Source organism: Rhipicephalus sanguineus, chromosome 1, assembly GCF_013339695.2.
Source record: "Rhipicephalus sanguineus isolate Rsan-2018 chromosome 1, BIME_Rsan_1.4, whole genome shotgun sequence".
Classification (NCBI taxonomy): Eukaryota; Metazoa; Arthropoda; class Arachnida; order Ixodida; family Ixodidae; genus Rhipicephalus; species Rhipicephalus sanguineus.
In genome coordinates this window covers 119,433,542-119,577,720 of record NC_051176.1, presented here as the reverse complement: position 1 = coordinate 119,577,720, position 144,179 = coordinate 119,433,542, and the positions used below count along the sequence as shown (strand labels likewise).

Sequence of the window (144,179 nt, the reverse complement as noted above, 5' to 3'; positions counted from 1 at the left end):
GGTCGCGGTACTTTTCCCGTTCCAGTGACTTTATATAGAGGCGCCACTGATAGCCACCTAGCGGGCGCCGCCGACAGTACGTGCGGGAAGCCGAACAGACGACAGCGCTTTGCACAGCTTTGGTGTGAGGAGATGGATGAAGTTCGCGGGTGCTATGTCCCCTTAGTGCAGGTGCCAGCCAACTAATTTTGCATTGGCAGCTACAGGAAAGGCGCGGGCCTCTACGAAAGTGGACTTGTGCACGACGTTTGTCACGAACGAGTGCTTAACTAAGCGCACGTCGCCGATTTCGAACGACGGCATGAAAGCCTGGCACCGACGGTTCGTGCGTGACAGAGCGCGCGCAATGAAAAAAACAAGTATAAAAAGGCGCCGAGAGCGCGCCCCTTACCCTCTCCGCAGAAGACGCCACCGACACAGCCAACGCACGCGAAAGATCGGGATATTGGAATAAGCAAAGCAGCGCCAGCGGCGCCGTCTGATTCCGCAGACGAATCGGTGAGAGAATCTCGCCCTTTCCCTAGCTTTCGCTGTCCTACGCACAGACGAATCATACGCACCTTCCTCCTTCCCGAACCCAGGCGCGAGCCGATACAGGCAATGCAAGCAATGCAAGCGCGCGGCGACGGAGAGTCAGTCAGTGAGAAGTTAGTCTTAGTCAGCGAAGAAGTTATGTCGTAGTGATAGCATCGTTCGCTCGACCGCAGAAGGCGTGTTGTATGATGATCTAGTGCTGCGAGTAAAGTATCAAGAGATGACGCCGCGGGAGCAGTGACAAGTTTTGAAGAGGGTCGCCGAGGAGACATGTGATGACCGACTGTGGAGGAGAACGAACGTCCGCGTGGAGTGAATCGTCATGCCGGTGAATATCAAAGGTGCGTCGATCGCGCAGACCAGCGTAACAAGACCCAGGTACAGCTCGTGGTGAACATCCGCTTTGTTTTGTTTACAAAGGTGACGTCTCAATCACTTCTTGTTCTTTCTGAAGTCAACCATTGCTGTATTTCTGTTTCTGTAAATAATAAATATAGAACATAGCATGTAATAGCGTGGTACAGGGGTGGTCAAAAGTTCCCAGGCCGCAACGCCCGGCCGAGGAGCAGCAGCTCGCTGCTATCGGGGCGCTGTCATCGCAATCACGCCTTGGCGCGCGCTGGCGTCGAGCGTGTGCGTGAAGGGGGGGGGGGGGGGGAGAGGCGCGGGAGTGCATCACTCTCCCTTTCTCGCTCTGTTTGATAAGAAAGCGACGTATAAACTTGGTACGTCATGTTCCCTCACTGCCCGCTCTTCGATGTTTTGCTACTGTGCAGCGTGTAGCGAGGCGGCAGTCTTCCGGAAAACTGACGCATCATCATTGCGGCCACATTTAGCTAGGCACCATATACATTACCGTGGTTTTCGGCTTCCTGAAAAACAATATCTTGCGTTTAACATTCCATTGGCACTGCGGTGGCTCTATCAGCCGTCTGCGCAGGCCAATTCGCTGCATACGAGCATGGTCGGAGCCCGAAATGCATTCAGAAGAGCTTGTGTTCGGGCTAGTTTGAACACCTTAGTGGAATAAGCAGCGCTGCACAGTAGTTGTTTATACCTAGCTTCTTATGACGGGGAGCAACAAAGAGAGAGGGATACACCCCCCCCGCCCCCCCGCCTCCACGCACACGCTGGACGCCAGCGTGCGCGAAGGCGTGATAGCGATGCAGCGCCCCGATAGCAGCGTGCCGCTTCTCCGCGGCCGGGCGTTGCGGCCTGGGAACTTTTGACCACCCCTGTACATGTACCGCGCTAGTACAAGCTAAGTTCATGGATGACCAACTCGCCCGAACTAAACACTTCTGAAATATAGAACGTTTGAGCGAAGTGCCCTTGGGGGGCACGGCGGTCGAACCGAACCAACACATGCTCAGGCTTATAACTAATGGTCGTCTACCAGTGTCAACATGATCGAGTGCATCCAGCGAGCACCGATATGGCAGAACGAAAGCATCAGAACAAGAAGCGACGTGTTAACTCGCACAATGACGAAGCGGCTCGCCTTGGCCAACGAACAGCGGCGATCCATTGCTTCCGTCGTTCTTGCTCAGGAGGCCTTGCGGTAAGTAAAACCGTGTTCCGGGCGCGTTTTTTTTTTTTAGGTGTTTGAGCACTCCACTCCACATCAATTGTTATTTGACAACCCTTGAAGTTTCGGCCACCACACATACGAAGAACGTTGCTTATTTCACTACGCAAACGTGAACAACGCGGAAACACACGTACAACGACGTAGGAAACCACGGCGGCCGCCTGCTTGCTTTTCCGAGAGTAATCACCGAGTTCGCCGCCTATGTCGCTTCCGTCGGCGCGCACCAGGCGTATACGCCTCTGCCGCCGAAACAATCTCGGCGATGCGTATCTCGCCATTGACGAGGAACTCATCTTAGAACGCCATTTGTGGCATTAGTCCCATTGCCTTGTTGGTCTTTTCGGAAATCAACCCGAGGCAACATTTTACTAACATTTTAGCCGCCTATCGCTCACCTTTTCTATCCAGTTCCACGCCTGCAGTAAGAGAGGCACCTGCAGCAAAAGGGGCGCATTGTCAAAGAGACCTTAGTGGTGTCTCTGACAGACGTAAGTCACTAGAAGCCCGTCATTCAGGGTGTCGAAAAGAAGTCCGACATCTCGGCCTTTACCCTCAAGCAAGTTGATCTGCATTTACGGCATTATACACTACATGCTTTTAAAAATGAAATATGTATATAGATATTGTGATGAACGAGAGACAGACACAAGACCCGTTCGTCTTGCAAGCTGTACTGTGCTGCCTCTTCCTCGCTATCCAGCCTGTGCCCCGCAGCTGCCGTGCCGCTCTTCATTACAACTTATATATATATATACATATATATATATATATATATATATATATATATATATATATATATATATATATATATATATATATATATATATATATATATATATATATATATATCGAATCTAACCAATCCCACTGATGCGTTCTATATTTCGTCGAGATCAACTTGAAGAAAGTTCAGCGTCAGCCATTTTACGACATCGACTTGGTGCTCTCTTGTTTCGCTCTGTATCGCAGCCCGTTATGCTTCTACATCTCTTGGCTGTTTTCTGTGATTAAAAGGCAGCTTTTCAAGCTCTCTTATTAGCTATACTCCGCGGCCCATATGAATAATTGTTGCCAGTGATAAGATTACACAATTGTGAACCGCTTGGCAGAGGCCGCGGCAGCATTTCACTTGCTACTGTGGCACTACAAAATCATTGGTAATGAAAGTGTCGACGAAGCTACCTGTGCAGCCTATGATACAAGTGAAGACATTTTGATGTCGATGTAAAGAACAATTTCAGTGCTGTACCACTCAAGTAGAGCTCATATCATCGCGCTAAAAAAGTTGGAGCTTTTACCCGGCTTTATTTGACAGGCATAAACTTACTTTGTCGTCTACGACTAGGACTTTCTTTTACAAATCGGAATGGCTGACGATGTCATGTGCAATATATGTGGCGCAGAAGAAAAACATAAAACACCTCCTTGTGACAACTTAGCATATGAATATGAGAAGCCTGCCCGTCGGACGGATTGAGCGCACTTTTGAGATGACAGATTTTTCACGGAAGAAACGCTACTGGTACCGTGGCTCTGTTAATATACTATGCGATGAGCCAGGAAAGCTTTTTCAGATGTTCAAGAGTGCATGACCGATTGCGATGCGTAAAACCTCGGACACGTTATTTTCTGCGTGTCCGTGCGAAGTGTGAGTTTCTGTCATCCTCATATTTCCACTCCCCTTGCCCCTTCCCATCACAGCGCAACATTACGCACAATTACGGGGTAGATAACCGGACTTATCTCTTTATGACGTATCTTACAATTTAGCTCTTTCTAATTCCTGTCATAATTGATGACGCACATTTGTTTATGCATATTCAATATCATCATAATCGTCTTTGCCACGCAACAGTAGCAATCTCTGTATGGTGACTGAGCGCAACACTGTGCCTTCGCTGCCGATATCGCTTGCCTTGTTCCTTCGCTTTTTTCAGCTTAAAGAAGCAGGAGGAACGATTATTGAAAGAATCCGGCAGATCCCACGCATCGTGGGAATAAATTTCATGCGAAGCAGTCAGGCAGCAGCATAGCAGCCTATGCCGGATTTTTCGCTTTGAGCCAAACGTTACGACGTGGTTCGACGCCTTCGTGTAAACTGAGTAGTTGTGCGCATATCGTGTGCTTACCAGACACGCCGAGTACAGTGGCGTGTGAAGGGTAGCCTGGTCCGACGTAACGTCGGCACTCACGTTAGAGCAGAAACGTCAGTTTCATTGCCACGAAGTCCACGCTACGGGGCGATGATGTGCATATCATACCCATAGCGGTCAAAGGCGTATTCGCGCTAGGCTTGACTATAGCTTGAGGAGTTATAGATATTTAATGTTTGTTACATTGATATAAAATCAGAGAGCCGACACTGTCACCCTGTTGTCCTGACATGGCGCTTGTATAGGGTCTTTTTTTCCGAAACAGTTAGAAGCACTAGCGTGGCTCTGTTTCAGAATACTTGACTGCCATGCACGATGCCTGGGTTCGATTCCGGCTCGAGCAGTGATTTTAACAGCGGAGCTCTTTAAGCTCGGAGTGAGGCCGGTGTCGTAGAGAGAAAACTCGGCGGGTGTGAGCCACAGAAAGCGTGTATGTGTCAAGCAGCTCCTAACACAGCATAGCCATGCGTAGTATAGTATAGCAAGGAGGGGGGAAAGGGAAGTGCGGGTAAGGAAAGAAGGAGGAGAGAGGGTAAAGAATGGCATAGCGCTGTATAGTATAGCTTAGCAAGGGGATGTGAAAAGGAAGCGATGGTGAAGAGGAGTGATGTGAGCGTTAGGAGGAGGGAAAGGAGGCTAGAGGGCTATATAGAAAGATATAAAGAAAGAAAGATGAAAGAAGGAAGAAAGAGGAAGATGGTGATGAAGAAAGATATAAATAAAGAACTCAGTCTGCGTTCGCCAGGTGATGGCGCTTGCTTGCCAGCTCCGCTGTTTACTCAAGTTTCACAGGCGTGGAACTGGTTTTACATTTTATTTTTTGCTTCCTTCGGGGTACTTAACCCATCCACAACGCCGCCGACCCCGGCACCGAATTTTCTGTGACACGGTCTCCTTCACAGTGTTGGGTTATGATTTGTAAAGATTGGGTTGACATGGAGGATCACCTGTGGAGCATACCCGCACACCATGGGCCGCGGTATGTAGGCATGTGCCGCACGTGACTGGTGGAAAGGATTTCATCACGTACGTGACAGGGATGCCACGTTATTCATATCGGGACCTTTGAATTGTGTTCGTCATACATTCGCGTCCATCCGCGACCAAGCTAAGGAGACGACCACGAGAGCACCAAGACGCAGGCGGCTGGATAGATAGATAGATAGATAGATAGATAGATAGATAGATAGATAGATAGATAGATAGATAGATAGATAGATAGATAGATAGATAGATAGATAGATAGATAGATAGATAGATAGATAGATAGATAGATAGATAGATAGATAGATAGATAGATAGATAGATAGATAGATAGATAGATAGATAGATAGATAGATAGATAGATAGATAGATAGATAGATAGATAGATAAGGGCCTTTGGTTCGATAAGAAATGCTTTGCATTTAAAATGCTAGTGAATGGATGAAATATTACGGCGAACGGTATGAGCGTCGTAAAGTGGCAGCGCCGTGGAGACATCTGTTATGTCGGCAGGTTTTTGACTCCGATTGTTCTACAAACTGTTCTTCGAAGTTACGCGATTGCGATATGAATGCTCGCGCGACAGCAGCTGACAAGTGCTGCCCCACCCTTAACACTTTACTCGTGCGCTTGAAAAGAAATTTTAAGTTGACTCATTCTTTCGAAGCGGTTCGCTTATTAATGCCAGTACATAAGCGCGTTGTTTTCTTTAATCTCCTGTGGAACTGTCCATTACGCTCGGGTCAGGAGGTCATGATTCGCCAATGGTGCTCAGATGCCTAGAATCTGGCATTGCCCAGACACCTTCACACTAAAAGCCTTCACGGAGAGTTCATTAGACTACAAGAATAACACGAGCATGTAGAATTAATGTGCCCATAGACCAAAATAAAAATGCACAATAGCTGTAATAGCGGGCAGCTCCAATTTCTATATATGCAGCGCACCATACACCTCCTGTAAGATTGCCCAACATATGAATATGGAAGGTTGCCCTCCGATCAGCTCGAGAACACGTTGATGGCAGGCGTCCACAGAACAGAGAATATTGACAGTGCGGCCTCGTGCGTCTGCGATGTGCAAAGCTACAGAAGCTCTGCTGAGCTTCTTGAGATAATCAAACCCGTGTGTCCGCTAGTAATGAATTGAATAATGAACGCCTCACTTTGTGCTGTGTCCGTGCGAAGTATGTGCATGATGTGTCCGTAAGTAATGGACATAAAATGAACATTTCGTTGAGAACAAGCTTATCAGTCTACTGTACACAAGAAAATCACGTGGACCCTTCACTTTCGATCTCTATTTGTTCGTGCACGGCGAGAGCTCATACATTTTCTGCACAATCAAGGGGCGCCTACCTTAATCGCCCTGACGTCTGCGAAAAGGCTCTCGTTGCTTGTCAAAATGCAACAGGAGGTTGCATTTTCCTCCATTGCGAGATAAGATTCAGTACGATACATATGCGCTAGACAAAGCAATAGTAACTACGCATACTGTAAGGTATATGGTTTCACTAGCACACATATACGCCTGCACTTCGTGACAGGATATCGAAGTCAATCAGTTACAAACACTTAATTCGCTAAGCTGTCACTGCCGACTAATGCAGTGCTCGTTTAGATTTGTGCACTGAAAGGCGCGCGAAGAGAATCACCGCGGCGAGTCCTGCTGGTTCGCTGCCTGCTGTTTCAAGGTGAACAGAAAATTAGAGTATTTATGTGTTCAAGTATGTCATCGTGCCGAGACGTGCGCGCGCCACTCCGGTCTTCCTGCTGTACATGAACATTAAGCGCAATGGGCGCTCACCTCGTCCTTACGAAAATCGCGCATTCTATTCAGTTGCATGTCAACAAAAGGTTTGTTGAAAATAAAAAAAGTCAACAATGAGCACCAGAATAAGTTAAGACTTTTGTAAGCGCAGTGAAAATATCACGTAAGCACGCCCACATGCTATGTTGCTCCGCATGTACGGCTGATGGTTGCAAACGCAGCTGATGATTTGGATGGTGTCATCTTTTTTAAGTGCGGAGCGCTTTAGGGGCTTTAGTGACTGGAAAAACTGTGTCATCTCGTGTCGTCGCTTGGCCTCACGCTCAAAGTATAAAAATAGGTCAAAAGAATGCGTTGCAAGTCAATGCCGAAATAGGTCAAAAGAGGGTGCTAAAGGTCAAGTCAATACCAAAATACGTCAATAAATCGCGCTACAGGTCAAATAAATACGAAAATAGGTCAAGATAGGGCTGCTTCACAAATGAAAGTTTCCTTTCCCGCCATGGACGTGGAGCGGGCTCCACGTTTGGAACGCCAGCGCTTGCTTGCCCGTGAACGCCAGCATGGCCGAAGGGTTAGTTCGTCTGTCCGAGCCAGCGAAGCGACAGCGAAACGTGCCGGGAGTTAGACGCAGATCTACGGAAGAGAGAAACGGAGACGAAACGCCAGCGAATGCGAGGTAACCCTCAGCTTCCGAAGACTCAGAGGCAAGCAGAGCGCCAACAAAAACGGGCGAAACCCACAGCTTCGACTCAGACAAGTACTAGCCAAGCATCAACAGCGGCAGTCGAATCATCTGCTCTGCTCTGCAGTTTGTGCTGTTTTCACGGTGTAGAACTGGTGCGATCTTTTTTTTTTCTTTTACGCGAAACGATTGCAAAGTCCTAGGCTGAAGGAAGACGAATGAAACAACGGGATTTATTATTAAAATCTAGAAAGCTTTCGATTGTGTTCAACCTAAGCATTAATGGAGTCTAGCTGGATCCGGTCGCCATTTGCGCGCTACTGTGGCGCCCCATGCAGCCAGACAGCGAAAATCTCGAATGCTGCCAGATATCAGCCGCTGTAGGTCACAATAGTAGCGCAGCGTACGCGTAATGCGGAAGAAGCAGCTTCTGCTTCCATGTACACGCGGAAAGTCGTACTGCTGTTCATATTCATTTCTCTGTCTTACATTATTTTTACATTTTATTAGGAAGTACAATTAATTTCCCCCACATTTCCCTGACTCGATTACCTGGCACCTTCGAGTCGTTCTCACTTACACTATAATAAGCTCAACAAAGACGAATGCTTGACGGCCCGCTAAGACCAGCTGTGGAGCTGATGCCATTCCAGTGGACTCACGTAGAAACCCCACCACTCTCACCAGCCCGCGCACGACTCACGCCAGGCCCTACAGAGCGGCGGCACCACCTGCTTCCTAACGCTTATTCGCGTTGCGTGAGGGCGTGCAGACAAATTCAATCCCCGTCGACGACGACGGCGACAACGACGGCGACGCAGGAAAGCAGCCCAAGGGACGGGAGCGAGAGCCATGGTCGAGTAACCGACGAGCTGTCGTTACTTACAAAGCACGAGCGAGCGGGAGGGGGCCCTGTGCCGCGTTTCTATGATTACAGAAGACCGCCCGGCGCACACGGGAGTCGGCAAGCAGCGCCGCTCTGTCGGCCGCGCGCTGCTTGATGTGCGGGAAGCAGAAACAAAAACGGGCAGAAATGACGCTTTCCGGGAACAAGGGAGCTCGGAAGAAAGAAGAAAAATAAAGCACACGAACAAAGAACAGGAAAAAAATGGGGACTATGGGTGGCGATGCTGGCTGTAAATAAAAGCAGCAAATTGAGCAAGAAGGGTGTTGGAAGAGGAAACAGGATGTAGGACGGGAAAGGTGAAGAGGGAATGATGAGAAGCCGAGACGATGAAAGGGGAAAAGATGCGGCAACTGTGCCTGCGGGGGGAAGCAGCAAAGACAGAGAGTAGAAGGCGGGAAACATTATCATGGCACGGAACGCGACGAGTAGGGAGAGGTGGTGGTAGCTACGCGGGAGGCAGCGCGCGGCCGAAACGAGGGAACCAAAGTAGCAAGCAGGAACGAGCGGGAGAGAAAGGGGAGCGGCGCGAGACGCAAATTGGGTTCCCCAATTGGGTCTCTCTCTGAGGCCCTGATCGAGTCAATGAAGGTAATTTTGGCTGCAAATTTGTTTTGAGAGGCTCCGCACAACGATGATTCGATTTGGGATTCAATTTGACGCCGTTCCCGGGGCCCGTGTACTCTCGGCGTCTGGCGGCGGCGGCTTCGACGTTCGACGGAGAAGGGACGTCGGGGGCCTTCGCTTTTCCCTTCTTCGCAGACTCCTATGCCGGCACGCGCGCCATGCTCTCTCTTTCTGCCTCTCTCTTAACCACGGGAGCAGATATCTTCCTCTTTCCGGTGAATGTGGGCGTGCAACCTTTGCTTTCCACACTGAGCTGAAAGAGAGAGAGAGAGAAAGAGGGCATAGCGTATCCTCGGTAGTCTAGTCGGGCTTTGGGCTCGAATTTCGCCGTCCTTCGTATTCTTAAAGCTATACGTTGCATCACATTGCGGCACACGCCCGCAACGGAACATAGAAAGAGCACGGTGCCACAGCAAGCTCTTTATCATATACGCTGAAGAACTTCACGGCTTTTCTTTAGCGGGATACGAACGGGACTGTTAGTCGAGTGGCAGCGTAGAACTTGTGTGGCTGGAAGTGGCTTTGTTCGTTGTGTAGTAAAGAGAAATAAACTTCACACATTAAAGCTGTTGCTGATGTTTCGTAAGGATAAATGAAATTGATGTTTCTGCTTATTCGCAATTACAGGCCATGTCTCAAAGCCATGTATGTCCAAAAATCAACGGTGCCAATAAAGCCTGTACGGCCAAGTCAGCGGCATAGTACACTGCAGAATAATTGAAAGCTGGGCCAGTTGGTGACAGCGCAGCGCTGTGGTGTGTCCCTCTTTTCTTTTGGTCCGCGTCGTGGTTGCGCTGTGTTTCAATATGTGCGTAGTATACAGCTGTCCTTATCTTGGAATATATCGTGAATCCAAAAGGTCGAGTTATAGTATATGAGAGAAGTAACCGCTCCTGTAAAAGAAGACGCTGGCACGTTTTGCCTCCAGAGGGTGAGCGAGAATAGATGATACGCGGCAACATAATGAGGTCTGAGCCAGGCAGGCTACTCTGCGCCTTAAGGAAAGGGAAAATACAGGTTTGGAGGAATAGTCAGAGTGAAAACGCCATCAACAAGAATTATTGTTCGCCCGAGTTTCCGGCGTAGGCATATGGAAATTCTCAGTGCCGCGCCGCAGGCATTTGTTTAGTTTGGTTGATCCCAGGAACCGCACCAGCACTCTTGTGGCTTATTGTGTAGTGTGAAACGATATTCCTAAGATCTTGTTCAGTGGGGGAAATCGTCCATCTGGCTAGTTTTTTACGGGAAAGGAAATAGCATAAAAAGACTTCTACGGTTCCTTCACAACCACCAGGTGTTGCAATTGGCGTTATTGCTAATTTATACCAAAAATAAATATTGTATCGGAAACAGAAAGCAGAAGGCAGGGAGGCTAACCAGAAAAGTCACGGGTTGGTTACCCTACGCTGGCGGAATGTGAAAGGGGAATGGAAAGATGAGAAAGAGAGGGGAGAAGAAAGAAGGAAATTAGCAATAAGTCCGCCAAAGCGTACGCGTAGGTTGCGCGACTAGTCGGAGGCGTTCGCACACGTCCATCGTCCTCGAGAAACAGAAAAGTGTATTGCATGGGTGAATGCAATGCCAAGGTGCAAGCATCGAGGTGTCAGTTCTTCACTTCAGGAGAACCGATTTGCAAAGACACTGAGAGCTACTTCACAAACGTAAATGTTTCATGCAATTTTTAATGCGTAAGCATTTCTGTGCCCACCCAACGAGTAACACTATTTGTCCATCTCTCACGTAATGCGAATCACGTAATACGAAAATATGCGTTCATCGACATCATGGATACGGAGTTTTTCAGGCATTTTATTTTGCATAAAGAAAGAGAAATGAGAGTGTTCAGAAATTTTCTTATACCAATGAAAACCTTGAAGTGACAGGAAATAGCGGCACACATAAGAAATTTTCGTGCCAGGCTTTGCTCTGATCCCCCCCCCCCGCCCCACAAACACACAGACGTACACAAGCGCGCGCACACACACGCGCACAGATACACGTTTGTTTCCTTTATTTTCATCGCAATATTATTAGTATGGAAAATGCCGACATATAAGATATTTACAATGAGAGTGCAATTCTGACGGTGCGGCTTTTCATTTCCTGTAAAGCGTGCAGCGCCACAAGCACACCAAGACTGAGGAGAAGCACATGCTTCAAAACTATGGAGGTTACAAGTTTGCTTGCTGATCGTCATTACATTTTGATGCCGAGACAAATATATTGACTGTAACGTATACTCGGAGGCTCCAATAGGCGCAATCAGTGCGATAAACTTGCCTGGGCACTACCGTTGGTCCTGCTTAAGGGTCCCCTGAAACACACTTTAACAATTAAAAAAAAAGAAAGAAAGAAACCCGTTTCCGATCTATAGATGAGGCTTATATGAACATGAGAGACGAACATTATTGCGCTATATAAACTTACAACTTGCGATAAAAATAGCCAGAAATCGCTTGCTCTCTTCTTTGTGATGTCATCAGTTGCACAGAAAGGAAGCACCATTAAGGGCGTGCTCATCACAATATTTCCCGTCTTGCGCCATTAAGAGCTTCCTCATCACTATAAATATTCTAGCACAGATGCATGCTCATCGAACAACTGATAGATCAAAGGTGGCGGATCTGTATAAGTGAAGTATCGCGCCCTCCGGAAATATAGTAGGAAGTACTTCCTCCGCTTTCGAGGAGTCGCTTCGACACCGTGGCTGGCTCTCTGTAGCGATGGCTCTTACTCAGGCTGCGCTGCAGCACCGCGGTGTTAGCTTTCACCCGCATCAGCCTTGCACATTCTACAGCCGGCATTGAACGTGCAACCAGTATTAAGCGAAGTGAGAAAAAAAACGAATTATTCGTTAAGAAATGCACATTGTAAAAATTTACCTCGTGTAAGTGGATATTAGAGCCTAGTAGAGTCGTTGGCTACTCCTTTGCTCCTATATAAGTTCTTTATTATTGCGCACGCGGACAAACAGTGGCGCCGCCTGCCGGCAACCTCGTTAAAGTGATATGAGGAATAACGCGGTCCGCGCTCCTAATTTTATTGCGATAGCAATTATATGGACAGTCCCTGCTGGTTTTTGCCGCCGCCGTCATGCACCGTATAAGTATATATAAAGTCCCAAAGAATATTTCAAAGAAATCCTTCCGAAGCGCGGAATCGAACCAGCGACTTCTCACCCCGCAGCGCGTGGCGCTAACCACTACGCCATAAAGCGCAGATCCTTGAGGTAGCTAACGGCGAGCGTTATATACACAGCCTTTACCGCTGGCAGGACTCAGAGACGGCAGGCGCTTATAAGCGTTTCTTAATTACCAGCGAGATGGCGCGAGGAGCGCAACGGGCGCATTTAAAAGTCTTCGGCCAGCTCACTCGCTCGCTTCTTCTACTATTTGAGCAGGAAGAACCTTGCCCTTCCGCTGTCTGCTCGCGCGGTAGTTGCTGCCGGGTGGTAGATGTTTCTGCAGCGTAGCAGCGCGTTCATCCCGGGCCGCTTTTCTCGCTATCGCATTCATTGCTTCGCCCTTGCGGCGAAACTGCGACTTTTTTTTTCGGGCTGCCGGCGCTCAGTTCAAGCTCAGCATGGGTGTGCTGTTTCAGGATATTTCTAAAGTGCCTTAGAGAGAAAAAGTTGTTCCACGCCAAGCTAAACGCTCCGGGGCCAACGAAAAGCACAAAATACTTTACAAGTGCTTTCATTTTGCAAAATACAATACACGGCCCGTGCTTGTACAGCCCTCCATTTTTTTTAATCTGAACGCGCGAGGCATCGACCGCCGAGGTGATAAGCGCCGCACAACGGAGAGCAGCGGTGAAATGAATGAGAATATGCGCATGCGCGCTATGAGCAGTCCTGCGCAACTGTCGTCTGCTAGGCTTTTCCGAGAACCGGCCACCAGCCCCGCTTCTTTTGAGCACCGCTATTGTCATCCTTTTTTCTTGTCTGAAAGCTGCCATCAAGTTATAAAAAAAGGTCAAGTGATCGCGGTTCAGATGAATGAGATGCGATTATACCCGCTAATTATACTACGTGCGTATCAGCACATTTAAAACGGAGCTGTTAAGCTTTTCGTTGTGCCGTGCGGAGTCGACAAGAAACTCATCATCAGAGGCCGGCGCGCGCTTTGGCTCTCTTCGTCCTCTTCTTCATGGTCTTAGTCAATCTTCATGCTTAGTCAAGCTAATTAGCCAAGCTATGCTAAGGTCAAGCTAATTAAGCCGTTTAACATCAAGCGAATTAAGACTATACTAACTAAGGTCATTGTAATTATGACTTTGCTAACTAATCGAACGCTAATTAAGGCCTTGCAAAACAATATCCTGATAATTAAAATCGCGTTAAGGACATACTTATAAAGGCTGTGTAAAGTTTAACACCTCATAAATTAATACTTTGCTAATTAGGCTCGTGCTATGTAAGACTATGATAATTAGACCTCGATTATTAGCAAGGCCTTCAATAACGTGACCCTAACTTGCAAGGTCTTCATTAGCACGATCTTTATTGTTCTGAATAACATGGTCATAATTAGCATTGTTATAATTAACAATGCCCTAGTTATGTAGGATTTAAGTAGTGGGGTCTTAATTACATGATCCTAATGAGCGAGGTATTAATCATCGGTGTTTTAACTAGAATGGTCTTAATTAGCATGATTATGACATGTCTTGATTAACTTGACCTCAGCATAGCATGGCTTGATTGGCTTGACTAAGCATGAAGATTGACTAAGAACATGAAGAAAACGAAGAAAGCCAGACAGCGCGCTGGCCGCTGATGATAGTATCTTGTCGGTTAAACAGTACCGCTGCAAAAATGCTGATACGCACGTAGTATAATCAGCGTCTGTAATCACATCCCATTCATCTCAAGCGCGATCATTTGACTTTTTATTTATAACTTGATGGCAGCGTTCAGAAAAGCAAAAAAAAAGGACGATAGAAAAGGAAAGGATGATATCAGTGCTCAAAAGAAGCGGGAGTGGTGTCCGGTTCCCGGGAAAGCCTAGCAGACGACAGCTGCCCAAGACTGCTCATAACGCGCATGCGCGTATTCTCGTCCATTTCGCCGCTGCGCTCAGCTGTCCAGCGCTTATCAACTTGGCGGTCGCCGCTCGCGCGTTCAGGTTAAAAAAAATTCACAGCATATCCACGGGTGAATGATGAAGAGCTTGGGCGAAGCTCCTGAAGCAGTCATGGTTACACCGTGAAATCTTCAGTGGTTTCGCCCAGCAGTAATCAAAGCGATAGCCCAGTACATCATCAAAGACGTGACAAACACTGTATATACTTATACAACAAATTTTATTAATCGTAAGTGGTAGCTAGACGTGGCTTCCGTTCCCCCTTCATAATAACGGCTTTATGGTCGGTGAAGTGATGGATCGGTGATGTGTCGTAGTGGGATGTTTGCAAAGACGAAGTAGTGGGCAGTTTGCAAAGGTGGCTTCTGTTCCCCCTTCATTATAACGGCTTTACGGTCGGTGAAGTAATGGATCGGTAATGAACCGTAGTGGGATGTTTGCAAAGACGAAGTAGTGGGCAGTTTGCAAAGGATCGGTGATGGGTCGTAGTGGGATGTTTGCAAAGACGAAGTAGTGGGCAGTTTGCAAAGGTGGTTACGCCGGACAACGGAGACGTGACAAGGTTAGACTAAGAGGAGCTTCGCCCCTAAAACTGGGCAGCTGTACAGGTCGCACCGTGAACGCCGAACCAACTTTCTGTGCGAAGAAAACAGTGTCCGAGAAAATATACGATTTGAAATATATTCGTTTTGCATGCTTTCTGCACAGACGAGGCCAATGAAGGCCCAATTCAATGGGCGCACGTATTGGCACCGAGCGACTGAGCGTGTACGCATGTTGCCAGTGTGCTATGTTAATTTTTCTGCGATCAGTTCAAGCCTTATCCTTCAGTCTTTGTTTCCTAGAAGATTTTTTTTGTTTCATCGCCTGCGAAAAGTCACGCTGTCCTTCCGGTTGGAATACGTACAAAGGCAAACATTACCTTCCCGACAAATTGCGATTTCCACGCAGCAAATAAGACAATTTACTCACAAACGCTGTAACTTATTAACTTTTTAAAACCCGGAATGGAAATCGAAACCTTTTGAGTTTACATATGCTTATCAGAAGCCTTGAGAGTATAAATATACTACGTAAGTTTAAGAATATCCGTCCCTAATATCTGCTAAAATATGTATTGGCGTTCCGGTCGCTATTATCTTGGACTATTACAAGGTGGCTCTTCCGTAACTGTTAACAGGAACAATATGTCGTAACATAATTTGCAGCTCGCACGACTGCACTGTTGCTCATTTCGTGATTTCAGCACGCAAGATCGAGTGAGCAAATTCAAAAGTTAATTAGATACGCACTGTTTAATCGACTACTTGACATTCGGGAGTCTCATTTCTCTCTGCCATGAAGAATAAAATAAAAAAAAACGCCAGGCCTGCGCGGAAAGCGCAGCACAGTCACAGCGAAAGCTTGAAGAGCGGCATTTCTACAGCCCGTTATAAACTCTCTTGTGGGTACTAATACAAGTACACGAGCAACGTACCCACTATGCCACAAATCATAATTTTTGTGAAGTTGGGAAGCACCCACCACGACATTGCTCGTCATTCTGTGGAGAAGCGAGGTACCATCTGTAAGGCATTATGTGCAGTTTCTTGATGCGACGGCTGATGACGATGAATAATTATGACTCAGCCTTTTGTAATGGGTTGGAAGCTTTAAAGGACCCACTAGTTTCGTAATTCGCATTGTGTGACGCCCGGTCGTTATTTAACTCTCCCACCACGCTGTATAACATACGCTAATGTGAGAATGAGATAGAGAGAGGGAATTAATTTTATCGAGACCCTGGGGTAATGGATCATGGGAGCCTTATGGGCTTCCTTGGTAACCAATAGAAGTGCACTTTCGTGGAACCCACTACGCTATAAATCATCATAATTTTTGTGAAGTAGGGAAGCAGCTACTACGCAATTTTTCGTGATTCTGCGGAGAACCGTGATACCCGCTACACACCTGTAAGGTATTATGTGCACTTTGTTGATGCTGTGGCTGATGACGATGAAGAATAATGGCAGAGCCCTTTGTAATGGGTTGGAAGCATTCAACAACCCACTCGTTGCACAATTCGCATTGTGTGTCGCCTGGTTACAGAATTCGCGTTGTGTGACGCTCGGTTATTTTACTCTTCTACCACGCTACATTACATATGTTAATGTGGTTCCTTCCCGACATGAAGCCTGCCCGACCTTTATCGTTCGGCGCTTTGGTATCGAAGTGTGCTTCCTAGCTTACCATGATCAGGTTTGCTCGGTTCCTGTGAAATAGATACTGAACCACTCTTTCCTTACGCGAGACAACATATCATTTAACGCTATCGTAGTCTGCAGTGTCCGGCATATTCTAGTTTCGTAAGAACAAAACAAGACATCTGACCGGCTCGAGCGTGGACATTCAACGTCCTGCCGGTATTAAAGTGGCAGGCTGGGCGAGTTGGTGGGGCAGTATTTTTGAATTAACAGCGCTAAGCAACCAGGAGACAGAAATTTAGACAAACGCGAGCGCTGGGCGCTCGTGTTTTCTCAACCGAACACGTGAATTTCGCTGCGCTGATATATTTCAGGCGATAAAGAGCTGCATTTCGCTACCCGAATTACTCGACGTTACCGAGGCAGTCGAATGAACAAAGACCCAATTTCAACAAGCAGACGATCCGTCTGGTAAACGTTGTCTCGTTGCACTGAGACCATTTAGCTCTGCATTAGCAGCAATGAGTTTTCGCAAGCCTCCCTGAGCAGCCACACTTCCGTACGTATCCTAGATAAGACGAGCGCTACTTCCTGCTTCCGCTTCACGTTTGCACAGAGCCCAGTAGGAGTCGCGCTACCGTGACGAACGGGTTAGATCTCGCGGCCGTATAGCACTGTGCGGCAGCGCCTCATTTAGGGAAAGCGAAAAGGGTTTCGTATATAAAGAATATAGGCCGGAAATGGGTCGGCGCTTCCGGCACTCTCGGGAACCCTTTTACGTCGTTCCGCCCGGTTTAGCCTCTGGGAGCTATCGCGGGTCGCATAAGGTGGCAGCAAGTGCTGTGTTCTCCAAATCCAGAACTTGTGCGCCATGAGTTTAAGTGGCGACGGTGGCGCTTTAGTCTAATCGCTGCCACTGATGACTCCTCTAATCCCGGATTCTGTCGTCGTTAAGAAATAGCCTAAAAGTCTGGTTGCCGGAACCGGACGTGCGTCGCCGATTGCGAAGATAAGTAGTCGAAGACTCGGCGCACTAATTTAAAACATAAGAGGTCCGGAAATGAGGGAAAGGAATGCATTGAGGAAAACCGATAGAATGAAATAACTATCAGGATGCGCAGAGAAAATAAAAAAGGAAGGAGAATGTCCTTCACCTTGAACACTCCGGCAAAAGATAAATGCTTTATCAGAGTGTGGGATTATATCGCGTCATATTATGTTTAGCAAGGGTTTCTTAAACGCGAAGCATTTCTTAGCGAACCTTCGGCACTTTGAGCGTTTCTATCTACGTATCTATCTATCTACCTATCTATCTAGCCGCCTACGTCTGGGTGCTCTCATGATCGCCTCCTTAACTTCGTGTAGACCAAAATCGGCATGGGAGGGTAAGAAGATTTGACGAATATCACTGTCGGGGCATGATATGAATAACGTGAAAATTCTGTCGCTTAATTATTACGTCGTCAAACCCTTTCCTGCAGACACGTGTGGCACATACCCGTTTACCACGATCCGCGGTGTACGGGTATGCGCCACAGGTGATTGACAGTTTATATCTGCCCAGAAACGATAGAACAGACATTCGTAATTTAAATGCGAGAGCGTTAAGAAAAACAAACATCGACAGAAAGAATAAATGGAAATGGGAATAAATGGAAAGGAAAGAATAAATATTTGGATCACACCAGGAATCGAACCCAAGCATTCTGCGTGGCAATCAGGTGTTCTACCAAAGAGCCACGCCAGGTCTATAGACTGGTTTGGAAAAAGAGCTTATGCAGGCCTAATGTCGGCGCAACGTCAATTGTCGTTGTGGTGCTGGCTAGCTAATTTTATCAGAAAGCAATAAACACTACATATGTACTCCAGCGATGCAGGCGTCTTGTCAGATTAACGTCTGTGATTCCAGTGTTGGATCCGCTTTTATAGCAGTGTTATAAACATTACATTTGTACTCCTCTGATTCAGCAAGCTATATTGAAGCATTTATCGACCCCTGAGGAATACATTAACGAAAGTTACATATGATATTCACATGACTGCACCTTAAAGTGCACTTAATTTCGATAATACTGACGTATGTACTCTAACGTGAAGGCTGACGTCACGTCGCACCATAAGTTACCCTTTAAACGCCAGTGTTGTCGACGTGCCTGGTAAGCCCACGAAGTGCATACAGCTACACTTACAAAATCACGTCGATCCACCTCGTGACGCTTGGCTCAAAGCCATAAAATGCAGCATAGAAGTACTCGCTGACTGCTTCGCATGAAACCGATTCCCACGACGCGTGGGATCTGCACTCTGCACTTTTGCACTTGGGAACTATTCTTAAGTGAGCAACTTGATCGAATTATTTTGCTTGGAGTCGAATTTTTGAATAAAGAATTAAAAAATACGCTCTCCAAAAGGTACGAAATTTGTCAAGCACTTTTAAGTGACAGTAAAATCCCTGGCGGAACCTGTATGCCTAATGCGTCTACTTAGTTATGAATGTTTGACTGTCTTGAACGGACCAACACTTAGTTACTATAGAGCACGCACGTTGTCCAAAGCATGGCATCGCTTATTCTAAACAGTGCGGACAAAATGGCGACGCAATCAAGTGTTGTCTTTACACTAAACTTTGCTTGAGACATTCAACGAATGTCTTTTTTTTTTTTTTCACTTTTAGATCATCTGAACGTCGACGGTTGAAAACCAACGTGCTTCGTTCAATTTAGACGCAAGATGAGAATATATTGCAACATCTCAACTTACGCGGTGTCACGCGAGAAACACCGCGCCACAATGTCGCCAGGGGACACGCTGCAAAAATTGCATACTGGGTGCGTGCGTGAGTTTGCGCACCGCGCCCTACTTTGCCGTACCCGCCCATCACTCTTTGCTGTCGGCAAAGTGACTCAGCACACATGTTTTGGAAAGTCCATACTCTTAAACAGTCAGTCCTCCTTGGGACGAGTATGCGCTCTCTCCACTTGTTAGGGCAGCGTTCGTGCAACGCGATCGAGGGGGTTGGGGTTTTAAGCGACATCGTGTTGGCTGTGGCCTAGTCTGATGGTACCGCAGTCATCTTATGCAGAGAGACGTTAGCTCGCCCCGGTTTCAAGGCAAGGCGCTGCCGGTCTGTCCAATATGCAATGCGCAATGTGCCTCCAATGTGACCGACACAAGATGGATCAGTCTTCGACGGCCCGCCGCGGTCCACTGATGCCGGTCGAGGCTCCCGTGCGGGAAAGAGACGTTCCCACGGCATCGATGTGACGAGGGTTCCTAGTTTGCCGTACGCGCAACACAGTGCGCCAGTGAGGGCCACTGCTGCGAGAGGTTTCAGAGGCAAAAGAAAGAAAGATAGAGGAAAGTGGTGAGGAAGGCGGTTTTGAGAGCTGGGCGTACTTAATTGCGACACTTTTGCCCCCAAACGTGTCTCTCTTCGTCCCGTCGTGGATCGCCCATGAAAGGCTGGGTGGTTGTGCATCCATTAGAGGAGACTCTCTGCTCTTGAGTTTGACTGCAGCGCTCATTCGTCTTCCGCGCCTGTCTGACTACTTTCGAGGTCGCTTCCTGATTGGCCGATCCCCGGATTTCCTATATTCTATCTTTTCCTATCTCGCTCTCTCTCTCTCTCTGTCTGTCTTTCCCCTGGGTGACGCCGGGTTTACTGAAAAGCTTCTCTTTTCTATATACTTCTTTAACTTTTCTCGTTTCTTTTCTGGCTTTTGCCAGCATGTTACTATTACGTACAGCATGGAAATGAGACAGTATTCCCGCTTTCGAGATCGTGATTATTTTGGCGAACATTAACATTACCCTGTTCTTCGGTGGTTCTGTTGGTACTCTGCCGTTTATAGTATGCCGAAATAGCTCTACGCGACAAAACTGCAGGCGTTCGGGGGGTGCCTGATGGTCTAAAGGGATCGCATTGTCAGCCCAATACCTTGACTCTGTCGGACCAGTCCTGTCATTGCTTAAAGTGCATGTTTATGACAATGCAGCTTTTTGACAATAATGGCGGCCGAGGACATCTGATGTTGTATTTCGAAAATGGGTTACTTCCCACCTTTACCCCCTAAAGCCGGGGACCAAAGGCAGGACGGTGTGAGCAGCACGTAGTTGCTTCCTTTTCATTTTATTGCGACAGCAATATATGGACACTTTCTGCGGGTTTTTGCCTTGTGCCGTCGGCGTCACCGTCATGTTATATATATATATATATATATATATATATATATATATATATATATATATATATATAATCCACAAAGAAAAATAATTCAGAAAAAGTATGTTCAGAAGAGCGCGACGGGGGATTCGAACCTGAGACCCCTCGCGCCGCAGTGCGCTGCGTTGGCAACATCGCCACGCAGCAGCGGCAGCAGTCGTCCTCCAGCATACCAACGGCGAGCTATTTATATGCACCATTTACCGCTGGCGGTACGCAGAGCTTGGAAATGTTTCAGCGTGTTCCCTATCACCCGCGAGATGGCGCGAAGGGCGCGCTTTAAAGGTCGTCACCCCGCTAGTAGTTGGGATGAGCGCCTCTGCCTTGTATTTTCACAAACAGGGCGTGGTCGCCTGTGCTCGCGCGCTTATCTATTGAGGTGGAGGTTTGTGCGTCGTGGTGATTTCACCGCAAGGTTTGCGTTGAGGCGCCAAAGTCACTTCGCTCGCTGAAGCGGCCGCGTTTGCGAAAGAAGTGAGCTGCTAGCTAGAAGAGACAAAGCAAAGGCTTGTTGAAGTAACAACTGTAACAGTTGTTATATCGTGCTCGTTCTGTGTATGCCTGCGCGCTCTTTTCCTGCATCCTTTTTTTTTGTGTATGTTTGAGCTGCGCGTTGCAGGTGTCGATCTATGACAGTTGTTAGTTCGCGCTCGTATTGTGTGTGCTTTTCGTGCGTCCTTTGTGCTTGAGCAGGGCGCTGCAAGTTTCAAGCTGCTTGCCGTTCTTCGTGTGACATTCCAATTTGTTGCTGTCGCATTCATTGTTTCGTCCTTGCGGCGAAACTGTGTTTTTTTTTTGCGTCCATTGTGAAGCTTATTTTCTGTCGAACTCGACTAACCGGAGGAAGGGGGGGCACTACGGTGAACCTTTGCTCCACCCCCTTAAAAGTGATTCCTGTGCACGCCTGATGACATTCCGTACTCTTTCGCCTCATTGACAGGAGATGTGTTATAACTTCTTCCATTTATTTTGGCATCGCCGAGCCGTTACTCGACTATTTAATATTCATATCTAATGTTAGGGTGAGATATTTACGCAGCGACGTTAGACTGATGTACCGATCCAATGGCACAGGCTCGCTTATGGACGGGGGTTGCGTTCGGACCACAGCCCCACGAGTTAACGACTGACAAGGCGTCAGCGGGTGGTGGGACGCCCTTGCAAAGCGTCCACAGCCATGGCCGAGGATAGTCGTTCACAGTGTTCATCGCTGAAATTGGCTACGCGAGATGTGAGTATATGCACCGTGCCATCTCCTACCACCCTGCGCTGTTTCTTCTTGCCTGCTCGGGTCGTGCTCTATGTTGAGGGACGCTTTGGCCCAGTTTCTCGGTAAGCACAGGTGCCCTGTCTTCGCGTAATAACTCGATGGAAGCCACAAGAAACTTGCATAATTATACCTTCAAGTACTATATAGTTCTCACGGAACGAAACGCGACACGACCATTTTAAGCGTAACGACTAATATGCGCAATTTCTCGAAATAACCACGTCGTTTCGCAACGAATTTGGCCACAAAAGGTGACGTTGGCTCTGTTGTAACTGTATCCGAGCCAGTATTAAGGCAATGAGACGCAAACTAAGGACGGTAGAAACGAAAGTGCGTGCCTTACTTAGCCCTAAATCGACGCGTTTCGTCCATTGAGCACTGTACATTGTCTTGTACAGCTACGCAGCTTGCGCGACGACTTAAACCATTGCATGTGGGACTGAACATGGCTTTGCTGAGTAGAAGTCTTCGACTTTCATCAAGACTTCGCCGAGTTGACGCTACCGTTCTGTGTAGATTATGGCTGGTCCTGTCATGCGCATGCGTTCCGCATAGGGTGGCCAAAACCGCCGCCTGTGAACACTGCGGTGACGAAGAAACAATTAGACATGTTCTGTGCGACTGTCCGGAGTATGGCACACAGAGACAATCTATTTGTCATGCTTTCAACAAGTTAGACGACGAAGCTCTATCAGAAGAAAGACTACTACGCCATTGTCAAGACTTGACGTCGCGGAGGAGGGCCTTACAAGCGCTACCAGGCTTTCTGCGATCTACTGGCCTGTCAGAACGCCTCTGAGTGGAACGCTCTTGTGTGTGTGTGGTTGTGATTTTTTTTCCTCATTATTTATTTTCTCTCTCTCTCTTTCAACCCCCTATTCCCCAACCCCTGTGCAGGGTAGCATACTGGATACTTCCTTCTGGTTATCCTCCCTGCCTTCCTCTTCTCTTTCTTTTTCTCAGCTACTCCCAAAACAGCTTTCTTGGTTAGTACCAATTAACGAGCATACATGTATACTTTCGAGCTGCGACGCAATTTTCAGGCTGTCTTACTTAATTCGTGTGAAGACATCAACAGTAATAGTGTTCAGTCCAGAGTTCATGCGAACTTTTATGTGCGTATATCATTTTCTTATTGCCACCTAGCTGTTTCGTCATGATCGCCCCAGAATCTAGACTCGAGTGGTGTCAGCTCTGCATATTGCAACAACGGATACCATCGATGGTCTTAACTGTCTGTCCAACAACATCTCTCACGTCGCGCCGAGTGCCTGTGAGAAACATGAGAGCACTGAGTTTATACAGACTTGAGCACTATTAAAACAAACGTTTTCTGTTCAATTGAGGTGTTGAACAACGAGACAAAACATGACTGAATGTTCGAAGCATAACGCCAGCACGGCGGGCCACGTAAAAGAAATATGAGGTGGTTAGTCTATCAGCGCGTATCTCACACATGATATAGGGATGTGATTGTTTGATGGGCCTTCTAATTGGAACTACGCGTGCTTTATTTTCATTCGATAACATTGTGCAATGGCCTTTATGCGCAAAAATATTTATTTTCTCAGGACTAATGTTCCGGAAAGCCAGGTTAGAGCGTCAGTAGCGCCGTAGAGCAGTACAGCGCTCAGCGCATATCAAAAGGCTATTTCATATCTATGCTTTCCAAGCTCTCTGCGTTACGAAGGTAGCATTTGACAAAAGAATAAATGAAGTGAATGAATAAATGAAATGAACAAAAGCGTAGTGAGAAACCGAATCATGCAAAGTATACTGAAAAATAAGAAACGGGGAATCATTCGTCAGTAACGCGGAAAGTGGCGACCTCATCACTTACACCCTGCGCTCCCGTATTGCTAACCATGCGCAGGCTTCTGCGTTAGGGGGGGGGGGGGGGCACAAGTTTTACTGCATCGCCCTCCCCCACCCAAATGCTCGAATCGGAAATACAACAAGCCTTGCATTGGATACAAAAATGAAAATTACGCGGTGATGTGCTTGCCAGAACGGCCTGCCTTTGGTTCCAGGCTTTCTGGGGGTAAGGGTGAGAAGTAAACAGCTCTTGGAATGCAACATCAAGGGTGCTCAGCCGCCATTATCGTCAAAAACCTGCATGGACATAACCTGCATATTAAACAATGACGTAACAGGTCCGACGGAGTATGTGGTGAATCCGCTTAGGGAAAGGAATTAGGAGAAAGGGCAGGTGGGCGTCCCCCCCCCCCCTGACCCCCATGTGCGCGCGCCTGTGTTGCTAACATCGTCTTTAGTGGTTTCTGTTGGCTATTCCGAGCACGCCCAAGCGTCGTTAGCTATCACTGCGTCAACGCTATTATTTCTAGAAGCTGGATGCTTTGGTACTGAAATGAACCATCGGATATAATTTCCCGGACGGTAGCAGATACCTGCATCGCCTGCGCTTTGACAGAACAAATCGAATTCTTCGACGAGCAACTTGGTATGCGAGAGAGCATGCCGACTCTATCCAATTCTGTCGCTCTGTTAGATACCAGTGATTAAAAGTGGCGGTTGTCACGGTCGTCCACTCATGGGTATCATAAAAGCGGTATCCATCACCGCACTATGTACGAGGCCCTCTCAAACTCCGCCGAAGCGCCTCTCACTCGCGTGAAATATAATTTTTCTGCATGAAGCGTGTAAAGAACGCCGCGCAACGAGGTTGTCTCACTGTGACGACGATAACGAATAGAAGAAGGCAAAACCGAAACAAGTCATTCAGGAACAAACAGGCGTGCCCCAAGTTGATTTTAGCCCTCTTTACACAATCGTCGAATCATCCTTCCTCTCTCTATCTCTCTCTGATTCTTTTTTTCGCGCCCGCATCCCGGTTCCTTTAGCAGGACGGATGCCCTCCCTGACGGCTTACTCCCGCGTGCGCACATCCTACTTTTCCGTTAGCGCTCTCTCCGGTCCATTGATTTGGCGTCACAGCTTGAGGGCGATAATTAGAGCGAATTTAAATTGGACCTTCACTCGAGCCCGGCGGCGCCCTGAGTGCCGCACACCCCTCGTCGCTCTAATTGTCTCGCAAATCAATTCCCCATCCGCGGCCCCCCAGTTCCCTCCTTCTGCTCTTTCCCTCGAGCTAGACACGCGCGTTTTCTGCAATACCAGCGCCCTTTTTCCCATATATTTTTTTTTCTCTCGACTTCTTTCTCACACCCTTCCTGCTTTGATCCTTACCCTGGCTTCCTTGCCCTGCCTAGCAATCTCACCTCCCCCAACCCAGGAGCGAGCGAGACGCTTTCGTGGCAGCCGCCAGCCTTTATCGTCTCCTTTCTCTCACCCCCCGTGGCCGCCGCCCCCCAGTGCAGCACATCCGAATCAAACACAGCGCGTTAGCTCGACTTAAACCAAATTTTCCATCCCAGCCACTTCCGACGCGGCACCGTCTCGCGCGGCGTTCGCAACGAAGGTACGCAGGCGCGTGCCCTCTCGTTCTCTTATACCCCCCCCCCTCTCTCTCTCTGCCCGCTGCGAATGACTTGATTTCATTCTGTGCCTCCTTCCTGTGTACACCATTTAAACCCCATCTCGCTTCTCTCTCCTGTTAGCAGACTTCTCTCGCTGTTGTGCTTATTTTGTGTGTGTGTGTGTGTTCCCGCCCGTACGTTTCTCCATAATGGGAATAAAGGAGTCGCCGTTTTTATTTCTTTTACGCTCCGCTTGCGCGCTACTTTATTTTATATTTTTAGGCACACCCTTTCTCCTCCTCTTGCATGCATGCAATTACCGATTCTTGGCCCGGAGCAAAAGAGCCGCCTGGGGCCAAGTCTGACCCCCTCCTCCCGCGTCGCATGCTGGATGCAGGTTTCTCATGGAGAGCGAAGAGACGGGTTCGTTCATGGATGCCTCTGTATATTGTTTCCATGCACTAATCGTGCTCTCGCACAGGTCCTTGCTGACTGACGGTGTGTATAAAAGTACGCTATCTGTATACATATACGTTCAAGCGCTCCAAAACAACTATATTCGTTATGTATGGTTGACAGCGGTACGACCGAAGTAGATCGCTTCCGAATGTGGCCACGAGGCACGGTGACAAGAATTTCTTACCTCTACGTTCTCACCGCGCCCACCCAGCGCTTATGAAGTTAGATAAAGGGAGAAAAGGTAATAAATGAATTATTAGACAAGTATTCCAATTAAAAAAAAGAAAGCTTTTAGAATGTCCAATCAAACGGATATTAGAAACGCATCAGGAACAGCTTCAGCTGGAAGAACGCGAGACCAGGTCTACAGAAACTACCGTTCACTGTATCGCACGTTTGTTTTGTTATACTCCTTTCAGAGGGTTTGGTTTTAATTGTTTTTTATGGTAAGCTTTCCATAAGGTGCGCTTGGACGCTGTCTACATGTCCGCTGAGCTGCTGCTTGAACTGTTACTACAGTTTGTTTGCTTGCGTGTGTTCTCCCTTTGCATTGGCGCACTAATTTCCGACGACATGAATTATTCACAGCTAATACTCCCACGTGCGAACGTCAATATGTACTCGTCCCCAGAGTTCTGAACCCACATATATGTGGGTCGCACCCTCTCATATATGAGAGGGTGCGACCGGAGTTTGCTGAAACTGCATTTATCAGTTGGCGCTGTAAAACGGTGTAACACGGTCCGCTTAAACGGATTTCGAACTGCGAAGTTTGCGATACATAGCGTGGAGCTTCAAACGGCAAGCATATGTGCCGACCGAAGTCATCCGATCTGTCCGACAAGATCGAGCTCTTTTCTGAACATATACCAACCAGAACGTCGACAATGTCTGACCCGACTTTCGTCGTGAAGATGGTCACACTCGGCGGCGCTCACGAGATGTGCCGGCGCCGTGTTCTAACATACGGTTAGGGCACGCGCGCTTGGGGCGACGTCGCAAGAGCCAGAGGCGGCGGCGCATCGACGCGCATGTGCCACCAGGCACGTGCCCAACGCTTCCCTTTTTAGGCTCGAGCAACCAGGCCAGGCAAGCCCGCAAAATTCACTAGATGGACCTCCCCGCGTCACCCTGGCTATCCCTGCAAAAACAGGCCTCGCCTTGTTCCCCGCTCTCGCCGCCCCTTGCAAGCCCAATCGCTGCCGGGAAGGGGGAAACGACCCCGCGCGCCTGATGATGTGTTAACAAGCACGAATTATTTTCGGCATGCCTCCCGCTATCACCTTGCGTGCGTGGCTGTATTTGTTTTCTTCCCGCCACTTCTCGCGTCCCCATCCACCCGACCTCAATTCTGAGCTGCCACGATGGGTTTCAACCCACATCTGCACCCCTCCCTCTTCCATACGCGAGAAGACGGAGAGAGAGCTATACGCAGTGTATACACGCCGTCCTGTGCAAATCTTCACCTTTATATACATTTCTCTTTCTCCACTACTACCCGATCGCAAAACCACTTACTGACCTGCTACGCCTCGTCGCGTGGCTCCGTATGTATCCCTCGTCGGGCTAGTCCCCGTGTTCCGCCATGGAAGCTTCGCGCGGGCTTCGTGCGCGCACCTCTCTCTCCCGCGCTCTCGAACAGAGCTGGGCAACGGGCCCGTTGCGAGGCGCGCAGGCCGGCCCTTTCATGGGCACCCCATCCCCACTCATAACTGTCAATTCTCGCGCGAAATGTCGACCACGAGATTATAACGATTATGGCATAACGAGGCCAGGGACCGAGATGGGTCGAGAGACGAGGGGGGGGGGGGGGAGGGGGGCGCCGGGCAGTGATGAATGCACTGCCCGAGGGTTAAGAAAAGACCGCCCCCTTTTCCAACAGGAAGAGCTGCGCGTCTTGGGGGTTTACTTCCCAGCAGCGTATTTATTCGTTCCAAGTGTGTCACTACAAAATTACCTCGCGAGGCTTCCTATATAGGCGCAGTTTTCCGCTGTTCGCATTACCTTTGAAGAGTGATTATTTGTCATTGGTATCTATTCGACATTCATGCATGTTGCCAGCTCGTCGGGCGTCTTTTGTCTTTTTATCACAGCCAGATGTTTTTAATCATTGAACTATTTCGGCCATTCAGTGCAAGGCGAATGCATTCTTGAAAATATACTCTGCGAGTTTCTTTTCTTCTCATTTTTCAGTTCCCTATCCCTTGTGCAGGATAGCAAAACGGGCCTTATTCTGGTCAACCTTCCCGTTTTTTCCTATATCACTCCGCTTCCTCCACTGGGCAGATAAGAAAAAATCGTGATAGCTATTTTCCTGCTTACCTTTGGTTTTCCGTTTGAATATTCCCTATTGAATTGGTAAGGCAGATATGATGTTTTATGAACACTGCTTGACTCTCCCTCACCTTTTTTGATAAACTTTGAAGATGGCCTTCAAGCGACGAGTGAGATAGCGAGCTGCGTCAGAACATGGGAACGTGGAGCTCCCAAGGGCAAGCTTCCACCCCTACTCGATTTATATGGAATCAGAGTTTGGCTATACTAAACACACGAATCACCGGTCGATGAGGAAGTTTCGCTAAGCTGCAAGAATAAGTCAGTCTAATGCAGAAAGCTGAGTTAGAACTCATATAACTGAGAGATTTTTATCGCTTCAAGAAAACAAACAGAGATAGAAGCATTAAAAAGAAAGAAAAAAAAACATGGCTGATTCCTCCGTCATATGAATCGGTATAACACGAAAGTGAAACGGGCCTTCACAGAAGTAATTGATTGTTTATTGTGCATTGATCTGTGAGAGCTTGAACAATGTCTATTGGTGTTTGGCAGGTATAGCACCGTTTAACGTGGGTGCACCTACGTTGACGCCTAGTGGCGCATCTCCATTGCGACGACTAACACCCACGATCATGATTTAACCGTTGTGGCAGCTGAAGTTGCTAACATATATCTGGACACAGCTTATCGTGTATCCCGCGCAAAGATAGCATCAACAAGCACAATAAAACACTGGTATTCGATATGCACTTCTTCAAAACGTCGTTAATTGAGGAGAGACACGGCATGGTGGGCGCTACTGAGGAATAGGGTAACCTACGCCTGTGCTCATGCATAGACTACCACACTGCGCTTCAGCAACACGGGAGACAGAGGTTACGTAGCTTGAGCCGCGAACGCGCGCAGGCGTTCCACGTCCCGCTGGCCTCTGTCTCGCTCCACAAAGGCGCGATATTCGCCCTTCGACATCATTGCCTTTCTGCGGCGCTTATTGCAGCAGTTTTATTAGTCGTTGATATATTAGACTCGAAGCAGTAGGCGGCGGAGAAACACCGTTGGTGCATACGGAAGCTGCATTACCCCGACAACGAGCCGTCACATGCTAACACGAAGCGAAAGGCAAAGAACGTAACTGCGTCTGGGGCACCGTGGTCTAGGGCGACTCCGCGATGCTAGCGTGGCCAGCGTTGCTGGCTGACATCTAGACGCGCCCTATCGGCACTGTATATGGAGCACTTTCAAAGAGCGTCTCCGCCAAGTGTTTGGTACTCCAGCGGTTCGATCCGCCCTGGCGAAGAGAACACTGGACACTCGCAAACAAGAACTGGGCGAGTCTTACACCTCGTATATAGAGGATGTCCTTTCTCTTTGTCGTCGCGTCAACGCTTCCATGGGAGAGTCAGACAAAGTGCGTCATCTCCTGAAAGGCATCGCGACTGTCGCCTTCAATGCGTTGGCAATAAAGGACCCGGCTACCGTCGCTGATATTGTGGCTACGTGCCAGCGCCTGGACGAGCTCGAATCCGCACGGTTGCAGCCGGACACCCCTCATACCAACCCTACTGCCGATCCCTCGTTGCGTGCGATGGTCCGCGCCATCATACGAGAAGAACTGCAGTCGCTCGGCTTTTCAATGGGTGCGGTCCCTTCTCCTACCTCCAGTACCAGTTTGCGTGACGTTGTTAAGGAGGAGTTGGCGGCTATGACTGGTGCTCCGTATACAGACCCTCTCGTCCCTAGGCCACAACCAACATACGCGCAAGTCGCCGCAGTTACCCCGGCCGTCGTTCCATCGATTCCACCGAAGCCGACGCCAGCCGACCTGGCTTTAATATCCCACAGCGCACATAACCAGCCCTACTATCCACCATGGCGCCCAACTCGACCTACCTGCTACTACTGCGGCTATCGTGGACACATCGCACGCTTCTGTCGCAAGCGTCAGCAAGACGAGCGTCGCGGGTTTGACACTTACGAACGGGACGACTTTGCCACTGGGTCCACTTTCCAGCGCCGTCCTTCTGCTACGCTTCCCGGCCGCTCTCCCTCTCCACCTGCAACGTTCGATACGGCTCCGAGCTATCGTCCTGCCAGGCGCCGCTCGCCATCACCCCTTCGTCGCTCGACGTCACCACTCCGACCAGCCTCTCAGTTCGCCGACCGTCGCCCGGAAAACTAAATTATGCAGCTTTTGGAGGAAAAGCTGCATCTAGCGAAATGAGAGAAATTCCTCCAGCACGTCCCCATAATATGATCTCTGTTTTGGTAGAAGGCGTAGAAGTGGAAGCTTTAATAGACACTGGTGCTAGTTTGTCAGTTATTCACGGTGGTTTGTGTTCGCGTCTCCGGAAAGTTACCACTCCCTACGATGGACCTACGCTGCTCGCTGCTCAAGGGAACGCCATTCGACCTTCCGCCATGTGTACTGTTCGTGTCTACATTGATGGAGTTCTGCATTATATACAATTCGCCGTGCTTAGTTCGTGTGCCCAGCAGCTCATATTAGGATGGGATTTTCTGTCAACGGCGTCCGCTACCATCTGCTGCCGGCAACGTGTTCTCCACATGACTGATACCGCCTATTCGCTTCATGCAGATGACACGCCATTTCGCTTCCTTGCTGCAGAAGACACCGAGCTACCTCCCCGTAGTCAGCGAATTGTTGCCATCACGTCTGATGCCATTGACCATGGTGACCTGCTTGTACAACCATCTGCACGCTGTCTCACCAGAGGGATAGCCTTTCCATCAGGGCTGGTGCGTTTCAACGATGGCTCCGCATTCGTTTGTGCAACAAACCCGACATCCGAAAAAATTCTGATTCCTAAGGGCATAACGTTGGCTTGCGTCGCTATATCAGAGCCTTTTTCTGTTGTTCCTCTTCAAGCGGCTTCCCCTGAAGATCACTCTGTTGGACGATCCATATCCATCTCCACCCTTGAAGCTACCATCAGCTCCGACCTGACCCCTTCGCAGTCACAAGAGTTGATCGCCTTGCTAACTAAGCATCAAGCTTTGTTTGACGCGCATTCCCCTGTATTAGGACAGACATGCGTCACCACGCATCGGATCGAGACTGATGGTAGGTCCATCGTTCGTCGCCGACCATACCGCGTATCTCTAGCCGAGCGGAAGGTCATCGAAGAAAACGTTGACGACATGCTGCGACGGAAGATAATACGCCCCTCGGCTAGTCCTTGGTCATCTCCCGTCGTCCTAGTTCGAAAAAAAGATGGTTCTGTACGATTCTGCGTGGATTACCGGGCGCTAAATAAGATCACGCGCAAGGACGTATACCCTATGCCACGTATAGACGACGCATTGGATTCGCTACAGGGGGCCGAGTACTTCTCGAGTCTCGATCTACGTTCGGGATACTGGCAGATACCGATGCATGAGGACGATAAAGAAAAAACGGCGTTTTCGACCCCAGATGGGCTTTACGAGTTCAATGTAATGCCCTTCGGCCTCTGCAATGCTCCCGCAACATTCGAGCGAATGATCGACACCGTTCTGCGTGGCTTCAAGTGGAAGACTTGCCTGTGCTATTTGGACGATATTGTTGTTTTCTCGTCAACGTTCTCTCAACACCTAGAACGTTTGGAGGAAGTGCTGACATGCCTTGCTAACGCTGGCCTTCAGCTGAACACGAAAAAGTGTCACTTTGCCAGCAAGACGATTAAGGTCTTAGGCCACATTGTGAGTAAGGACGGCATTCGTCCTGATCCCGATAAGGTTTCGGCGGTTCTTCACTTCCCTCGTCCCGAAAGGAGCAAAGATTTACGCAGTTTCCTTGGCCTCGCTTCCTACTTCCGCCGATTCATACGAGACTTTGCTTCAATAGCGGCACCTTTGCACAAATTACTCGGTTCTGGTGTTCCCTTTGACTGGTCTCCCGAATGTGAATCGGCGTTTAGCCATCTGAAAAACGCCCTCACGTCCGAACCAGTACTTCGCCATTTTGATGAAACCGCACCCACACTCCTGCATACTGACGCTAGTGGTCACGGCATCGGTGGTATTCTCCTGCAGCGAGATCAGTTATCACGTGAGAGGGTCGTCGCGTATGCAAGCCGCGTACTGACCAACGCTGAGAAGAATTACACCATCACTGAACAGGAGTGCCTAGCTGTCGTTTGGTCGGTGCAGAAGTTTCGACCTTATCTACATGGCCGTCATTTTACCATCGTTACAGACCACCATGCTCTATGTTGGCTTTCAACACTCAAGAACTTATCAGGACGCCTTGGTCGCTGGATTATACGTCTGCAAGAATACCATTTCACTATTATCTACAAGTGTGGTAAAAAGCACCAGGACGCAGATGCGCTTTCTCGCTGCCCACTTCCTACGGCACCGTGCACTGGGTCTGCTACTAACTTCAGCGATGAATGCTCGGACGGGCCTTCCACGTATGTCTCTTCCTTAGCCGCTCTTGACCAGATCTTTCCTGACAACCATGGCTCGATGATGTCTCATCAACTCGCTGACTCTTACTGTCGACGCATCATAGACCGCCTTCAGGGAAATTCGCGGCCGCCTAATGCCCGCCTTCGTCGACAGCTGACGCAGTTCAAGCTTCATAACCACGTCCTTTACCGTCATATCTATCACCCAGACGGTCAGCGCTGGGTGCCCGTTCTGCCTCGCTCTCTTAGAGCTGAGATTCTTAAGGCCTGTCACGACGACATGACTGCTGGTCACCTTGGTTTCCAGGAAACGTACGACCGCATTAAGGGTCGCTTCTATTGGCCTGGCCTATCCACCTGTGTAGCGAAGTACGTCACTTCCTGCAACCTTTGTCAGCGCCGAAAGCTCCCGACATCACCTCAAAGCGGCGAGCTGCAACCACTCCCGTGTCCGTCGGCACCATTTGAAGTACTCCCACTGGTCATCGCTGGATAGTGACAGCTGTCGACCACTTGACACGTTACGCCGAAACAACCTGCGTGACTTCGGCGTCGGCTTCTGAAGTGGCTACATTTATGCTTAAAGCCTTAATCCTGCGTCATGGTGCTCCTCGTGTCATTCTGAGCGACCGTGGCAAAGCTTTCCTTTCACAAATTGTTGAGGAATTGCTCACAGCCTCTGGTACCACGCACAAGACAACCTCCAGCTATCACCCCCAAACCAACGGGCTAACTGAGCGATTTCATCGCACACTCTCCGACATGATAGCCATGTACATTCAGCCATATCACACAAACTGGGACGCAATTTTGCCATTTGTAACTTTTGCGTATAATACCGCCGTACAACGCACAACTGGCTACTCGCCATTCTACCTTGTCTATGGCCGATCGCCAACTTCCCTTCTTGACGTCTCTTTCTTGTCCGCCCCTGTCACTCCATCTGCATCCTCCTGTGAACAATATGTGTCCCGCATCCTCCGCTGTCGCCAGCTCGCCCGAGTGAACACCGAGGCAAGACAACAGCACCGCAAGAGTCTCCATGACGCATCTCACAGTGCTGTGTTCTTCCACCCCGGCGACGAGGTGCTACTCCGGACACCAGTTCGCACTCCTGGCTTGTGCGACAAATTTCAATTTCGGTTTCTTGGCCCATACACAGTCTTGGAGCAGACCTCTCCCGTTAATTATCGCGTCGAACCTGTTATTGCTCCAACTGACCGGCGCCGTCGCGGTACCGAGATTGTGCATGTATCTCGTATGAAGCCTTTTGCAAGGCGTTCTCCGTACCTTTAAGCTGCGGCCAGGATGGCCGCTTGCACGTGGGGGAAATTAGTGTGGGCATTTATCGGGCACTTCTTCATCATCTGTACATTATCATCATCACATGGTGTTCTTCATCATCTTCGCTTGTGGGGACATATCTGGAGATTGTTCTGTGCCTCGGATGTGTTCAGTTCGCCAAGTCTCGAAGGCTTATTAAAGGCGTGTCAACTGCGACGTCACAAGATATATATATATATATATATATATATATATATATATATATATATATATATATATATATATATATATATATATATATATATATATATATATAACTCACGACAAAGTTCAAAAGAAAATTTTTCTGGAGCGCGCGCCTGAGGATCCGAACCTGCGACTCTGCTCCACGGCGCGACGGGTTTATATGCATGTATCCTCGCATACTGCGCATACATCTTCCAGCATACTAACGGCCAGCTATTTATATACACTGTTTACCGTTGCGTAAATATATATATATTGTGAGGACGAGCCACACCGGTGCTCTGCCGCGCGGGCAGTATGGGCGAAGTAGAGAAAGAATAGGGAGAATATAGAACAACTCGCCCATGCAGGAACGGGTACTGTCTCTGCTTCTCGCTCATTACAATGGCGCTCCTGTGCTCCTCTGTTCCTTGCTGTGTGTCCTGTCTAGTTGCGCTACTTATGATGGTTTCTATGACAAATCGTTGGGGAACCCTAACTTCGAGGTTGGAGCTGCACGACGTCGTTGGCCTCGGCTACTCGGGTCCCTCCGGCTAAGTAACGCCGTCCACGCTTCCTTAGCGATGGAGTCATCAACCCGACCGCCACTTCAGCTGCCCATCACACCACCAATAGACGGCGTCCATGCCTCCTCTGTGGTTCGAGGGCACGACCTGACGGACACCATGCTACCACCTCACGGCAAGAATACGCCCGGGCTCCTGTGCATTGAGAATGGCGTACAAGCTTCCCCGTGGCCTACATCCCGTTCTCAGTACTCTGCCAACATCCGAGCTGCCAAGGGACGCCGTCCAGGCTTCCTTGCTCGTGGATCTCGCCGTCATGTGTGCTGCGATCGTCACATACTCTGCGGACGTGATCTTTGACTCTTCGGCCTTCTCACCCGAGAGCGTCGAGGAGCTTACGCGGGCCATCTCGCAACTATCTGACCAACTCGACTGCTTGGAATCGTTGAGCTCCAGGTTCCGTCCTGCCGCCTTGCGATCGCCGGCTCTTAGGGAACTATCGGTGTTCAGCGGATTCAAAAACTATGCCGACGGCTGGATAGACACCGTCGATTCTCTCGGCTCTCGTCATTCCTGGTCTGACGATCATAAATGGCTCGTTGCCATATACCATCTCCGAGATGCAGCCAAGACATAGCACCACTACGACGGCATTAAGCAACAGTCATGGTCAGAATGGAGTGCTGCTCTGATTGCCGCTTTCGGCCGGATTCCATGTGCCTCCAGTGAGTCCTAGACCTCCATTGAGGACGGAGCTCATGAGGGGCTCCACCTCGAGGCTGCAGCTGTGCGCTGCAGTTCGCCACTTGAGCTTTCGGACTCTTTGTAGGTATCCGACTCAATTTCAGCGCAGCCAGAGACCACTACCTAAGGCGGGTCTCGTGAAGGGCGCCACTCTAACGACGCATCAACAGGGAACCATTTCGACTGTGAAGCTGTGCCTTGCACCACCTCTAAATACCTCTTGGCGGAACGCCACCCGGGAGACACGGAAGCAGGCGGCAAGGTGGGCTTCGCGGTTCAGATATGCATCGAGACCCATTTCACGAACTTCCTTGCCAGAGACCAATACCACCTCCAAGTCACAGCTGTCGGAGTCGCAGGCCCCAAGCGTACCTTCGCCTGCAAATATAAAGCTACCACCACCACCTGTACTGCTCCCATTCCAGAAACCTGACTTACTAATGAATTTCGATAAGCAGATAGGCGATTCACCACCACGAGCTAACCTGTCCGCAGATAGCAGAGAGATCTTATCTTAGCAGTCACTGACCCATCTGCAGACTTCGCGGCAGTCATGGCGGAGTGTTTGAGCGTTTCACTCGCAGAAGCCAATGCAAACGAAGTCATAATCGTCGAACATCTGGCCGTTTCGTCAAGATCTCCTGACGCCAACCTGGCCGGGCCTATCGATGCATACGGTGTCGGCATCGACAATTCGGGCTACATGGCGTGCGCGCCTGCTGATGACGCGACGCACTTCATTCTGACTACCGGTGTACCGCCTGAAAGCCGCTCAGATCACCACGAAGCTGTTCTTGTTCCTACAGATCTCACCACTGAATGTTCGGACAGTCACCGCAGAGCAAAGGAGTACGATGACAGCGAGGGAGAGGCTGCTTTGTCGAATCACGACGATCACGTCCCGCCGCCTGTCAGAGCTCGCACGCGTTCTGCGTTGCGCAAGTGTTCGCCGGCTCAGCACGCAAACGCGGATAAAGACCAGAGCGTCAAGCTGAGGCGGCACAACGATTGTCTGCTACGCGTGCGACGACCACTGCATCACAGCCAGGGTCGCCCACCAGACCCACTTACGGCAGATCGACGAGCCAAGCCGCGTCGTTGCAGGCAACTTCGACTACCGCGAAAGGGCCAAGTCCGTCCACCAGAGGAGCATGGAACCGCTTGCCCTGCAAAGTGGCCGAGGTCGTCGACTACCGCGATACAGCCAGTGTAGCCCACCAGAGAAACTTCTGGCATGCCTACCAACCAAAATGCAGCGTCGTCTTGACCGACCACCGCGATGCAGCCAACATAGCCCACCAGAGACATAGTCGGCTGTTCCGCGCCTTCGCAGTCATAGCCGAGTGTGAGGACGCAGAGCGACACCGGTGCTCTGGCGCTCGGGCAGCATGGCTGAAGTAGAGGCAGAATATAGAACAGCTGGCAATATATATATATATATATATATATATATATATATATATATATATATATATATATATATATATATATATATATATATATTGTAATGAAATAAAGCTTTCATGATATATAATGTTGGTAATAATTTGATTTCCACGGTAAGCAATTTCCACGCACTTCAAGTAATCGTGTTCAGTAAGTATATATTAGATGCCGCAGGCCATGTTTAAAATTCTCGGCGCAATAACATGAAGCATCCGGCATCTGGGGCACTACGACGAGTAGTCGACATGACACTGTGCACATGGTAAAAGTAAGTAAACGCGTGTAGCGGTTAGATAGATAGATAGATAGATAGATAGATAGATAGATAGATAGATAGATAGATAGATAGATAGATAGATAGATAGATAGATAGATAGATAGATAGATAGATAGATAGATAGATAGATAGATAGATAGATAGATAGATAGATAGATAGATAGATAGATAGATAGATAGATAGATAGATAGATAGATAGATAGATAGATAGATAGATAGATTAGTGCATTCAGTTTTTCTGAACCCTGGATCGCCCCTGCAAGACTGCGTTTTCGCTGGAAGTTATAGGGGAGCGGAGATACATTCATCCTGAGCGCAAGCGACGCGAAAGAAAAACGACGGAGTCATCTGTGTGCGTCGAATTCAACGCTCACACAAGCAGCACGGGGAAGGCAGAAAAGAAACAAAAGACCGGGGAGCTATAACGCGCGCAAATTGAAACAGCGGCCCATCCTCCATCCACTCACCTCGGCAGGTTATGCCGCCGTTGAACGACGTCCCTCCGGGGACGGTGGTGGTAATTGAGGAGAGGAGCGGGGCTTGGGGGGGGGGGGGGGGGTGGCAGGAAGGGGTGCGCCCTAGCGGGGTTGCCAGTTAGAATAACTCTGGTGGTATAAACAGCGAGGAGCTGAAATGCGTTACCCGGTGGCTTGCCGAATAATGCGAACGCCGGCGTGTCTGCTTGGCAGAGCTTTCGTGAGCGGTTTTGTCGCCATCGTCTGCGCAAAGTGTAAAAGCTGTCCCCTGCCAACGATGGCTGTGAAGGGGGGTGGGGGGCGGCTCCATGCAGAGTTTCCTTATGCAGCAGGTGGGGAACAGTTTACGGTGGCGTCGGTTTTGTCGATAGTGCGTTACCCACGAGCACTCGATTTCGACGGGAGGGAAACATTGGTCTTTATACTTGGTCTCCAGCACTGCAGCGCGATGGGTACGTATGCAGAGAAGGAAAAGGGGGGAGGGTGATTGTTCGTGTGTTTGTATCGAAGGGTAAAGATGCGTGGTACGAGAAAACTCGACATGGAGGGGGGGGGGGGACAGGGAGAGTTGCTGAGGATGTATCACGAAGGGAAGCATGAGAGATGGCAGTCGGAGGTCTCGGGCTGAATATGCAGTGCCCACACAGGCGGAAACAGAGTTTATGGAGAGCGGGCTTATTTGCGGCCTGATTCAGTTGTCTTCGCGGTTGAAAGCGCGGGGTCCATCCTGAATGTATGTACTCAGCTTAACGACCCGCGACCGCACATTCAAACAGAGAGATGGGGGAGTCGATTTGTTTGAGCGAACATGATATGGCAGTGACGTTTGCTTTATGATGTTGTCCCTGTCTCCAGTGCCTCGTTGCATGCTTCACGATGGCCAATAAAAAGGTGTGTGTGTGTGTGTGTGTGTGTGTGTGTGTGTGTGTGTGTGTGTGTGTGTGTGTGTGTGTGTGTGTGTGTGTGTGTGTGTGTGTGTGTGTGTGTGTGTGTGTGTGTGTGTGTGTGTGTGTGTGTGTGTGTGTGTGTGTGTGTGTGTGTTAGGGGGGAGCAATCGGGTGGCAGTGATACTTCAGGTTGGGCAATAGATACGGATTGAATTGAGCTACTTTGCTAAACCTTCCGCGTCATCAGCTGAGGTAAAGAGCCACACATTGTTGGAAATAATGAAGAGCTTTTAAGAATCCGCCTGTTTCATTGTCCGACGGAGCACGCGCGCTTCCCCTATTCGGAAAGTGGCGAAACATATTTGTATGGTCACGGCACGCCACTCAATCTTGAAGGACTTCGTTCTAGCGATTCCAGATGCGTGCGCACGCGTATCGCTTCAATTGGTGGTACGGCATACTTCTTTTGCAACTCGACCCGTACTGTACCTCCACATCTATCGACGTGGTGTCAACAACATGCACATGTTTACGCCTGCAGGTGTATGTTTAAAACAAAAAGCGACGCGCAAGTCGTGCGGACAAGCGGCACTCATGTACTAGAAGTTGCCTCTTATTGTTGGGAAGTAACCATATCGACAATTTCTTATGTCATTTGGAATTTGTGGCAACTTTTCATGTTTCTGAGGATGCTTTCTGACCTTTCGAAGCCTTTTTCTAGTGATGGCATGCCTGACTTAACGTACCTGATTAAGGTATGGTAATATCATTGACCGATACACCTACAAGGTTAAGACCTCCCAAGTCGCCTACGTGTAGTTTAAGCCGATGTCGATCCCTTCTAGCGAAGTCTAGGCTTACATCTGAGTCGACAAATTAGTGCGCCTGTTACACGGGTGGAGTCGTGCTGACCTGAACCAAAAAGTGAGCAGTTGGGACGAATGAACTTGCTTTTATAGTACACTTTTGGCCTAGGGATTTGCAATCATCCACTCCTCATTTGGCACGGAGAACAAACAACAGACACTTAACAGTTTAACGGGCTTAGCGGAATAGAGTGCTTAGCGGAATGGCGTGCTTAGCGGAATGGCGGGATCGAAATGCGCATGCGCCATACGCTAAAGGCCCCGTAGCGTTGACCGTACGCTCGCTATTTTTTCAGATTTAGCGTTACCTTGTTTGCGTGGTTTACGTAGTGCACGGAAAACATGGCGGCGGTTTTGGACGCCCGCTTTGAGCTGAAGTTCGCGCTGCTGTTGAAGGATTCACTTCGTTCGCAGCAAATGACTGTGTTAAATGGCTTCGCTTGAATTCAGGCAGCTTTGACGACCGAGTTTCGCGGATAACTTAGCGGCGTTTTCGAGATCGCTTCCCATTTTGAACGTTCCTAGGCCTAACAAGAAAATCGGTGCAAACAAATCTGCAACATATAAATTTTCGCTTATCGCTCATCGTTCTTATTCGCTTTTACTATTACTAAAAAAGTAGTAACAGTTCTGCATGCGGGGATACAGGCGAGCATTTTCAGCTACTCTTTTTCCCCCTTTTAACTCATTCATCCTCCGCTAGGTGACGCCGCAGTCGCAGCTTGCGTAAGGTCCCTCGGACCTTATGCTTGCGCACGTAATCGCTGTTCCGCTATAATAAAAGGCGCTGTCCGCAACGAAAATTTGCGGCACGGTAACACTATTCCCTTAACCCCCGCTATCATGCTAACGCTAAACTAAAATTGTCTAGTAAGAGGGAAAGCAGCGGGTACAGCGGGATGCCAACATCGCTACGTCACCGTCCCCGAAGGCTGCCAGCTGTACTCCCGCCCCCTGCAAGTGATTCGACTGTACGCATACATGGCCCTGTCTGTACGTGTTTTTAAGCTGATACATTTCTTAAGTTGCAGTCTACACTGTTTACTTCGTATATGTCAATGTCACAAACGAGCGCGTCAATAAAATGCGCGCGCGGCCGCTTTCAAATTGCAGTGGGATAGCACGGCGCCAGCTGCTCGCCCAAGAAGCGCGAATAACGAAAAAAAAGTATCAAAAGACGCCGTGGCGCTCCTCCTCACCCCAACCGACAGTCTCCGATCAAAGACCCGGCAAAGCTTAGAACCATCTCGAAGGAAAGCATGATGCGACGCCGAGTGACGCCACCGCGAGCGGAATCGGCGAGAAAATTCTCGCCCTTTCCCTAGCTTTGGCTGTGCTGCACGCCGAAGAACACTCCCGACGCTTCTGGAACCCGGGGGAAAGGAGATAAAAGCGTGCGCCGACGACCAGCGAGCAGTCAGTCAGTGAGTCATTCGGTCCGGAGATGGGGAAGCTATGTTGTGTGGCTCCGCCAGCCAAAGAAGACGTGTTTATGATGTGCGGTTAGTCGATCGTCGATCTGGAAGAATCGGATGACGACGCCGTGTGAGCAGTGACAAGTTACGTGAGTGTTTCCTGGAAGAGAAACATTCGGGACCCGACGACGCAAGAAGGGAACGACGACGATCAGCGCTGGAGTTTGCGGGAGTGTTTCCTGAAAGAGAAGCATTCAAGTACCGTCCAAGAATTGTGGACTGTATACGCCATTGAATATTCAGGACTTTAACTGTTCTTGAATAGCTGTAATGCATGAGATTGCATTTGTAGCACGTGATCTGTTTGTTTAGTTCCCGTTGTGTTAAAACCACCTGAGTTATATTGTGAAGTAACTGGTACCAGCCAAGTGTGCATGTTTGTGTGATGTTTGTACTACCTTAAATGAGAATATATTTCGTTTATGTTATCGACTCTCGGTTCTGACTCGGTCTTTGGACCACAACCGGCGTTCGCTGGCGCACTAAAGGGACCAACTCTAAATTGTCCGCGCTTTCGTGGTGCGTTTCGGGGGGCCGATAAGTCCGCCCTTGGAATCCGCCCGGCGATTGCCAACCCAATTAACGGGATCAGTAACAATCAAACGGGAAACAAATGACAGTGCCTTCGGTACTGCCGCCCATAGACAATCACCTCGCTAATTTCCAATGGCTTCAGCACTTCCAGCTACGTTTTCGCTAGAAAATTATTGTTGGGCAAACGAGCGACTACCTACGGATAGCTCGATCAAGCGATAACTTTTGAAAAACGCAAAAAGTAAGTCTGATGCGGTTAAGAAAAAGCGAGAAACAACATTAACAATCAGATATCACAACCAGCTAAAACCCCTAAATCCCTCTGCCCCCTTCTTTTTTATTCTATCCCGAGCACAAGCCACATAAAATTCCTAGGATCGACAGTGTGCCAATAAAGGAGGACAGTGCATGAGAGAAATACGACATCTGTGATTTTTTTGCGTCATTTCAAGTCCCTTGCTGTGGCGTGCTCGATAGAGCCATTGTGTGCTTTTTGCTAAGGTATACGAGCAAGGGTCACAGAACAGAAATACCACTAGGACATAGCTTACTCCGAACAAGAGTTGAATAAGAAGCAGAGGTTCCGTAAAATAATGGCAATATTACATTAGCATTTTGAATGCAGTCGCAGCTGCTGATGTTCCCCTAACTTCCTTTCGTGCTTTTCGCGCGAAGCCATCCTTCATGGTAGGAATTCGAATTAGCATGAGTGCATTCAAGGGAAGGCGCGGTTTTATATATATATATGTATATTTTAAGAGGTTTCATTCAAGCAAGGCTTACGACGACTGTAAACTATTTACGGCGTTCAGGGCAACCATATTTAACCTGTCTGGAAAGTGGAAGCCATAGCAGCAACGTAGACTGCATAACTAGTTTGGCATGATGTCTGCTTTTGACAGCAAGAGTCCGCCGGCACGTTTAAGAGGAGCCTTTCTAGTCTGTCGGAGTAGACCTATACAACGCAACTCTATATAACACACACACACCGCCGCCATAGTGGCCCAGTGGTTACGGTGCTCGGATGCTAACTCGAAAGTCGTGGGTTGTATCCCGGCCGCGACTTCCGCATTTCGATGGAGGCGAAATGCTAGGGACCCATGTACTGTGCGCTTTCAGTTCACATTAAAGAACCCCAAGTGGTGAAATATACCTGGAGCCCTTCCCTACGGCGTCTCTAGTAACCCGAGTTCCGATGGGACGTTCAACCCCAGTAACATACCAACACCCTGCCTGCGACAAAATGTTCAAAAAAGAAAAAAGAAATATAGGTTGCAAGAAATTCTAAAACGCGAGACCGAAAATATCCGTTCTTTGCGCATAATAAACATACTTTTGACACCATGCGTGCAGTACTGCCCGAATTAAACTTGAGGAGCTGTTTATTGATTCCCCCATTTTGTGCTTTCACGTCTTACATTTTGTCATTTACATTCTGCAACATCAAAAGCAGTCTGACTCGCTGGCCTGTTGTGCATGTATGGCGAGAAAATGGGTCGTGTACAGCGCAGTGTATTTTCACGGGCTCACACCACTAACTTCTCTTCCTGTAAACTGTCGATACACCGCGCAAACAAGACCATAATGACACTCCATTGCCTTCGTTTCCGCGTTCGCTGCCTGGCTGTCGGTGTACTTTTTCTTTCGCAATATCGTGTCGCAAGTCCTAGAGCAAAATGCATGACGTCTCCACGCGTTCGCTTTTTCATTCCCGTTATATCAGCGTGACGAGTATTTATATCCCTCTCGTTGAGCAAAGTTCACGGAGCTCGTGTTCCACGTTAGGACAGGAAAATTTATCTTTGCCTCACCTTCTATATACTGCCACTTTCGTATTGTGCCCAATGAAAGGATGTACAGGTAGCCATTTTCTGGCAGAGAGGTGGAAAAAGTGTATCACACTATACCATTACTGATTTTTTAAGAAACTAAGGGAGGCAAAAAAAAAAAGCGGGAGTGAGCCATGATGGAATTGGATCTTGCGTTGGCGACCGCAAAGTAGAAGTTATTGCTGCGCGCGAAACTCGTGAATTTAAATAATGTAGTGCCACCGGGAAAGACGTCTTGGCGGGCGCAACTCCGGCGCACGAAAAAGAAAAAGAAAAAGAGGCGGAACGCGACGGCAGAAGCTTTCTGACTGAATTTTCCGCCTACATCTCTCAAAATCAGCCTTCTCGGGTGGTCGCACGCTTCAATGTTGTTAGGATCTTGTGTTTTTAGTTGCTGGAGGCCACGTATATATATATATAGAGAGAGAGAGAGGGAGGATTTTTTTTTTTTCCGGCTGCGAGCTGCGAGGCATGGCGCGCTCTTGCTCGCGCTATACACGCATTGGTGGGACCCGTCTTGCCGTGGCTTCGTGGGGCGGGGTTGTCGTTGTTTGCACTGCGCGACGTGAGCTCTAGTGACGTGGTCGTTTTGCATCGTCTGCGAGGCGCGCACGGTGCCTGTCTCGAGGAATTTAGGCGTCAAGCGCGCTGCTGCACGTGCGAAAGGCGAACTGCGACGCGCCATATGCAGAGTGGAGGACGCAGGCGTACGCCGAATATGATCCGTTGCGTCATGCGCGTGTGCGAAGTTGATGAATGGCCCAGCGACGCTGCCTGCCGACAAAAAATGAAGAAAAGTAATAAAGATACCTCCGCACTCGGCACGATGAGACTGAGTCACTTTTTTGTTTGTTTGTTTCCTCGCTCACTTATGTTTCCTTTTTTTTTCTTTATTCGTGTGGCACGAATGCCTCGTTTAATATTTACGCTCCGTTACCATATTTATCTGTTTTAAGTAAAGTGATTCTGTAAAACCTGTATTTTTCAATCCAGCCTCTTCCTCAGTCACGTGATGTACGTATATGACATGCCCCTAATGTTGGCGCTGCGGCGTTACTAAACTTAGCCTACGTCGTCGCGGAAACATGTGATGATCACCTATAGACCTTGTGCGGAATATATTTGCTAAACCGACATGACCGAAGACGTGGCTCATGAAGTATCCGCAGTCGTGGCGTGAACAACTTACAAACTTTTAAGGTGAAAGGCTTAGATGCCTCATCAAACGCGAAAATTGACCGGCGTCCCAAAGCGTCCACACGAGTGATACAAAATATTCTCATCACGTGATTACGTCATCATGACGTCACAGATCGTCAGAATCTGTGACGTCATTTCACGTCATAGTGACGTCACATGATGACGTCATGGATGGATGGAAAGAACTTTATTTACGTCCTGTACAGGGTGTTGCCTCCTGCCTGGCTAATCCCATGTCGGGACTGGGAGGTCAAGCCTCCTAACCCTGTTATGGGCATATGGACAGCCAGGACTTGGTCATTCCTGCAGACCGTTCCCGGGAAATGCCAAGGCCAAGCGACCCACACTCCCAGAGCATATGCTCAAGCGTGCATATTTCTTTCTTGCATGCCTTGAAAATAGCATCTAGGTCTTTTATGCCGTGCCCTTCTTTTCTGTTTGTGCCGGTGAGTAATAAGTCTGAGTCTGTTGTTGCCTAAGTGTGACCGCTTGTGCTCTATTAAGTCTAATGTGGGGTGGTGCTAACTCTCTCCTTCCCAGGTAGTAATGTTTGGTTATTTCATTGTATGTCCTGGGCGTATCCCTTTTATCAAATGAATCTCAGCTTGGTCAACGGTGAGCCCATCACGGTGCAGTGCAAAACCAGGTCAGGTGCCTCCGATCCGGGAGGCAATGCAAGATCACATTAGGTGCAGAAAGCTTTCAGGGCAGGAACAATACATCGACTGAGAAGAAAAAGAAGATGGCTTTCGCCTTCCAGTCGTCTTAGGTGTGTGCATGAGGGACCCTGTGAGCTTTTTACAGCGAAAGCCGTTATCAGATCACAACGGGAGTGGGGTAGTTGTCCGCCGCCGCCGCCGCGTGTAACCACTATCGCGCGAAATAAAAAAAATAATGAAACGAGAAAAAGTTTCTGGGAACGTCGGCCACTCTTACTGACTATCATCATCAACCAAGCATGAGCACCTTTAAGAAAAGGTAAGGTTCCATGCCCTTGACCTCCATTTTCAAGATCAAGCGATGGCGTCAACCTTGCCGACAGATACTACCGGTGGTGCGTGTTATTCCTTGCTTCCACCCACCACCTACCTAGCCATTGGTAAGCAGCCACTCTGTGCTTTCGACCAAGACTCTGGTGACAGGGGTGGTGTTTGGGGCCATTATATACATATATAATAGCGAAAGCTATTATGAGATCACAACAAGAGCCGATATTGGCGCCGTAGTTGTCCGCTGCCGCCGGTGTCAGTAACCGCTCTCGCGCAAAATAAGAAAAAAGAATTCTAGGAACGGATGGGATGTGCACCCGGGCCCGATGCGTGGCAGTCGAGTATTCTAACACAGAGCCACCCTGGTGCTTGAAACTCCTTCGCAAGTGTGCCTTATACAGGTGTCATGTCGGGCAAGCAATCGTGTTAACATATGTAATGTAGCGCCGTGGAAGAGTAAAATAACAGCCAGGTGTCCCACAATGCAAATTGCGCAAGGAGTGACCGGGCCGTTTATTGCTTCCAACCCATTACAAAAGGCTCAGCAATAATTCTTTATCGTCATCAGCCACAGCACAAACAAGGTAAGTTCGCCGACACCAGAACGACAAGATCACAAGGCTATGATAACGATTGTGTGTACCCCGCCGTAAGTACGCCGACATTGGAACGACGAGATCGCAAGGCTATGATAGTACTTATGTATAACCGGCCGTAAGTACGCCGCCACCAGAACGATAATATCACAAGGCTATGATAGCGCTCATGTATACCCGGCCGTAAGCACGCCGCCATTGGAAGGACTAGATCGCAAGACTATGATCGTACTTATGTATAACCGGCTGTAAGTACGCCACCACCGGAACGACAAGATCACAAGGCTATGATAACGCTTGTGTATACCCAGCCGTAAGTACGCCGAGATTGGAACGACGAGATCGCAAGGCTATGATAGTACTTACGTATAACCGGCCGTAAGTACGCCGCCACCGGAACGACAATATCACAAGGCTATGATAGCGCTTATGTATACCCGGTCGTAAGTACGTCGCCATTGGAACGACGAGATCGCAAGGCTATGATCGTACTTATGTATAACCGGCCGTAAGTACGCCGCCACCGGAACGACAATATCAAAAGGCTATGGTAGCGCTTATGTATACCCGGCCGTAAGTAGGCCGCCATTGGAACGACAAGATAGCAAAGCTGTGATAGTACTTATGTATAACCGGCCGCAAGTACGACGCCATCGGAACGACAAGAGCATGACGACGCCGGAGGTTGTTAAAAGATACCTCACACAACGCGGCGATGGTCGTATTGTGTACCACGGCTGCCAATCCCTCTATGATTGTACTAAATCACGCAAATAGGCGCGATTCGGCCTCTCGCATTGCCTCATTCTTTACAACACGGCTCGACAACACCACTTTGCAGCACCCGTCTCTAACAACAACTTAGCCAAAAGAAACGCGTTCATGTTCTCATCTCATAAGAATATTCTAAGGGGTCCTCTGCAACTTTTTGTCTCTCTCCTTTCCTTTCGTTGATTTAACTTCGTTTGTATACATCCGTTCAGAGGTGGTGGTAAAAAGCCTGCCCTAGAAGGTGCTGACGGTGACGTAAGTAGTATGTTTCGGGCGAAAATCAGGGTCGTTTAAGTATAAAGCAGTGTCAACGGGGCAGTGTTCTGATCTGTGTTTTTGTGCTGGCAAACGGTGTCTTTGAAATACGTAAATCACGGAACCTACTGCCTTTTCTCATTGACGCGGCTAGCAACGAACGAAATCACTGTTCGAGGACGTTGTCTCGCGAATCTACTGCCACAAAAATGTTTGAATCCTACTGGTATAGGCGGATGTAAGTGTTGCTATTGCATCGGCGCGCAGCTTTCTCACTTCTTTCACATCCACTAGCGCGCTGCAAGCTGCACAGCGTTGATGGTAATGTAGAACGGCCCCACTGAAATGCTGCTTCTGCGCGCGTCACGGCATTGGGCAGTTACTTTTGCTTTCCGGGCGACCAGTGGCAGACATTGTTGACGACACTAAACCATGAGGACCAGCTCCGGCTGAGGCCCGGGCGTTGGCTGCCTGGAGTAAGGAAGCCAACCACCCCGAGACGAAGAGAACGAGCGATTGGTCCTAAAATAAAGTTTAATCCTCTATCTCTCTTAGCAACCAACATGTCAGCCACTAGTTCCAATTCAGGCAGGCATGGTGCTCTCTCGAAGTGAGATGAGTGCCTTCGCTACCCTGCGTTGCCATGTGCTCGTGTATCCGTCCCCCGCAGAGACCAGTCAGAGCGCGCGGTTGTCACAGCGCCTCACCCGCGACAGGGATCGGCAACACACCTCGTTATTGTAGCGGTACCTACGCTACGCAGCAAAATCTCAGCGTACAGCTATGCGAATCTCTAATGCCATAAACCAAACTTCGCTGTGTATTTTGTATGTCGTCCTCTCTTCACTACACACGGAAGTATTGTAGTGCTGCTCACATTCAGTGCGCTCCTGTCTGGCCAAGCTACGTGAGTACGTGATCTGCACCAGCCTCGTCCCGGACAACCTTGAACAATATATAGCACAAAAAAAAATCCAGATTGCGCACTTTGAAGCGCTTTCATTTAGCTGAATACCAAGCGACCTTTGCCAAGGCGTCGAACTCGCGAGGCACGGCATGCGCACGGCCCGTAGAATAAAGCTAGGGCGCGCTGTCAAGGCGCACCTGCGGTCTGGAAAGTGACGATGCACGTTAGTAAGCACAGTCGTAACAGACTAGCAGGAGGTGAGTGACCGCCTTGAGCACGTGGCACTTTAAGTAGCACGCTAGTGTTACGCTGGAGGCGACCTGCCTTGATCGCAACAGAAAACATTAGGCAAACAACTTGGTCTATATGGAAGCAACGTGGTCTATGGAGGCTCAATACGTGCTCAAGAAAGAGCATGGTTATCTAGACCATTGAATGTAATATTCGCGCATGTACTAGTAAGAGAGCTATCATCATATATTTTGGTTCATCGAATTCGTTTTTCCGAGAGTATATATTCCGCTGCGGCGAAATAAAAACTCGTTGTTGTCAGTCAGCGCTTGGTCCTGTCCCTTCTTTCTTTGTCCCGTTGTAGCGCTGTTTACCCGTAGTTCAGTACGTACCGACAAGCCCGCATGAACACTCTGTACGTGTGTCGCTACTACAGATCGGCAACACTTTCTAAACAAGTTTTTGAGGAATGTTTCAAGGGCCAATTAGGCTGCGCATCGTGAATTATTACGTAACTTCAGTGTTTGTTGTGCTTATTGGGCCCATATCAGTCTATGAACTTACGAGAGAGCTCACAGCTCTGACAGTCTATCAGCTGCACAGACGATCAACCAGGCGGTCAATGTGCCATCTCCATAGTATTACGATTCGTGCTTCTCCTCAGTCTCGATTTGTTTGTGGTGGTGCATGCTTTACAGGCAGTTACAAAAGTAGCAGTATTTAGGGGGTTCTAGTGGCTTAATATCTCGAACTGCAAAAGCTACGTAATGCTGGTAATAACTTTGTAATTCCGGTAATAATTCTGTAATGCTAGTAAGCTGGTAGTAATTACGCAATGATAAACAAATTAAAGGCAACTAGGGTGTGTGTGTGTGTGTGTGTGTGTGTGTGTGTGTGTGTGTGTGTGTGTGTGTGTGTGTGTGTGTGTGTGTGTTATTTTGCTGCTACAGCAGCCACTATAAAACACTCAGACCGCACGACAGCAGGTCCGTACGCTTCCGTCTCAGCTCTCATGTTAATCTTTTTTTTTTTTTTGTCATTTGAACTCGTTATTTCTTTTGCTATAACAAATTGAAGTAAATCCGAGGTCACAGGAAGCGCCCCAATACGTACTTTAGCTGCGCATGCAGGCCCACACACGTAGCGTTAGAGATAGAGAGAGACGCGATTTGCGGAGCGGAAGACAGCGAAAGCGGAAACCGAACCAAGGATGAAGGTGGCCGCGCGAGCGACGAGCCCTCAAGCCGGTGCGTCCCGAGACCAAGACGATGCGCGCCGCGCCCAGCAGACGCGCGTGCGTGCCAGCGTAATAACCGCGCCAGCCTCGCAACAGCGGCGCCGGGGGCTAATGTAAATGGATTGATGGCCAGGCGGCGCGCGGCACACCTGCTCGAGGCGAGCGAGGCGCGCGCGGCCAATCGAGTTAGCGCTGCATGCGGCCGCAACCGAGTTACCCACATCTGCGACGCGCGGTTCGCGCCGCCGCAGCGATCCCGGGGCCTCCTTCGTCCATAATTAATGCTATGTGATTACGCGCTCCAAAGTGGCGCGGGCGCGGCGCCGCCGAAGCCTTCGTGCGCAGCTCGCCGCTGTCGACCGCTAAATGTATACGCGCGCGCGCGCCATCTGTGTCGAGACACTGGGCCTAGAAAGCGTAGCCGCCGGCATTGCTACCGGTGTTCGTGCATTTTTATTAGCTTCACCCCGTAAAGTACAGTAGCGAGCAGAACACCTAATTACTTCCCAAGCGCCGTTGTTGTTTCACTCCTCTGTTTTTTTCCCCTTCTGCGTTCCCTTCCCTTCGCTCTTTCTTTATGTTCTTAAAATGTACACTGCAGGGGGGTAATCCTATGCAACAGGCAACTCCATCAAGATAAAGTGGCGGGTCAACCATTCTTAACCGCTTGAAGAGTAGCAAGTAGCCGATTATGAATGGGCGTTTCGCTTGCGTTTCACTAATTGTTCATGACTGTAGGCGAATTGACTGTACACGAGCAAAACAAAAGAGAGGTAAAAAGAGCACCTACCTGCACATGTACCCTTCTAGCTTTTTTGGCCAGCAGTATATTTTATACTAGTAAAAAGTGTGGTGCGCGCCGCTATCGCCACCTTAGCATTCTGCTGAATTTGCTCTGACAGACTAGTTCACAAAACTCACATACTCCTGAAAGAAAATATTGTTTTCTTAGATGTGAAAACGTGGGAATGTAGGCTACGTTAGAGTTTGCTATTGGAAAATGGTGACACTGCTGATAAACTAACAAACACTCAAGGAAAGAAAAAGGAAAGAAATTATCAAAGGCGCTACGCACACATATGATCGCCAGCGTACAAATAATCTCTCGCTGGACAGAGTCCAAAACACATAGGGCTCGATTAGATGTACTCGAATGGCAAAGGGGTAAAAGGGACCAAAGATGATTAGACGGAGGGAAAAAATATCCGCAGCATGCACAAACATACGCGCGTTAGAACCTTGTCAATGCCCTGACGTAGAACATCTTGAACATCCTTCAGGCTGATGTCGACGGAATAGTCATAGCTCTAGTGCATATCATCAGAGTTGAGAAGGCATCTTAATATGTAAATGTGAATAGCAATTGAATCGTGTGCGCCTGAGTAAGGTCAATAAATCTATCGATCTAAGGTTTAGGTACGGTCGGTCTTTGATGAGGTCACTTTATCGCATTTGCCTGGCAGCAGCAAAGTTCGCAAAAGTGGACATTGGTTGTCCATATCATATTTAAAAGCATCCTCTAATGTTTTCTGGTGAGCTCGGAAATCGTCTAAATATGAAAGGGTTTGAATGTTAAAAAACAGCACTCTGAAAACACCTGAGCAATTCGGGTGAGAACTGTACTGCTGCGAGGACATTACATCAATTACAAAAAGAAAATGAACGCATATATATATATATATATATATATATATATATATATATATATATATATATATATATATATATATATATATATATATGTGTGTGTGGACAAAACAGTCGCTAGATACACATATCTGCGTAGCCATAACCCGACAAATAACACACCCTTTCAAGTAAATTACGTGCACTTATGTTGCATCCACGACAGTGCACATATCTGTGCTCGCACAAAGAGTGCTTACGTTCGCTATTTGCAGGCGTGTTTGACACTTACCTTGCAAACAACATACGACAAAAAAACACATAATAAAGGAGCCTTTGAATTCCAGCTTAAGACCGACCAAGTGTTGAATGCATATAGTGGAGGAACATAGCAGTGGTAATAACAATAAAAGCGGCCCCTCTGACGCCAGCACCCGTAGGCAAACTTAACACCCCATCGGCGCTATAGGCAGGGGAGCCCCCGGTCAACTTCTCAAACACTGCTGCTGGTGGAGCTTTCCGCACATGCGCCCTTCGCCTCGTGCGCATAGGCCGCACTGGATGGGCCCATTTTCTCTACCCTCGTTCTGTGCTCTGGCCGTGCCTGCACAGTATATCCTCAGCCCTCCTCCAGTGCTCGTTATCGCTTGAGTGGTCGTTGAGGGCTCTCCCGCAGCGTCGATTGAATGCACCAAATCTAAAAACTGAAGTGCGCCGTTCGTACGCAGTGAATCGTCCTGGAATCATGCACCTCTTGTAATGGGACCCTCGAGGCAGCATCAGTTTGGTTCTTGTTATTTGTGGTAGCTGGGCTTTTGCGCTTGCTACGCTTCGATTCCTTTTGTCTCGTTACGCTTCGTTTCACATGTGTGAAGGCCACAGGGTCATTTATATAGCGTTACCGTATTCTCAGTTTTCCTACAATTGATTGAGACGTTGATAAGCTAATCTACTGATTATTTATTCGCTGTTAGTGGTGATTGATTGATTGATTGATTGATTGATTGATTGATTGATTGATTGATTGATTGATTGATTGATTGATTGATTGATTGATTGATTGATTGATTGATTGATTGATTGATTGATTGATTGATTGATTGATTGGTCTCGGACACTAAGCTAATCAACTATCCGCACCTCCAAAAAGCTTCAGCCGAGCGTCGCTCGCAGTCCACTCCACTGACGATTATCACGTTGAGCGACGGGAGAGAAATGGCATTGGCTTCACATGTTTATAAATGTGTCTCCTTGCGGCGCGAGTGGACATGCAGACAGCTTGTGACTGCGAAAATGACACAGAAGCCACCGTACGGTTGGGAGGCCATCAAAATAGCTTGAAGTTTTAAACGGTAACAGTATTTCTGTGCCTGCATCCATATTCGCTCTATCCCGATGCATTATATCATATAAGTTATGAGTTTTTACGTGCCTATATCACTGAGGCGCGTAAATGACAAATTTACGAGGCACGCCGCAGGAAGTTTCAGCGCAGGTTTCCCAAGTGCAAATTCGTAGATGGTGTAAAGTCCATTTCAGATATATTTACGAAATAATATAAGCACAGAAAAATCTTCTTAAGCTCCTCTCATGCGCGCTGACCCCGCTGCACAGGTCAGTCGATGAAGCAGAATACTTCAGTGAAAGGACAGAAGGGGCGACGAAGCCAGCTTGGGCTGATTGTGTGACAGACAAATCATATGACCTCGCAAACTATAATACAAGGCAGCAATACACCTAATGAAGACTACATTGTACGCGGTCTTCTTCTACGCCCTCCTCGCTGGCGTTGTTCCGCGGCCACTTAAGGCTTGCGCAGGCGCCGGGACGTATGGAGCATCAGACGTTACTTTATTTCAGCGAAGAGCACGATGCCCGTCGGTGTTTGCTCCGTCTACAAGGCGATGTCTTCGCACCTAAGATGTCATTTTAGACTTTCTTCGAAGGAAAAGGTTTAGAGGTTGGTTTGAGCTGGTACACTTTGACCTGCTACACTATGGAAGGGAGAAGGAACGTGCGAGTATAGCGATGGGTGATAAGGAGGAAAGGAGATCAGCGGATTCCGTATTTATTTTACACACGGAAGCATGATACACTGGCTTGGCACGAAAGCTTGCGAACTACGTCAGCTGAACCGACATACTCCTCAAGAAGTTTTAGGCTTCACCAGCAGCATTGCGCGCACGCGCCTCTCAGGCACACGCACGCGCGACCTTTATTCTAAACAGCGCCTTCTATTCAGAACCGATTATATACGTGCCGAGCTTCGAGCAACATATATAGACCCACTACACCGCGCCTGGGGTCACGAGAAACCGGGGTGGCGCATCAAGCTAGGCAGGAAAAAAGAAACGGTGCGCGGCGGTCGTTTTGTCCCCTTTTCAACAGCGTTCCGGGCTAGCGCCTCCCCGGCTATGTATGTGCATGTCCCCACCACTCTCACGGGGGTATGTGCGAGCTCCCTTTGCCGAACCCTCCCTGCTGTTCGGGCTCTGGCTGCGCCCTCTCGTGTGTGTTCGAGTGTGCCAAGCTTGTGTCCCTATATATTCACAGTGCCCTCTCTGCGGTCGTGCGTGTGCGCGTAATGGGCGGGCAGATTCAACCGAACCATGGCAGCGGACGCGTGAGCTATGTCCTCGCATATGCACTTCGTAAAACGGTCGTTGAATGATTGACTTATCTCTTTGGGCGGAGTGTGCGCAAGGCCTCAGAGTGCTCCCGCTTGGCACACGCACCTTGCTGTATATGTTTTCCGCGCCAAAAAGAAAAGAAAAATACTTCGAAGTGGCGCGGAATGAGCGAGTGTCATTTACGCTCCTTATGTTGCTACAGTCGGTAACAGGAGCGCGTCCTAGAGCGACGAATGTGCACGAGACACGTGCGTGCACATGCTCACATTAAAGTGAGATGCGAGGCGGGGAGGAGGCTATGTCTAAAGGGCGCACGTACAGTGTTCATGGAATGAAACGCGACAACTGATATCTGCAGCACGAGACAACCACATCGTGTCGCTACGAGTGTGGCCACTAAAGGTGATTCTGGCTCTGATGTAAGTGTGCCAGTCAATATTGCGCCGATGTGACACAAACTAAAGACGAAGAAAGCGGAAGTATGTGCGTCACTAAGCTCTAAATGAGCTTACGTGAGCACAACAGGCACGATTCCCCACCTGCCACGTTCAATACGGTTACTCTCTCTCTTTTTTTTTTTTTTTGAAGAAGGCAGAATATTTGAGAGGAATGTTGAGTAATTGATTCATGAGGTTTCACGTCCAAAAGCAACACCGTGGCTACATGGGCCGCCATAGTAAAGTGTCCCAGATGATTTTTTGCCATCTCGCGTTTTGCTCTAAATCAACGAATGCAATCGCATTTTGCATTTCCTGTCCATCGAAATGCGGCCACTGCAGTCGGATATCGAATCCGTGACCTCTTACTCAGTGGATCGCCAAAGACACGGCGCCACCGCAGTGACTTCTTGCGAGGAAGAAATTTCCAAGATTTCCTAGAAGTAGTTGGGGTATCTTTTTCCTTTCCCGGCCTATTTGATGAAGAAAATGCTTAGGCGCATCCAACTGCAAGAAAAAAAGTTCTTGAGCTTGTTTTCTTCACTAACTAGCCTGTTATACTCGCAGTTCTGCCCTGCATACTACGAGGCATAGGCATATACAAGAAACGACTCAGTCAAGCAGCAACTACATTATGGCGTTTTCGAAGCAATTTATTTTGTCAGTTCTATACAATTACAACGTGAAATGATGTCAAGGTACAGAACATTGTTGCGTCGCTGACAGTCGCGTTCCGCATGCTCGTATGTATATGTACACGTTTCAAAGGAAAGCTGGGAAATGTGGTTCCAGGCATGGCGAATAATGGCTAGATAACGGGCTTCCTACATTCGAACAAAAATCGCTACCACACAGTTGTGAGATAGGGGGCGCGCGCGCGTGTAGATACACATATAACGTCGTGCTACTTGCGCATGCAGAGGAAAACGCGTTATTCGGGTTCTGTAAAGGTACCGCCATCCCAGGAATCTGTCTTTTTGATTGGCCAGTTTCGGGAATATCACGCCAATCGGCCGAGTCCGCCCTCAGCACAGGACGCGTTGTTGCGCTTTTTAAGGACAACCGAGCTTATAGAGACAGACTTTAAAGAGTGCCGTAACCTACTTTTCTTTTTGTTTTTGTTTGTCTTTCCTTTTTTTTTTTTGGTAGCGTCTCATTTTTGTTCTATTTGATTTCCCTTTTCCCCCGGCGCAGGGCAGCCAGCCAGTCTAAGGAATGGCTAACTTCACTGTCTTTCCGCCTGTTTCTTACTTCCTTCCCAGTTTCAAGCGGATGGAACCGTTGTTAATGTTTTTAGTTTTCCCAGCTACGTCGTTGCTAAGTGCTCCATAGGAATGCAGCTTAATGTCGTGACGTCATTAAGACGTATGCTGACTTGAACGTCAGGCTAGACGAAACCGCAACTGTCACTCAAGATGATCAACAAAGAATGCTGCCCCCACGGTACACTGCTTAGGACCCTTATTGTGTGACGGTTTCATGCTCCTTTTATTTATTTTTTCGCCTTCATCATTGGATCTCATGAAGCCGCGTCTTCGCTGTCACCGATATTGGCCACTAGGCAGTACCGCATGCGAGAATCGAACAAAACTGGAGGAAACGACAACCTTTCATAACACGGCGCCCTGGTAACTCGCCAAGGGAGGGGCCCGTCCTACAGGGTTGAGGCCGTTCTAATCCCTCATGCAGTGGCATCAAATATCTTTTTCCTCACGCTGCAAAGTGGAACCGCATCAGTAACGGAGTTCTATACGTGTCTGCACGCTCGTTTCGGTCTCTTGAAATAGCTGGGCTCTGGGCGATAATGACGGCTCTCTGTAGCGTTTTTTTCCCGTTTAGTTCGAAGAAAAAAACATTCTTCCTCTAAAATACGGAAACATGCTTTGCCCGGCAGCCTTTCAATGTGCTAGAGCTATTGCCATTAAACCGCGAGTGCCGTTGGCAACGTCGCGATCTTCCTGTATTCTTGTGGAAAGAAAAGCAAAAGAAGAGAGAGCAAGGATGGAGAGGAGCGGTACGTTTTACACTCGCGGAATATGTGCCCACCGCCGCGTGTCCTGCTGCACTTAAAGTGCAGTGTGCTGCGTGGACGCCTAAGCGCTCTCCGAGACCGTGACAGCCGGCGGCTTCAGCATGGCCGCTGACTGCAGCATGACTGCCTGTGAGTGCTCGCGGGCCTTGCGCCGCAGTTCGGACACGCTGCTGGTGGTGGTGACTTCGTCCGAGCCGCCATTTGCTGTGCCACCCGCGCTGTTGCGTCCCGTGCCGCCGGACAGCGCCTGTGCGCCGGAAGTGATGATAGCGCTGCTGCTGCCTCCGGCGCCGCTGTTGCCGCCGGCGGCAGCGCTCGCGGCGGCGGCAGCGGCGGCGGCCCCCAGTTGGCTAAGCGCCGCAGCTGCGTGGTGGTTATCGGTGGAGGAGGCTGCGTGGTGGGGCGGTGCCGCCGAGTGCGCGGGAGCCTGGTGCGGCGTACCGTGGGTTTTGGCCACGCAGCACGCGCACAGCGGGTGCATGCCTGCGGAAACAGGGCAGTCGCTGCTTAAAACCGAAAACTTAGCGAAGCTTGGTTATGTTCTGCCCATAAAGAAAGTAAACTGGGGTGAAATTAAACATATTTCCCATGCATTTCCTTCAATGTGTTGAAGTGTACTGGAATGGGCTGTTTAGTACGTAACTCCGTTTCTTTCTTTGTGCGTCGTACACTTCACCTCCCCTCTCTATGAATGGGCGTAAGTTATTAGTGCACCCCGTTGCTCTCATAAAAGTCTGACGCTTTCCGTTTGTCGTATACTCGTTAGCATTATTTGAATGGAGTGTGTATTACGAACCAGATATGCGCAATACATTCGTTACAAGAAAACATGCAGTCCAATCGCTGTCTTCCTTTCTGTTAAGGCTTCTCTCCACGGTCATTTACGATGACCGCCAACAGGCACATCCTATAGCCCTGTGCGGTCGGTACTACAGTACATATGCAATGCAAACAATGTGCTATGGTGATACTGCCGGTAACGGAGCTGCAGTGATTATCATTCATGGCCCGTTATTGTAGACTGCCAAACTGCTCCCCATCTTAAGTCCATTCCAGGGACTGGTATCAAATCGTATGGCGATTGTACCAGTTCTTGGACATTATGATCCGGCGGCATTCAGTTCAACAAAATGATTTTTGCTCCGAGTCCTTTAAAAAATCTATAATTGATATCCCAGAAAATACCATCAGCATTTATGTAATCAAGCAACGAAACGGGCGGAGAACTTGTCTTAACACCATCTTTCCTTTTCTTTCAGAATTTGGTGATGTCGCTTTCGATCGAGCAACGCTAGCAACTTGAAATTAAAGATCCTGATTTCATATTTTCACAACGGCACACGCGCGTTTCCTCAACCACTCTTTTTAGTGGACAGCGAAAACTCAAAATAGCGGTATCCTGTTTGCACTAAGGAGGATTTCAAAAAAAATCTGTCGTGGAAGTGCTCGCAACGCATTACCGGCAAAGGTGAAGCCATGGTTTGCCCCTGGTCCGTGTCGGAATCATACTCTTTTCGGGTGGTGCCCGCTTAGAGATAAAGTGGTTTTGCGGCGTTAATGTAAAAGCTAGGCTAATTGTAAAATAAGGGATCGTTGTTCCCGACGAAAGCGGCCCATCGAGGTGAGTATTGATTGATCTCCAACAAAATTTGCTTAGACCTTGATGTTTCTTAAGCAAACTTGCAACACAAAAAACACACGTCGAGCACTACGTGTCCCAAAAATTACCCATGTTAAGCTGTTAGGGCGTGTGAGGAAAACACCGGTTTTTCTTCGCTGCGCGCTGACGTTTTATCTTGCCACTAGCAAGATGGCAGATTCTCGGCTACACTTTCGAGGCATAACTTGCACTCTAGCAATTTTTCTTAATCCTCCTTGGTTCGCACGAACGTTGGAAAGCACTTGGAATGCTTTTTTTGCTGACACAATACGGTTCGTTTTCTCGAGGTAAAAACATACGCCACAGTACCTACATGTACGTATACTTCTGCAACAAAATGCGGGCTTTTCGAACTAAGCATACAACAATGAGGCGCTCTGTTGCCCTTCATGTGACATTTATAGCAAAAGAACATAATCCCAAACGCCGGAAGCTTGTCAACCATTGCCGATTTATATTTTTACTGTTGCTGTGTTCGCTTCATAACGCACATGCATACGTGCATGTGTGCATTTTCACGATTCAACTACATGAGAAGATATTACTCAACTCACACTAGACTTTTCTAAATGTCCGTCGCTATTGGTGAATAAAAGATAACAGCACAAGTTTCATGTCACTATAATAGCTATGTTTCTTACTGACTTGTTAAACGCGGCACATTGCAGCAGGCACGTTCGTTTTTTTTTATTATTATTATTATTTGCGTATCTATTACAAAAACTGAGAGAGAGAAGTGTTTACATGAAAAGCTGGAGATAGCCTGGCTATTCGCCTGACATGCTACTCAAGGTGTTGGGTGATGAGAGATGAGAAAGTCAATCAAATTCTATCGCACCTTCTTCGATTCCCGTTGTGCAGTACAGGACCTGGTTATCATGAACACGGACACAACAAAGTAAATCTGGAGTGTTTATAGAAATATTAGATCGTAATTAATATGCGCTCATATCTAACCAATATCAAGTATAGCGAATGCGTTTTTGTGTAGGATGCAATTTCGATAAACGAGATTGGATGGAATAGAAAGCCAAAGGCAGCGTACCTTTGAACGGGAACGAGGCTGCGGCTGCTGCTGCAGCAGCAGCGTGTCCTGCAGCAAATTGCGCCGACAGGTGAGGCGGGAAGTACATGGGTGGCAGAGGAAAGCGCGGGTGCGGACCCAGCAGCGAGTCCGGCGCCGAGCAGCCCCCGCCGGCCCCCGTTGCTCCTCCTGCTCCTCCACCGCTGCCGGCGCTCACACCGACGCCCGGTGGTCCACCGCCCGGCCCACCCAAACCTCTGCAGCACAACGAACGTTTCGTTGGTCACCTCCTTCTACGAGTTGATAGCGGGTTCTTTCTAAACGAGAAGCGCTTCTTGGTGAACCAACGGCAACCTCGATTGTGTCTACCTAGTATCCTATATACGTCGTGACATCATTACACGTCACTGTCAAAATAAAAAAAATTGGGGAAGGGCGCAGCATGTAGGGAAGGGTGTTTCAGCTCCACTAACGTGAACCCTGTGGAGGGGCGAAGCAACATGCAGTGTGCGCCTGTCTTTCCCACAGCAAAATCACTGCTAATGGACAATGAGAGACAGAAGAGAGACTAGGCACAGAGACGCGCAGTCCGCTTTTAGTTAACGTGCACGCTGCGAATCTTTATTGTTCAACTACGCACAAGAGAAATCTTCCACCGGCACTATATTGCAGGTCAGGATCCAGTGCCCATATACATACGCGGTGGCCGGTGAACGGTTGTGCAGCGCGAGCAGTCGGTTTTTTTTTTTTTTTTCAATCAAGAAACTCGCTAGCAGACGCTGCCTGCGTAGGCGTTGTCTCTCGCGGGCGAGGGCGCATTCTCGTTCCTTGCGGGCTGGTAGTTCAGCGTTCATCGCAGAAAGAGCGTGTCCATAGTCAACGCGCGCCGTTCGCTCTCTCTCGCCACACGGCGAGCGCTGAGGCGGTGGCGCCCTCTCTTACGCTCAAGAAAATGGACCGTCCCGACAGCAGACGACAATGCGCGATGCACGCCGACACGCCGAGACCCTAAGGCGCTTCGCCCCAAAACACTTTTCGACGGCTCCAGTTAAGCTCCCGGCATCCTGTACACAAACCCTATACTCATGTGCAGAGACCCACAAGCACATGCTTGGTCGGGCGAAATGGAACAACCTTGTACGAGCGCCCCGCATGCAAGCAACCGGGTTCAGACACTTGGTTTTCACAACGCTGACGATTTCTCCTTGGTCTCGTGTCGTGCATACAACATCGTGGTACGAGGCCTGCATTTCCGAAAAACACAGCGACAAATGTCCGTGGTGCGCGACTACACCCTGACACTCGAACACATGACCCACCAGTGCACACAGCGTCCGGCAGACGCCGTCTCGCTGATAATTAAGGACAGACTCGTAAATTGATCGCGGGTGGCGTGACTCTGGACTTGAGAAGCCAATTGGCGACCCTTGACCAGGCCTGGCGAGCTGCAATAGCCAGTGGAGCCCTGGACGAGGGACTCCACCAACAGTAACCAAGGAGCCTTATTTTATCTATCTATCTATCTATCTATCTATCTATCTATCTATCTATCTATCTATCTATCTATCTATCTATCTATCTATCTATCTATCTATCTATCTATCTATCTATCTATCTATCTATCTAGCCGCCTACGTATTGGTGCTCTCGTGGTCGTCTCCTTAACTTGGTATATACCAAAATTGGCAGAGGAACACTTCAGTGTATGACAAACACGATTAGCAGGTCATGACATGAATAACGTGACTTCCCTGTCGCGTACGTCGTTAAGACCTTTCCATCAGTCACGTGTGGCACATATCCGCATTCAGCTGCCCGTAGTATGCGGGTATGCGCCACAGGTGATTCTCTGAAATAGCGCAACCAGTCTTCGTACTGGTCCCCTCTTTATTATTTTTTTTGTTTGTTCTGGGAGCAATAAAGATACCACCACCACCACCACAGTCTGTATCAACTCCGACTTTGTAAATCAACGCAACAGCGAGGAATCCGTGTAGCAGAAAATGCGGCGCCGGCGTCGTTGTGCGTGGAGGAAATATCCAGATGGAAGCAAAGAATAAAAATCCCGACTCGACCAGGAATCGAATCCAGGCATTCTGCATGGCAGTAAAGTTTTCTACCACAGAGCCATGCCAGTGCTTCAAACTGCCTTGGAAAAAGACTCTGTACAAGCGTTATGTCAGGACAACGCCAATTGCTGTTTGAGAGTTGGCTATCCGATTTATATCGATGTAATAAACAATACATATGTACACCTATGGCTCAGCTACAGCAAGCTACAGCTCAGCAAGCTGTAGCTTGCTGAGCTGTAGAGCAATTCAATCCTGCCTGCATTTTATACACTTGCTGGGCAAGAAGTCGGAATTGCCAGTCCTTGCCTAAGGGTCTCATTGGAGGGGTCGTAACTGTTAGTGCAACGACATTATGCAACATGTTTTCAATGATTATGAAAGCTGATGTGGAGGAGAATAAGTGGACAAAGTTTAAGAAATAAAAAAAATGTTTTTTTTTTATTGTCGTCAGTAGTTTTCATTGTCAGGTGTTTTCTTTAACTTAGCCCGATCATATCTCTTTACTGAAAAGCTATATAAATATAAGATTCGGCAGTGTGGTAGATAAGCATGCGAAGAACGTAATGCACAATTTTTGTCGCTCTGCTACAAGGATTTTTCGAAATAAAGACCTTCAAAGTAAAGAAAATAACGTTTCCTGGGCCAATTTTGAGGTTTTTGTATAAGAACATCTACACTACACATCAAAACTAAAAATACCTGAGCAGAAGCATAAGCATGCATATATTTAGTTAAAGAAATTTCAGCTACCTAAGTGTAATATATTTTGTGCAATTCATAACGAAAGTTGGCCAAAACAGCAGAGCGGATGAGCGCTCCGCTCCACCTCTTCGTCATTATTGATTTCCTGTGCTTCGAAAAAAATTTTGGCGGCAAAACAAATTGCGGATCTCTTCTTTCCACTCATCAGGCAATAATATATAAAATTTTGAAATAAGTTTGAGAGGTCGACCAGCCATCGATTGTTCGATCTTACGTGGAATCACCCTGCACATCATCGCACCGTTGCGTGCACTTTGTAGCGATAAGACTGACGCCTCTGCTCTAACGTGAGCGCCGACGTTACGCCGCACCATGGGCTACCCTCTTGGCGCTAGTGTACTCGGCGAGCCTGGTAAGCCCACGATATGCGCACAACTACTCAATTTATACGAAAGACGTCGGTCCACAGTAAAAAATTCGGCGTATATAGGCTTTTCCACGCTGACTGCTTCGCATTGCATTGATTCCCGGGATCTGCCGGATTTTTTCTCTCTGCGCCAGTAGAGTTGCTCTTTGGCAAATTAGTTCTGCGGAACCACGAAGAACTGATTATAACTCTCATAGTCAAGTGTTGATCGACCCCGCTGGAACACGCCGACCGACACGCTGGTTACGACGGGCACCGTCGCGTGCCGGAGCATTCCACTCTTCTCGAAAGGACGGTTGCTTGGGCTAGTTGGTGATTGAGCATCGCCATATTTGCACAGCGCAAAATGAACGAGGACGGAGAGAGTACACAACACAGGCGCTGACTTCAACTGAAGTTGTAGTCAGGCGCCTGTGTTGTGTACTCTCTTCGTCCTCGTTCATTTTGCGCTGTGCAAATATGGAGATCCTCGACTTAACTGCTCTCTGCTCTCGAATGCCTACGTTGCGTCGGATGTTAAAGTAGCATTTTGGGGGGTTCTTGGAGTCGTCAGCGTGCCCGGTACGCTCACATCACGCACACAGCTACTCGGTTTACAAAGCACGTCGGTCCACCTCTTAACTCTTGGCTCAACGTCCGAAAATGCACGGCATACATAGTCGGCTCCTCGTATACTCCTTCGCATGACATCGATTCCGGCAGTGCGTGTGATCAGCCGGAATTTCTTTATATCTAAGTGTTCAAAGTGAAGAAGAGCATAGGACAAACACGTGCCATGCAATCAAAACTCAATTCTACACGATGCTCTCACTTACCCGCTCCTAATTTAAATAGACGACATAGTCTGTCGAAAAGTGGCATCAACGTGAGCTGTACCATGCAAGTGCCTCTGTTGTCAAAATTATTTGACCCATTCGTGAAGCAAGAAGCCCATGTTTGAAACAGAGAGAAACAATGTCGTCATTGAATCTATGTTGGTGTAGTGTAGCATACGGTATAACGCGATATTCTACTGAAGAAAAAAAAATACATATTGGTAGTCCTGAGAGTCAGTGTTCTGTAGGGTTCGCAATACTGTTTGATAGAGGAAATCCCTAGATGCTGCCCAAATAGCGTTCTCACTGTATATTAGTTGTTTGTACTCTTCCACTAAGTATCATCACATAATTGGTACGAGCAGCAAGGAGTAGTCCTGACTTGGCAAAAAAAACCTGCAAAGTGGGCGCGTTATCATGAAACGCCATCATTACAATCAGCCTGTTTACACTGAAGGCTTTTTTTATGCATTTGGCTACAATTCAGAACAATAACATGCAGAACGAAATTTACGCACGTTATCAACTTGAACAGCGTCGGCAGCAGGCCGAGGTGCACCACCGCGAGAAACTTTGGTGTATAGCCTACATGATGTACATACGTACTTAGCAAAGCTGGCAATTTCAAGTGAACACTACAAAGCGCACTCTTAGCGAGTGAAGGATGCTCATGAAACAATGTTTAGCCTACGTGTTCGTTGAATTGTAATTGTCGATGGCAGTAGCCCCCTGAAGGTCCACGTCAATGAATGCTTCGATATACTCACGAGTCAGCAAAGGCGGAGAACAGCGGGTGCTGGTGCATGCCTCGCAATGGCAGTGACGCAGCGGCCGCGGCGGCGAAAGACGACAAAGCGTCCTTGAAGAACGGATGCTGCTGCTCCATGACGGACGAGACGGACGAGGGCACCGAGGACAAGCGGGACGCGGCACTCAGAGGCGGTGGCAGCAGCGACAGCGGGGCCCTACCCGCGGCTGCCGCAGCTGCTAGCAGTGGCGACGAATTCATGGCGGCCTCGTGAGCCTTGGCGAACGCCTCCAGCCGCGACTGGTCGGCCGCGAGTCGCGACGGGTCGAGCAAAGAAGGCGCCGCGCCGCCGCCGCCGCCGCCGCCATTGGTCGTGGAGGAGGCGGCGGCAGCCGCGCTTCCGGCCGAGTCTGATTGCGCCGACGCCTGAGACTCGTCGTCGTCCTCGTCGTGCATGGCCAGCGAAGAGCTGCGAAAAGGGAGGAAATCTGTATATGCCCCGCGCTTTAACGGCTCCTCAATTCAGTACTGTATATAAACGAACAGTAACGCGAGCTCCGGACTCCTCAGATAGACTCCAGTGTGACCTGGAAAATCAGCCAAGCATTCCCGGCAAACTCGTGGAATGTCCTGAGCAATTCTACGGAATTTTTTCGCCATCTGAGGAGTCGTGCAACCTAGGCGCAGCAGAAGACCCACTCTTCCCGCAGAACTCTCCATTGGCAAACAGAACATGTATGCTACACCTAGCTATTGTGACCTTACGAGGTGGCTTTTACTGGGTGCTGCAACTTTTCTTCCTACCAGTGCAGTGCAGATCTGAGAACGTCACTGGCACATGTTGCAGTATGGGGCACGAAACGAGCCCGGCAGAAAAGCGCCGACGTTTCTCACCACACAACGCACGATCCTCGCAACAGTTGTTTGCAGTTAACTAAAAAGGATAACATGCTGGCGGTATTGGTACGTTGAGATGTGTGCGCGACACGGCTATATGGAGGTTCGCGCAGAGAGTGTTGGTGCGGAACTTAGGGCGAATTCAGACCGGCGACTCTGTGGTTTGGGTTGGGTTGACAAACCTGGTTGTGTGGTTTGGGATTCTCGGTGTGTTAAAGGGGCCCTGCAACACCTTTCTTAGTTATATTCGAATAGTCTCAATATTGACGTATGACTCTTCACGAGTCATATGCCGCAAAAATTTTTCGAATCCGTCAAGTCTAAGCGGTGTTACCAAATTATAGAGATCACGTTCCGCAGCTTTCTCCCTCAACTCAACGGCGCGAGCGCGCGGAGACCTAGGCACCGAGTCGAGGGAGGGAGCGCAGACGAGCGAGGCTCCGCCCAAGAGCGCCGGCGGAAATTTTTTCTTCATTTTTTTCTCTCTGACGTCTGGGCGCAACCACGTGGTCTGTGCCGCCACTTCCGGTCGGCTTGCGTCGTTCTCGTCGAGCGGAGTCGATCGCACTGTTAGCACTGTGTATCGCGCGTGCTTGAAAACTGCGCGTCGGTTTGGTAATGTTGGGTGTGCACCTCGAACGCCGTAGTGTTTTCATCGCTTTGCCAACCATGGAAGCAAACCTGCGCGCTCGTTTGGAACGAATGACAGCCGAGATCGGTTTCGGCCCATACTCCGATAAACCGCCTCGTAAGACGGCACTGGCAGACGACCCCGAAGCGCCGCCATTACCGGACGCCAGCATTGTTATCGGAGACATGCTGCACGGCTGCCTCGGTCGGTCGTGAGAACGTGCCGACGATGCAGTTCCCAGCTGACGAGGCAACACTCGAACGGCTGCCACTTTCAACGGCAACCGGCGATGGTCAAAAGCACAGAAATATTCACGTTTTCGGCACTGCGCATGGCGAAGAAAACGGAACCACACAACTACGAGCAGACGAGCTGTCGGTGAGACCGGAAGTGCTAATATTAATGTTTGTTCGGTGTTTTTAACGCGATAACAGAATATAAACATACATATTATCTACTTATTGAACTCAAAGTTAACAACGAAAGTAATAATGAGGGTGTTATCGTGATTATAACATCAGCCAATGGTGGAACTGCCGACAATCGCGTCATATTTTGCGGACTAATACATCATTTGTCGAGAGAAGAGGGAGCGATTTTCAGCTGACTTTGAGAATTTATTGTAAATTCCGGGCCGTGCACATCGCTATAATATTTGGCTCGCGTGTTCTCGGGAGCCTCGACTACCGATCGGCAGCGCTTTTTGAGCATGCTCGAAAAGTGTTGCAGGGCCCCTTTAAAGAAAGCGCAGCACACGATGGTATCCTTTTCAGTGACATCATCATAGCTGTATGCCATGGTCGCATCATTCTCGCTTGCCGGCCTGAAAAGGTCCAAAAGAAGGTCTCGTACCTGCTGTGCACGCCGGGCTTGTCAATCCTTTCGCCAGAGGAGAGTGGACTCGGGGGTCCACCGTTGTCGCTACCCGTGGCCAGGTCGCCGCTCCCTGCTCCGCCGGCATCTGTTGCCGCGCCGCCGGAAGAGGCGCCGTCCGCTCCGGCCGCCGAGCGGTCTTTCTCTTCGCGTTCCTTGCGCAGCCGCTCGGCCTTGCGCCACTTGGCGCGTCGGTTTTGAAACCAGACCTACGATGAAACTTTCCCGTTACATTGCTGTCTAGCGACTTATGGAAAGGGATATCTCGTAATAAAATGGAAAACTCCTGTGGTTATTCCGACATTGAGAGAGAACGACTGCCTGGCCGAGTAAACTGGACTCATCCCGGAGACAGTAAATCGAAGTTGTTGATTCGATGGGCCCTATGCTGACGCCAGTAGGCGATGTCTGTCAGCCAAAGGATTTTATCGTGACTGGTAACGCGGGCCGATCGCGAAGTTATACGAAGCGGCACACAACTCATGCACCTCATATTGCAATAATGTCCACAGCGGAAGGACTGCCGAGAAGCGCTTGCTTGACCTTGATAACCACACTCCGATAGTTTTGGCGCATTTTTTAGAACAGCTTTGTGCCTGTTTCTTTTTTTTTTCAGTTCTCCGCATTCCTCGTAAAATATGGTACACTGAGATCTCATTTTTCATTTACATCACTTGTAAGAAACGCGGCCTATTTTTTGTGTGCAGCAACAACGCAATTTTGTACCAGACAAAAGTGAAGAGGACAAAATGCACATATGCCTGCACGTACCGCCGTCTAGATTGTCCGCACAAAATACTATATCTAGTCTATTTTCGCAGAGCGAATGCGCAAGACTTTTCGGGCAGTGATTTGGATGGGGAAAACCAAGTGATGCTCTTCGCTTTGGCCTTTAATTCAACATTACTGCCGGTCTCACTTGAAAAGGTTAACCTCGTGCGCCGAAGTGTGCAGATCATTTCAAACACTGCCAGATGTACTACGTAACCTGAATCCGTGTTCTGCGTAGCGTATATTTGCACTTTCCGTTCACAATGGCCTTCATCATTGGCACTAAAGAAGTCGCGTCTAATGTCACTACGACCGGCCGAGGTTGGCCACCCGGTGGAGATCATAAAGTGAAGAGAGTGTTTGCAAAAGATAGCCTCTGGGAACGTGTTTACGAAATATTTCATGCACTAGAGGGCTTCGTAAAAACAGACGAAGGCTCATTAATTTTTTACGGCAAAATTATAACAAGAATTGTTGAAATGGTCTGTAACAAAAAAAAAAAGAAAATGAATTCGATTCCTTGTGACCTTCGACGTATGGTGTGTGGAAAGGTGCTTCGAGACCCGTATATGCTGTAGCTGAAACTAGCTAGACAGCCGTTTACAAGCTTTTTTTCACGCGGACAAAGCGATATCAGTGTTTGACGCTCCTGTGTTTTACATGGGACCTTAACGTGTATATTTATACTAACGTGCGATGTCTAAGCTTCGGTATAGTACTCTGTTTCGAAACATGCCGGATGAAATTCCTTTCATTTAAGGCCCCAATTTCTAAATGCGTAAGTACTTTTGGAAAGTGCTTTTGATCATCAGCTATTTCGGCCTACTAATTATTATTTGATTACTCGCCTTATAATGATTAATCAAACCTTTCATTTAAACGAACCTATACGTTGAATACTTTAAGAAAGGGTACAAACTACAGCTCGATTGTGCACGACCAAACCAGTGCCTAGATTTAATGATTCCCTACAAAGTACAACAGGAGTTTGCATACTGGAAACGACTTCACGCGTTCATTTCTGTCACGGCATAAGACCGTGTGGTTGTATGAAGACAAATAAATCTTACTTAGCAAGAATCTGAAAGCAAAACTTTTTCTCTAGGTGAACATACTCGCATCTTTTATTTATGATAGTTACGCAGACAACTCTACGAGGCAATCGTACGCCAATATATAAGCTACGTAAAAGAATGCTTAGCAGACGATGAGGGTTACAGGATGTCTGGAGAGTATAAGTCACGCTCCGCAGCTATGCACCTGCAGTACTGCTGATTCGCGTATTGAAATTGAGTTTCACACGCGTAAGAAGAGACACACGCCTTGTAACTTAAAGCCTTCAGTGCACATCGGCGTCCCAAATCTCAGGCTTTCAAGGACGAACCTGTTCAGCAAGCTTTTTGTTATTGTCCGTTAGCAGTCATACTATACGTATACATACAGCGGGCACAATGTGTTGCTAGAGTTCCGCAGCGTTGGCAGATCGGGCATTCATGTCTGCTCTAACTACCTGGTCACTACAGCCAATATTATTATTCTCATAATGGTAAAAAAAAAAGCGGTACCTACTATATAGTACATCACTTCTGCACTGGGTCTTGACGCTTGCAAATGCGCCTTAGGGGCTGAGCGATGAAGTGGCATTTCGTGCCAGCTTTTGGTGCAGCTAGTTGGAGTGCAACTAGTGCAACTAGTTGAAGTCGTTCGCATCTATATTGACCCTCTATGTATGTAAGATTTATGCCAATGCTGGGGCGCACGAATACGCGCAGAAGCGACGGAGCGAAGGACAATCTATCGACTCTGTATAGCTGTAGGAGACGCAGCAGTATACTCCATGAAGCAAACGCGGCTGGAATAACCTGAGAGACTACGGTAACATTGAATCAGGAACGCTGTGGTTTTTAATTAAGTGGCTGCCCATTCGTCGCTGCTATAAGCGCCATCATGGGTGAAATGCGTGCGATCTTTATGTTTTAAATACACCACCAATCAGAGGCGTAACGCCAGTCGTACGGTCGTTTCCTTACGGTGGACGCCGGCCATCGGCACAGCCACCTTCAACAGCGCCAAAAGGAATCAGCGTTGGGGCGGCGTATATAATCGCTAATACCCCCACTCAATTCCCCACAGTAGCCCGAGTATCACGTTTAAATATTATCGAACGCGGAAGCGCGTTACACGGTCCTTGCGCGTCCCTATCCCTCAAGACGTATAAGGTCTCTAATCTTTGGCTGACTCTCATCCACCACTCGAAGGAAGGGCGAGGAAGTTTTGGGGCACGCTCTCTGCGTGAGGTCCTTTTCATTTGTGATTGTGCACGCACCGCGTGTACGGTTGAGAGCAGAGCAGCGTCAAGCAGGTCTGCGGCGGCGAAAGCAGCCGAAGCGGTTGCCACGGCTTCGGGCCGGGCGACTGCGGCGGCGTGTGATTTACGCGCGCGTCGGTCGGTGAGGGCTAAGTGAAACAAATGAGGCGGATTTTCTCCAGCGCGGCTTCTCTTGGCGGTCCAGCCAAAGCCAGGGCGGCCCCACGGCTTTCCCGCCATTGGACGGCCGACTCAATTAGCCCCCGCGTCGGCCGACCAAACCGCGCGCCAGGCTATGACCGTGCCGTCGCTTGGCCGCGGCTCCCGGGTCTATTATAAAGGAGCCCCCTCCCCCCCCCTCCCCTTTCTGCCACCATTCCCACCTTTCTTCGCGGCTCGAGTCAAGCGAAGGGTGCAGCGAATGCCCGCTTTGTTTAGCGGAATGCCAATCTGGCTGACTCTTCTTGCGGGCTTTGTTTCCTGATTTCGTTTTGTTTTTTTATTGTACGTTCAGCGCTTTTTCTTCGGCCGCTGTGCACTGCTCGCCAGTGTACTGCAGGTCGCTGGCTCAGTGCCGATGTGGTGGCTGCCTCGCAAAGACGGCAACGCGCTATCTGCGCCGTGCACAGCTATGCCCTTTCCCCTCCCCACGTGCAAACTGGACATACTCTAGTTAACCTCCATGCCATTTCCTGTATTCTCTCTCTATCTCTCTTTCGAGCGTATAGCGTTCAGAAACTGCGTGTTTGTCGAAAAAATTTTGTTAATAACAATGCGTTCTGGTGAGAAAGCATATTATGATTTAGCGGTTCGTTGGCGAATATCATTGACAGTTTTACTCGCGCTTTAACTGCCATCCACAATTTTTCAGCATCCTGTGACCGTCTTCCCCTCTTTTTCTTTCTTTTTTGGTATGACAGGCGATATGAATAAGTATAGCCTCGGAGGTCATGAACATGGCTGCAGAAGCATATACCTTTATATGAAAGGTTTCTCGGGAGCGCTGTCTCTCGGTCGACACGGGATCCAAGCAATCGATATCTCGACCCGACAATCAAGTCATAGAGCTGGTCTCGCGATCTGAGTTCAGTATACCGTCACCAGAGCACGACATGAATGATGCACTTCAACTAAACAGACGATGTGCAAAGCCTGAAATAATGCTTTTCCCCTCAATTAGATTAACCAATGAGGCGGACTTCAGGCTAGAATCTCGATTATGGGTTGCTGCATGTATGGGGCTGATGCCGCCATTTATGCTGTCCTCTGTTTCCCGCACCTTCATAGCTTTCGAAATGCGTGTCTAAGCGCTTACAGTGTCGCCATATAGTATAACGAGAAAGACGCCATACTGGCTAGGGCTAACCTATAGATGTGCCGGAAAGCTTTACTTACTGATATTTTCATAGCTTAGGCAGAAATCTTGCTAACCTGACGCACTTCAACTAAACAGACAATGCTGCAAAAATATTCGCGTATATACTGAGTAGGCTGCCCGAAAGAGCACCAAGCGTTCAGATGTGCAGCGACGATGCAGTACACCGTTTTACTGAAGCATTTTCGCTGCACAATTACATATATTTTCGTGTTTATACTATGTGGATATCTATGATGTTCAGAAATAACGTCATCTTACAGGGGGTTGATTCGTTGTACACGTTTACATGGCTGCTTATACCAGCTCGTTTCTACGGAATTATTTCAGCCGCAGTGATTTCACAGTATGCGTTTCTCATTGAACATTCGATGACCGCATAGTGTACAAACGTGCGATTTCGCCTTTAGTTATACTCGCATAGTTATGCGCTTATACATTTATGTCTTCCTGGGGTCTCATGCGTTTGTAAACAAAGCTTGCATCCCAAAATTCATGGCCCTTCCACTGCTTTGAAGATGAAAGCCGGCGAAGGTGGGACCATGGTCGGTCTGGTAGAGTGAATATTGCTATAGTGAATTTATATATTGTCATTATTGACTGTATCGAGCGAATAAACGGGCACACACTCAAAGACCCCGGTTTCACTCTTGCGCATGACTCATACCATTTCATCAGGGGCGTAGCCAAGGGGGGGGTTGGGGGGGTTCAAACCCCCCCCCGAAATTTTTCAGTTTTGCTTGCGTATATAGGCACGCACACATACAAACGCACGCACGAACATACATAAAGCATGGTTGAACCCCCCCCCCGAAAAAAATTTCTGGCTACGCCCCTGCATTTCATCAGCGGCGGCCAACGGCGGTCTCAAGATGAAAAGTACATAAGAAACGCCGTTGTTTCGAAAGTACAAAACAGGCAGGACGTTCGTTTCTAATGCAAGTGGTGTTGCCTTTGAGGCAAAATTATTGGCTTCATTCTGCAATGTCGGCGAAATCATACGTCTTTATGTTTACGCTATGCCCCTATTTTTGGCGCAAAAACCTTAAATTAGTCGAGTTATTCGGTTCGCCAAAAATTGTTGTTCTAGGCGTCCTTTGTCCGCGGACGCGATTGGCCGGAACCTAGCCATATGAAACTTCGCTTTAATAACAGGTACCATGAGTTTGCCTGTCGTTGCCAGAGTACGTAAGCATGTCCAGAACAAGGCGTTTTTTTTTTAACACTACAGCTCCCCTTCTTGTATACCAGTCCTTCATTCGTCTACAGACTGGCATCTGCTTCTAGACGTGCCAACGGCATAATCAATAAAACGCTCCCCTACCTGGACCCTGGCCTCGGTGAGGTTTATCTTCATGGCGAGGTCCTCTCGCGTGAACACGTCCGGGTAGTGGGTCTGAGCAAACGCCTTCTCCAGCTCCTCCAGCTGCCCAAGAATGAGGAGGAGGAGGCGTACGTATTAGCATATCACCATAGTCTGCAGTGACTTAGTTTATGTCATCAATATAAGGCATGTTATAAAGAGCAGCCACTGACAAAAAGTTTCGGAATACATTATTCGCATGCCTGTCTTGGCAGCCCAGCTAAAGCGAGAAGTTTCATTTTGTTTTGTTTTGTTTATTTTTAATAGAACATAAGAGCAGTGGGTACGCTAGGCGCGCCTCCCAAACTTATTCTTACAAAGAAACATAAGCTAGGGTGTTGGTACGCGAACGTTTATGCCGACAACGACGAGTGGACAGTCCGTCGTGTACGTCTTGTGGCTCCTGTGAGGCACTTGAACACCACATCTTAGAGTGTCCCGCATTCGTTACGCAGTGGGCCCTGCTAATTATTGAACAAAAACTCATTGGACTAAAGTGTTTGACCCTTGACGATTGCCTGTTTCCAGGCGACCAGGCCTATCGAGCCTTGCTAACTTTCACAAACAAAACGGATTCGGCCTCGTGTTTATAGACATTTTTCCGTGTTACTATTTATTTTTGTCGCCGTCTACGCTATTTGTTTACTTTCCTATTTTCTTTCCTCTCCATTTCCTCGTATACTTTCATTTCATCTATCTATTTCTTCCTCACGAAGGAGCAGGCAGGTGTTGACCCCTCTCGGTGGCAGTCGTCACCTTGCTCCCTCCCTATTTCCTCTGTCCTTGTGTGTTTGTGGGTACACATCAAACAATAATAATAACAACTCTTTCTTCTTTTTTTTTTTACAAAACAGCCGTTCTGACGAAGACTAGTAAGGTGTTCTCTAAAAGATACAGAAACGCACGCCCCGTACGCACCACTTCGAGGTCTTTCAGAAGAAAAAAGAAAGGGAAAGCAAGCAGCATTGGCACGGCATCTGGGCATTTGAAAGGCTCGTTGCTCACCTGTTGGACGGTAAACGTCGTCCTGTTCCTTCGCTGCTTTCTCCGCACGAAGGCATCTTCGTGAAGCTCCGACTGGTATCCATAGCTACCATCTGGGGGAAAAGAAAGTAATAACGGCTCAACGATTCATCTGGTCTCATAATCACTGGGTATCGAAGTAAACGCACGTAGGTGCACGCGAGCATGCATGCAAAGCATTCTATTTGCATTGTGTGTGTATGTATGTATGTATGTATGTATGTATGTATGTATGTATGTATGTATGTATGTATGTATGTATGTATGTATGTATGTATGTATGTATGTATGTATCTCTCCAAATTTTCGACGGTACGAAACCTTACTTTTTACGAGAAACTGCGTACGTTAATCGAGCTCTTCTGTACTCCTTTGTGAGCGCAGTGTTGTGTCCCTTTCTGATGTTCATCTATAGCTTTCGTGATATGAGAGTTTACAATAACGACCTGTAAGAGTCAAAGTAAGTTAGATGTAGCATTCAATTAACTGTTTCACGAATGTCCTCCTTGAAATGTATTGTAATATATGCGTTGCACGTTCATAATTTACAAGCATTGTGCGTATGTTTACATTGAATTTAATTGCAGCGTTTCAAGAAAGCTTCGCTGAACCCTTTATCAGGCGCGAAAAATCTAGCCATGGTTTCTGCTCTACTTTTTTCCAAACGAATTGTACCACATGTGGGAACCCCCAAACAATTATTATTCCTTGCAAAAGAATGTCATCTGAAAAACGAGTGGGACAACGCCTGTCCCACAGGCCACTTGAGGCTGTTATGACCGGCAGTCGGTGGCGACGCGCTGACCTTGAGAATGGGCGAGCGATGCGTTCTCACACTGCTAGAACACCTGCATCCATCGCAGAAACGGACTCGGTACGCGAAGCGACCGACAAAGGAAGAGTCTCGGCCTCAAAGTCGGGGACGGCAGAGCCGGAGACAATGGGCCACCTGGGTTTGGCTTGGTGTGCTGCCGAAACGACCTGACCTGTATGTTTTGACAGGAGTCGCCGCAGACCCTTTTCTGCCCTTCGGGGGAGAGTCCTAGGAACAAGCCTGAGGAACCTGTCGCCTTGCTTCCCCCACAAGCGTGCCGTCGACCACCTGACCCTTGCTGTTTCAAGAGTGCAACGACCCCTCAGCGACAGTGAAATGAACTGTGCCATGGTGGGTGGGGTCGTGTGTGTGATTGATGGTCATCAAGAAGGAGGAGCCAGCCTGAGGGGTTAAAACGACGGTGCTAAGTGAGAAATGGGGCTCTGAGCCCTCGGTAACAGGCTCATCCAATTCGCTCGTCGCTGAACTCTGACCTTGTCACGATGTAATTGAGTGTACGAAAAGTGCCAGTAAACTTGTTATGGTTTTCCCAACTTGCTAGCAGCATTTCCTCAACCCGGAGACTCGACTACGCTACCAAGCGGAGTCTGGGTACGACGCTGCCCTATTGTAGCAACAACCTGGTTGCCGAGGAGGGACGGATTTAAATACCGGTCGCAACAACTGGTTGCAGCGGTGGGATGGATCCAGATACCCAGACACGACAAGGCCATGATCCAAGGTGCAACACACGCTGTCCCTCTGCCCATATAGGGCTTCAGCTTGTCAGTCTGTGACATGATTATAGCTGCACACGAAGGGACTGAAAGCAAGCAACGCAAAGAGGCACTTGCCAGGCTCTACAAATAAGCTTTGTGCGTTTTCCTTCGAAGTTTTCGAGCACCATCAGCACTTTTTGAGCGTAGTCGTGACGCATGCGGTGAACTCCTTGCCCTCGTGCAACACGGTCATGCAATGTAACTCGTGCAACACGCTCTGGCAAATTGTTTCAGTCTTTCGGTGATCTATTGAAGCATAAAATTGAACGAGATATAGCTAAATTGAAGAGAAACCTCGTTTAACGTTGATTCACACACGCACGTTAGATATGCCGTTTTTTTTTTTCTTCGGAGCTTTGAGCACGATGTTGAAAGGAACCCTGCCGACCCCTGATGTGTTTAGCCAGTAAAGCGAAGAAGCGAAAAATTCTGCGTGCGCCAGCAATCACTGCCGGCATTAGTATTCTCTGCCGCGTGTGAGGCATGACCGTTGATGGAACCTCAGATGAATTCATCAGAACGGTGATATAATACACAGAGACCTTTCTACAGCGTTGCCAAGTGATAAAGGATACTTAAATTACTGCCACGCCATGGTAGGCTTTTAAATGGCGCGTGCGAATGCGAGAAGTCAATAATGGCCAAACGCCGTTATGAAAGCATTCAGGTGACACCAGTAGGTGCGCCTGACGCTGGCCTATGTCACCCATTGTCTTTTTAATCGGTTGTCGTGGCGGCAACATGTGCTGTGAGTTGCCAATGGGCCGAACCCAAGTGGTGGCGACGTGTGTTTCCATTCATCGCCTCTTGTAGCTTTTCGCCGTCTGTTTAAGCCTCTCCAACATTTGAAAGGGCCTATAAGCAACCTCCGAATGTACAAAGAACGAGCGCCTTGTTCTCTCCCGGCGTCTCCCACTTTTTCGGCACAATTCGTGACGTCATGAGTATGTTAACGTGACGTCATGAGGAAATAAGCTCTCTATTGGTTCATATACGAGGGATATCAATTGGGAATTGTCTCCTACCCTATTTTGCCATGCAGTCGCACGCCCGTTCCGCCTTGTCTTCCGTGACTATCGTGCGCGATCAACTGATTTCACTTCATTTTAACGCGATAGCGTTAAAGAGCTCGTTTCGCAGAAATTCCGGTGTCGGCGTTGGCATCGACGTCGGTTTCGGCGTCGTTGGTTGTGAGCGAAAAATAATAACCCTGTCCGTGACAGAAAAATCGAGATGCAAATAAAATCGTTAACAAAAATCTTCGGGTTCGAGTGTGAATCGAACTCACGCCGTCTGCGCGGCAAGCAGATGTTCTACCACAGAGTCCCGCTATTTCTTGAGTCTGCCTCGGAAAACAAAAAAAAAACACTACACGAATGTCATGTAGTGGAGGGAATCTCCTGAACGTATGTAATATTGCGTGGCAGAAGCGTAGAAATGCGCCAGGCGTCAAGACATGTGACTTGCGCAACGAGTGGGTGTTTTAAAGGCCTACCCATTACAACCCTTACAAAGCTATATTTAGACAGCCCATAGACACTCTAAAAATTGGTTTATGCAGTCTATAGACTGCCTAAATGAATTTTTGTAAGGGAAAGCGCTCAGACATATTTAATCATCATCAGTAGCAGCAAAAGCATCAAAAGTGAGCAGCTGCGTAGGTTCGCGTGTTGCCTTACGGACGCGTAGTGGGCGCTTCGCTGATTCGCAAAAGGAATAATTGTGGCGTAGTGGGCACTTAACAAGTGTACTAGCGGTAGGCATTCTAGGATACTTCGAAACGGCCAACGTTACGCGCACAGTCGTTCGTTTCCTTACGGCACGGTTGAGGCATGCACCGAGAACCGAAGCCAGGCTAGTAATTGAGAAGGCGATGCGCACGGGGCCCGACTAGGCTAACGCGTTCTACTCTTGAAGGCGAAGCTCAAGCGTCCTCCAGGTTTTTGTGTGTTTTCGAGTGTGCAAGTGGAGATAACAGCGTTAGCCGAAAAACGCGAAATAGTTGATAGGCTCAACGCTTAGCGCTGACATTGTCCACGTGTTTTATGAAGAAATAAGTGGCGAGGAGGAGGTAGCACCTGTGGCAAGGGCAGTGAAGGCGAGAAAGAAACCACTCTTTCGTCGTTGAACTCGGAGTCGTTTAGGGGTCCCTTAAGCAGTGTTTTAAGCAGCAAAACGCATGGTGTGTACTACATTCACAGTCTGGCAAAGCCATGTTCTAGGGTGCGCTGAGCGTACGCGACTGGTTATACTCACGATGAATCTTGTATGCTTGATTTCTTCTAATAGCACTTGCCTACCGTAGGGATTGTGGGATATAAAGCGATATTTATAAATTTAGAGGTACAAGGAATAAAGAAATGTTGGGGAAAAAAACACGACTAAACATAGTATACAGGACTATTTCAAATAGCAATGAAGCACAGAACTTTTAACGAGACCCATAACGACAAAAAAAAAAAAAAACGCGCAGGTTACACACGTGTTGCACGTCTTCCTGCGCCCGCGGTGGTCGCTTAGCGTGTATAGGGTGTCGCGGTGCCCACGGCGGCCGCATTTCAATGGGGACGAAATGCAAAGAACACCAGTGTGCTTAGATTTAGGTGCACATTAAATAACCCTATGGTGGTCTAAATTAATCCGGAGTCATCCACTACGGCGTGCATCATAATCATATCGTGGCTTTGGCCCGTAAAACCCCAAAAATTATCATTTTTACGCGTTCCTGCCCACCGCACCCATCCGCTCGCCATTCTTCCCCCCACAACCATGGAACACCACCTTCGTGACTTCGCTGCGCCGACGTCTCACAAAGTGTGCCTACACATGAACTGCTGTCTGCATTTCAACGTATCTTGTGTACGGTTTTATCTCATCTTGCTGGTAGCTCGCGGTGTCACTACGCACGATTTTTTTTTTTAGCGGAACCCTTTCGACTGTCACGGTAAGCGGTGAGTTACTGTGGGCCAAAATTATTTCTTGAACGTGTATACATTATAGACTTATTTAATTGTGGTTGATTTGTGTGCTTGCTCCCACATGCGTCAGAGCCTGTGTTCACAGAAACGTCTTACGCCAGAATTGTTATAAGGCGAATTGTTATAATTCCATCCACTCCTGACGCTGGCCTTATTAGCGAAACAGGTTGCCCAGTTCCATAGCATAAAGCACTTACGAACTGTCTCATTTTATATATATCTAATCTATCTATTATATATATATATATATATATATATATATATATATATATATATATATATATATATATATATATATCACGAGGCACTTAGTCTATGCGTAACTGTTCTGTCGATGTTCTACAGTAGCCACGCTTTTGTGAGAATTTGTGGACTCAAACACGTAAAAATGCGCCGCGTATGTGGTGCTCAGTTGTTTGTATGAATCATCGTGCGGGGGATTGTGCCGTAATCCTGACTCGCAATACTCTTAGCGGTTTATGTTGGAATAAACTTTTTTTTTCTTAACCCGGTGCAGTGTGCGAACGTAAACATATTGCCTCACATGAAAGTTGTGTACTTTGTGCTTCGCTTTGACAAAGACATTGCTTGAGATTACACGTTGCGTGGGCTCAAGGTAAAAATAATTTTCCATATTATATTTACGCTATAGCGGTACAAACAGGAGTAAAGTGCCTCAGACGGGCTGGCCGACGTTTAGATAGGGTGACCTATCCTTGTCAAAGGCGTTTTGTCACCCCTAGCATGTTAGGTTGATGTAACATATAATAAACCACTGTACTAAGGTTTCGCATCACATTGTCGGCAACGTCTGCAGAGGAACTGCACAATATTTTTTTTTGTCACTTGACGAGATTGTAGCCGGAAACGACGACGTCGGTAATGTGCATAATAATGAAAATACAGAAAAAAAAGACGGTCGGACGCACCAAATCCATCTTCGAACTCTCAACTCCTGCTGCAGTGAAGAAGCACTATAATGCTGGGAATAACAGAGGGGACATTTTATAGCAAACACTTTCGGAAGTGATTATATATCCGAAACACTGGTCGGAGCAACCGAATACCTGATACGAGTACCGTGTTCACAAATAGTTCGCATATCGAAAAGCACTGGTCAATCAGCACACCATATATATATATATATATATATATATATATATATATATATATATATATATATATATATATATATATATAATATATATATATATATATATATATATATACAAACTGCACACGTTTCGAGGGATGGGGAGGGGTTGAATCCCCAAACGAGGTACGCAAAAACACGTACAATGAACTCCTATTGGACCTTTAAGGTGTTTGACCACTTGCCCACGCTCGCCAACAGTACTGTGTTTGTTCATCAGGGAACCGGCTGATTAGAAAAAACGAATAAATGAAAATAAAACAAAAACCCTGGATAATGTAAGCTTGGACGCCCTATATATAGCAATATCATCTTAACAGGCGCATAGATGTCGAACCTGTCCAGGAAGCAGGCGCATATAGTGTGGGCTGTCAATACATAATAAAAGAAGGCCCGTGAAACAATTGCTAAAGATTTTAATTTGTGAGGACGTGGTGGCAAGAACGAAATCGCATTAGACGAACTCGGATCATAATGGCTGTAGCTCTATTTTGTGGACAGTATGTTTAAGGCAAAGAAAATGAACAGGAGAATATATACACCCGCACGTAAAAAAAAAAAGAAAAAAGCCATGGAATTAGCAGCGCCCGTATTCAGAAAAGGCTGATATTGTTGCTAGAATTGTTCGTTGAAGAAAATTTCAACCAATCCTTATATTGCACATAATATTAGCAGATGGAGTCGGCCATTGGCAAACAACATTTTCGTAGCACATAAGGCTTTGTGAATGCTTTGTGAATTAATGCACAGAGACCAAAATTCACACAGCTTTTTGCTCGTAAATGCTCATTCGTAAATGTTTGTAGGTTAAACTGGCGCAAAGCACGGTGGCGTAAAGAATTTTATGCCCGTGTCAAGTCATTCGAAAAGGGCTACAAGACAGGCTTCTCCAGAAGTCAACGTGCCGCATTGTGAGCGACGCAACGCGTCTCCATGTGTAGGAGCTTTCCGGCTGAGCGTCGTAGGCTTCTTTGGGTTGATGAAGGGATCGAAATCAATTGAGCTTAAGTGACCGCGCGGATGCTCCCGTAGTTCGACATCATTTTGAAAACTTTTGCATTCAACGTATCTGCTGATTGTGTCGCATTCACAAGGCCGGCCATTTTTCCTCTCATATGTATGCCATCATGACTTCAGCGCAACAGTCAGCCGGGTCATCATGAAAGCCCGGAGATTCTTCTCTTGCATTTCGATTCCGCCATCAAAGTGACCCACCAGACACGTCGTAAGCATCAAATAAACATTGCCAGAAAGATTCCCCCCTCGCCCCTCAAGAACGTCTAACGCTGTGTCGATTCTTCGAGTTAGATTTCAGAGAAACGGTAGGAGCGAATAAGAACGATTGACCAAGCCAACGAAAGCTTCACTAGATAAATATATGGGAAATGAAACATGGAGTTGAAATATTTTGCTTTCATCTTCGCGAGTCCTCCGCAATAAAAAAAATAATAATAAATAATAAGGTACGTGCGCAGTGGCGCGTTGGCGTCGGCGCGATTCGGGCAAGTCTGCGGTGTACAGGTATGCTCAGTCATGGAGCTGTCTATAAACCAGCGACGAGGGTCCGCGTGAACCGCTAAATAAATGAAATCCCGAACGAGTGGCAGCGTCTCCAAGCTATTCGTTGCTGTTATGTCCCTCTATTATGATTACTTTTTTCTCACACGTAATTCAATATCAGATGAGGAATGCACTTTGGTGAAAAGTGCGTCCTCGGAATCGAGAACAGAATACGAAAAAGACAACAAAAAGAAAGTAAAAAAGAAAAGGCGAGTTACCTGCGAGCTAGAGGGAAAAGCAGAAGGACGAAGAGAGGGGAAATGAAAGACGTGACGGCGAGGGTATGACATTACTTAAGTCTTTAAAGCGTCGCGTCGAACAAATTGGCTTTCCCAGTTATATAGCGTCGCTCGCCGCGCTGGGGCGCCAGTAACCGAACGCTACGGGAAGGAAGAGCGCGGCATTTCCAGTCACACTGGCGGCGCTTTCGATTCTCCCACCGCCCCTCTTTTCGCCGATGCCTCGGTGGTCTGATAGATAAAAGCAAAATAAACTTGAAGGAGACGGCAGTCGAAAAGAGTGGAATAAAATTTAAGGCGGGAAGAGAACGAAAACACACAGGGGGTGAGAGAGTTTAGAAAGTGGTAACACGAGAGGCGGGGCAGAGACGGAGGGCAGTGGCGTATAGCCGCGTGGAGTGCGAAAGAAGACGCTTTCGGGAGCTTGTCAATAAAATATCACTACGCGTTGTTGCTTTTCTTTCTTATTCTCTTTCTATCTCTGCAATTTGGTTTTACTTTCATTCTTTCATTTCTTATCCACGAGCGACCCTGGGATGGCAGCGTACAGCAAGGTCCTCCCGCTGGTTACAAGCGCGCGTCGCGCCGCCTCAATTCGCTGTCTTGCCTCTAGCTTTTGTCCTTTATGCCTGTTCTTTCTTTATTTTATGCTATTCCCTAGCGCCGTCCGCACGCGTTCCCCTTTTGATTGCCTTAAATTGATAGAGCCGCCGCGGTGGAAAGGGCGAGCGATAGATGCGTATTATGATGCATATTGCAGCGTGCGCGCGCTCTCAAGCTCGGAGCACCTCCCCCCCCCCCCCCCCCCCCGCCAACCCCGAGCGCCCATCAATATATACATGTAACGCAAGACGCGGTCGGCGCGCGCGAAGTGGGCGGGAGTGCGCGCTACCGAGTTTGGCTAATGCGCCTAACGGCCCGGCGCACTTTGAAGTCGTCCGCGGTGAATACGTATATGTACGTTGCCGCGAGCGCGAACGCACGCACAGACGCGCGGAATAAGTTGAGTGGGTTTGCGCTGAAAACTCGATGAAGTTTCTCTGCGCAGCATTCGAGAACACGCGTGTAGTACACACACGGACGTGCTGTGTACACGGGACGCGGTCTGAGCGCGGCGACGGCCGCCAAGAACCGCTATCGAGAATTGATGGGCTCTCGAGAGTGCTGGCAGGTGCAGACAGCGAAGAAGACATCGGGCTCTGATTCGATAACCATAGCTAACGCTATGCCGTGAACACTCGTCGACAGCCAGCGGCTCGTGTGTCAAATGCGCACCGGCGATAACCCTCACGTCGAAATGATTGTTTAAGAATCAGATCTAGCCTTTCAGCCTTTCTTTAAGCACCGTGTTTCGTTATGAGTGCTTCAAGCGAGGCAGTATGCGAATAGACTCAGAAAAGTTCAGCATAACGCGATTTTTTGTGTTTCCAAAAGTTTCCAGGCATGCCTTATAATTACGCGGTGTTCTTTTTTAAACTTTATTTGTTTAGAATGCCACGATGCATGGAACAGCGTTCAGAATACAGAGAGCATGCATATCACTACACATGTTATCTTCATGCGCTACTGAAATTACCGAATGAAAAAAAAAAAAAAACAGGAGAGACGACCTGATGATGATTGTCAATGTTGGGCGATAGCGCTTCAGCATCGCAGGCACGCTCGTAGGCGCGCACGCTCGCACAGACACACACGGCGAACAAGCAACCTTGGGAAAGAAGGCATGGAGGTGTTTGCTTTACCAAATGAATTGTGCTCTCGATGACATACGTTTTTGCACTAAATTTATTTCGGTAGAGCTTGTTGTTTTACAGTGCGTTGTTTGCAAAGAAGGGAGGAAGCAGTCAGCGCATCGGTGCGTATGAACCAGTGGCGGATCCAAAGGGGGTGGTAGGTAGTATACGGTGGTGGAGGAGTGTTGCGTCCCGTCCCGGTCGCGCTCGTTGGGTAAGCTTCGCGCAAACTTATCTCCACAATACGTATAGCTTTTCAGTATGATGTCACTCGGTTAGATACCACACTTCTTGGTCGGTCAGATGCTTGGGTCAAATGGCTAGGAGTTAAGCGAAGTTAAACGCATTTAAAAATGCCATTGGTAACGTCTCGGCAACGTGAATGACATAACCCAATGCAGGCTGCAAGCAGCTTAAAACAAGTTGTCATGACAAATCCTACTCATTACAATGTAGATCGAAATGCTTATCATATATCTGTCTAAAATGTCGATTTAGCTCATGAGACTCGAGCCATTTCGCCGGTTGCGCCTTATTGACGAAAGTCCTGCTTTCATACTAGAGGAATCAAACCACGGCGCTATTTGCGAGCTCACCGTTCTCATCTGTAGAGCTGTAACTCGGGCGTTTTTTTTTTTTTTTGTACCATACGACGGCTGGGAAGTTTAGTGTGGCATGGCACGTGAAGCATGGGTTCACTCTGAACAGCGCCGCGGTCAAACGACTGGCCATGCATCAGCCGGGTGGCCTACAGAAAACATTAACGCAGCTTCGTATTAGTGGTACCAAGCCTGAAGGAAGTGCGGATTTGGGCGGCCTTCTTTGGTTCGCTTTATTTTCCGCTGACTTCCTCTCTTTCCTTCCTTTTCTCCCATCTTTCTTTTTTGTCTCTGTTTATTTCTATTCTGTCTTTCTCACTATATGTATTTCTTCCTCTTTCTCGCTCTTTCTATCTTTCTTTCCCTTTCTTGCCTTTCTTTCTATGCCACGTTTGACTCTCTCCCTTCCTCCTTTCCCTCCTTCTCACCCTCACTTCCCTTTCCCACCCCCTTGCTATGCGATACTATACTATACTAGGCTATGCTATGCTTTGCTTTGCTACCGTGCCTGGATAGCCGAGTAGTTACGACGCTCGCCTTCGGATCGTGGGTAGGCGGGTTCGAATCCCGCCTAGCCAAGAAATTGTTTTCGCGAAAAAAATTTTCTCTTTCTCTTTCTTTCTCTGTCTCTGCACTAATTCTCTCGCGCATAAGAGTTATTGCATCCCACGCCGGACAAATCGGCGCACGTGTTCTGGGAGCGAAGCGGAAGAGGAAGAAGAGAGCGCGTGTCGGTTCATGATGATGATAGTTTTCTGTCGACGACTAACGGCATAACGAAAAGTTTAAGAGCTCTGCTGTAAAAAAAGAGCTACGGGACGATCGATCTGATGCAGGCAGAGCAGGCTTCATCTGGGCCCGTATTCACAAAAACGTCTTACTCTAAAAATTTTCGTAAGAGAATATTTCAGCTAATCACGATTCGGTATATATCATTAACGAAGCCGGCTGACCAATGAGAAAACGCACTTACGAAAGAGAACTTTTGTGAGTTCAGCCCCTGATGCTCGAGCAAGACAGCGACATTTGTACTTGATCATACAGCGACACTTGTGTCGGTAGAACGTATATAGAGAACCTGCTCTCACGCAAGTAGGCCGTCGTGTATACAGATACGAGCGAACAGGATTGTCGTACCTTTGCGGGAGGGAATGGGTCATATCGATATAAACGTTGTTCTTACAATACGCAGCCGCGCGAAACGCGTATGTCTGTGTGTGAACTATCTTTCAGCGTGTAAATCACGGCATATATTAGTTATTGTCGTTACTGAGAGTGACATGAGAACCATGCTTTGTTTGAGTGTTTGTTTTTCTGGGAGGCCGTAGGGAAAGTTTATAATGGAACGCCTACATGCAGGACACGAACACTGTAGTATCGATTACATGGTTAACGGGTCATATAAGATAGATAGCAATCAGGTCATGCAATAGGAGAAGAAGATTATCATTCGAGTATTACAGAGACGCGAACGCCGTGCACCACAAGAAATAATAATACGCTGTGACAAGAGTGATAAATTTGCAAGCGTTAGGACGGAGTTGGCTGGCGCAAAGCAGGGGTAATTAAACTTTTATCATAAAATGATGAAAGCCCTTCAGCGCTTCTTTGAAGAGGCTGCTGTTTGTGATGAGTACTGACTGAACTGCATCTAAAGTGTCGATAAAGGCAACTTTATCTACACTTTATTATTAAATTTGCCTTTATGAGTAAAGGCAACTTAATTTAATGGCTTAGACTCACGCGCACACTGATTGGTGGTCTCCTATAATCTCCGGGCGGACCTCGCCAGACGTCACTACAGAAGTCGGTCGAAGCGCTATCGAAGTTTTGACGTATGAGTGGCCTTGTAAACAATATGTGCTTCTCCCGTCCCGCAACTCCTCTACTTTTTTTTTTTTGCTCACACGCATGTGCTTTATTTCACCTCTATTCCTTCCGCCTTCCTTTCTCTCTTCTCTATTGTAGGGTAGCAAACCAGAAATTCCTCTTGTGGTTAGCCTCCCTGCCTTTCCTTCATTTCTCTCACTCGATACTTCTCCTATAGTATTCGAATGTCAGCGTTGTTATGCCGCCTGGTGATTGCATTCACGAAGTTATACTCGTTCCACATCGAAATGGCCGGCACACGTACGTGCGACTCCTGTGGCACCGAAGAATCTACTGAACACGTCCTTGCTTTCGTTCTCGGCACGACGTCCAGCGCCACCCTCTCAGGACAGCATTAAACTGGCTAGACAAATCGGAAGCCTAGATCCTTTGAATATGGCCTTGTGCGTCCATGGCGCAGACAACCGGGGGCCTTGCTAGCGTATTTGAAATCGCGGCAGGTCTTTGCGCCTATTGATATAGTTAGTTGGTGAGCACCTTCAAGTGTGCACGCTACTAGTGCCCAACGCAAACCGACTACCCCATGCTCAGCTAAGAACTTTTGATCATATGGGACCTCTTTTTAGTTCATAAGCAGTGTTCATTGTAAACCAATGTCCGTTGGCACACAGGGAAGATATATTATCGATTGCCAGCTGGTCAGTAGTGACAGCGACCGTAATCTTTAAAAAAAAAAAAAAACACGAAGCTTTTCGTTTAGAAGAGCGTTCTTCATTTGTACTGCCGCTATGTAGTTTATGTAATATCGATATTGTTCGCATTGTTGTTTTGAAAAAGACTTAAAGTGCCGTGGCATTGTTTTGATTGCACTATGTGATCACATTGTTCTTGGTGAATTAATTGTTCCTGTGCTCTCTCCTACAAAACTACGTGCAAAAGTGCTCAAAAGCCTACAGCCAAGGAGTAGCTTGCGCCGTATTTGGGCTCCAACTTTGCTTGTCGTCTCAGATCGTTGGCGATCATTATGCTTGTCTATGACGCGTATTTTGTTCGAGCATAAAAGTCTGACAAAGTGGCCCGCAATCCTCGTCCAAATAAAGTGCCACCTTCGGTTCGTTGCCATGGTGTCGAAATAGCTGTTTATTAAGTGCATTTTACGCCGGAACCTAGCGTTTCACGGGATAAAGTTAATACTTTAGGCGTCAATTTTTAGACCATTATAACAGGTTGAAAAGGTAACGAAACTTAGTATCGCCACAAGGGGGAAAGAATGAATGCGGTAGCAACGAACTGGAATGTTATACGAAGTAAGGCTAGCAGCTAACTCCTTAAGGATCCGATCTCGCGTAACCCTACAAAACGCTGACGTAAGGGAATACGGCCGCTCCAGGTAGCCAAGCGGTTGTCGTGTTGTCTGTCCTCTCAACGCGAAGTAAGCGGTAAGATCACAGAATGCACAAGGGTAGGAGCCGTCTACTGATGTCTGTCGGGATAGCGACCGCGCCCTTTTGATCAAAGTTCGCAGTTGCTGCCTAAAAGACGCTACCCCCCCCCCCCACCGGCACCCCTTCATGCTCATTCTCCCGACGGGGTGTTTCCTTTCTGCTTGAAGAGCCATCGACCGCAGCCATTGCACGCAGGGAGATGCATGCGCCCTTCGCGCGAAGGAGATGGCCGGCTCATTTCATTTCTGCTTAGGCCACCTTCGTCGGCTGCGCTCGCGCACTTTTGCTCGCACGTAGAACATACAACGCCCCGGGCGATTTTATCAATGTCGACGCTATGCGGAACATGACGGCGATGGTGATGGCAAACCGAGAGTGTCCATATAATTGCTGTCGCAATAAAAAAAAAAGAAAATGGGCGAATACTCGTCGAATAAAGTGGAAAAAAGTACAGATATTGCACAAGCAAAAAATTCGGGAAGGTGACGGCCGGTGAGAACAAACGTGAAGCAGGTAGCAACAGACGGTGGTTAATGTTACCTCCCTTGTCAACATCGCTACCGCTGGCTGAAACAAAATTACAAAATATACATCCATGTAACAAGCGAAGGGGAATGGATCGAGGGGCATCAATTATAAAAGTCAGGGCATCCCTACAAACAGCGCCGCCCTGTCAACGGATGAGAAATAAAAACGGAACAAGAAATGTAATGTGAACGCGGCATCACATTGCGAAGCCAGCACCCCACCAACGTTTTCGAGAACGCATCTCGGCAACTTTCTTCGCGATGTTACGCATAGCGAGCGGGTCGCGGTGACTTTGAAGTCTGACACTGAGTGCACACGCCTATAGCTGCTCGAAGTATATGCGATTCCTTTCTTAACTCTCGACTTATCGCATCTCGCGAAGAAAGCAGGCGCCTTCCTGCTGAAGGTAGAACTAGATTTCAGGATAAATCTCGTCAGGGCGTCGTGGAAGAGAACCTTCCTCCCGGCATCCGTTGCGCGCACTGTACTGTCGTACACAAGGCAGCCGCGGAGTGAACCAGCATTCCTCGGCGCTCGCTCTGAGCCGACGGCATAAACATATTTACCCCTTGTTTATATGGCGCCGTAATGGGCTTCTCTCGAGCATGCGGAGTGCAGCCTTGTTGAGAGAAGCCACTTTGCTGCTCGGTGCATATACCATGAAAACGTGATTCTTGTCTCTCTATTTTTTTTTTTATAAGCTCATACTTGTTTTGTACACGGCTTGCGATCGTATAAGCTCCAACGGGCAGGGCTAGCAGCTGAGGCATACATCGGTCCTGGAGTGAAATTGGATGAAGGTGTTACGCAAATCTGAGTCCTTCATTTTTTATTTCATTGGGAACAAACGGCACATTTAAAAAAAACATATTTTCGCTACGCTAGCAATGCATGCGTTCCCTATTACGCAAACACAATTTATCATTCCAGCGATGACTCAGATGCGCAGCGACGAGCAGATCAGGGAGAAGTCGATGTTGTGTCAGGGCTGTTTATTTCTCGCGCAGCGGTGTTCTTTTGTTCCGTAGTTTATCGTTTAGTGGCGGTTTGATATCCGCGGATATGAAACGCAGCGAAGAAGTGTGGATTTGGTTGTGCTGCTGCTGCTCCGTGTGGCATTAGCACTCAGTGGCGAAGCTATTCCCAGAACACCTCTAGTAGGCAACAATGTATTTTTTAACTGCGGAGCAGTTTACGGGACTGCCCTGCCGTCGGCTCATGTCTCGCGTTGGCGTCACGCAGGTCCCACGTTTGATACACATAAGCGGAGCAGGCTTGCGCGTTTGGAAAGCCAGCGCGCGCTTGCCCGTCGAAAGGGTAATTCGCCTGTCGGAGCCAGCGAAGCGACAGCGAAGCGGCAGCGAAGCGGCAGCGCCGGGAGTTAGACACACATCTACGGAAGAGAGAACGAAGGCGAAACGCCAGCGCCGGGAGTTAGAAGTACCGTTATCGGAGCAGCAAACAGTAGAAACCGCAGTAGGAAGGAGACCATAGGACAGGAAATATATGATCGCAAAACATGTCGCATAATCACACGCAAAAAAAAAACAGAAGTCGATGATAAACCCAAGGGAAACACAGGCGAGTCAATGTTCCGCAGTTCGTATGCAGCTTTCACTTGGGGTGAAGCCGGCTTAGATTTTTTTTTAACAGCGAAGCTGTTCTTGGTCGAGCCTTTCATGTCCGGGATTCGTGGTAACGCTTGTGGGCATCATAAACGGGTATGCGCCACAGACATTGGGTAAGTTACACTACTCACCACTGGTCAGCTAAATATGAAGGCAACAGTTAGCCCAACAAACGGGTATGTGCCACAGAAATCTGTGCGCGCTATCAGAAAATTATCGTCATGCACCTCAGGACTTACAATAAAGTTTCGCATCCACCCATCCATCCATCATATACGCGTATGTGCCACAGAAATTGGGTAAATCCCACTGCACACAACTTCCACTAAAACAGGGAAGAAGGCGACAGCCCAACAAATGGCGTGTGCGTTACCATAGCCACACCACTGTCACGTGATACATTGTGGTTATAAAACGTGGTGGCTATACTACCATCGCAAAGCTTAACAAAGACTGTTTAATAAAGAGCAGCGATGCAACATATCAGAGCATCTTAAGCGAAGGCTTCTTTGTAAACCATGTGTAATCAGAGTGGTATGGTCAAGATTCAATAAAACAACACTACCACCTCAAAGCTAAAACAAACAGTGTTTAACAAAGAGCAGTGATACAACGTATACCTGAAAGACTTGCAAAACATAGAAGTGCGTTACTCTGACGAAGGGAAGGCCACCAACTTCGCTGTGTCATCGGTGTCTGCAAAGCGGAGCTGGTTGAATTTTTTTTTCTTAATGCTGACGGCTAAAAACACGGCCGGCTTGTTCTTCACAGAGATAATGTTGATCTGCGCTGTTTCCTGACTTATGCGTTGCGCGTCGCAGCTGTTTTGGTCTTCTTGATGAAGTTGACTTATCCTTTGTTCGCAAAACGCGAAGGGAGCGGTGCCTCTTAGGCCTAAAAGGGGGAATCTGCGGAAAGTTGGAGCGAACGACGAAATCATCATAGTCGCGCTCGTGTAAGCTTGAGCGATGAATGCCGGAAATGGGTTCCGTTAGCAAGGCAGAACGCGATACACCTGGATTGATGGAGCAGCCGGATAAAAACGGACAGAAAATTACAGTCGCACGTATACCTCGCCCACCTCGTCAGTATAGGCTGTATGGCTCCGAGCCAATTGTAGTCGTTTTGTTTCCTCAGTGTCGATGTTGGCACCGATCAACTAACATTAGGAGTATTATACGCTGAACTTACGAGGGAAGAAAGAAAAGTAGAGCACCGCCCACTCGCGGCCTTCGTTTTTCTCTCAGTGTTAGAAATTTACGGAAAGAAAACGCGTTCGTGATTGAGACGTTTTATTTGTTGCTTTCAGCACCCGATTCATGTTGTGACTGTGAGAGACAAGGGACAAATAAAAGGAATTAATAAACACATACATGTATAAAGCATCCCCTCTTTTGTATACGTCAAATAAAGACTCCGTAGGCAGTCATCTCCTCGAGTAATACCACACAAGGCTTTAACGGCGGGTGAAGCATTGTGAGCTGGGAACGATATGGGCAAACACCGAAAATAAGCCGTGTGTTCGTTATTGTCAGAGGATTCATTATGTCGCTCTCATATTATGCTGCGATAGCAAATTACTTTCTTTCAAGCATACGCTTGTAACTTGACTCACTACAGGGAGAAAAAGAATTAAAGAAAAAAAATAAAGAATGAAGCACGTGGAGGTGCGTCGTAAAAGGTGCCTGCGGCTGCCGCCGACGGTATTCTCGCTAGGGCGCGCAAACTATTCGCCGCTATGCCGAGAGCCACGAATATTGCCGAAACTACGATGCTCCCACACGAAGCTGCGCCATTGTTCACCCAGCCGCGTGTTCTACCCAGCAGTTTCACACAGCGAGTGTTCAAACACGATAAAAAAAATGAGTCATTGTTATGTGGGAAGCGACCAAAAGAGATCTTATACTGCACCGCTCTTGCCACGTGGGGATGGTGTATAGAATCTGTGCTCTCGAGTACTTTTAGAAGCCTGATTGGTCTCTCCTTTCTTTCTTTTTCCTTGCCCGTAATAAATGTTGCCGTCGACTTCTATTAAACGTACGTTATCGCCACGTCCACCTCGCTGTAATGATTTACTCTCGCGTTTAGCGCAAGCCGGCACATAGTATGTCAGCATGAGTAAGCTTTCCTCGTTGATGCGTGTCGTTTTCCTCTTTCTCTCTCTCTCTCTCTTTTCTAACACGTAAACCCATAGAGGGCTTTTTTTTAGTACACAGCATTCTTACAGCGGTTGAGACTTCGATTAGTATTATATTTATAATCTGACAGCAAGTGTCAGCATCCTTTTGTCTAATTACCGAACACCTACGATCATTGAGAGTTTTATTGCGAGCGGTATTCACAAACTAAGATAAAATTATGGCTTATATTCACAGAGTAATTTGTACATTATACATAGACCGATTCACGAAAATGGCACACTGCCGATAGTATATCGAAATTTAACTAGAGAGTATGGCCGGGCCAATCGGCACAACGTTCTTACGAATGAAAACGTTTTGTAAATTCGTCATATTGAGCCAAATGATTTTCTGGAGATGTTTTCTTTTCTGCTCGAACTTTTTACTTCATCAATAAGCAAGCAAGCCAGAATGACCCAGTCGACGATCTGCGTTGTGAATGCTTTCCTACCGCCCACGCCGCATATACGATTTCGCGAAGTCCAGTAAGTGAGAACATCCGAAAATCCAACGCATGATGGAGCCAGTGGCACATGTGCGACGAACTACGAATTTGCATACTCAAAATCTCTAGAACACTGGTCCTTTTCAAGACCTCAATAATGTTCTTGTCATGTCATGTCATGTCATGTCTAGCACACTGGTGCCATGTTAAGCTAGCTTTGCATGCCCAAAAACATTTATACGGAAAGAGGCCCTCGTAATAAGAAAATATTTTGAATCAGTGGTATAGGCGACAAGTCTGGAAATATACATGTACCAGTAGTTGCTCTCACCTGACAATGCCCCAACGATCTCATTTCAATAACATTACTGAAGACTACGTTGAAGTAACACTTCAACCGAGTTCGCAAGCCGCATCGCTTTAATCTTTAATAGCGGTACTTCATATTTTCATTTGGCGTAACTGGTGCAGTGACGTCAGTGTGAGTGTTCCTTGCTTTGAAGGCTCCGTATTCGCGGACAGAACTTCTGATATCACCGTACCGTACACGTAAAGCTGAGACGACGTCGTGTATAAGGGTCTACCTTACCGTATATACGCCTACCAACGAAAAAATCGGGCCATTTTTCGGAGGTGAGTGCATCAACTTGTGACAAGCTTACTTGCTGTGCTCTATGCTGTTGTTTCAAATTCATATGAGTGAGCATTGTAATGAAAGGGAAAAAAAGCCTTATAATGGCGAGAATGGAAGGACAGTGGTCGACAGATATAGAGAAAGAGGGAAACTCCTTAACAGATAGTGAAGATATTTACTTCACCGTGCACCGAGCCCGCATACCTTGATGGTATCGCCGATGCATGAAATGACTTACTCATACACACTATGCCCACTAATGAATTTTTGGCATACTAAGAACACACAGTAGAAGAGTTAAAATTGTACACGGTGGTGTAAAGTGAACTGGGATAAATCATCGTTGTACATTCACTTTAAACTGTACGTCATATGCGATGAACTAGGGACGCCATTGCACCACCGTGGCGTTCTTGCACCGAAGACTGAGAACGCAACTCTTTCGATCTGCTTAAAACCTTTTTTATTTCGTTCATCATGAAATTTATCCTTTGCTGGGCATAGAAAGTCACGACAAATTGATGATTATAAATTTTATGCTCCGGACTCACTCATCGACTTAGAAGGGTACTCATCTGGGCTAGTTGGTAGGAACTAATGGTACGGTTATTCGTGCTCCTCTTAAGAACACGGGAGAGGCTTGTGTCAGTTTGTTCCTGTCTCACGTTCTTAAGAGAAGCGCAAATTACATGATTAAGAGAAGCGCAAATAACATTACCATCACTCATTAATGTACACCTGCTGGTTTTGGATCGCGTGCCCTTCTTCTGAGCCGCGCGGTTTAGTGCCGTTGAATAAACAGTGCACAACGTTCATTGGAGTTCTTAACTGGTGCTATGCACAAGCGTGTAAAGTTGACGGCTCACTCGGATAGCTTGCCGCAGCGGCATACTTACATGGAGATCCCGGAGAGTAAACAGAGAAAGGCAGGGGAGGAGGTCTTGGACCAAGGCTGCTTATCGGACAGTGGTAACAGAACATAGTCACCACGGCAGGGACTGCGAGAAGCAAGAAATAAGGGGGGGGGGGGCGTTAGTACCGACAGTAAAAAGAACAATTTTCAACAACAAAATACAAGTATGCGATCTTACCCCCTACGCTGATATAAATGACGAATTCTCCGCGCATATGTAAAGAAATCCATCCTCAACGTCAATCTTTGCATCCGCGTTGGCGTCGAAGCGAGGTACAAACACCAAACCAAATCAAGTTAGTCTGCGTACAATACAACTTAAAACAATGAATTAGACTTGTTTTCTAGTACTTATATCACGATTATAAGAACGAAAATCTTGGCCCCGGGAACTCGGGAAACGACTGCTGTTTTAACAGCGTCCATCACGTGCTTGGCTACCTGCTCGTAATTTCAACTCTCCGCCGACTTCGCTTAAGATAATCCTTTACAAAGAACTCGTTTGGTCAACCCCACAATACGCCTCCGTTATTTGGGACACCGGCCGCTATACCCTTTTTAACGCAACTGAAAACGTTAGAAATCAATCCACTCGTGTTATTCTTTCCAATTACTCACGTCATGTCATTGTCACGACGGTGAAGACCAGTTTAAACCTGACCGGTCTTTCAAAGAGTCGTAAGCGTTCCCCGCCTGTATCTCCCAAGAAAAATTATCATGAAAACCCTCTTTTGAGGAAAAAGAAAACCGTATTTTCACCCCTGTCTATATATCAGCCTGGTCAGACCACAGCTTTAACGTAGCCTGCTTGCCATACGAACTTGTTCAGGGCCGACTGCGACCGCCCTTTTGCTTCCTTCGCTCACCTACGATTTTAACGAATTGAAATCTGCTTTTTATCATGCTTTTTTGCTTAACTGGAAACGTAGTTTTAGCACTCTTCTATGTAGCACATTTGGGCCTTGAGAATAATCGAAATTAATAAATAACCAAATAAATAACTAAATAAATACGCTACAACGGTTCCTCGGTCAACCGCGGTTGCAACCACAGCAGAGGCAATGGCGGTCAGCCAATGACAGGCAACCCCTGCAAATGGTGTGCTAGTTGGCAATTAAACATTACTGTTTAAAATATTTATGAGTTTTTCATCAGCATCATCAGCAGCCTATGTTGTGCCCACTGCAGAACGAAAGCCTCTCCCAATTATCTCCCATTGGGAGAGGCCCTCTCCAATCTCCTATGTGACGTGATTCCATTTATTGCCTGCAAATTTCCTATTTTTATTAACTGATCATCGGTTATCTGTTCTTTGCATTATACGTCACCTACCCAGGTCCGTCGTTTTAGCCTAATGTCCACTAGAATATCGGCTACCCCCTTTAAATGCGAAGCATTTCTTGGCGAACCAAAGGCACCTTGGCCGTATCTATCTTTCCAGCCATCTATCTATACAGCCGCCTACGCCTGCGTTCTCTCGTATTCGTTTTCTTAACTTGGCATGTACTAAAATTGGCATAGCAGGACACGAGTGCATGGCGAACATGAATGACAGGTCATAACCTGAATTCCATGGAATATCTGTCAAGTACGTCAAGAAACCCTTTCCCATCGTCACGTGTGGCGCATACCTGCACACCACAGGCCGTGATATGCGGGCATACGCTACACGTGTTTGTATGTCAATGTTTACAATCTTTATCAACACAGGAACAGCCGAAATATAAGTTGAGAAATTTGCAAGAAGACACTTTTCGTGGAGTAAACAAGAGAAAGAAATTCTTTTTCTCATTGTTGTCGATTTTAATGCAGACGTCACAAAAGCCGACAAACGCTGACAAACGTGCGGCAGCAAGCCTCAGCAACCAACCACCCGGTGCGTGTCGTATATAAAAATAATTGCATCACGTGAGCAGTTGTGGTGGTGCTTTTCTAACATCAATTGTGGTTGCAGTGTTGGCTCTCCGCTGTTATAGCAATGTAATAAACATCACGTGTGTGCTACTGTGACTCGGCAAGCTAGTCTAGCGTTGCTCGGCCCCGCAGGAATGTTGATAATGTGGATGCATGATAATGTTGATGCAAAATAATGTTGATGTATGACATGAATGACTTGAGATTAAATGCCGGATACGCATGTCAGATAGCGAGGCATGGATAACATGTCATGTCATGCACGACATAAAGAGCATGTACACATAATGCAAAGTGCATGATATTAATGTATGACGTGACATGTATGCATGATTTGCCGGACATGAAGTACATGTCATGCATGCGTGGAATGGCATTACTGAGAGCGTGATGAGCGCGTGATGTGACGTGAAAGACAGGCGCTTGCATTCATGTACAGTTTGTGCGCGCACGATGATAACTACAAGTGAAGTTGTACGAAGCACGTTAGGTCGTCTTCTCAGCAGCAATTTATAGTTTCACGTGACTGTAGCGCTCGGCGAATGTGAGTAGAACGGGGCGCGGAAGCGTGATGCGCGATGCTCCATTTCAGAGCGATTCCCGCGAACTTTACAAGAACATCGCAGTAGTAATGAAACTTTAATGCAAGAACCATTTTGAAATGGCATATTTGGTTCAACAAAGCTTGTGGTCGTGAAGGTTAGTTTGGATTGCGTTCAGGAATTGTAAACCACCGTTAATAGTCTCACTTTACAGGGAGCCAAGTTCATAGAGAATTTCGTTCATAAAGGAAATTTAGGAAATTTCGTTCGTAAGGTACCATGGCTGGCTCCATTCGGTGGTATGAAGTTCCCAACGGTACTTGTTAAGTACCTATCCTTGCGAGCCGCTCAAGTGAATAAATAATATCGGAGCAAGTACAGTTGAACGCAGCCATTTATCGAAGCCCGCTGTCTGCCAAATTGATGACTCCTTCACTCAGGAGCATTGAAGATGCATGTGAGACTGATGTAACGAAAGCGAGGACACTATATTTTTCAAAAGGGCACTAGGCTTCCTACCTCGTCCATACTGACGTCTACAGCTAGCAAAGCCACTAAAGCTCGTGCCCGTTTCTCTTCTTCTACATCGGGACTTTCCTGCAGGAAATAGAGGAAAAGTTCCTTAACGACTTCACGCCATTTTCCCCGCCGCCGGCACGATTCGTCTACCCTGTTGTCCTTTAGTTTTGCCTCCTTGTCCCACTTAGGAGTTTTCCGAGTTTAGCCGTTTCCCCGGACACTAAAGAGGTATCACAGAGCTACAAACTCAATACTGCCATCGGTCACAGCAGAGCTTCCACTCGAACGAAATGTTGTTCGAGACCCGCTGAGGCGATCCAGCTGATCACTTTGCTCGCTCAGCCGCGGTTGAGGTCAGCCGTGGCTCGCGACAGGTTCAATGAGAAAAACAACTCAAACAAAAGCGAGGTTAGGAAAAAAGCAAGAGGTATCCACCAGCCAGGGGCCTTCGTTGGGCCGAGCAACAGTGAGGAATTAGGAATCTCTCCGCCTTCTCCGGAGAGCATCCCCCCCCCCTCCGCATCGGCCAGGATGCCACGCGCTGACCGCTCGCGGTCGCTCAGATCGTTAACGACTGCTAATTGATTAATTACGCTCTGAGCCTGCCAGCGCGGCTGCGTGGGCCACTGGCGCTTTCTGCCCTCTTCGCACACGAGAGTGGACCCGCTTCTCCCCAATTCCTGTGTGACCACACCTTCTCCCCTCGTCACCGAGTTCTCTCGTCCCATCTCCCCAATTACGTACGGCGGTTCCGTGTTCCTGCCGACGGTGTGCCAGCGCCCGCGCGAACTACACCCCTCCCCCTTTTGCGAGCTCCCTTCTCGCTCCGGGAGCGCCCCTTGTCGAGTTCTCGCTCACATCACGTACACAGTGTTGCCGACCTGCGGCCGCCTGCGTACCCGGCCGCGCGGGTGAATTGGAAAAACTATAGGTGGGCGGGAACGCGGGAATGAAAATGGTTAGCGAGGTGGCGCCGAAGTGACCCTCGCGCGGCCGGCAGGCTGCAAGAAGAGGCGGCGTGGCCTGATGAGTTGAATTAGGGAGCGCGGGCGCGCAGTGCACAGCGCGCCTCTGGCGTTCGCGCACAGCGCTTGTCGCGCTCGCCCCTTCGTTCCCGCTCCCTTTGCTGCGGTTTCTTTCCTCCGCCCATCGGGCCACGCTAACTCGGATCCGACCGCGCCGCTGCCGGTGTGGGCCCAAGGCGCGCTCCCATCGTTGCGGGCTCTCGTGGGGACACGATCGAAGCGAGAAAACGAAATGAAGCAAGAAAGCAGGTGGACGAACGGAAAGAAAAGAATCCCGCGATATAGGATCAGCTAAGGTGCTGTCTCTGGTCGCGTGGGACGCAGATTAGCTGCGTGTGTGCATGTGTAGACTGGCCTCGGGCCACTGCGATTAGCGCTGTCGTCGGGTGTTAATCAACTCGAGCACGTCCCATGAACTTCGTTTGATGATTTCCTCCAAGTGTGAAGCTAACAATTCCTCACCACAACTCTCCGGACGCATGTTACTTTATTGAGCTCGTGAAACAGCGCTGCCAAGATAAATCTTGTACGCGTATGTAACTTGACAGTAAAAGAAACAGGAAGGCCCATATTTATGCCCCTTAGGAACATTCTTACGTTTGGAGATACTAGTTCGTCGGTTCAACTACTAAGAGTGCCAGCATTGTCTGTCCGCTTTGTGTGCGGGGTAACACTGAATACTCAGCGATGCTTGTACCTTTTCTCACGTTTTGGCTCATATCAGTCTTCTGTGCTTTCCCGTGTACTACAAGTATAGTCGTTCCCTGGCACCCATTGCCTACCTTACCTGCACAGTCTGCACTTAAACATGAACTTCTTTCAGAACCTTCTTGCATCTAAACCCTTCTTGGTAATCGGTTTAGAGTTTTCAATCTTTTTCTATCATAAAGAAGCTTTCTTCGTTGTTTCTTTTCCTGTGTCAAGCGCCGAGTGGAACCGCTTTCCCTATTCCATCGCCTGCATCGAGAACGCGTCGTCATTCAAAACTGCCTTTACAAATTATGTCTTGAATTCATTTCCACGTCTGCTACACTAGTTTGTTTCAATCTATTTGTTATCTGTTGTGCTCACCCACTCTGTAACGCCCTTTTAGGCCTTAAGCGTACTGAAATAAATAAATAAATAAATTAGTTAATAATTCATCAATTAACAATACGCTTTCAGGAAAGCCGCCTCCACTCATCTCAACTATACAAAGCAAAAATTTTCCGTCGTGATATTTACTTCATACAGATCGTATTTGTTGTGCCTTCGCTAATTGAAGCTTATGTATTAAGCGGGGTACTGCTGCTGACCGCACTGCTTTCTATATGACAATCATGCGACTTCGTGTATGCAGATTGAGTGACGTTGTAGTTTCATTATGGCACGCACTTTGCAGCGCGCGTGCGTTGTTATTACAGGCAAAAGCGGATGAACTTTGTTTCACAGGCTGAATTCGTTGAGAAGCAACGTTGGTGCTGGGGCTGTTCCACGCCGCCGCAGGCCAATCAGCGGCAGCTGGGGGTTAGTTTGATTAACGACGCGGCGGCGACTACGGCGCGGACGAGCGCCGGTGCAACTAATTAGAATTACTCGGCAACGCCGGCACTGCCGGCTTTCCACACAGGGCTAGGAGAGAACGAAACGAAAACGCGGCGTGCCTGGAACACACCGTGTTCACGCGATTGCTCCTCGTGCGGCGGTTGTAAACCGGCGGCATGTCTGCACTTTTTAAAGAATCAACAGCAGCCCGACACTGAGACAGGCTTGACTGGAAGGTTATGGCACCAGTGGGGCCTTATGTTTCAGGTATAGACAAGTACATGGGCCAGGGTGGTAAAAACTAAAAAAGAAAAAAGCTGATAAAAAGTACAAATTGAAGACAATAGCAATATAATAGAATCGCAAGGGCCTCCTTATAATGTCATCAGCTTTAAGGACTTCGTCATCGGTTTCGTCACTACGCCCTTTGTCTTTTCTCTTCTTGTTGCCCTCCTTCGTTACATCGTTTCACAACACAGCTGTTAGAAAGTACAGGCAAAAAGGTAAATCACTACGGAGTTGAGCTGCTAAACACGAAATCGTGGGTTCGAATCCCGGCCCCGGCGGCCGCATTGCGTCGAGGGCAAAGTGCAAATACTGCTTGTGTACTTAACTTATGGGCTTAAATGAAAGAACTCCAGGCGGTCAAAATTAATCAGGAGCCTCCCACTACGGCGCGGCTCCCAATCGTGGGGTGATTTTGGCACTCGAAACCCCCGCATTTAGCTTGCTTAAAACCGCACCCCACTGAAGTGCCGAGAAACGTACTTCGGAAATGCTATTCACCATGTGGCCATTGGAGCGCTTCTCCGCAATGCCCGCGTGTTGAGTTCGCGGAAACGCGGTGCTCGGGACGCCGCGCGAATATACGCAGCCGGAGTTCGCGGAGGGCCGTAAGCGCTCGCGCACGCCTCTGTGCGGCGTAGACTGTCCAGTTCGCTAAAAGCGCGTCGCTTCGCACTGGGTAGGGCAGCCGGCACTGCTGATAAAGCTAATTACAAAACTCGAGCGACCGCCCTTTTATGAAGGCGCTAATGAAGTTTACGCAACGGCCGCCGCACTCTGGGGGAATGAGCCGGTGAGAAAGAGCACAAAGATTAAAGAATGCGGATAAATTATTGGGCACACTACCACGCAGCGAGAAGCACAACGAGGCCGGGGACGCGTGTTTATTATTTTGAAGGAGCGCGAGCGCTTGAAACGACATAGTCATTTAGTTTATCGTGGACCGCGCACTCTTGTGGAGACGTCGCATTTTGCGAAATGAAATCCATGCCGCCCGAGTACATTTTGATAAATTTATAATCGCCCTTAGTGACTCGGGGCTTCCATGCTTCGCTCGTCTTTCTCGTGGAAAGTGAATTACAGCTCACTTCTCACGCCGCCTGTATTTCACAGCTAAGCATCAGGTCACAAATTACTCGCGCTCTTATAAGATCACTCGAGTAAATGAGATAAAGTAAGAAGTTATGAAACAGATTACGAAATTTAACTACGCAACTCATCATTACAATGACGAAAGACGAATGCTTCGTGCCTATAACAAAAAAGTGCACCTTTCTTTTTTAGCCTGCCAGGATATACAAAGTGGTAGGATTTCACTTATGGGTCCCAGCCCCAATACTGCAAGCTCACAGCGAGTGTCCAATTCTGGAAGTTTATCAAGCGACGATCGCAATTTATCGGCGCTCTTTTGTCGCAAATATTTGCGGTAAAAAAATGTAAGTCAACGTTTGTGCTGAATTTCGCATGCGAAGTGCACGCGCTCTGCACTTTATATAATGAAGCGCCTCCGTGTGCACGCCAAAGAGCGACATAACTATCGAAATTCCCGCAATAAAAGACAAGGCGAACAAATATTGCAAAGGACTGAGCACTTCTTCGCGCATCATCAAAAAGAAATCACCGATATTTTAACGTACATATTTAACAGACTATAGTTGCATCGCCCAAAATGCAGATTTGACAGTCACAAACCCACCGGCGCCGGAAATGAGTCTAGTGTTTCGAACAGCAGGCCCGCTCTGACACCATTGTCAGATCGCCTCTGTCCCACAGTGACCATTTTGACATCGTGACTGATCACCCGCGACTCACCTCTCCCCGAACTACAACCCCCCCCCCCTCCCCATTGGTCCCGCTGCTTTTTGGTCGAACCATATTAGGCTCCATTTCCCCAGAAAGAACCGCCTCTTGGCCCGCTTCCTTTGTTGTCGAGTGACACAGTGCTACTTGTTAAGTGACAAGCTACATAGACAGGCGATACTGGACTCCGCACAATGAAATATTCCGGCTCGCTTTATAGAAAAGAGAGCGATCGAGGAGCCCCCCGAAATGTCTCTTTCAGACTATCGCGAGCAGCCTCAGCCGCCGCATAACGTTTGGCGGGAGTGCGCAGGCGCGTAGCTCTCTTGCTAAAGAGTATCGGTGCCCGGCGGGACCGTCAGAGGCGTGCGCTTTCTGATTGATGCCTCGCGTGATGGATCGTTTTCCTGTACATTGTGGCGGCACCACCCGCGCCCGTTTCGCTTACGCATGATACCGCTCTCAATAGAACGCAACATCACTACAAGATTGCATGAAGTATATTGATTAAGAAAATATGGGCGGCGGGGAGCTACCGACCCATTTATCAGAAGCCCAACAGAACTAAGAAGCGACTGTTATACTTTCGCGCGATTTCGGTCGTCCGGTGAAAGTTGTCTCGCCACAACCGGTTGCTTTGTTTTCTGTAGCGTGATCTTCATGTGCGCCCTAGAAAGTTAATTTTCCAGGAGCGCCTGACCATGCCTTTTTGGCGTGTGGTGCCTTTTACACGTTCTTATTGGTTTCAGGTGATTTATTTCTGTACTTTGCTGTCATAATGTCATGCATCCTAATTTTCTATTTTAATCCGTAAGCATTTTTTGGCGAGTATCCCGGGAAATCGGAGCGAAAATCGTGTCCGTATCGCCAAAAAGTGCGGCACCTTGCAACTTTTACATAAGATTCGCGCTGCACTTCGGATAGATAATCACGAACAGCCTCAATGATCGTCAAGATTCAGCGATTCGAAAGCGGCCCTACAATCTTTGCTATGAGCCCTGTGGCACAGACCATACAAACAACTGACCTTCGAGATTAAATGTCTCCGCAATACTTCATTCGAAAAAGGACTTCACGTAACATTTCAGGGGCTGCCAAGTCACTACAGTGTGATATGCAATGAACACGCCGACACTGCTGCCTGATCAGCTCTTCAATGCGACAGGCTAGAGACTAGTACTCCTATCAAGGACTACATGATGCTGCTAGCCAACTTCAAGTGGTGGCACAGGAAATTACTCTGTCCAGTTAGCACACAGCAAGTGGACTGAACAACCAGCACAGAAAAGAGGCCGCTCTGCTTTGTCGTTTATGGCTAAGAGTGACTTTCACAAAGCCATCTTCCTTTCGCATCGGAATGGCTGACAACCCTCTTTGTGGCAACTGTGGTAGCGAGGAGACATTACAGCGCGTCTTCTGCGACTGTCCTCGCTACAATGTGCAGAGACAACCACTCACGGTCGCTCTATCTCGCCTTGACAACAGACCGATGACGGCAGTAACCATTTTGGAATGTCGTCCTGAGAGGTCATCACGGATGAAGGCGACGAAGGCATTGCTCAAGTTCTTGAAGACAACAGACTTGCAGCGGCGGTTATAGACCAATGGCGATATTGTGATTGTGAGGAGCGTGAGTTTGTGCGTGTGTGCGCCCGCTGTCCCTCCTTCCATCTCCCTTTATCTCTACCTCTAACTTTCAACCGCCCTTTTCCCTCTCGCCTGTTTAGGGTAGCATACCAGTATTTCTAGACAGGTATTTGCCTGCCTTTCCTCTCTCTCTCTCTCTCTCTCCTGTTTCTTTATTCCTTCCTAGAAAATGCATGGAGAAGCATATATTGGGAGCGGTTCAGCTTGAGATCCGGAGGTGGGCGAACGGGAAGGTATGGCTGTGGGCCAACTTAAAATTATGGCAGTTGGGCCAACTTGAAAATTTAGGAGTGTGCAAGCTTGAAAGTTTTGGGTTGGGCCAGCCTGACAATATTGGGGGTGGGCCACCTTGAAATTAGGCACTGCGCAATTACACATGTGATCGTTATAACATATTGTAAAGATAGCAGCGGGTGATTGAAAAACAGCTGCGGTGCGGCAAAGAAAAAGAGGATGTGACGGCGTTGCGGCTCAGTAGGTCAGCTTCAAGAGGCTTGTATGTATTCGGAATTTAAAGAGTACAGTTGTGCACGTGATGTCCCACCACACGTGATACCACAAGTCACGTCATCACTCGGCGCTGCGCTCACGTAAGGTGGCACCATGCGCACACACACGTCATCGCCCACGTGGCCGCGCCGGGCGACCCCTTTGACGGCGCGTGAACGCTTACGCATACGTAGACAACTGCTGTGGAGGCTCTGTATAATTTTCATGCGTACAGTCTACTACATGTATAGCTGTATTATTATTATAGGGTGGTAAAAAACGACTAGCCTACTTTCCTGCACTCCGACCTAAGGGCGCCAGGGTGCAATGAAGAGCTCTTCATCGCACCCTGGCGCCCTTTTCTGGGCCCTTTCACCTCATACCGGACAAACACCGTGTAGCTGTATAGGAAGTGATGTGTTAGTCCGTATGCTTTGGTGAGAACTTGGACAGAAATGTGCGTGTTTGAACGTTCTATTTCAAAGTGAACTGCCGCAAGCGAACTGCGACCATGGTATTAACGCGATAGCGTTAGATAGCTCGTTTTGCAGAAATTCCGCCGTCGGCGTCGCTTGCGAGCGAAAAATCGTCCGTGACCGAAAAATCGAGAAAGATGCAAATAAAATAAACAATAAAATTATTCGGTCCCATTGAGGATCGAACCCGGGCCGTTTACGCGACAGTTTCGCGACAGTTTGCGCGACGTTTTTTGTTTCAGTTTGATAAATATTTATTTTACTTGCTCATTTTCCTTTCTGGGTAACTTTATTTCTTTTTTGTTTTTCATTGCCCTCGGCTACTCCATCGGGCGAGGGGCGAGCAACGCTTCCCTACCCTGTTTCCCCGTACCTGACTCCTTGACTGCATCTGTCCAAAGTTCACTGCTGGGTAGTCAGTGTCACAGAGCCAATGGTGTTGCTACATATGTGGCGTAAAGTCTAGCTAATGTTATTCTCACCACACGCTCCATTGTTTTAGCTAGCGAATCTTGCTTAGCTTGGCTTATAGTCTGGGTCGAATTCGCTCATATACTCACTGCAGCGAAACTTTATCGGATACCATCCACAACGGTTGTCGTGTGGTGGCAGCGCCACCATAGTCGGTATGAACTGATTTAAGGGTTCTGGTTGCTATGGACACATATTGCAAAGAGAGGTTCCGGCGCCGCAAGTTACATCGGATGTAGCCACAGTATATTTTCGCATGCGCTGTATCACGAAGCTTTCGCGCAGACTTGTGCGCGTATGACCTTGAGCATAACAAAAAGAAAAATACACAAAATGTTGTAGAGCGTCAGCTTCGCGTGTGTAACATAATTGCTTCTCTCAAAAAAGGAAAGGCGCTGCGAAAAAGACGTTTCAATGGCTTGCTGCGGCAAGAAACCGTAATTTTGATTCTACTTGTACGTCAAGTTAAAATCCTTGCGTTTCCAGCCATCGTTCGTGTAGTTATTCAAGACTGTGCTACAGTAAAGCGTTGTCGGAATGCGGAACTGTAAAACTCATTATCGACATAGTTGAACAGTAAACATTGTTCCTCAAAAGTGCCGGTATTTTGCAGCCTTCGCTATATTTGTACCGACACGGCGCGCCACATTTCATTGACTTTTTTTTTTCTCTACTTTCCCTTTCAGACTGCGCCCGCTCTGTTCTCTCGCCTCAACCAGGTTCACGATCGAAGCACGTGTGCGTGGGTGCTAGAGCAAACAGCGCACGTGACGATCCAGCCTTCCGGTTATCATCCACTACACTTGGAGCCCCCAGCCACGGGGTCGCGCACAATAATGATGTGACTACTGCGCAGGGGGAGGGTCACGCGACTGCAATTCCCAACCTCCCAGTGGCACAAATGCACACGTGGCACAAATGTTATTATCCTGTTGAAGTTTGAATACAACGCTTAGTCCGTCGATTACGCGCATAATCTGACACGAACGCAAGCGGGCCCGGAATCTTACTGCTGCTGCGAATCTTTTTTTGTAGACGGACTTAGTGACGGACAGTGTATAGACGGCTTCGAGATTGCGACTATGTCAGCAAGCCTTCTACCCCAAGAAATTTGAGGGTCAGTTCATTTATCAGCATCTAACACCGAAACAAAAAGCGTGTTTCTAAGTTGTTTGAGAGTACCGAAAGTCTATTTTTACGCAATGAATGCGATAGCAAGAAATTCGAATGTCACAGGAAGAGCTGCAAGCAGCTAGAAACTTTCTGCGCGCTGCTCGAGCACAAAGGACGCAGGAAAAAAAGCACACAAGGCGAGTGCGAACTAACTGCCACAGTTCGACACTTGCAGCGCGCTGCTCAAACACAAAGAAGGAGGCACTAAAAGAACGCACAGGTATAAATGGGACGAGCACGAACTGTCACAGTTGTTACTTCAACTAACCACCACTTTGGCTCTTCTAGCTAGCAGATAACTCCTTTCGCAAACGCGGCCGCTGCAACGAGCAATGTGACCTTCGTGTGGTCTATAGCTTCAGCGCAAACTTTGCGGTGAAAGCACAAGACATTCAAAACTCCCCCTTAAGAGATAATCGCGCGAGCACGGTCGACGACGCCCTGTATGTCAAAGTACAAGTTGAAGGCGCACATCCCAACTCCGGCGAAACACTACCGTTTTAGAGTTGGGGACCCAAGAAATTTGCGAGCCGCCAGGACGCATGCGCAGAACGCAATCCACTTTCGGACTCTTGCGCTCGCGTTGTCCCAAGACCCTGCAGCGCCTTCCTTTGGGCGGCAAACAAAACCGCAGAGTGCAGACCTCAAGAGGAGAATATAAAGACGGCGCTTGGCAGTGGCACGTGAAGCCATGGCTCGCGTTTCCTGCGGGCGTTGATTCTGGTCACTAAGATAAATCTTCATTTGCCTCTAGTTCGTACATATTCCTGAGGCTAAAATTACACCGCAAAGGCACTTCTTTGTCCTTCCTACTTCTTTACTTCTTTGTCCGTGCACCCATCTGAATATAGTTTCATGTCTCCGTGTATCTAACACACTATCATCCTGGTTACACGTTTTGGTTTAGAGCTATTGTGTGCGCATGTGAGGTAAGTTTGCCTTGGGCTTATATATGCGTTGGTTATGAAAGAATAAAACAGTTGTTAGCGCTTGTGTCGTACGTTTCTTTTCTTCATGGGTGTCTTGTTCGTTTGCGCTGTAATTTTAGCCTCTTGATTCTGGTCGTGGTGTAACCTATATACTGTGATTCTGGTTCAGCCGTCTGGATTTTTCCCGCCTGTGGCATAAGTCTACAAGAGCCAAAGCGTTCCCGCTAGCTCGCGCCACCACGAGCCACGGCACGCTCTTCTTTTTCCCTGGCCGACTAGCCGCGAGTGGCGTGGCGCCAGGGGCGGATCCAGGGGCCTTATTTGGGGGGGGGAGGGGTGTTCTAATTCGATTATTCGGTTAAGGGGGGGGGGTGTATTGCACAGCTCGCAGTAACTGAAGGGAAGGGAGCGAGAAGCCGAATACATATTCCTTCGCACTAATGTCTGCATTTTTCAAGTTATTGCAACCTCCTTCTCTCATCGCATTTGGCGCGATGAAGTGCTTGCTTGAAACGCGACACAAAGGAACTAGTGTTCTTCAAAAAGGACCCTGGTCAAAAGTATTTGCACGTGTAGTGAATGTTCGGAAATGGGAAAATATTACATTAAAGATTTTCCTGTAGTTGCTATCGTCGGTTTCAAGCACCCGACCGAATACGAGCGAGCTAGAACGATCGCGAAAACCGTCCGAGAAAACGGAGCCGCTAATGTCACGTCGCTTTTTGTTTCGTTCAACTTAAACAACTATAGCTTGATACAGATAAATCTTGATACAGTATCAAGCCTCAGCTTAATCTAAGAGACTTCGGAAATCATGTGCACACGAAACAAATTCATTAATGATCGACTTACGTTGCAAAGCCTCAATCGGTGGCAAAGTTCTTCCTTCCGATAGGACGCAGCCTTCTCCCTCACCGTTTCATGTTTCTTTTCCTCGTGGAACAAGAAAAAAGCTTGCCTCCCTTTTCAACGTCGTTTGAGCAGCCAACAGCACCGCAAGTCGGCATCGCTCTGCACCTGATGCCATCGTGCTACCAAGGTCGATTCAAATAGGTCGCGAAGCTTCGGGCGAAAAACGGTTCAGAACCCATTGCCAACGACACCAGCAAGGGGAGTTATGGGTGCTGCGATTGAAGCGCGACTATGTTTGGAGGGAACAAACACTAATAGCGAAAAACCAAGTTTTATTCAAACGTAAAGCAATCTTTATGTTTTACAAATTACATTTATTTCCTGAACAATATTGTGTAGGCGCAATGTGCCAAGAATGTACGACAGTGTTTAATTCTTACGAAAAACCTTTTTCTTAGCGCCCCCTGAAGAGAGGCGCACGTCATTGTCATTCAGTGCAGCCTTTGCGCTGCATGGAAAGGCGCGCTCGTAACTTCGTCTGCGGCGACACGCCCCCTCAGATGTTCTGGTGTTTCGCACTTGCATGCGTTCTGTGAATTATTGCGGTGAGAATATGATTTTGGTGTGCGCGAAGTTGCGAGGTACGTTTCATCGTTGGTGAACGTGTTGGCTACGGTGTTCAACGGACAACGGCACGAGGCGGCTAACATTTCACGCCGAACGCTTTCCTCGGTACTCGCGGAAACGATGTGGTATTCGAAGGATGCAATAGCAACACGCGTACGCCTGGCGAGCCCTCTCTTCTAGATAAGACACCGGGGCAACGGTTCGGAGTAGTGTGCTTGCTGGATTTCCATGGATCAGTATTCCTGCTGCCCGGTTTCCTTCGTGAACACGCGGTGCCTACTATATTTCCTGTTATCGGTGAGCAGATCGCTAAGTTATCTGTCGCGCTACAATCACTACAATTCGCATGTGTTGATACGTTACACGTAAGGTTAATTTATCGGAACAAAAGGCAAAACATAGTGCACGTAGTGTACGCACTTTTTGTACTTATGACATTTGTTGCTCATTGTGTAGGGTGTGTTAAATTGCGTTGTTGTGGTCATTGAATAAAACTGAAATATCATTATTTTGGCGTGACCAGGCGTCATTTCTTCTCGCTAGAACTGAAGCACACATGCAATGCGCTCTTTAAGTCCCCTGCGCATGTGCGAAACAAATAAGCAACGCTGCAAACATGAGAGGTACGCTGCTGCCTACTTTATTCACGCTGTGGAAGATGACACAAACGCAGAATAAAAGATCAAAGAATAAAGTTTCCTGGTAAAACCAAGGCGAATTGCACGACAGTACACTTAAATACCGCTGTTTAGTCACGGGTCGATATTAGTTTAGCTAGCGTTGGCTTCAAGCGCATTCGCCAAGGGCTTGCCGGCTCGCCGTAGCGCGAGTCCTTAGCGATCAGGGGCCTAAGAAAAATATTTTGAGGTCAAATTTCGCGCTAGTGCCAACAAAATGACGCCACTATTTTACCGGATACTGCGTCACATCCGCTTTATTTTTTGTTCCGCCGGAAGTCACTACCATTCGGAAGTCGCTTCGCTACCATTTACATTTACCTTGGTGCTACAGGTGAAGAGCCTACTGGTAGCACAGATGTTTGCCTGTGGTTCCACTCTCCCACGTGGTGTCGTTTTCCGGCGAATAAAATTCACGGCGGTCATCGGATGGAGGGGGGGGGGGGGGGGGGGATGGTCACGCATATCTACAGCAGCCCAGAGGAAACTTTTCCCTAGATTTTTCCTTCTTTCTTAAGTACCGACAACCATTGAAGCGCCGCCGACGAATCTCATTGGCTAACGCTCGTTTTCGGTATCCATGTTCTTCCTAACGCTTTTCAAGCACCTGGTGGAACGCGACCCCCGCTCACTAATGGCGGGAGGTTGGCGGAAAGAGAAAGGCGCGTCACGCTAGCACACTGTCCGCTGAAAGATGCGTGGCTAATGTACTTAGACGTACGTGGCTTTGTAAGTCTTCGAAGCGAAGTTAGGAAGAAAATGGCGGCAGACGCCGGCTGCGCGTGAGAGAAGGCCGGGAAAGGAGGCAGTTGTCGGTACTTAGGTAAAAGAGAAAAAAATCTAGGGACTTTATTTCGGACGATTGCTAGGGAAAATATTGTTAACTTCATTTGTCCAATAAAGCGACAGTCTCCACACGACGCCCAGAAGGGAAAGAATAAATGGGACCACCTCCGTTTCCCACCCGGGAGAAGGCGAGGCGAGCCCGTCAGATTTGGTCAGATCCTCCAAACAACCACCACATAATTGCACCAAGAAGTTCCAGGCGAATTACTCGATAGAGCCGATCGTCATCTTCTGCGTAGTGGGGGACGACAATGCGACATCGCCGAGGTTATCCCAGATGCATGGTGACCGATCCCTGCACTTGGAGACGTATTCCAAGAAAGGGCTGAGCGTGTCATCAGTGCGAGCCCCCTCCTCTGGCTCGCTTCAGCTCAGTCGCAAAGCTTTTCCGTTAATATTTCGGGATACCTTTGGTTTTATATAGTGACCTGTAGCACCCTCTTGGGTGCTACACGTGATGCGGGAGTATGAAGGGAGACGTCACTGCCACAGCAGTGCACTTTCGGGGGCCATGCATATTTACAACGTCACTGAGGGGATTAGTCGACACCTGATGAGCCGTCATTGAAAGGCTACATGTTGTTGAGTTCTGCACACTGTATGCGAGAGAATACCTTTCTGTGGATGCGGAATCCGCTTTCCAGAAAAGGAACATTGCCGGGAGGGAGTTACTTCTTTGTCTTGTTGTCTTGGGTCGGAGGTGGTCCCATGAACGACTCTCCGGAAGATGACCCCTTGCATAAAGGACTCTACAGTGCCCGTTGTGTCATGCTCAAGCTAGCGATCATTTAAACACATTCCAGTTTTGTCTGCAGGTGCAAAATGGCGTTGCGGGTAGAAGTGATGGGTGCATTTCTCGCCGCAGCGGCTTAAAAAATTCCGCGTGCTGAAACGAATGAGGCATGGCGTAATTGTCTAAGGCAGCGAGCTGCAGAGCGTGGGGTCGCAGGTTCGAAACCCCGGTCGTGGCTTCGGAACTTTTTTAAATGCGAAGCATTTCTTAGCGAACTTCTGCGACTTTGACCATATCTATCTATCTATCTATCTATCTATCTAGCCGCCTACGACTTTGTGCTCTCCTGGTCGCTTGGTTAATCGAATGTGCACCAAAATTGGTATGGCGTAACATGACTATATGACGAACATAAATGACAAGTCATGACATGAAAATGATGACACGAATGTCATGTACAGCATGATTTACATGCTACGCTCATGGTGCGCTGGCGGCCGTTTCGCTAGCTTGATATACACCAAAATTGGTATCTTGTGACGTGACTGTGTGACGAACATGAATAACACGAGTTAACATGAAAATCATGGCACGCATGTCATGTACAGCATGACTTACGTGCCACGCTCATGGTGCGCTGGCGGCCGTTTCGCTAGCTTTATATACACCGAAATTGGTATCTTGCGACGTGACCGTGTGACGAACATAAATAACACGAGTTATCATGAAAATCATGACACGCATGTCATGTACAGCATGACTTACGTGCCATGCTCATGGGGCGCTGGCGGCCGTTTCGCTAGATTGATATACACCAATATTGGTCTCTTCCGACGTGATCGTGTGACGAACATAAATAACACGAGTTATCATGAAAATCATGACACGCATGTCATGAACAGCATGACTTACGTGCCACGCTCATGGGGCGCTGCCGGCCGTTTCGCTAGCTTGATATACACGAATATTGGTCTCTTGCGACGTGACCGTGTGACGAACATAAATAACACGAGTTATGAAAATCATGACACGCATGTCATGTACAGCATGACTTACGTGCCACGCTCATGGGGCGCTGGTGGCCGTTTCGCTAGCTAGATCTACCCCGGAATTGGTCTTGCGCGACGTGACTGTGTGACGAACATAAATAACACGAGTTAACATGGAAGTCATGACACACATGTCATGTACAGCATGACTTACGTGCCACGCTCATGGTGCGCTGGCGGCCGTTTCGCTAGCTTTATATACACCAAAATTGGTATCTTGCGACGTGACCGTGTGACGAACATAAATAACACGAGTTATCATGAAAATCATGACACGCATGTCATGTACAGCATGGCTTACGTACCATGCTCATGGGGCGCTGGCGGCCGTTTCGTTAGATTGATATGCACCGAAATTGGTATCTTGCGACGTGACCGTGTGACGAACATAAATAACACGAGTTATCATGAAAATCATCACACGCATGTCATGTACAGCATGACTTACGTGCCACGCTCATGGGGCGCTGGCGGCCGTTTCGCTAGATTGATATACACCAATATTGGTCTCTTCTGACGTGATCGTGTGACGAACATAAATAACACGAGTTATCATGAAAATCATGACACGCATGTCATGTACAGCATGACTTACGTGCCACGCTCATGGCGCGCTGGTGGCCGTTTCGCTAGCTAGATCTACTCCGGAATTGGTCTTGCGCGACGTGACTGTGTGACGAACATAAATAACACGAGTTAACATGAAAGTCATGACACACATGTCATGTACAGCATGACTTACGTGCCACGCTCATGGTGCGCTGGCGGCCGTTTCTCTAGGTTGATCGACCCCCAAGTTGGTATTGCGCGACGTTACTGTGTGACGAACATAAATAATAGGAGTTAACACGAAAACCATGACACGCATTTTCCTCAATGACATACAAGACGATGTATGCAGCTCTTTGCTGGCTGCTTCACATTACATCGATTCCCACAATGCGTGGGATCTGCCGGCTTTTTTTCTTCTGAATTATATTTACATGTGGCTTTTATATATATATATATATATATATATATATATATATATATATATATATATATATATATATATATATATATATATATATATATATATATATATATATATATATATATATATCACATAGCTCGCCGTTATTATGCCGGCAGCTGCATGGCGCGTGGTATCGTTGGCTGTCGCGTCGCGCTGCGGAGCGCGGGGTCACTGGTTCGAATCCCCGGTCGACTGCTTCATCATTTTTTACTTTTGATTTATTTTTATTTGTCCTTGATATATATATATATATATATATATATATATATATATATATATATATATATATATATATACATACACACACTCTCTCTCTCTAGTGAGTACACGGCTGTTGTTTCATTGGGCGCTCGTAAACCCATTCTATCGATGTACTTCTTTTTCTTTATTTCTTTCGACGATAACTCGCACTTCGAACATCAAAGTTATCAAAACCGCTAAACTCTGAGAAAAAAAAATCACGGCCCAAGCACACCGCACAGAGATGGTCACCCAGCGAAGCTGAAACGTGCGGCCCCGATGTTTATCACTTTGTTCATCCCGATGGTTCATTACAGACTTTCTCAATTATTGGTTACACCTATCCAGAAATCTCAAGTTCCCGCCCGTGCGTACCCTTCTTCATTTTTAGTGGGCCAGTGGTGGGCAGTGGGGCTCGCCAGTCGACATACGCGCTAGGAGTTTTCGCGCACGTATATATAGGACGGGACGAATTTTGGTTTCGCCTATAGTCGTATACAGCTTCGCTGCAAAAATTACATTTTCTTAACAGCTAGACTTCTTTCTGCGGCGCTGTGCCTTTTCCACCATCAAAATTTTAATGCGACCTGGCTGATTGTTACAAATCGAGTAACGCCACCTTTTGTCTTTCTTCAAAGCGCCCGGCCATCGCTAATTTCAACACGGCCCACATGCGACCTTAACGCGCGACTTCCTCCCACGCATTTTTATTAACGTTCCGCGCTCCGAAGGGCAGAGCGTCCGCAGTGCGGCTCCTAATCTTCTTCACTAATCCGCCAAAAGCTCACTCGCGAAATTAATGTTTCCGCGTCTCTGCAACTTTTGCACGCCGATCCTGCCCCGCGTAAGCATTTTATTATATTATTTTGTTCTTTTTCCCGGCATCATCCGCTCCTGCATGGCAAAAGCTGCGCTGACGTTAACGCCCTTGATGTCACGTTTCTGCGCGCGGCATTTCCTCGGAGCTTTCGACGCGTCCGAGATATAGAAGGGTGCACAGGACACGACAGGGAACAGAAGGACGCCGTGATTGAATCAAATAGCCCGTACAGATACGCTCTGACGTGGAAGAGGCGAGCCTAATTCGTTCAGCGAAGAAAGAGACGAGCGCGAGAGAAACGGGAGACATATATATATATATATGTATATATATATATATATATATATATATATATATATATATATATATATATATATATATATATATATATATATATATATATATATATATATATATATATATATATATATATATACTGGGTCTCGCACAGATTAGGGCAGGAATTCTCTAATCCCTCAAGCCCGTTGGCCACTCGCACACGTAAACACGATTAAGGCCATACGGCGGATAAGTCGCGGGTCGGGAGTGTCGTGTTTGCGCTCCCTTTCTTTCTCTCTTTTTTTTTTTTTTTTTAGTTATTGGGTGCCACGCTTTTCTTTTATTTATTTTTTTTCCTGGTCAGCGTTTAATCTCGGTGTGCACCGACCAGCGCCCTATCTTCAAACCCTCTTGAAAGGTAACGAAAAAACGAAAGTATATCTCATTCCTCGAGTCGCGTTGATCCGATTGACACTATATGCGAAGAAAGAAAGAAGAAAAAAAAAGCAGGAAACAATGATACGCTGATAAAATAAGTAAATACAAAGCGCAGGCATCGAGAACATACAGTTCCCCCGCCGTCTCTTCAAAGCTGTCAATTTTCCCCCGCGCGCCTTATACAGCAAGCAACGGAACTGGAATCCTGTTGCGGGGCTTGCCGGGCGGGAAGCGCGCCCACCCAGAGTCGTCGCCCGCTGCCTAATTCCGCCGATTGTGTGACACAAGATGCCCGGCACGTGTCCGGCTTTTGAAGCCGCGATGGAGGAAGGGGCGCCAATGCGCAGGCGCGGCTTAGTCGAATTATCATCGTTGTCGAATAACGCCATCGCGACGTCTAAACGTGAGCCCCGAATCCGGACCTTTGGCACCCTTCGGGCGCCCGTTTTGATTACGACGCATTATCTATTAAGCAATACAACTTGCATGTCGTAGATCCCCCGCTAAACGTGACATCGTTCACCTTAACGAGCCGCACATACGCGGGAAAGGCGCGGGAACCTTCATCCGCAGTTTGTCAAGTGGTTTATTTAAGGTTTTAGTACCTACTAACTTCGGTTTACTAACTACTTGTCACATATTTTACTACCCTGTTAGTGAGTGCGGTTAGTAACTGTCACTAGAGCACTGCACGGTCTAGGGCCTACCCAAAAACCCGGGCCCGGCCCGGCCCGGCCCGGCCCGGCCGTGCGCCGGGCCGGGCCGGGTAAAGAAGTTTTCACGGCGGGCCCGGGCCGGGCTTACAGCCGGGCCCGGGTTTGAGGTGGCGGGCTCGGGTCGGGCCGGGCTCGGACTTTACTTAGTTCTTAAACGGACACTAAAGTGATTCAATGAATCGGTAAGACTGATAAAGTGTACTCTGAGAACTCGAATGTAGTTAGTTTCACCATCATAAGGAGAAAATCAAGGGCAAAAGTTTCATTTTTTGATTTCGCGTTGAAATCTCCGCGCTTGGCGTCACGGATTTCAAACTGTATTTGTCGTATTTTGGAGACATTGGCTCAAAAAACTTCTTGAAACTTGGCATGTTAAATCTATGGCCCTCTCAGATGTCAAAGTACTTAATTTTTACCGATTATAGGAACTACGTAGATCCCAGTCGACGCCGTCAGTGTCTATGACGTCACGGTGTTTGCTGCTGATTTTCAAGGTGGCGTCGGCGCGCGCATTTTCGTTTTGCGCGTTTTCTCGCTTACCAAGACTTGCCTCAGCGAGCGTGATCTTGTAATTTTAAAACAGTAATTTACTGATAATAGAAAAAATTTCTTTTTTCGTTAGTGTCCCTTCAAGTGTGTTCCTCATACGTTGTGCGTACATATACGTTTCACATTTCATCTCGATAAAACTTTTTTTAATGTGGGGCAAACTATTCGGAGAAGTTTTATGAGCGACAAGTAGTGATCTTTTGCTTCTTGCATATGAGGCTACTTGATTTATCTGAAAGGGGCGAGTTAAAAGTAAATACACTAGGAGCTTATATCGTTAACATCTCGATATTCTTTACTTTATTTGCATTCGTTATTATTTTATATGCAAATGTTATTCTGTAATCGCAGTAATAAATGTAATATAACAAATTTATACCTATAACTTATCATTGCAAGTGCGATCACGGAGTTCCAAGACGGGGAAACGTTCTTCAACGTTCCAGCCCTCCACAAAAACGAAAAGACTGCCCGGAGTCTCGTTCCAAATAATCCCTATAAAGACATTCTTTTTCTGGGGCTCCGTCTCGCAGAAGTCATGTGACGCGAAATGGACATGCAGAGCCTGCTTTGTGTGCCCACATTGTTAACATGTGAGCTTTCGTTTTGTTCGGCTATATCAGGGGTCTCAAACTCAGCTCAGCTAACGGGCCGCATTCACGAAAGTTTACTTCCGCAAGGGCCAGGACAGTGACGAAGGTAGGAGTGGAGGGCGGAGGGGGGGGGGGAGGAATAGATTGCACCAGATGTCAGCTAACGCTTCCATTTGAAAGATCTTTTTAATATTTCATATATGGGTCATTTCCGAAGGGTATTTGGCGGCAGGATTCTGCCAACGTATCGATACCTATCTCCAATATGACTAACATCTGGACGCCACTTCTGCAATATAGAGTTTTGTTTCGCGGTTATGTATCAACACATGGTGGCTGCAGGTGGTGCCTCAAGAAAAAATGCTTTAGACCTGTCATACCTGTGTAGCTCAAGAACGTACTTATAAAGAAAATAAGAAGAATGGGACGAATAGAGTCATGTGCTGCCGTAGGCCGCTAGCGAGAGGTTCGTGGGCCGTGTGTTTGAGACCCCCGCACTATATTGTGTGAGAGCTACATGATACTGCCACAACAGCATTGCAATGCGCAGGAATAGCATCATGCAGTCCATTAAACAAGGCGTGGAGCAAAGTGTATTCGCTTGACGAAATATCTGGCTTGAAATAAGAAATCACGAATTTTATGCCGGATGATGTCCCCCTACCTCGAATAATGAGCACCCAATGAGTAAGCGTTGAGAAGCTTATTTGCACCTTTATTAACAAAATGGAACAAACCCCAAAAATAGATCGCAATCAGGTCGTCCATCTACTGCCGTCCTACATGCGTACTGCAATGGCCACCTTCTACCGGTACAACATCGTTAGGAAGGCATAATATGGAAAAAACAGCCCTGTGCAAGCCGTGTATAACAAACACTGCTGAAAACTGCAAAGGGGAAGCCCTCAAATAGGCATTTATAGATTACATTGCATTGTGGCGCAACGTTCGGGAACGAGAGAAATGAAGGGATGAGCTGGACAGCTATTTTCACTCTGCAGAGATCCAAAAAGACATCCTAAGTTTGCTCCAGTGGTGGAAGCTGAGAACTACGACTGCCGACGCCTTCACATTTCGCAAGGCAGATGTGTGCCCCTGCGGCTAGCGCAAGCAGTGCAAGAAACTTTAGCGCAGCAGGACATGTGATGCAACGGCTCATGGCGTGCTTAAAGCGGAATATCTTTGTAATTTGATTTTTTTGCACAATAACACGCGAACAAATAAACTATAAACTATGCCACAAAGCTTATAGGCTGTATATAATAGCAGTGGTGTGATATATAAAAAGAATGCTACGACAAATAGTTTCTTATTTTCCATTCGGCTTCTTATACGTATTTCCAAAGTGCACGTGGTGCACGCGATTCGTTATAATTTTTATAAAGGTTAGTGTATTTACAACAAAGGTAACAAATTTGGCTTTTTTCCTCTATTTCTCTTGCCATGGCAAGATGCCACTACGCTGAAGACAGGTGCTACATATCCAGAAGGGTGTACGGTTGGCTTTATCCCTAGAGCATGCTTTAAAGGGACATCAAAGGCAAAACGATTTTTCTCGTGTAAGTAAATTACTCAATTCCAAAATCATCTCGCTCGCCGCGAGAAGACGCATGGAAAACGAGAAAACGCGCAAAAAGTAATTACTGGTGGTGACGCCCCTTGAAATTGCCGCATCAAACGCCGGAACGTCCTAGATTTTGACGGCGTGTGCTAGGTGCTACACAGTCCTAAACGGTAAAGCGTAAGTGCAATGTCTTCCGAGGGGGCCATAGACTTAACATTCGAATTTTCAAGAAATTTATTCAACCGAAGTCGCCAAAATACGAAAAATACGCTTTGAAATGCGTGTTGTCACGCGTTTTGGTGCGAAATCGGTGCGCGATTTAAAAATGAAACTTTGACCTTGATTTTCTCCTTTATTATTCATCTGTGTTGGTTATTTTAACGACTTCAGATTTCTCAGAGTACAATTTATTAATCTAAAATTAACGACGTTACATTTTTCAGAGCACGATTTATCAATCTAAACTGATTCGTTGTTTCACTTTAGTGTCCATTTAAATTTCTATAGAGAGCGCAATAAAGACAAAGTGAAGGGAGCGTTCTGTTCTCTGTCCCCTCATTTTTATTGCGCTGCTTATCGAAACTGGACTCATGCTGCAAATCACTTTTCTTCCTACAATATCTGCTACAAAACGCTCTTGATGATCCGGACTGTATTTGCAGAAAATTAGGTACTGTATACCACTGCCGAACAAACGTTCATCATAAGCAGTATGCCCGCTCAACTGTTTCCACGGTGAGACCCTTTTTACAAGAAATTACCGTCGGTTAATGTATACTAGCTAGCCAAGCATGCGCCAAGCATGCGTAGATATCTGCCATTTAAAACGCCTTGCGGTCGATTCTATGTTCGGGCAACACCACCAGATTATTGGCTAGGGCCCTTGACGGGCCCGATCTGTGGTCGGGCCGTGCCGGGCCGGGTAGGCGAAATTTTTTCTCCGGTTCGGGCCGGGCCCGGGTCTCGCTCTGAGCAACCGGGCCGGGCTCGGGCGGGTAACTTTGAACGAGTCCCGGGCCCGAGCCGAGAATCACGGCCCGTGCAGTGCTCTAACTGTTACTACCCTCGCCGTTACAAACGCAATTAGTAGCGGTTACTACCCTTCTCGTTGCTAACTAGTAAAATATAGGTAGTAATGGTTACTACCTAAAAAAAAACCAGTAACCGTGATGCTTTCACCTCACGAATCATTTGTTTTATTAACGGTCAAATTCATGAGCATCAACATTGCGATACATCATTTAGTAATTATGCACAGAATGTCACGAATGAGAACAGCGCACATGCACAACGAAAAGGCTACGCGTTTTTCTTTCTTTGTTGAAACGGCAAGGCTACGCGGCACGATTAGTTCATGAGCGGTTCCAGGAGTATTTATAGCCCTACCTCTGGGGTACGCAGCTTGTGCCGGTGAGCAGCTAGGCTTTAGGATGAATAGTTTAAGTTATGCGCCTACATTTATATAGCGTACAATTGTATTAGATGCGTGAGGTAACGTAGCGTAGGACTTTTATTGAAGCAAATTAAGACAAACAATATGTCATATCTATTTTGCGTAATATCCCCTCAACATGGCCTTTTATACAAGACGTAAGACGGGGTGCTAAGCTTACTAATATTGCCTCAATGAACTTGGATGGATCCCCGTTTTATTAAATAAGTTGTGAAAAGCTCGTAATAATAACTTCTAAGATTCGTTTAACAAGTTCGTTTAACAGGTGCATGGCAAAAAGTTAGTAACGGTACGCAAGAAGTAGTAACAGTTGCAACTAACGTAGGTAGTAAAAAGGCAGCAAGAAGTTAGTAATGGTCCAAGAAAGCTAGTAACAGCTGCTGTTGCTGACTATTTGCTCGTGGTTGCAACCTTTTTCCTAACTTTTCTTTAAGAGTGTACCGTAAAAGATTTCCTGTGCGTTCGCTAGTATAAAAGAAAATCCGCAGATTTCCGTGATTTTCTCGGCTCTGAAGTCATTTTATTGCAATAACAATTACATGGACCCTCCGGGCGCATTTTACAGTGAAAGCTGTTATGAGATCACAACAAGGGCCGTTTTTGGCGCCGTAGTTGTCCGCCGCCGCCGCCGGTGCCCGTAACCACTATCGCGCGAAATAAGGGAAAAAATCTAGATAAGAAAAAATATCCGGGATGGAACGAGGTTCGAGGTGCGTGGGAGCCCAGTATTCTACCTCAGAGCCATGCCGGTGCTTGAAACTACGTTGCAAAAAGGCCCTATACAGGCTTCATGTCGGGAAGGACCCACATTAACATATCTAATGTAGTGTGGTAGAAGAGTAAATTAACAAGAAGGCGTCACACAACGCTAATTCTGTAACCGGGAGTCACACAATGCGAATTGCGCAATGAGTGGGTTGTTGAATGCTTCCAACCCATTACAAAGGCCTCTGCCATAATTCTTCATCGTCAGCAGCCACAGCATCAACAAAGTGCACATAATGCCTTAGAGGTGTTTAGGGAGTGCCACGGTTCTCCGCAGAATGACGAAAAATTGCATATAGGCTGCTTCCCTACTGCACAAGAATTATGATGATTTATAGCGTAGTGGGTTCCTCGCAAGTGCACTTCTATAGGTTACCAAGGAAGCCCACAAGGCTCCCACGATCCATTTCCTCAGGGTCTCAATAAAGTTAATTCCCCCCCCCCTCTCTCTCTCTCTCGCTCTCTCTCTCTCTCTCTCTCTCTCTCTCTCTCTCTCTCTCTCTCTCTCCCTTTCTCAGGTTAACGTATGTTATAAAGCGTGGTGGGAGAGTTAAATAACGACCGGGCGTCACAAAATGTGAATTACGTAACTAGTGGGTCGTTTAAAGCTTCCAACCCATTACAAAGGGCTCAGCCATAATTCTTCATCGTCATCAACCACCGCAATAACAAAGTGCACATAATGCCTCACAGATGGTACCTCGCTTCTCCGCAGAATAACGAATAATGTCGTGGTGGGTGCTTCCCAACTTCACAAAAATTATGATTTGTGGCGTAGTGGGTACGTTAGTGTACTTGTATTAGTAGCCACAAGAGAGTTCATAACGGGATCTAGAAATGCCGCTCTTCCAGCTTTCGCTGTGACTGTAATGAGGGTGATGATGATGTCCTCTTCCTGATGGCGCTCACCCACAGAGGGGGATGGGCCAAGAACCGGGCGGCAGGATGCTTAAGGTAAACACCTATGAAACTAAACAAATCTGTTAATTTTGGTTTAAAATGAAACATCGAATAAATGCAATTGTTGAACGAGCAAACGGTCAGACTATCGTTTGAGTTTCTGAGAAAATGATGGATTTCAAATCAAGATTATGAAGAGAGAAAAATAGCCTAACACTGTGCTGCGCTTTCCGCGCAGGCCTGGCGTTTTTCTCCTCTTCTGCCATTGTGCGGTCTTTGAGTTGATATAGTAGGCCTTTGCATATAGTCGTTTTTGTTCCATCTTGCAACCGTGTCTGCAGGCCTTCCTTTTAGCGCCATTAATGCCAACAGTTGTTAATTCTGTCATAATTGAAACCATCGCCTTAAAATTAGAAAGCCCGCCGCGGTGGTCCAGTGGCTATAATGCTCGACTGCTGATCCGAAGGGCGCGGGATCGAATCCCAGCCGTGGCGACTGCATTTCGATGGAGGTTAGAGGATCGTGCGCTTAGATTTAGGAGCACGATAAAGAACCCTAGGCGGTTGAACGTTCCAGAGCCCTCCACTACAGCGTCTCTCATAATCATATCGTGGTTTTGGAACGTAAAACCCCGACATATATATATATATATATATATATATATATATATATATATATATAGATATAGATATATATATATATATATATATATATATATATATATATATATATATATATATATATATATATATATATATATATATATATATATATATATATATATATATATATATATATATATAAGCTTGTAAAAGTCCGCCGCGGTGGAGCAGTGGTAATGGCGCTCGGCTGTTCACCCGAAGGTCGCGGGTTCGATCCCGGCCGCGGCGGTCTCATTTTGGTTGAGGAATAATGCTAGAGGCCGGTGTACTGTGTGATTTCAGTGCACGTTAAGAACACCAGATGGTCAAAATTTCCAGAGCCATCCATTACGGCGTCTCTCAAATCGTATCGTGGTTTTGGGACGTAAAAGCCCAGATATTATTATTAGAAGCTTTGTAAAACTTTCATGCAATATTTATAACACCACTCTGGTGGTGCCAAGACGCTCTTGTTAGCGCGCTCTCTGACACGTATAACAACAACAACAACAAAAGTAGGCGGCAGTATTTTGCTGTACGGAGGAACGCGTTGCTCGATTAAGCTTGTTTGGAGACCTGAGTAATAATAATAATAATAATAATAATAATAATAATAATAATAATAATAATAATAATAATAATAATAGGGAGAACAATGAAGAGCTGAAGGGTCATAATCTTATCAACATTGCTATCATGAAATTTAATGTGAAATATCAAAGCAATTTTTTCTTTTTCTTTTTTTTAAGGTGCAAGCTATGATCAACATTTAGTCAACGCTGAACCAGATGATGCTCTGACACATCCCAACGTTTCAAGCCTTCCCGAAGCAAGGGGTACCTCCAAAAGACGTAGCTAATATTTCTGCCGTGTTTTCGCCCCTTTTTAAGTTATACATTTATTATTAGTCCTATTTATACGCTGTAGTGTAAAGATCGTGTCGTGAAAGTGTGCGCCCTCGCTGATAAAGGAAACATTAGCACGTCCACTGCCACAGTGGCTATATTATTTGCAGGTGAAGGTAACGGAGATCGAAGACTTTGCTAACGAACAACAATCGTCGAGTCAAATATAATCATTTGCATTCCCGCGATCAGCCAAACGTACCATTGTCGTAGGTGATTCTGCTCTCCGTGCTCTTGCTCTTTTTTTTTCTAGATTTATTGGCGAAAGTACGCCTTGTGTCGATCTTATAACATCCGAGCGGGAATCCGCGTGGTTTTTTTGTGTGTGTTTTTTTTTTTAGCTTCAAAGCGCTGGCATCGGCACGCTGGCAAGCATGACAACGGCAAGTCTGGCATCGACAAAACGGCAGTTCTCAGGGTACACGCGCCTTCACGGTATGATCGCGTGGCTGCGCCGTTCCATATGACTGTGACGCACGCCTCCCGACTCAAGTGGACAGCGAGTGTACGGAGCTCCTTCACCTGCTACACGGGAACGGCTGCAATGCAGTCCCTAACAGGCAAAATTGCGTTAACTGGCGAGCTAGAGCTGCTTTTCAAGTTAAAACGCCCCGTGTCAAAAAATTATAATAAATAAAGCGGGGGTAGGCAGCCTGTTCCTTAACGTTCAGAGAACCTATAAGAAACAAGAGAGGCTGAGGTATACAAGAGAAACGGCAGTCGGTCTAATTACGGCCCGGGAACGACAAATTAAGGCGTCGGGAGTCAACGTGGCCGTGTAGGCATAGCGTATACATAAAGCTCGCGCATGCATGCGCGACACGCGACAGATGTGAGATTCGGCGTATAAACTTTAACGAGGCAGGCGGTAAATGCATGAACGGCTGAAGCGCGATGAGCCAGCGGCGTGCAGTTGCACGCGCGCCCATTTAGCTCGTTCCCGTTTTAGACTCCGCTGTACAGCGACCGTATACATGTGGCGCACGCTAATTTTATTACGGGAAACGCCGGCCTAAGGAAGCTCTCGAGTCCCTTCCGTCGTGCTCGCTACCTGCTTGCCGCTCGGCAGTCGAGCGCAAAGACGAGGAAGAAGAGAAACAAGGGCAAGAAAGAAGCTGGAGTCCCAGGCGGCTCCCGTCCCTTCTGTGTGTCGGCGCAGTGTACTCGCGGCTCTGCACCACGCAGCGAGCACCATCCGGGCAGGCCCGAGCCATACTCTCTCGTTAGCTATCGGCGGCAGGAGCGCGCTCAGGCTTCCTTAACGAGTTTATGCGTCATTAAGCCCAACCGCCGCGCACATAGTTCCTGGCTCCCGCCGATACTTGTAACCCGTGGCTCTCTTTCTCATACGTTAATTTACTGCGCACAGAGCCCCAACTTTTTATCGCCGCTTCTCTTCTTCTTTTCGGTCAACGTGGTTCTCGATAGATAAACTTGATTTTGCCGGCTTCTGCCTCAATTAGAGTGTCGCGGATAAGTTTTTGAGTCCGCATAGAGTTTTGGGACGCACGATTGTCGAAACGTTGGCGTGTGTGTAAGGGAAAGAAAGAAAGAGAGGCAGAAAGTGAGCTCATTCATGTACCATGTTATCACTTTATTACGCGACGCGGGACATGCCATCATTCACCCTTGGTGCGAATAAATCAGCGAACAGGTGCATATAATGAGAACGGTGAGTACGACGCGCCATGATCAGCACTAAACTCATCGGTCTGTTTAACATGTTTAAAGTAGCTCGGTACAGATGGGACGAAAAGAAAAAAGCACGGACGACACAAGCGCGAACATCTACCCTAATGGATGACTCTTTTTTTTCTTTTTTACCATGCATACCATGCACTTGACTGTGTTATCGACAAGGGCTTTGGCTTAAATTCTAAAGGGCAACTTCTGTACCACGCGTATAGTACACGGTGTAGTATAGTTGAACGAAAAGCAAAGGATTTCGGACTCGGTCTTCATACGCAGCGGTTATTCGATTCGGCGGTGTTATGAATTCGGCAGTGTTACATGTGCTTGCGCTGCAGTTACCTTTGAAAAGGCTTTGACGCTGCTGCCTTCGTTATTTTTTTTTCCTTTCATAAATGTCGAATGAAAGCTACTTATGATATCATTCAAGTACGCACCGGCACACCATAGTAAGGCGTCGCGCTGATGACCCCGGGGTTACCGGACGGACGCCGGCCGCATTCCAATAGGAGCGGAACGCAAAAAAAGAAAAGAAGGCTTGTTTACTGCGCATTGAGAGCTCGTTAAAGAACTCCACGTATGATCACGCACGCGCGCAAGCAGGCACTGGTGGCTAGTTCAAACACCCAGATCTGTTTCCTTGCGATTGGGTAACTGCGTCGTTCGCAGAATCTTCATGCATCGGCTTTTAAGCACTAATAAGGGCTGCTAAAGGCCTAGTTGATGTCCTATACTTGAGAAGCGGTGTGGTGTAATAAGGAACACTGGACTAAGTGACGACGAAGAAAACCGCTTGTCTTTGTCGTCACTGAAGTCCTTTGTTCCGGTTTGTGCTACGCCACCACTCAAGCTAAGCAGTCGCTAGCGTGACAGCGTACATGCGCTCGCTATGCCACAGAGCCGTATATTTCGTGTTCTAATTGCACGGGAAGCTAGGCTGTCAGCACTGTCACGTTAGCGAGAGCTCAGATAGAAAAATTAGAAGAGAAAGGCGAGGAGTTTAACTGGAGAAAAGAATCCTGGTTTGCTACCGTACACTGGGGAAAAAAATGCGGAATGAATTTGAAGCAAACGCATAAAAAAGATAATTGAGCTAGTGGTATACGTCAGCGAAAGTTATGGTCTCTCTAATATAAGCAACCCAAATGCAAAGACTTCAAAATTGCGTTGGCCGACTTCTGGAGGGACGAGTGTGTATAGTTGGCATTAAGGATTGTCTGCTCGTGTACGAGTGTAGCCGCGAATAACGAAGCCATTCATTTGTTGAGAAACACATCAATGCGTTGCAGCTGAGCATCCGCGGACCCTGCGCGCATGCAGAATCCAACAGTGCATGCGCCATACCAGGAAGTTACGTCTTCAAGCTTCTTCAGCGCATGGTGTCTCGTGGCTCCCAGAGAACATCAAATCAGCATAGATAATTTCGCCGACGCGCACGATATTCTTCAAACCGTAGATGCATGTACACGTGCCTCCGTCAGGAGACTTCTCACATTATTAAATATGCCTTCAACGATCTAATCAAATCCGTTTTTTTTTTTCATGACAGCATTATACGTTTAAAGGGAAATCAAGAAAGATATCTCAAAGCGGGCGAAACGAGCAATGTGTCCCGGTTAGTAAGTGACGTTTGATTCATTGAATTCGTAATAACTTGCTTACGGACGACAGGCTCACGGGGCCCACACTGGATCGTCCGCCCGTCCTCATTCTTCTCCAATTTTCTCGTCAAGTAGAAGCTTCGGGGATAAATATTTTCGGCGCGCTCTTTCCGATATACTCTCCGGGCGAAGAAGCTCCGACGGAAGCTGAATAAGCAAAGAAAGTAAACGGCGAATCATAGAGCTAATGAGCGAAAGGCCGAGAGGGAGGGGGCCTCCTTCCTGGGCGGGAGTGAATTGTGTAGCTGAGGCATATGCTCGCAGCCGCCAAGGAAACCACGGGGGACGTGCATAATGAACGACTTTAAACGACGGGCCGATCATTACTCGACTCGAGCGCTGTAATTGGGTTAGGCGGCCGGCCTTCCGAGCCGCTCGCAGTGCGCCATGCCCGGGGACCCCGGCGCGACAACGACGCGGCAAATTGGCCAAACGCGATTAGCCGTGTAGAGCGCGTGCGCGCGTTATGTCGGCCGTGTGTGCGTGCGCTCGCTCGCTTCCACAGCGCCGATCGTGCGACCTTACCACGTGCCTTCTTCCCGCCTCTTACGCAACAATGGGCGCTCTCTTCGCTCCCGACAAATGCTGTTTCCTCGAACATCCTCGAGAGCGGTCTGATGTCATTATCTCCGAGTTGTGTGTGTGTGTGTGTGTGTGTGTGTGTGTGTGTGTGTGTGTGTGTGTGTGTGTGTGTGTGTGTGTGTGTGTGTGTGTGTGTGTGTGTGTGTGTGTGTGTGTGTGTGTGTGTGTGTGTGTGTGTGTGTGTGTGTGTGTGTGTGTGTGTGTGTGTGTGTGTGTGTGTGTGTGTGTGTGTGTGTGTGTGTGTGTGTGTGTGTGTGTGTGTGTGTGTGTGTGAGCAAGAGAGAGAGAGAGCCCCGCATGACACCCAACCGCTGAATCTGAAGCGTGTGTAGCATGTCTTGCTTAGAATTACCATTGCTTTCTTTTGTCCCATCCGCCTCCATTTCGCTTTCACTTCTTTGTTCTGTTCGTTTTGCCCATATTTTTCGACAATGCGAGTAACTCTTATACTCCTGTTGCAGCGTGTAACGCTTCTTCATTACTAACCAGTGCTCTCAGAGTGTTATAAGCAGTCTTGCATTGAATGAACTTTGCTGGCGTTGTTTGCCCTTCGAGTAGCGCGTACGAGACATCTAAATCATATCGTCCTGCAGTTTGGTACTACGTCGATTACCCTTGGCGTCTGTAGCCAACAGGTTGCGGTACAGCTTTCAGAGATCATATTCACAAAACATTTATTACGCGCGTGCCGTCTGTGATCGTCTATTCGGCGTCGCTGAGATAAGTCTCGTTGCTAGGCCAATTTCTATTGTCATTATGTCTTTTTTTCTGTCTTTTGAACGTGAATATACGTAGTTTAAATAGAAATCATAGGTTTCGAGCACTCTTTCAGCTCAAAAACCTTGTGTGCGCTATCAGCAGACATTGGCTGTATACTTCCGCAGTACCTACACGATAACCCATCGATGGCTGGGGAAAGACCACTGCACCTTCGCAAACGCATGGCTTGCTCATGTGTCAGTTGCCAATGATGTTTAAAAAAAAAACATTACTGGATATCCGGTCAGCGAAACTGAAAACACCGGAAATAAGGGAGACAGACAGCGACGTCCTTGTCGTCCCCCCTTTGACGCTGGCTTTTTCAGTTCCGCTAGTCGAGTTCCCATTAGCTCTGAAACAACTAGCCCAATTAAATACAATTATTTCATCAGTTACTGCTATCCACGGTCGTAACATTACCAACACAACCTCTAAAACGCGACATCGGCAGTGTATTATGTGAAACATCCGGGAAAAATAAGCATACAGCTGCACGCAGATAGAAGCAGCAGGTCCTAGTGAAATGATGGGCAACTTTATGGCGCTCAATAGCAATGGGCTGCGGAGCCGCAATTTTTTTCCCTCTATTGAGCATCGCGTGCCACGCGGACCTTTCGCGCGCCGCACCCACTACGTTACGATACGGCTATTCACGCCCAAAGGCATACGCCATTCTCAGTTCATCAATTCGGGCATAATTTATCGCATTCCGCCCCGGCTCCCCCTCGAGCGTGGAGCAAAAGTTATTGTTCCGTTGTCTCTCTATTGCGTCCCTACAGCGGGGGGAGGCTTTCACATTCACCCTCTTTTTTTTTCTTTTTGGTTTGCTTATAATCTAATGCACCAGTCTTCTTTTTTTTTACTTGTTTCCGCGGGCCTCCTTCTTTTTCTCTTTCTCCCATCTTCTGTATTCCTTGCAGCGACGGATGCCTTTTGCACCAAACATAAATAGAGAGCGAGTGAGAGAGAGAAGGAACAAATGAAGTAACGGGGTTTCCTTTCGGGACCGATTTTCGCTCCATCCCCCGATGGCGGACTGATTTTCATTCCGGCCGCCTTTTGTTTCTCGTTGGGCGCTTCTCTTTTAATTCGTATCAGTGCAGCGCTTTAGTCAGTTGCCGGCTTCCGCTGCAGCTGCGTGTGGTGCTCCCTTCATCTTCGGCCGCCGTGGAAGTAATTCGATGATGAACCTCGTTACTCGGAATCGCGATGTTCCCCCCGACCGACGCTGTTGAGGAGAGCCCACAAAGAGTCCTCGGTGCAGCCAGGGGCAGGTGCGCTTGATATTGGGGGAGGGAGGGTGGCGCGTGGCGTGAATCGTTGAACGCTCCAAGATTATTGACGTCATCGTCGGAATAATTTATGCGCTGCCAGTTCATCACAGCCTCTCGTCTTCGCTGGGTCTTGCCGGTGATACTACTAGCTCCCGCTCGTTCTTTTTTTAAGCGCTCTTTTGTATCATCTTGTATATCCTGATATGTCACTGGTGATATTGTCCGTAGATAACAGAACAAGGAGGAAGTCACAACGCTGTTCGTTCGTAGGGGTCTTTGCCATTGGAAGGCCGCCTTCTCTAACATGCTCGGCAGCAGAGTTGGCTGGAATATTCTCTCACGAACAATTATAACATCGAGCTCCTCGTGAACACGAGTCGAGAGATTACCTTGAGGAGACTGCACTGGGTCTGTGCGGCACGACCCGCCACGGTGGCCTAGCGGTTATGGTGGTCGAAATTTTCGGAGCCCTCCGCTATGGCGTCCGTCATAATCACATCGTGGTTTTGTGACGTTAAACCTCAAGAATTATTATTATCTGTGCCACATTAATCAAGGCAATATTACCCTCCCAGCTTGGAAAGGAAATGCTGAATTTATATCTTGCGATAGTTTCGTACAAATGCAGTCAGCAGTTATGTTGGAGACACAAGGTAGTTGAAGATGCAAGTAACGCAACTCGCCATTACTGCGTTTCATTATTTCTGCATACGCCGCAGGTTATGGTTCCCTTGAGCCCAGAGAATGTTCTATAAACGCTGATGTCCTGTTCTCACGCTTCTACATCAGAGTTTTGCAGCCGTGGCTTTTGACTGCGTGAAAAAAAAGAAAAAAAAGAGTGATGAATCCAGCCCTGTCAACGAGTGTTCGTATTACTAAAAGAGCGTAAAAATGGGAACCGCCAGGTGGGGGCTAAGTAGGAACTCAAGCAGGAAGAGAGCAGGTAGAGCATCTTGTGCCATTGCATTTGCCCTATGAAGAGGGTCTTCGCGAGTCCTCTGCTTAAAAAACTGACTAAGTCCGCGATAATGTTTCCATTAAACGGAGCAATTTCTCTGGCTGAGATAGCGTCGCTGTGGGATACGCGGTTGTTTTTTTCTGTTCTTTTCTTTTCACGTGGTGACTCTGAAGGTATATGCTTCAGAATGGTCAGTTGTTGGGCTAGTTGGTTCGACATCTTGCACAGGGGAGCGCGGATTTGGTTAGAAAGAAAAGACAATACGACCTTTCGAGCGTCCTTTCTGTCGTGTTGTCTTTTCTTTCTAAACAAATCCGCGCACCCCTATGCAAGAACTCTAAAGGTGGCATGTTCCGATTGTTCTAGGCCGGTGCTTCGTATAACCAAAGGACGGTAATTTTTCGAAAAGTAAAAGAATGCACTACAACTGTCACCGAAAGCACGTCGCGTTGCTTTATAGTTTGTGTGTTTGTGCTGCAGTGATGTGCATTCACCACGCGCAAATACGCATGCTCAGAGCGGAGAACAAAATCTGTAGATCTTCATAACTGAGGAAATTTTTCGCCGCAAATTGAACGAGGACAAAGAACGCAAAGGAACAGGATTGTGCCCGTCCTGTTCCTCTATGTTGTTTGACCTCGTTCAATTTGCGCCGAAAAGTTTCCTCCGTTATGAGCCAGTAGCTCAAACCAGGATTCTGCTGCAGGTCTTTTTCGTAAGTCAGCGAACTTTGTGCGATTTTTTTTTGGGGGGGGGGGGGGGGGGGGGGGGGCAGTTGCTAACTTGTGCTGTCTTCTTCTTCTCTGGGCCGTTATTTTTATCTGGACAGTCCGCTGCGTGCATTTTGTGGCTCCTGCGAAACGCTTGAGCATCTCATATTAGACTGTCCCGCATTCGTTACTAAGCGGGCGTCGCTGATTAAGAAATGTAGATTCCTTGGATTTAAGTGCGCGACCATTCACGATTATCTTTTTTTTTCCGAAAGGGTGTGCTTCTCGAAGCGACCAGGCCCATCGAGCTCTGCTGACTTCTATGGACCAAACGGATTTGGCCACCCGTTTATAGACGTTTTTTTTTCGTGTTTTTACTTATTTTGTCCAAGTCTTCGTCATTTTTTGCTTTACATTCCTATCTTCTTTCCCCTTTCGCTCCTCCTATAATTCTTTTCTATATCTCGTCCCTCCTCCCGAAAGAGCAGGCAGGCGTTGCGCCCCTCTAGGTGGTAGTTGTAAGCCTGCTCTCTCCCTCTTTCCTCTGCGTCCTTGTGCATATGTGTACGCATATCTAATAATAATAATAATATTAATAATAATAATAATGATTATTATTATTATTATTATTATTATTATTATTATTATTATTATTATTATTATTATTATTATTATTATTAATATTATTATTATTATTATTATTATTATTATTATTATTATTATTATTATTATTATTATTATTATTATTATTATTATTATTATTATTATTATTATTATTATCTTGCCTTTCGCAGATATACTTTTTAGCATAAAGGCGCGTGAATGGGTAACATCAAAGCATTAGTCGATGATGAATTCGTTACGCGGACGTCATGGACTGCAGATGTGCTTTTGAAAGAATTTTCATAGCGTTTGCACACTTAAGTTTCTCCTTGGCTGCGACTTTGTCAAGTACTGGCTCAGCTTCCGAGGTGAAAATGAAAAAATAATTTGACACTCTCATCTGGACAAATGCTACACCAGGGGGCGGAGCAAAACAAACTCTCCGTCTGTGCCAAAAGTTCACGCTGTGATTCAGCAAATATCTAGGTGGAAAATAAATGGTGCATCGGCGTTGTTGTATCGCTCTATCCGAAGAAACCGGTTGCACTCCTATTATGATCTTTAGAGTCGTTCTACAACAAATCACAATTTCATGCAAGCACATTTCGGGCAAACCGGTTTTTAAGAAGATCGATTAAGAGGCGGAACAACGATTCCGTATCAAACTTCTTTTTTTTTGCGAGGGTAGCACAAAAATAGCGTAGAAATTGGCCAAATGATGCAAGAGGCCTCTTCAAAGCATTCCCTAAAGGAAGGAACTGTGTTCAAGCGGGTCCAAAGTTTTCAAGAATGCCGTGGAGGTTCCAAGAACGATACGAAAAGTCGCGATGCCCCTCCGTCTAGTACGTCTTGAAAACATCGATTCCGCGCGTTCTCACGACTGTTAGAATAATATCGGAAGCACCTAGCTTTGAAAAGCCGTTCATTCACGGGATTTTCGCTGAAAATTTGGAAGATTTCCCGAAACTGCTAACCCTTCACCGAAGGTCAAGAGTGCGAAACGATTGTTGAATTCATTGTAAAACCTCGAAGGATAACAATTTATTTTTGCAAGGTGTCGTCGCTGACGGCAGACCCTGAATTTACGAATACATCAACGAGAAGTTTCAGGAGTAATTGTGACAAGAAAGGTGAGCCATGCCCATAAGCGAGTGCACAGAGGATGCTGGGGGGCGACCGGCCCCCAGCCTCCCCTGTGCGCTGCATCGAAACATGGCTACCCCTAATGGAGAACTCTGCGCGCGCTTACGTCCATGTAAAAAAAAAAAGAGAGAGAAGAAGGTGTGACGGAATATAGCACAAATAAGTCACATTTTTTTACTGCCATAAAATTGTGCACCACAAATTTGTACCTGACGGTCAGACTGCCCATGCAACGTTCTACAAGATGATACTGAACGTCTTGAAATATCGCACCACGTGCGACCATATTTGTCGAAAGAGGGGCACCGGTTTTTGCGGCCACGATAATATCTCATGTGCACTCAGCATTTATCGTGCGTGAGTTATTGCCATGCAGTTTTATCGCTGTGCTGGAACACACTGTCTCTCTTCTGAGTTTAACCTTTGCGACACTTTTTATGAAATTTCCCCAAATGCCCCCAGGATAGTTTTGCGGGAGCAACAATTCAGCATTGTGACGACTTTTCAAACGGAGACGACATCGCTTCCGAAGCGCCTAATAGAACAGGGATTCCAAGGGTGCATTCAGCGTATTCAGCAACGAAAAGGAAACAGGAGAGATAGGTCTTCAATGTCTAATGCGAAACATGTTGAGTGAGGAAACGTTGATCGTGATGGGAAGGAGCTGTCAGCGATTGGCATGCGAAATTAAAGAAGCGCGGGTGTCCCATCTATCGACTCAATAACAAAAAAGTGAGCGTAGCCTGCACCGGAGGCACAATGCTAAGGCACAGTTGAGCTGATGGCACCTAGGTAGTCCTGGCTGTTGCTGTTTTGCTAATTTTTTTCTTTCTTTCTTTCTTTCTTTCTTTCTCTCTATCTGTCTATTTCTTTCTCGTTCTCGGTCTTTATATATATATATATATATATATATATATATATATATATATATATATATATATATATATATATGAGAACTAACAGACAATAATGCCAAGGAAAGTATAGGGGATGTTTTTTAGTAATAAATGTAAGGCAATTGTGAAGAAAGAAAAGTGGACGAAAAGATAGCTTGCCGCGGGCAGGGACCGAACCTGCGACCTTCGAATAACTAACGCGTCCGATGCTCTACCAACTGAGCTACCGCGGCGGCCATCCCCCCGTCCACTTTATAGGGTATATGTGTGCATTTAAACGTGGGAGCGTCAGTCAGCGCCGCCAGTAGCCATGACGGCGAGTGTGGAACACTCTTTTTCTGCCTGTTGGCGTCACGTAGCACGTGAACTTATTACGAGCTGGCAGCTGACCAATTATCCCTCGCATACTATCTGAAAGCATCAAGTCTGCCAGAACGAGACCCTCGCTATGAATGCAGGAAAGAAGTGTTAATTTCAAGGGCTCGTTTTCTTTGTTATACACAATATTAATGAGAACTAACAGACAATAATGCCAAGGAAAGTATAGGGGATGTTTTTTAGTAATAAATGTAAGGTAATTGTGAAGAAAGATAAGTGGACGAAAAGATAGCTTCTTCTTGTCCGCCATTAAAGCAGACTGTGTCTGTTTTGTTCTTAACATACTCTGGCCATTTACTCGCCGCCACAAAATGGGATTTAAAGCTTTTAGCTTAAGAACGATGCTGAATACGACCAAAAGGAGGTAAAATAGAAAAAAAAGATTAAACTGCAAGCTATTTATGATGATTATTATCGTCACTAACCTTACTAAAAAACATCCCCTATACTTTCCTTGGCATTATTGTCTGTTAGTTCTCATTAATATTGTGTATAACCAAGAAAACGAGCCCTTGAAATTAACACTTCTTTCCTTCATTCATAGCGAGGGTCTCGTTCTGGCAGACTTGATACTTTCAGGTAGTATGCGAGGGATAATTGGTCAGCTGCCAGCTCGTAATAAGTTCACGTGCTACGTGACGCCAACAGGCAGAAAAAGAGTGTTCCACACTCGCCGTCATGGCTACTGGCGGCGCTTACTGACGCTCCCACGTTTAAACGCACACATATACCCTATAAAGTGGACGGGGGGATGGCCGCCGCGGTAGCTCAGTTGGTAGAGCATCGGACGCGTTATTCGAAGGTCGTAGATTCGGTCCCTGCCCGCGGCAAGCTATCTTTTCGTGAACTTTACTTTCTTCACAATTACCTTACATTTATTACTAAAAAAACATCCCCTATAATTTCCTTGGCATTATTGTCTGTTAGTTCTCATTAATATTGTGTATAACAAAGAAAACGAGCCCTTGAAATTAACACTTCCTTCCTCTATATATATATATATATATATATATATATATATATATATATATATATATATATATATATATACCGGGTGTCCCAGCTATCTTTAGCCAAGGGTTTAAAAATACAATATTAGAGGCAGGCGAGTGGAATCACTTGCAAATTACTGACAGTCACCTTGCGCACTACAGACAATTTTTTGTTTGGTAATTAGCTAGTTTGTTAATTAGGATTATTTCATTAAATTGCTGGATAGTGACTGTAGGCAAGAAATGCTGCTTGTAAAGTTCGAGGGCGTCTTCAGAAACCCCAATTCCATTATTTGCGATAGAGAAAGTCTCACGTATACCATTTTTTCCAAGCTGCAAAGAAAGCCCGCGAAATACAAAAAGAACCACGTGACTAGCGCATTCGCCCGCCGCGAGTATGCTGCCCTCAGCCGTGGTTTGAGAGAACGAAATCAGCTGCTGCCACGACTCGCCAGCTCCGTTGCAGCAGTAGGCCGATAAGTTAACGGTGGTTTCTTGGCCCGTTGCCAGCCAGTTGGCGCGCGTGACGGTGCGAGTTGTAGCGAACGCGGGCCAAGAAACCACCGTCAACTTATCAGCCTACCGCCGCAACGGAGCCGCCGAGTCGCGGGCGCAGCTGATTTCGTTCTCTCAAAGCACGGCTGAGGGCAGCATACTCGCGGCGGGCGAATGCGGTAGTCACGTGGTTCTTTTTGTATTTCGCGAGCTTTCTTTGCAGCTTGGAAAAATGGTATACGTGAGACTTTCTTTGTCGCAAATAATGGAATTGGGGTTTCTGAAGACGCCCTCGAACTTTGCAAGCCGCATTTCTTGCCTACAGCCAATATTTTGCAATTTAATTAAATAATCCTAATGAACAAATTAGTTAATTACCACACAAAAAATTGTCTGTAGTGCGCAAGGTGACTGTCAGTAATTTGCAAGTGATTTCACTCGCCTGCCTCTAATATTGTATTTTTAAACCCTTGGCTAAAGATAGCTGGGACACCCTATATATATATATGAAATTGCGGGAAAGTACACGCTTTAGGAAAGGCGACGACGTGCGTTAGTTTTTCTATCGCAACCATAAAAAGGCAACGAAATGGTTGGCTACACGCTGTTTCTTCTTGTCCGCCATTAAAGCAGACTGCGTCTGTTCTGTTCTTAACATACTCTGGCCATTTACTCGCCGCCACAAAATGGGATTTAAAGCTTTTAGCTCAAGAACGATGCTGAATACGACCAAAAGGAGGTAAAATAGAAAAAAAAGATTAAACTGCAAGCTATTTATGATGATTATTATCGTCATCATCACTTGGCGAAAGTGGGGCCGCGAGCTGGCGATCTTGGTCAAGAAATAATAATGATAAACTTATCAACACTGCCTTGGCATTTTTGCGACTGCTTCACCTAGTGCTTTCTTGCAAACAAAAAAGCACGCTTTAGAGTACATGTCAGTCCCGATCGTTCAACAGAAGACCTGTAAAGCGTGCTTTGTGGTTTGCACGTAAGTTAACAGGTGAAGACATCTTTCAAAAGAACTTGACGATTGCTGTAGTGGTGATGGCAATGAAGCTAAAAATATACGCTCGCCCGGCTGATATCACCTAGGCAACAGCGACTAAACACAACAAAGGGTAAGCGCGCTGTCACTGAGGCCTCATCTCGGAAGATCGGCGCCCTCAATAAAAACCACGTTTCAAACAAAATATATAAGTGTAAAGCGACGCGCGTAGCACTGTCGACCTTTCCATGTGACGTTGTATATCAAAAAGGGGAGATCTTCTCTATACGGGAGGTGTAGCGCAGACATTTTCGGGGTTCTGGCAGCTTGCCTTTCGTTGCGTGCTCGTGTACCGTCTCTGAAGCGTCAAAGGTTTGAGTTAACCGGGAAAGAGAATTTCGCAACTTCTGTGTTTCTTCATAAAGGGACGACGGTTAATTCTCACCACTTACCAAGAAAAACGAGGAGAAATATTGTAAGGAGTATAACGTATCTCCATAACGTCCCACTACTTTACGGTGACCACTCTGGCAAGGCGGCACCTACGCATGCGCGGCGTCACCATGCACGCAGCTACCGTCCGGCAGAGGCAGTAACGGTAGTATTGGTGCTAAGCTCAAACACTTCAGTAAGAAAAATCACTCTTTGTAGCCTCCATTCTCGCTACGTCAGTTCCTGCCTCCTCGTATTTCACGTTCTTAACAAATTGAAAGCTCCTGTTCTCACGGAACGTTTTCCTGTCCTTGAGCTTCAGCCAGCCCGTGTTGGTTGTTCGTGGGATATTTTTTTTTCTAAGTTGAAAGCAACATTATTTTTGTGAACTCATAGAGCAACTTTTCAATGAAATGCCGTAAAACGTATTTATTGAAGCAGACATGTGAAGAAAGTACGCTTTGCCAAGCATTAATTCTGTGGGCTTTTGAGATGCATAGCCTGCATAAGTCAGCTTGTTAGGAACATTAGATATAAGCAGGAATGTAAGATTTTTGTATCATTAAACCCTGGATAGAATTCGTGAAGGGAACATGAAGTCATCATCATTATTCGTAAGTCTTTTAACTGTGTCATGGTGTATTCATTAACCTCACTGATTTAAATGCTGATAACTGTGTATGAATCCCTAGTATCTGTTGCAGAAAATATTTTTAAGCATAGCGAAATCTCAACTTGCTGCCTGACCCTCTCGAAATTTCCCATGTCTTCTGACGACGCATCACAAACAATACCCATTTAAAAATTCGGCAGATCCCACGTACCGTGGGAGTCGATGTTATGCGAAGCATGATACGGAAAGGTGACTGTGGCATAATTTTTTTACTGAGCGACACGTCACAAAGCGGCGCTAATGATTTGTATAAATTTTATACGCACACATATATGTAGAAGTGCCGCATATGTGTTATATAACCAGTTGTTTACGGTTCGGTAACGCTGCCAACGGCAACGTGGGTATTGCCAACACCAGAAGCGGTAAGCTGACATGTAGTGCTTATACTTGTCCGTTATGACGAAGAACGCACGTACGTTTCACGAACCCGTGCTCATGTGTGGAAGAAGTTTTTGACAGTTCTTGAACAAGGGCATCACCACCGTGATCAGTGAACACAAGCAGCTGGTCATGACTTGTTATAGGATCCGGTCGTGATCGAGGTGACGAGGGGTCCATGTGTAGTGAAGTATGTGATATAGTAGAGCTCTTGGAATTCGTGGATGCCTCGGTCATTTCGTCGACAAATAGTGAGTCGACAGAGCCGGCGACATCTCGGCACCTGAGGCCACCCTTCGCGTTGGTGAGGTGTATGCCGTCGAGGCTGGTAGGCCTGGATAGTGCTACGTAGACCAACATCAGTGGATGGCGCTTGTATTCGTAGACTACCTGGGCGTATGTGGCCTACGTTGCCTAGTCTACAAAGCGGCTGTCAATCAATCTGGTATCATCCTCGGTCAGCTTGAGGCCATCGCCCAGCCTCGTAAGAAACGAAAGGACACTGCGTCATTCTGGCGGACGAAGTGCACTTTATGGTGCGGTGATATGGGTATCGTATGTAACTTTCGGTAATGTATTCCTCCGGGGTCGAGCGATGCTTCAATATAGCTTGCTGAATCACAGGAATACAAATATATTGTTTATTAGACTGCTATAAAAGCGGAGTCAACACTGGAACCACAGACGTTAATCTGATATGACGCCTGTACTGTAGGAGTACACATCGTAGGAGTATCATGTAGTGCTCATTGCTTTCTTGTAAAATTACATAGCAAGCACCACAACCACAATTGACGGTTTACCAATATTACGCTTGCGTAGCCTGTTTTCGCAAACAGTTAATAGACCTGGCGTGGCTCAGTGGTAGAATACCTGATTGCCAACCAGAATGCTTGGGTTCGATTCCTGCTGGGTTCCTAATTTTTATTCTTTCCATTCGTCAAGTCAACGCTGCCGTTGTTGGTTTTCCTTACCGCTCTCGCATTTAAGTTGCCAATGTCTGTTCTCGCCGTTCCTGGGTAGATATAAACTGTCAATCACCTGTGGCGCATACCCGTACACCGCGGCCCGTGGCAAACGGGTATGTGCCACACGTGTCTAGTGGAAAGGGTTTGACGACGTACGTGACAGGATTTCCACGTTATTCATTTCATAACACGACAAACATATTCGTCAAATCCTCTTACCCTCTTTTGCAAAGTTTTGTCTACACAAGGTTAAAGAGGCGATCTTGAGAGCACCCAGACGTAGGCGGCTAGATAGATAGATAGATAGATAGATAGATAGATAGATAGATAGATAGATAGATAGATAGATAGATAGATAGATAGATAGATAGATAGATAGATAGATAGATAGATAGATAGATAGATAGATAGATAGATAGATAGATAGATAGATAGATAGATACGTAGATAGAAACGCTCAAAGTGCCAGAGGTTCGCTAAGAAATGCTTCGCATTTAACACATTTAGCGTTGTTCATTGCACACTGCAACTAAACATAAACTCTGGGCTAATTCATTGCACTACTATGGAATTCAACTTGTTAGAGTTCAACTCCATAATCGGCCTTGATCCAACCTTAAGAGACGTGTAATTAAAATACTATTTTCTCTGACATATTAAAGCTTGTCCTTGGATGTCGGAGTCATCACTCAACAAGTTACGACCTGCGTTGCTCCAGCTAAGCAGCTGCAGTCAGCTTTTACTTGGACAGCCTGTTTCGATTCCTAATACATGTTGAATTTTTTTTGTACCAAGTAGTACATCTGATTCGAATAATTAGGCTATTTTTTTAGTATATGTTACAGGACCTGGTACATGGCTGTCGTGGCAAACGAAAAGAATTGGAGGAACGAGAATATATCAGATGACAGAAATGAGAACAATAACGCAATGGTGTTGTTTCGCACGCGTTCTTAGCTAGTGCTCTACCATGCTGACAACTATGACGCGACCTCCGAGCGCGAACAAGGCCGTGAGCGGCGGCGGCACACACAATCATGTCTTTCATGATTTCTGTACTTCAGTTAGAGAATAATAGCTAATTCGCGTTCGGTTTCCTTGCCTTCAGTGTTTGAAGGATTGGCAGCAAGTGGAGCCCCTCGGTTTCTGTTATAGCCCGGCCATGTTAAGAGATGAAAGTGGGCGTCAAATAACATCCAATACAGACACTCCTCGCAGTGATCGACAACACCGTCGAAATGTTTTCAAACGCAATTCAAAACATTTTGATGGTGTTGCGATTCATGCAAACTGCTAAGGAGCTAACGTGCGTCATTTACATTTAGCGAGTTTCAAGGTTAGGTTCAGGCCTAGGCGCATCTATAGCAGCAGTAAATGTTCGTGGGTCTGTACGGATGAATGCAAAATTTATAATAATTGTTTGGGTTTTACTTCCCAAAACTGATTAATTCAAAAAAAAAGTATTAGTAAATTATCGATCCCCCAACCCACCACAGAATGTTAAGAACTGAAGTATAAACTGAAACAAAGAATTTCAGTACATACTTCACTGCAATTGATTCGTGTACTCACCAGCAGCGCAGCGCTTCGTGTGCCAAGTTAACGCTCCACTTCCAAACGTATCAAAACTTGATCAATGCATGTGTTAATTTTATGTAGAAGTTCAGAAAGCCCACTGCTACTCAAAGAGTATTGCAGATAAGTGAAACCTAAATTATTTCTTTGTTTAGACATGTCCATATATTCATTCTTTTTTATTATTGAAAGAGAAATAGGCGAAGGAGTCGTTACCACTGTTTTCTGATGGCGGTTACTACTCTTCACTTGGTCACGAGTTCAAAATAAACGTTCAAAATAAATAGGAAGTTTTTCGTTCGGTGAGTAAAAGTTGCTGTCCAAACGCTGTCGTAACAGTGTCCACATCTCTATGGGGCATGGCCTTCTACCTTCGTTTTATTCAAATGAAGATGCGTTTCAATATTAATGTCTTTTTTTTTTTCACTGGAAAGAACACTGACTTACTACGATATTAAAAGCTCACTTTTTTTTATTTGTTTATGGTTGACGGTGAGCTGCGAACTACACGTGTAGCACCATTGCCATTTTTTGATCGGAGCGAAACTGAAATCCGTTCAGCAAGGGTGGCGACCACGTGTTCCGATCAGTGCACAAATTGTGAAGCTTCAGACAAGATTTTCGTTCCGACAAATAATTTAAACACCGCGCACGACTGTATTTTCAATTCGAAAGCATCTGAATGTCAACTAAACCTCTCTTAGCGCCTTCACAGTATGCTTTCGGTCGGACTCACGGAGACGTTAACTAAGCAGAACAACTTAGTTTACGTCTCAGTGCCTAAGCAATATATTTTCAGTGCAGACGCATGCAACACCGTGGCGCGGCTCACCTGTCTGAGGGAAGGGGTGAACGCTCCGAATTTGTCAAAACTCGTTCGCTAGCGCCGTCGCCGCCTCTGGTCGATGGCTTCGCAGAGAGCTGAAGACGTCGGGAGCACACGACAGTACGTTACACGCGGTGCAGAGACGATTCACCAGCGGCGAGGAACGGAGAAGTCCTTGGCAGAGCCGGTAGTGTCAAATCTCGCAGACCTTCAGTCAGACGGCAACCGCGCTACGGATTCCGAAGCGGCACGCCGCACGCGCCTTGACTACCACCACTGTGCCGAGATCAGCTGGTACGTTTTTGCGAACTTCAGCTCGCACGCCGAACACATGAGCGGCGAGCTGCGAAATGAATTCTATGCACTCTCTTTGTCAGTTAGAGACGCTCGTTCGACTGACGTCTCGGCCAAGTTCGAGCTCGCGTACTGGCCAGTGAGTGACGATGCAGCAGCGTCCATGATCGCTGTGCGTTCCGAACAAAAGCGCGATGCCGACTGGCCGCCGCTTCCATTGCTGGCTACCGGCGCGCGCGCACGCGCGGCGCTCAAACAAGAAAAAAAAGATCCCTTCTTCCCTCCACACTTCCCTCTCCCACTTTCTGACTGCCCTCGCTCACGTGCTCGTCGCTCATCTGCTCCCGTCCAACGTGCTTCCCCTCCTCGCCGCCCAGCGCGCCACTTAAGATTCCAGATTTCTGATCCCGCTCTTCCCTGCGCACCCTCGGCGTTCCACCGCGCACTCCTCCACATCCCTCAAATTCGCTCGTTCCCGCCGGTGCTCGGGAGGAACGGGAAGCAGAGCGCGACGGCGGCCGTCGAACGCAGAGCATGAAGGAGGGCGTCCTGGAAAGTGATGGGAGTGTGCGAGTCTACGTCACTTCCGCCTCTCCTCTACCGACAGCGAGGCTGGTCCCATTGGTCGAGCCCGAGTCCCGGAGGGCGTTACTGGCTCGACATCGATCGGCGACCGGCGAGAGGCGTGTCAGCCGGCTGGCGCCAGCAGCGGCAGTAACGGCAGCAGCAGTCGGTGTACACCCCTCACGCGCGTTCTCACTATCCACTCGGCTCTGAAGGCGGACAGTGACCTGACGTCAAGCGAAGTGGTCACGACAGTAGAGCTCTAGTGTAGCAGTGTTGTCCCCTCTTCTGAAAACCCAATCAACGTTTTTTTTTTTTTCTGTTTCAGCGAGTGATTGATTTATCTATAACGTTGTTTTAATTTATTCCCCCCCCCCCCTCCCCGTTATTCCATGCTTGTGAATCAATCTGTAGCTGACAGCACTAGGCGAACGCATCGGTGCTAGAGAGGGAGAGATTTAAACTTCGAAAATATGCTGGAGACGCTGGGTTGGCTGATCGCCTGGCATGCTGCTCCAGACGGTACTTGCACAAAATGAGGTACCAAAAAAATCAAACCAAATTATTCAGTTTAACATGTCAAAACTAACAGATAAACCCGTCATTGTAGTCTTGTGGTTGTGGTGCTCGACAGCTGACCCGAAGGTCGCGGTATCGAATCCCGACCGCGGCGGCCGCATTTAGATGGAGGCAAAATGCTAGAGGCCCGTGCGCTTAGGCTTAGGTGCACGTTAAGGAACCCCATGTGGTCCAAATTTCCGAAGCCCTCCACTACAGCGTCTCTCATAATCATATCGTGGTTTCGGGACGTAAAACACCGACAAATATTATTATTAAAACCAACACATTATTATGAGACTTGCCATAGTGGGTGACTCCGGATTAATTTTGAACACCTGGGGTTCTTTAGGGTGGAAGTTACACTGGCATTTCTGCACGTCGCCCCCATCTAAATGGTGTGCCCTGGCTGGGAACCCAGTGAGAGCCGGTGGTTTCCTAGTACCGACCGGAAACCCCCTGGTTTTTCCTAATGGGTAGAGGAGTACACTGCCCTGGCGCTCGGTTTTTTATGGTTACTCATCTCGAAAGGTGGTCCCATAAGGTTCTCGAAAGGCCCCTGGGCGCACCTTAACCCCCCACAGCCTTGGTGAAATAGTTGAGCATCCGCCGCTGCTGTGGGAGGGAAATAATTGCTGCCGCCGGGTACCTACCGGTAAAATACCGGAAGGTACCCGGAAGGTACCTGGAAGTGCTCTTGTACCGGGTACCTACCTGTACAAGAGCACTTCCGGCCTGGTGGTCGGCAGAACGAAGTACATAGTCGCTTGGGAGGCACCCAGCCTGTGGGAAACTGGCGGCATGGGACCGCCAGACATAAAATTTAAGATCATGTTCTTTTTTTTTTCTTTTTTTTTCCCCGAAGACGCGCTTTCGTGCTTAGCAGCGCGACGCCGCGGCCGCTAAACCACCACGACGGGTGTGTAGTAGATTAAGTCTCCACTGGTTTCTGCAGGGAAGCAGCAGAATTTGCGCACCACAGTGGGACAATTTGGGCGGCTCGCGCTTCTTGACAGCAACAAGGTTTCAACGACGCTGAATCGCGCGCATTTCTAAAACAGCCTGAATTTTAGCTTAGTGGGTATACATGTGACGAGAAAGCTTAGGAGTGAGGTCTGAATCGAAAAATCAGTGAGGAAGAAAACTAAAGAAATGCGCAGTAATCTGAGTCCCCAAGGTGTGGACTGTGAGAAGGCGAAAGCGTGCATGGAGGCGAGTAAGCAATACTGCCCTCGGATGTGCAACAATCGCTGTCTTTAGAGAGCTAACAAGCTTTTGTGGCAGCAAAAGCGAATGACAGACAAAGCAGGGAGAAATTGGGGGAGACCGACAGCGCTGACAAATTTCGACCCTGGGCTAGGAGAGAGCGACCGTCGCTGTTCCCTTATTATCGAGTCGCCGGCGCCTTATTATGCCGCCTTGCTCTCTCGCCCTCGGAGTGCGCCAGTGTCACGCGCCCTCCGCCGCCAGAACCGCCGTTGGCTTGGCGGCGCACGGCGCGGCCTTTCCGGATCGGAACTGCCGGCGGCGATATCTCGTTAATTCGCTTGCCTCGGACTGCAAATAATTAATTGCGGAGCGCCTCGGGGCTTCCGGAAAAAGAAAGTAGAGACTGAACAAAGAGAAGAGGGAGGGCGGGAAAAGAGAGCCATGTTCCGGGTTCACGCGCGAAGGCTGGCGCCAAGGGCGGCCAATTGGGACCAATCCCGGTAACGAACTCTGTGAACGTACATCGAGAGCGGAAGAGCGGCGAGGGGGGGGGGTCACCATCTCCCGGCAGGCGGGCAAGGGCTCGGCGCGACATCGCTCGCTTTCTAGGGCGCAGCCACAACTTTTCCAACGTCATTTCAGGCGTCCGCGCGAAGCTGCGTGAAGCTCGCGAAGCTGATTGGTGCTGCGCGGTATTGCACCGGTGGAACGATGCCTTTATTAAATCGACGCACAAAAGAGGTACGAGCTGACCTTCTGCTACGGGTTAGCAAATTACACTGACATTAAAACTTTCGCCAAACATCTCGACAGATGAGAGAGGCCGACCGAACGCTTTAATTTGCAAACGCGCACGCGACTGAAGGAGGAGACGTAGATGAAACGCGATGATGATGATTACGTGGATGAAAAAACAATAAATTCTGCACTTGGCGTTTACGCTGCTGGCTATCGAAAATGCTCGGCAAGCGAGAAAACAGGGAGCAAATGAAGATGGCTAGCGACGCCACCTATAGAAGCTCCCCTGCTATCTCATCGTGGTGTCGCGAATTATCAGAACGCCTGCGAGAGACTGTTAATTGTTTGCCAAAAAATGACCACTGCTATCTAAAAGCAACCCAATAATCAACCTAGCGAATTCGATTATCTTCTATTCAACGAAATGACCTCTAGAACAGAGGCTGAATCCAAAAGACTTCTAATTCGTAAGTTTTCACTGCCGGTGGTCACCAGGCTTAGATAATGATATTCTCAGCATCACGAATTACTGGAAACCTCTCTTACGGGAAATTCTAGCGTAAGAAGTTGTGAACACGGGCCTGGGTCAAACAAACTACAAAATCTGTAATGTCACACTGACATACTGGTGCTGAGGTTTAGGTCCCAAAAGAGGAAATTATTCTTCATTTTCTCCCTTATTTACCAACCTTTCATCGCACAATGATTGAAAACCTACATTGAAAGGCACCTTCACCACTCTAAGGTGATTTATAGGCGGGTTATAATAGCGGAAATTCTCATTATAAAATATTTTTAAAACGACTTTGGAATATTAAATGACGTGCCGAATATATGAAGACGAAAACCTTACGTGTCTCGTTGCGCAGTGAGCTTGAGTGAAACACGGCAGGCGAAAAAAACGGTACAAAAACCCACTTGACCTTCTCCGAGCGAGCGGAGTTCGTTGAGAGAACGGCTTCTGATATAATCCTTACATCACAGACCGGCAAAATATGTGACGCCGTCATGATGCCACAGACAGGCAAAATTTGTGACGTCATGTGGTGATGTCATCACATGGCATCGTCGATTGGTCAAAGGTGGGCCGATCCCGTAGGTAGTGCAACACCACGTGTGGTGCATGAAGCAAAAAAAAAAAGAAGAGCCCTGGTGGCCTTTACGCGAAAACCTAGAACCAGTTACCCAACGTGCCTATCTCTTACAAGCGCATTCATCGTTCTTTAGGTGTCATTGTGGGCCGAGACCCCTCCTGAGGCCCTTACGTTTCTCAGTTGAATATGAAACTCGCACCCATTGTCCACTGACTAAAACGCGTTCTTGGGCTAGTTGGTGCATGGTCTGACAAAAATTTGGAGGCACAAAGGAACAAGGACAAGAAATGACAGGACTGGCACCAGTCCTGTCATTTCTTGTCCTTGTTCCTTGGTGCCTCCAAATTTTTGTCAGCCCATTGTCCACGTATTGAAATTAATCACCGGAAAAATATGGGGACCGTCAATGGGGTCAAGAGAACAACTATAGCAAGTACTTTTTGGTGGATTATTGCGCTAAAGATCGCCGTGAAGTCAAATCTCCGAGCACTTCAGATCGTGCAGGGGCAGGCACTATGCGTTTGCCTATGCGTTTGCCTACGCGTTTCCCAACCGTGCTCACTTACATACTCTTAATGATGTAGTGCAGAATCTCCGTACCCCTAGTCGAGATTTCAAGCACGGAATTAAGGCAGCAAAGCGGCTAGACCATTTCAATGATGTGACGACAATAAAACAGCGTGCGATTGCTCTAGGGTATTTATGAGCGGAAACATGAAGTTATGCTCGTCTCTAACACCAACACTGAAGATTTCATTACTCTGGATATATAAAGATAACACTAAAAAAAATTAGCGTAGCTTCAAATGGAGGCGCAATGTTAAGGAGACAGCGGAGCTGATGAGCACCTATGTAGTCCTGGATTTTGCTGTTTTGCTAAGTTTTACAAATTTTCTCTTTCTTTCTTTCTCTGTTTCTTCCTTTTTCTCTCAGTTTTTTCTGTGTTTATTTGTATGTATTTATTTCTCTCTCTATTCCTTTCTCTTTCTTGCTCTTTCTATGTTTCTTCCGCTTTCATCCTTCTCTCTCTCTCTCTTTCGCTTAACTGTTTCCTATTTCTTT

General features: G+C 47.5%; 1 protein-coding gene across 1 annotated transcript; it reads right to left on the bottom strand.

Annotated features, from left to right (window-relative positions):
- Positions 1–56,005: 56,005 nt before the first annotated feature.
- Positions 56,006–139,127, bottom strand: LOC119379068 (homeotic protein ocelliless). The gene is made up of 8 exons (XM_037648233.2): positions 138,667–139,127; positions 92,202–92,303; positions 72,743–72,834; positions 71,699–71,800; positions 65,900–66,129; positions 63,539–63,988; positions 58,777–59,012; positions 56,006–56,554 (listed from the first exon to the last, which is right to left on the bottom strand). The coding sequence occupies exons 2-8, from the start codon at positions 92,284–92,286 to the stop codon at positions 56,133–56,135; spliced, it is 1,617 nt and encodes a 538-aa protein (XP_037504161.1). The 5' UTR covers positions 92,287–92,303; positions 138,667–139,127; the 3' UTR covers positions 56,006–56,132.
- Between the last annotated feature and the right edge of the window lie 5,052 nt (positions 139,128–144,179).

What these genes read in the sequence shown, in the direction of transcription:
- LOC119379068 (XM_037648233.2), bottom strand. Translation starts at nt 92,286, where the DNA reads ATGTTCTGTTACCACTGTCCGATAAGCAGCCTTGGTCCAAGACCTCCT. An exon ending in AAGCCCGGCGTGCACAGCAG is followed by an intron (nt 63,989 to 65,899) that starts GTACGAGACCTT and finishes CCCTTTTCGCAG; the next exon opens with CTCTTCGCTGGCCATGCACG. An exon ending in TTCTCCGCCTTTGCTGACTC is followed by an intron (nt 59,013 to 63,538) that starts GTGAGTATATCG and finishes GTTGTGCTGCAG; the next exon opens with AGGTTTGGGTGGGCCGGGCG.